The sequence below is a fragment of the Astatotilapia calliptera genome, chromosome 11 (genome assembly GCF_964374335.1).
Source record: "Astatotilapia calliptera chromosome 11, fAstCal68.1, whole genome shotgun sequence".
NCBI lineage: Eukaryota > Metazoa > Chordata > Actinopteri > Cichliformes > Cichlidae > Astatotilapia > Astatotilapia calliptera.
Window position 1 is genome coordinate 19,076,171 of NC_137432.1, and position 142,877 is coordinate 19,219,047.

Genomic DNA, 142,877 nt, shown 5'->3' on the forward strand with positions numbered 1-142,877 from the left:
AATTATCTCTCATCCACTACCTTCACCATGAACTTTTTGGACATTAACAACCTTAGGCTATTGGTCACTATTTTACGAGAGAGCTCTAGTTTTGATTTATTCGGCTTGGGCAGTCCGAGCAAGGAAGGTTCGGCTGCTCACCTAGAAACTCTAGCCGCTTGGTTTTTTGCGCATCGGCGGAGGACTTTCCCGTCGATGCTTGTGCCACAATTGTTTGATCCTCCATTACAGAAGGGATGTCGCACTCGCCATCATCACCCCATTACACCTCAACCCACTCCTGCGGTTTCAGTCCGGTCAGCTGGCGACGGACCGACAGCACTCATTACCGCAGTGAGTAAACCCGACTCATTTGTTTCTATTACTCCTGTCATTGAAAATCAAAACACAGATGAACAGCAGAGGACTGTTTCCGTACACCCGGCCCCGCCTTCACGGAGGAGAAGGCGTCCTCGCAAGCAGCGTTCAGCCACCTCTACACTCACTCCTGTGCTGGTCGAAGGCTCAGGACCAGCGGCTCTGGACGCCACAGTGAGTAAAATGGACTCTGCCGGTGTCGTAAATTCCCTTCCTGTGAACATGGACATAGAGACTATAGCCACTACGGCAATTAACAATGGAGAAACTGTAAGAGGTGTAACTGAACTCCCAGTGGGGATTTTTGGACCACCGACGGACGAATGTGGCCTGAGTGCTAATGCTGGGGCAGAATTTTGCATAGACAGCCCTGAGGTAGTTAGCTCAGAGTCGGTGGGGTCAGAAACTGTTTGCTTTACCTCCAAAAACTCAGAAGATGTTCACTCTGAGACTGTGAGCTGGGAGCTAGGGAGTTCACAGCATACAGACCCAGATGACTTTTTGGCTCAGTCTGGCCATATGGAGACAGAGGTTTTCCCCAGAGGCCGAACTGGAGGCCTCAGTTGCCTCTGGACCCCTGGAATTTGTTGAGCCAGCTGTAACATTCTCATCCTCTCCACCCTTTATAATAGCCATATCACCCTCAACTCAGTCCGCTGCCCAGCTAGTAACGGAGTCTGCTGCCCAGCTGGTGACTGAGTCTTCAGTCCGGTCAGCCTCTCACCTTCATCCTCAGTTGGAGGTCGATATGCCTGCTGGACCACCTCTGCCATCATTTCACCCGTCTGTCCCTGCATCGTTGGTCAGTCCACCGGGAGCAGCGGCCGCACCATCATCACCTCCTCCCTCTGCAGCTACTTCTCCACCAGAGTCCCATCAGACTGCAGCGACCGCAGCACTCTCGGCTTCGCCATCTGCATCACCTACTCTACCTTCACCTTCCCCACCTGCAGACACCGCATCACCATCTTCACCTCCAGATCGACCGTCAGTAGCTGTAGCGCAGCCGGAGGTGCTCAGGGTGCTCGGAGAGCGGGAGGAGCCCGCACCGCCAGCTGTGGAGCCCTGCGAGCCGGAGCAGGAGCCCGGTGAGCCGGAGGAGCGGCTCACCGTGGCGGAGCAGGAGCCCTGCGAGCCGGAGCAGGAGCCCGGCGAGCCGGAGGAGCGGCTCAGCGTGGCGGAGCAGGAGCCCAGCGAGCGGGACGAGCTCGATCTGCCCGAGCCGGAGCTCAGCGAGCGGGAGCCGGAGCTCAGCGAGCGGGAGGAGCTCGCTCTGCCCGAGCCGGAGCTCAGCGAGCAGGAGCAGCTCAGCGAGCAGGAGCAGCTCAGCGAACCACCAGCAGAGGAGCTCGGCGAGCGGAAGGAACAACCGGCGCTGCCAGCCGCCGAGGGAGCTCTCGCTGCCAGCCGCCGAGGTGGAGCTCTCGCTGCCAGCAGCCGAGGAGGGGCCCTCGCTGCCAGCAGCCGAGGAGGAACCCGCTCAGCCGGAGCCGGAGGTCAACGAACCAGCGCGTCATGAACTGTGTGCCACACCTCGCTGTTGCTCACCGGAGGAGCAGCGCCGCCACCGGACCCGTGGCAGGCCGCCTGGGGAGCAGCGCCGCCGCCGTCGGACCCGGGGCAGGCCGCCGGAGGAGCCGCAGCGCTGCTACCGTCACTGGATCCTGGGCAGGCCGCCTGGGGAGCAGCGCCGCCGCCTTCGGACCCGGGGCAGGCCGCCGGAGGAGCAGCAGCGCCGCTACCGCCTCTGGATCCCGGGCGGGCCGCCTGGGGAGCAGCGCCGCCGCTACTGGGCCCGGGGCTCGCCACCGGAGGGGCAGCAGTGCCGCCGCCACTGGAGCAGTGGCAGGCCCCCAGAACCGTTTTTCTGCTGTTGCCGGACCCGTGGCTGCCCGCCGGAGCTGCAATGTCGCCACCATTGGACTCGAGGTAGGCCCCCTGAACTCTTTTGTTATGTTGATGGGCCGCCTGAGACTGTTTTGTGGCATTTTTTCTTTTTGTTGCTCCGCTGCGGGATGCGCGGTCGGACTCTGGGACTGTGACCATGGGGGGGTTGTTTTCTTTGGGGGTTTTTGCTTGTTTTGGTTCTGCCCTCCGTCCTGGACCTCCCGCCGCCCGCCCTGGGTTGGTTGTACTGTTTTTGGTTTGTGTTTTTGGGTCGTCAGGAGCCGACCCTTAGAGGGGGGGTACTGTCACGGACCCGGCTCTGGAGGACTCGGGGGTCCGTGACCAGTTTTGACTGTTGTTATTGTTGTTAGTATTATTATTATTTGGTGATGTGTGTTTTCTCCACAATGCTGTGTTAGTCTGTGTCCCACTCGTATGTATAGGCAGGGTGTGGGTGTATACGTGTGTATGTCTGCGGGTGTGGCTGGAGGATGGAGCACAGCCACCTGCAGGCCTGATGGGTGTGGCCCTGCGAAGGACTGGCCACACCTGAAGTTCCTGCCACACCTGTTGGTGATCAGGGCTCGTCGGGGGAGCTACTTAGGAGAGTGTTGGAGCTCCCACACACCTGCCTCGATTTTCATCAATGAACTTGTGCCCTTAATTCTATTAGTTCAAAAGACCTTTCAGTGCTGGTGTGAAAGACTCTGGCAATGACTACATTTGTAATAGTATTAGGAAAAATATGAATTAAGAATAATATGAAAAGGCCAACACATGAACTTGACAAATGACATATCTCTGGGGTAAGATGTCTTTAAAAAATACAGAGGATGCAAGGAAGTCCAAGACAACATCACAGTCCAATATTGCATTACTTAAAAATTCTGAATAGTACTGATAGCATTGATTCAGTTATTTCATAATAAAGGAGCCCCTTCCAAATACAGAGTGTATAAATTAACATACTTTCAGATGTTTTGATGATCTTTAAGCCATAATTACCCAAATTTAAACAAAACAAAGCTCAAAGTATTTCACTTTACATATAATGAATATAGAGTTAAAGTTTGCCTTTTACAATTACATTACAAAAGTTAAACTTTTCATTATTTTCTACATATACACCGAAACAAGGGGGCCGATCGTGGCTCAAGAGTTGGGCGTTCGTCTTAAACTTAGGGGATCGGCACGGGATCATTGAGTTATCGTACCAAGTTAGTGTGTCAGCATATGTCTGTGTTGTTCGTATATGCCCGCCGAGGGTTAGTGTTGACGGCTGCCTCTATGGTTTCCCTGCAGGAGGAAGAGTGGTCCAGAAAGGCAGCACGCACGGGGTGTGCGGAAACACAACAGCGGGGAGCACGAGCACGAGCACAGACGTCGGAGGGAAGCACGCACACGGGGTTCAAGGGAGCAACGGGGAGTTATTGTGTTTACAGTTTTTCACTGTGAATAAAGAGCACTGTTTGCATCGCAGAGTCTGCGTTTTGGGTCCTCCTTTCCCCACATCCCCACGGTCTGCCAGCCAGACCGTGACATTACCATTGAGGCCGCCCTCGGTAAGATCCACAACACAAAATACAGGATCGTACAGAAATATCTTTTTGCTTTCTCTATTACTTTCCTTTAGTAAAGACACCTTTAGTAAAAACTTGTCTTCTGCTAATTATTTCTTCCTATTCTATGTAGACAAATCTAGGTCTGTGGACTAATAGGAAACAGCTATTTCTTAAGTTAATCTTCATATCATACGCATGTAATAGAATACATCAAATCCACAAACATAAACTAGTAAAACAAAAAAAACCGAAGTAATTTGAAATTAATCTTTAAATGATTGTAACTTAAGTACAGATTGCCTTTGTTTCTGAAAAAGCAGAAAACGCTGCATGAACCCAGCTGTAGCGAAGTCCAGGCTGAGTGTTAAGTTGAGGGACAGTCTTTTTCTGTTCCTGCCACAAAATCCAGGTTCCTTCCTCCTGGTTAGTCCAGCTTCCCACTCTTTTCCCAACACAACTGCATCCCATCATTTCCAGTTAAGAGTCAGCATTTATGGACCAGCTCGTGGCCTCATTCTCTGCTGAAAGGTCTTCTGTCCTGTAAACTTTTATTCTCCTTGTGCTCACTCATCACAGACTGCCAATTGCTTTGCCAAAAGGTTGAGCGCACAAAGCCTCATTAAACAGTGCTTTTATGTGTGTGTTTTTTAACCTGTTTGATGGCACAATAATGGGCTTACAATATCCACCTCAACCTCAGAATCACCTCAGATCCAATTCCTGCGTCTTTTGAACAGTTCTATCCTTCAGGCTCAGGTCCTCTATCAGAGGCCTGGGAGCTTGAGGGTCCTGTGCAGTATCTTAGCTGGGGTCTTGGCTGGTGTGATAGACCCCAGCCTCTATGGATCTTGTGCTCAGAGCTTGCTCCTGTGCTGCCATGATTAGTGCCTCTGTGCCTCTTTCAGTCCAGCTTTGTCTAGCCACTGGTAGGATTTCTGGATGTCAGCCACCTCCTCTATCTGCCAATGATGTATACAGTCCAGGGGTCTGTCCTTCCATGGTAGTTCCTCCTCTTCCTCCTCTTTCTTGGGTTTCTGCTTAGGGTATTCACTGAGCACGCGGCTGGTGGGATGTTCAGGCCTATGCAGAACAGCGCTGGGGACAGAGCATCGCCTTGGCTTGATGGTGACTTGTGCTATGGGCTTGAAGTTGGCCTCTAGTGTTGTATGCCACAGTCCCATTAAGTTCCTGATGAAGGCTCTTAGGGTCCTGTTGATCTTGTACAGTTCTAGGCATTCCAGGCATTTCATAATCCTTCTTGTAACCCAGACCTTCCCAAAGTGTGGGGCCCGCCCCCTAGGGAGGGGCACAGAGCCATTGCAGGGGGCGCAGTATGAAAAGGGGAACATTTTTCTTGTAAAAACAAAGGGGGGCCCAGCAAAAAAAGTTTTGGGAGTCACTGTTGTAACCAATCCAGGCAATGCACAGATTGGTCCGTCTAGCCTTGCAGTCTCAGGTGACTGTTCTACTGGTGTTTCGCTCCTCTGATATTCTTGCCAATTCCTTTCTGTGCCACGCTCATGTGCTTATGTGTGTGTGTATAAATATAGTTATATTATCTTAGGTATAGTGGTTGTATAGTAGTGTTGGACAGAGTAAGACGGCCACAGTGATAGACATAGCGATACCGAATGACAGCAACATCAGGAAGAATGTACACAAGAAGCTGGAGAAGTACCAAGCGCTCAGAGAAAAGCTCCAGAAAATGTGGAGGGTGAAGAGCCACATGGCACAGCATAGAAGAGCCACCTTGGTGGGACAAGGCTCAGCTGTTCATCTGCACCTAAAGGACAAAGGTCACTCTTTCAAGGATGCCAATGTTCACATTTTGGAAAGAGAAAACAAATGGTTTAAAAGAAGAGTGAAAGAAGCCATCTATGTCCTCTGTGAACGGCCATCTTTGAACAAGGTTAGTGGCTTACAACACCAATTCTCTGCCATCTATAATCCAGTTTTGAGATCCCTCCCCAGACACCTTAACACCCACCTACATCCTGGGCCATTTGACCTCAGTAAATCACATGATAGGGTGGGGCTAGCTTTCATGGTGGGTTCACCTGAAACCTTGGTTGATTGTGACCCACACCCGTTTTCACACCTTTGCTCATGTGATTAGGTAGAGGACAAATAGGGGGTCCATGTTCCTCTTGGGGACACTCCCACAGGGCTTAAAATCTGGGACTCTCCACCATTTGACCTTCTTGAATGAGAGGTGAAAGGTCTTAAAGCAACTTAAAGAAGTCCAGACACTTTTCTTTCCAAGCTACTTAGACTAAGATGACCTAGATCACTGAGACCTTTCACAGACATACAATATATGAAAGAAAGGTTAGATTTTGTGTTTGACTTAAATCAGTGGTTCCCAAACTTTTTTTGCTAGGCCCCCTTTGTTTTACAAGAAAAATGTTCGCACCCCCCCCCCCCCCCCCCCCCCTTTCTCACGCATGCACGCACACGCACAAACACATCCTCCAACCACACACACCCATATTTTGCTCCATTGCGGTTTCTTTCACACCTCAAACATTTAGTAAACAATTAAGCAAATACAAGTAATCTGCAATAAATTACAGGTAGTAAGAAAGTAAACTACTAACTCTATTACGCTACGTCCACACCTACACGGGTATTTTTGAAAACGCAGCTGTTTCTTCCACACGTAAACGGCGTTTCGAATCACCGAAAACGCAGATTTTTTAAAACTCCTTTTTTTCTGTTTACGTGTGGACGAGGAATACAGAGTTGGTCACGCAACGTCAAAGGTATGTGCCTTTTTCACGTCACGCTGTGCGCCACGTTATGGTTTACATGAGATGAATTACAGAATGGCAGGTAGAGACAAAATACTGTTAATCTTACTGTCTTCAAGTTTTACACACTAACATATACACACGCAGTTACTGTCCCTCCATTTAGAAAGGCAGAGGCGTCACGGTGTAATTATTTTACTGTATGTGTGTAATAATATTCAACATTGCTATCAATGCATTTTTCAAAAAATGCCTCTCTGTGCAAAATGGGCTTAAAAACATAAACAACTGTAGGATACTTTTTGTCCGTGATTTGGAGAGCCCAGTGCATGCTCCCGACGCAGGGAAAACCAATCCTGCAGGGGAGACCTACCTTGGCACTTGTGCAGGTGAAGCCAAAGGGAAGATATGCTTCGCCATATTTTCTAGTCTTTGGCTTAGAATGAAGTTGGTTTGAAAACATATTCAGCGATGCTTCATCTCCTGCTTTGCATTTCTGTGGGCGCCCTGTGCTAGCAGTGTCCAAGCGTTTTGTTTTTTCTTCCCCCCCCTTTTCATACCGTGCCCCCCCTGCAATGGCTCTGCACCCCCCCTGGGGGGCGGGCCCCACACTCTGGGAAGGTCTGACTTAAATGTACTGTGTCAAAAGAAGAACAGAAACTATCATGTCATATTTTTACAAAGAGAAAAAACAGCAGCTTTATCACTTTATTTGCTGAAGTGAAGAGATGAATGCTCTACAGTGGCTTTTGTTGTCCATGTGCATTTGCTCCAAAGGTATGTGTGTTCTGTATAATGTATAAATTCTTAAAATATACAGAGTTAAACAGTATGTGTTTTGTTTTTTTTATCTTATTTAGCTGAGGAAAAAAATTTCATTATTAAGATTTTGTCCTGTGCATTGTCTTCCTCTCATTGTTTACCCTGTTTTTGTTTGTTTCTTCATCACGTTTTGCTCTCAAATTTATTGCAGTGACTCAACCTGAAGCGTCATCTTGGACTGCTGCTGTGTCATCCTCAGTGAAAGGTCTCCTTGGATCATGTGTGGTGATCCCCTGCTCTTATAACTACCCAGATCCAAAAACCAATACCACAAGCTTTACAGGGATTTGGTACAATGACAATGATCAAGTCGTCTATCATTCTGATGCATCTCAAACTCCGGGTCAGTTTCGGAATAGGACAAAGCTGCTGGGAGACCTCAGCAAGAAGAACTGTTCTCTGATGATTGATGATCTTCAACAAAGTGATGTGGGGCCTTTATATTTCCGGATTGAAATTAAAGGCTATGACCAGTACTCCTACAAAAATAACAAAGTCTCTATTTCAGTCAGTATGTAAAATAATTTATTTTAAAAATTATTGTAAGCATGTTGTGAATATTAGCATAACTATATTTGTGAAAAGATAACATCAGTAATATCCAACGGATGTTTTCACTGTTTTGTTTGCAATAAAATAGGAAATATCTCTCCATTAAATAATCCCTATGCCCAGTCACTGTTTTTAATCTATTTTACTTTTTACAGTTAAATACTTATCAAATCAATTCACTTGATCAAAATTGATAGCTGCATAAAACACAACATCAGCAGCTATACTGTTTAAGTGCATTTGTATTTCCAATACAGTACACTTACCTTCACAACTGCATTTGGTTTATGACTATAATCTTTTTTGTTAACACAGGTCAACCTGATTTATCTGTGCAAGAGGAAGTAAAGGAGGGTGAGAATGTGTCTGCATCCTGCTCCGTGTTTCACTCCTGCCCCACATATCCACCTTCTTTCATCTGGAGTCACTTTGGAGAACAGCAAAATCAAACACAGCAGCTTCATGAAGGCCAGTGGAATTCAATATCTACTCTGACCTTTCGCCCAAACCGCTCTGATCACAACAAGCCTTTAAAATGCAGAGTAACATACCATCGAGGACTGCACCTGGAAACATCTAAGATACTTCAAGTAAAATGTAAGTATACTGTATCAGTTTATACTAATAGCAGATAATTCTACCAGTGCAGATAATCAAATTCGGGTGAAACGGGTGAAAACCCGTTTTTATCAGTTATGTGAAATTGCCAGAGCAAAGCCTTATCTTCCTCCAAAAGACCTAGAAAAACCTTTTCATGCCTTCATCACCTCTGGACTGGACTACTGCAATTCTCTCTATTTGGGTCTTCAACACTCATTTCTCCATTGCTTGCAGGTAGACCAAAATGCTGCTGCACGTCTTTTAGTGTTAGAATGTATGAACATATCACTCCATCCATCCATCCATCCATCCATTCACTTCCGCTTATCCTTTTCAGGGTCGCGGGGGGCGCTGGAGCCTATCCCAGCTGTCATAGGGCGAAAGGCGGGGTACACCCTGGACAGGTCGCCAGTCTGTCGCAGGGCTAACAACCATTCACACTCACATTCACACCTAGTGACAATTTGGATTAATCAATTAACCTATCCCCACAAGCTCCCCATATCACTCCAGTTTTAGCAAATTTACACTGGCTCCCTGTCTAATATCATGTTGATTTTAAGATTCTTTCACTTACTTTTAAAGTTAAATGATATGGCGCCCAGTTATTTAAGCAAACTCCTCAACATGTATAACCCCAAAAGAGCACTGAGATCGTCTAGCCAGATGCTCTTACTACAGCCAAGGTCTCGATTGAAGCATAGAGGAGATCGGGCCTTCGCAGTTGCAGTGCCTAGACTCTGGAATAATCTGCCAGATGATATTCGTACTTCAGAGTCTATTCAGTCTTTTTAAATTGTATCTTAAAACTCACTTTTTTAGTGTTGGCTTTTAATTCAAGTTTAGTTTGAGTAGCATCACGCTTGTTTTATGTTTGTTAATGCATTTTTTTTCTATTGTTTTCTCTTGTTCTTAATTAATTGTAAAACACTTTGTTGCTTTTAAATGTGATATAGGAATACATTTTGATTTGATTTAGATTTTAAAGCTTTAATTTAAAGGTTGAGTATAAGTCAGATGTAAATGAGGGAGAATCTGTACACCTGAAGTTCTCCAGTGATGCTAACAGGATATGATAAATCCCCACTAATTATATTTCTTGTCCTTAAAGCTGCCCCTGACATCAAGACTTCCTCAAAGTGCTCCTCTGAGAACGGCATCATAAAGTGTGACTGTATCGTAGAGTCCGAGCCTCCCAGCATGGTCTATTTTATTTTGGGTGACAGAGTCATGCAAAGCAACAAAGCAGAGAAAAATGGCTCTGTTACTATTGAGACTCTGCAGACAGACTTTGGGTCTTTCAGGCGTGTGCAGTGCCTGGCAAACAACGTGGTGGGATATGACAACATCTTGCTCTCTTTACCTATTAATGGTAAGAAAGACTTAAGATGCACTGATCTCTCTGTTTTTACATGACAAAAACACTCATTATGGTTTCTATCTGGACAGACAACATGCAGAATATTCTTATCTCATCTGGAGCAGGTGTGATTTTTCTGATTATTCTGATAGGAAGTGGGTTGGGAGTTGTTAAAAAATGGTAAGTTGTCATGAACATAATCATTGAAAATAAGCATTTGTTATTATTGCATCATTTGTGAAATAATAGTCATAATTACAACCAAATGAACACCAGAATGTATGTGTGTGTGTGCATATCTATCTATCGATCGATCGATCGATGGATAGATCGATATTTTAAATAAATGTATGTCTTTTTGGTTAGAGGCTGTGAAAAGTGTCAGTTTCCTTTCTCATTTAATTAAAAACATTTTACTGCCAGCAGGGGGAGATCAAGAGACACAACAACCACTAACCTGAGCAACATGATGTCAGACAGACCTGTGGAGCTCCCTCATAGTGCCCCACAAAAAAGGTTTTAATTCTTCACTTCTGTTTGAAAACAAACAAATCTTACTGATGATTAAATATGATTTAAGAAGATATGCAATTAGATTTAATCTTTACCTTTTGCATTCTTTCTCCAGAAAAAACCGCTGTAACGATATCCCTTGCCCTGACATGTACAACAACCCTCCTGTCTATGGCAATGTAGGGATAAGTAATGTTTCCTTCATTAGTTCATTCATTTTGTGCATGCATGAAAAGGGGAGTGAATTAATCTTGTTTCTCTGTGCAGACTGACTGCGATGAGTCAATATACAACAATGTGTAGCGTGTGGAAAACCAGCTGCAGTCCATGTTTGTGTCTTCTGATATGAATCAAGAAAAACATCCTTCTGCAACTTAATCACATATTTCTATCATATATTTTTCACACTTTCTTTGGAAAATAGAGTAAGTAAATAGTATTTGTTAAAGTGCTCTTGTTAATCTCATCTAGAACATTTCCTTTGGCTTATCAAATTATATTGTTTAAAAAATTACCAATAACGTATTGTAAAAATCTTTAAGTTGCTAGGTCGCAAAGGTTGCAGATTTAAAAAAATTCAATCGCAAAATTATTATTATGAAGTATATAATATATGACATATTTTTTTTCACAAATGTGTAATTCACATTTGTACATTCTTACTGTAGGTTTGTAAAAATCTACACTAAGAATGTACTCATGTTCAAAATTATCGCAACATATTGTCTGATTAAATTATGTGCAAACTTGTCAAATTACTAAAAATGTTTTGAAACTATGTTGTTCATTATTTATACTCAATATCATTTTTCTTTATTATTACCTTTGTTAAGAGCTGTTATGGGTTATCAAATACAACATCAGTCAAGTTATATGATATTGGTCTATCAGCACAGGTCTAGTTGAAGGATGTTTGACCTTCATGGGGTGTGGGTATTTGTGGAGAATAACTATAGATTAGTCTTGAGCATTTATGCAAAATGAAATAAAGAACAAAAAAAGTGTGTTATTCAACCATATTTAATGTCTTACACAATCGTTTACACAGTGATGTTTTAAAATAAAAAAATTTAAAAAACTACCATCAGAATTATTCATGTATGTTTTTGCTTTATGAAGCCATGTTACACATTCTATGCTAATTTCCTTCTGTTTCCTATTACCACTGCAATATACTCACGGCCTGTTTTATATTTTGATACATGACCAAAGTTCTTGCAATTCAATTGCAACACAAGTAAGACTAATTGGTAATCAGGTCTGGATTTTGCAGGCCAGCATGCCAAGGTGAACAAATGTAGTAAATGCTGCTTTGAAAAAATGATTTTGAATATTTGATCGAGATTAGTGGAATTGCTCAGAGTTTTATTAGTTTGATCTTTCTGTTGTTAGAAATGTGTGGAAAAGGTTTAATTCAAAGACTTACAACAATCATCTGTGCCAGAGACAGCTTGCTTTCAACTCAAGTTAACACAGACCTTTATATCAAAGATATTTAAACAGACTGTGACTCAGTAGTCAATGAAAATATTAATACTGGTCAGAAGATGGGGCTGTTAACCAAAATTTAAATATAGCAGTTCCTGAAAAGGTTCAGCAAAAAATCTGAATTTGAAATATTGAAAAACATGAACATGCAACAATAGATAAAATGGAATATGGTTTATTCTTCATTAAACATTACAAAGCACAAAATAAAACCAAGAAAAACATGCTCAAAAGTCACAGAGTAAAGCATGTGTGTAAAAAAAAAAGAAAGAAAAAGTGATTAATATTTGAAGTCATATGAAGGTGATGTAAACTAACGGACACCATCAGTCCAGAAAACAACAAACTGAAAACATCAGAAATTAACCACCACCACAACTTTCAGGAATTCAGGAAGCTGGAAATCAGAGTTAAGGGGAAGAAGAACACAATGAAGAATAGTACAAAAGGTTAAGTAAAAAAATAACATAATTCCTTTTTTGTTTACATTTTTTTCTGATATTTTCATATTCTAGATATTCTAGATACATATTTAAGCATTTTTTATTCATCTTTAGGCATAAAAAGAACATTTTAGAACTTCATTTTTTAAACATGTACTTTTTAAAGAGTTTTTTACATGTTCACTTAGGTGGACAATTTATAGTGTATAGAGTGAGACATCAATGTCCAGTGTAGTGGTTTATGTGCAAGTATACCATCGACACTGACACAAATACAAGAAAATAGCCCTTGAATAGCTGTCTACTGTAGTGACCACTATGCGTGAAACGGTTAAACATACCTGATTATATTCTGATCAGTATTAAGCAATTAAGCATAATTGACTATCAGAAAAAAAAATACCTAATACCATTTCTCTTATTCACAATCACGTATAATGATGGGTTGTGTCACGGTACTGGGTGACCCAGTTTCGTTGTATTTTGTTATTCATTTGTGTTCTAGTTTCAGTTTAGCTTATCTAGTTAATTTCTGCCATTTTAGTCCTTTGTTTTTTAGATCCTTTTGTGTCATCTGCCCCTGTAGTAAGTCTCCCTGGTTTGTGTGTCTACCTATCATGGTTCTTGCCTGTGTGGTTCTTGTTGTCCTGTTTCCTGTTTATTCTGAAAGTCTTGTTTCCATGTTCTATGTGCGTATTTCCACTGTGGTGCCATTATGGTCAATTGTGTCCGCTGTTTCTCCATGTGTGTTCACTTCCCTCTGTTACACTCAGGGGCAATTCTAGGATCAGAGCTTTGGGGGTGCTGAGCACCCAGAGAGCTGCCCATCCTGGCAAGGTAAACTTTAGTCATCACGATGAGACTTCTTCCCCGTCTCTGTCAGTCCCTGCATCCTTAAATGTCTCCAGTTGTCCCGAGTTCCCTCTGACTGTCTCCTTGGTGCATTTAAACCCCTGTTCCTCCCTGTCCTCATCGTCTGTTGTCTTCATCTCCATTATCACTCATCATAATTGTACCCTCTCTGTGCAAGTCTGCAAATTTCTTTATTAAATCATGAGATTCTTAAATTCATCAAGTCTCTCTGTGCCTGGGTCCTACACTCCAAAAATAGAAGAGTCCTTGAAATGTACAAAATATTATTACAAAATTAGAAAAATTGAGACACCTTGGCCTCTGGTACAATGTATACAATGTATGAAAAGATCTTTACTGCAGATACTACTATGGCTCTGCAGATTTGTTCTTTTCTTTTATCCTATGTCGCCTCACCTTGAGGTTGGTAAATCTGTCTATCACATTTTGGTGGTCAAGTTTCTCAAGCATTTCTCAACTGACATCACAGCCAGGTGCTGGAGTGCTGGACCCATGGTCCTTCTCAGCCAGGTATGGAGCTGACTCAAGACACTAAAAGCCCTTTCACAGCTACAGCTGCTAGCTGGGTTTGTTAGGGCAACCTGCATAACAGTTTTCAGTGTGGGGCACCAGCCTCATTCTTGAGCTTCAAAAAGTTTTTGGCAACCGTGACTTCCTCTGACTGAAGCTCAATATGGTAATGCAGTGCCAGGGCTGACAACCCAGTTTGTTTTGCAGATTCTGTACAGCAGCTTTAATATAGGGAGAACACAACTTCCAGATTGTACGAGTAAAATTAGTTTAACAGTTTCTGTTTTGCCTGTGTCCCGAATTCGAAAATGTTGAGCAACAGAACAAACCAACAGAGGCTCAGGAGAGTGCAATCAGACAAGGAGTTTATTAAACACACGCAGGAGGAGAAGTATACAGCACCACACCAGCAAAACGTCTCCTGCTAAGAATACACGTGGAAGTGTTTTATAACATCAGGGTTCACGCCCCTTCTCGCTTCGATTACAGATCAGATACATCGATTTGCAGTAAATGGTACATCTTAAATGGCTAAAAACAGACACCAAAGTTCCCTTTTCTATAACACCTTCCATACATGGCAATAAATTTCAAGCCTACATGGTCCCTGAGGGCTTGTCCTCTTCTTGACGGGTCTTCTGTCATCTGTTACCAAGTAGACTAAAATGCAGTCAGAAGCTAAATGAGTTTCAGGCCTTTGGTCTGGCAGGTTTTTGGATTATATGTGTTTGTAAGCGTGTATGTGTCTATCCTTCTATGCTCCAAGTCACCCACAATATATCGACTGAGACATCGCGCTTATCGAAGCTTGAAACCTTCAATAGACTGAGACTGAGCATCAACTCTGAATAAAGCACAGACATGCAATGTGTGTATAAACTGACTAGGGCTGCACCTGTAAGAAAAAGGTTAATAGCAGTAAGTTTCATAAACATCTTTAATGCAATATCAATGCTGTAAGGTATATTATTAATGCAATGTTAATAATGCAGGTTATATTGTTGCAGTAAAATAATTTCTGTATCTCCACACCTGTTAGTACTCCCTGTCTGTTTTCTTACCTGGTTCTTCCTGATCTTGTACTTTCTCCTCATGTTCTCCTCTTTCCTCTCTCCCTCTTTGGACTGACAATCATACACAAATAGATTGTATTCAATTAGATTTAAAAAATATATATATCAAGATCACTAATAAAAAAGTCCTCTCTCACTGTACTTTCAACCAAAAGGCAAATAACCAAAGCACATGTACAACTAATAAAGGATATAAATATTGAAACACTGATCCAACATTATCCTTTATTGACGGATCATTTGATCTTACACTTTTACCTGAATGTGGCTCCTGTTTTTGAAAAAACGTCCTCATATCCAATATGAACCTGGCTGTCTCTCTGTACACACACACACACACACACACACACACACACACACACACACACACACACACACACACACACACACACACACAACAGGAGTTATAAGGTTAATGCGCATCCAGTCAGTTAGCTAGTTAGTACCTTGGGTTCAATATCGGCACATATGATAAAATAACCAGTTTCTCTCATTATATTTCAAACAAGACAGTGGTAACAGCAGCAGGCTATGGATAATGTTAAGTTTTAGATTTTAAATAGGCTGTATAAATTTCAATGGGAGCAACAGGACGGTCAAATATCGCTGAATTTACTACAGATTAGGACGGATTGTAGGGTAGCAAACATAGTCAGGAAACACGTTTTCAACACAGCAGGTTACCTGGGTGTAATGTTTTTCAGCTAAAAACAAACATGGTCTGACTCCTACCTAACTATATAAAGAGTAACTGAAGGTTAAATGCTGAAGCACCCCCAAAAATGGGCTAAAATCGCCCCTGGTTACACTCCTGTGTATTTAAGTCTTGTGTCTCTTACTGTTGTCAGGTCGTCTGCTTATGTTCCCCCCCTTGTAGTCACAGTCATAGTTATAGTCATAGTCACAGTTAAAATCATAGTCAAACTCATAGTCTAGTCTTAGTTGTCGGTTTTGGTTTTGTTATTCATGTATCAGCCTAAATAAAGGCTTGCTTTTGTTTTTCAACCTCAGGAACCATCAAGTTGTTCTCTAAAAGTGAACACGAACTTTTTTTTTAAGTGCTTTAAAAGTGCAAAAACCCACAGCTACAAACATCTGACTGACACTACTACCTTCTAGGCATCCTATAGAAGATTCTCATTGCATCACTACATGCAACATGCAGCTTCTGCATGCAACAGTGATTGTAAGAGGACCACAAGGGGGCAGTACATAGCGGTGTGCAATACGTTTCAAAGCAGGGGCGGGTGTCCTGCAGGTTTTAGATGTGATCTGATCCAACACAGCTGATTTAAATGGCTAAATTACCTCCTCAACATGTCTTGAAGTTCTCCAGAGACCTGGTTATGTACTCATCATTTGATGCAATGGTATTTGCCTGCACATAGAGCTTACAGTGCTGTCTGTATCATCATCATCATTCATTTCATCAGTAATAAAGCATGGATGGTATCTTTTTAATCAGACTTACACTTTATTTATAAATTTGATTAAAAATAAATATGATTTACTATTAGCTAAAACATACAGATAAACTTTTGATAAATATTTGCAGCTCTGGAGGCCAGTATCCCTGAATTGGAGAGTTTGCTTCAAACCCTTGAAAAACCCCTATCTAGCCAGGCCCCTGTAGCTGATTGTAACGCTTGCTGACCCCTGGCAAGCTGTCCCAAGAAAACTGTCCCAAGCACAGGACCGCTGGGTGATGGTGATGAGGAAGCATAGTCTTAAACAGAAGCTCCAGAGGTAGCACCAACATGTTCATGTGTCTTCTCCACTCGGCGACACACCATCCAAGGATTAAATTCCAGTAATTGGCGATTCTGTTCTGAGATGTGAAGCTAGAAACACCAGCAACCATAGCCAATTGTCTTCCAGAGGCCAGAGCCTTCAATGCGCATATTAGAGTCAAACCACAAACTATATCACTCTTTCACAATAAATAATAACGCGCGCAAGTTGTTTCAGTGATAACAAACTATATTAATTATAGATAATGCTGTTTATCAACAGTGAAGGCATGGATGTCAACAGATTAACACAGGTGAAACTGCCCCTGACTAGATCTTGCAGAGTGAAAAAACACAAAACAACCACTCGAGGGCCAACTGCCGAACAAAAAACACCTAATTCCATCATATTACAATAGCTATATCAAGCTATATAGTTTATGTCTTCCATATTTCCAACCATATCCATAATCACATACTGTGTATGCTACCATTGTATGTAGTGTATTATCTTACTTTTTTCATTGATTGTACTTATTTGTATTTTTGTATTTCCTTCTGATATCTGTACCTGAGCTGAGGTGACGCAAAAATGTCCCCGTTGTGGGATCAATAAAGTCTTATCTTATCTTATCTTATTGAGGGAAATTTAAAACTGCTGGCTAAAGGTAAATGTAAATTCACTAAAATCCTAATTCCAAGCAGTAATGACACCTGGTTACATTAATCAGAGGACACTAAAATCAATATTGAAAGGATGACTTTGCCAAAACAATGTCGGACTCTGTAGTTTTCTCTGGTCCCCTCCCCAATTGGACCACGAATGACAAGTTTAGCTGCATGTTCTCCTTAAATTCCTGTCTGCCTGAGTGGTGTCCCACAAATGATGTGGGCTTGATAGATAATTGGGAAACTTTCTGGAGGAAACCTCCCTTATTAGGAGGGACCGCATCCATCCCATTTTGGATGGAGCAGATCTCATGTTTAGAAATCTGGCCAAATTAATCAAAACCTCCCAAACGTGACTATCCAGAGTTGGGACGAGGAAGCAGAGTTGCAGTCTTACATGCCTCTCTGCAGCTTCTCTCATCCTGTTATCCCCAGAACCCCATCCCCTTAGAGACTGTGTCAGCTCCCAAATAGACAAGAAACAAACTAAAACCCTGCAAAAAATGACTGAAACATAAGAAATCACAATGAAAGAGCAATACAGTACATGTGGTCAGGTCTGTCATGCCCCAATCCTGGTTTTGGCACCACTGTAAACAAATGCACGACAGTCCCGACCACATGTTCGCACTTTTCAGTACACTTTTTTATTGCGGCTGTTGACTTACACACGCGGCTGCGGTTTTTCAGCAGATGCAGTGGGTGCCCATATTATTAATGTGACTGCTGCGAATTTCTTTGTTCGGCTTTAAAAGTGATTCCGATGCTAAACATGACTTCCACATGACTTTTCTGCCAGGTAACTTGCGCCCCACCTGTCAGACTTCTGCCCCACACAGGGGGGGCGCATGATAGGTTTGTAGCTTGAACCTATCCGCTGGAACGTTGAAGACAATATAATTACACAGCAAAGCAAGACACGAGTAGGCAAAGTTCTTCATGTTACTCATGCATGAGGGAGTCCTGCCTGGAGCCAAGTGTCGTTCCACCACTTGACCTCCGTCAGACTCTCAGCCAGGTCCCCCATAGCACTCCTTTTATTGTGGTTACATGAATATGCATAGGGTCATTAACATATAACATCTTACATAGGTATACATGTGAACAAAGAATACTGTGTGTGTGTGTGTGTGTGTGTGTGTGTGTGTGTGTGTGTGTGTGTGTGTGTGTGTGTGTGTGTGTGTGTGTGTGTGTGGTCAAGATGTGACCCTGTGAAGACTCCCCAAAGGCTGGTGCCAGGAGTCTAGGGCTCCATCTGAACAAAAGGCTCTTATACTTAAAGAAATATACGTGTGTTTGCTAAACCATATATCAGCAAAAGAGAAGATACGACCTCTCCTAGGAGGTGTGTGATCTATGCCAGAATACTCTGTAGAGGAGTGAACGCACTCCCCTCTTCCTGCTACACAGAGTTGTTACAGACCTCCTATGATGAGACATTCTTCCAATCTACAAATGATTATATACTTCTAAGCATATATGGTTAAATATTTCTAAGCATAAATGACAATCAACAATACAAAACCTAACAGCGCACCACACACTTTGAGAATTACTGGCATAACCAAACGGAAAAAGTTTATAATTGTGAGACTACATTTCATAGTTAGCATCAAATTAGTGGCTTTAAAAAGTTAAAGAAGAAAGTAAAAGCAGAAGAAAATGCACATTTAAAAAAGCAGCATAATATGACATTACTCTACAGTAGGGATGGGTATCGTTTAGGTTTTATCCGATACCGGTGCCAAATCGGTACTTTTGAAACGGTGCCGGTGCTCAAACGGTGCTCAAACCGGTGCTTAAAGAATGGAGAACACAAAATTGGTCCAAAAACCTCTCATGTTCAGCTGTTTTTTGTAAAAATATAACAATGTTAGCCTTTTCTGCAGCTATGGGGCATATATGGCATCACTCTTGGCTGGAAGCAGTGCTTAAACAATGGAAAAAACACAAACTTTGTCCAAAAACCTCTCATGTTTAGCTGTTTTCCACTTTTTCTTTGGTCATTTTATCCTTTTTAGCCAGGGTGAAGGGAGTATCTGCCATCAAACAAGAAGACAGCTGCATGTAGCTATGATGATGTTTGCTAGTTCACCTTACATGCATTAATGTAATAACGTGGTCACGCAGAGAAGAACGGCTGCTGACACCATCATCCGTCATCATTTCTGCTACACTGGCAGGGCTAGGGGCCAGGACTCTCCTCTTCGTGTTTTTGGGGGATGTTGCATAACAGGCAACCCACCGGCAGTAGATGTGCTCGGTGTGAGATCTCGCAGCAAGCTATCAAATACGGTGCATTTCTCGGCTTTTAAAAAAAACGCTATGCGTCGCCAGGTGTTTCATCGGATTTGAGGTGTTACCTCCTTTGACAGTATCACAGTATCAGCTTAAAGCACTTGTTGCAGGCTGCTGAGTTTGCATATTTTGCTATGAAGTACAGCCAGACTTTTGACCGCTTCGCCTTGGGCATTTTTAATCTGTAGCTCTGCTCTAACAGAACGTACGTACCTGGCCCCGCCTACTATCCTCGGAAACGTAAAATGATTGGCTAGAATCTAAAGTGTATCACAGCTCAGGAAAAAAAAGCACCGAAAAAAAGCACCGAAATGTGCGCTGCTTTTCGGTCTGGTTACTACCGTTTATGTCAGAACCGGTGCCATCATGGCACCGGACACCGGTACCCATCCCTACTCTACAGTATATGTGAAAAAGGTGAGATTGTGTGTTTGATAAGATTGAAGCAATGAGCAGTAAAAGCAGAGTAGAAACCATACAAGTCAAGTTTCTCCAAAATGAACTAAAAGCAGCTTTACGAATATTCATTGCTGTATTTGCTGATGTGGCAGTGAGAAGAAGAGGAGATGAGTACTCTACAGTGGGTTTCGTTCTTCGTGTGCATTTACACTAAAGGTATATGAGTTCTGTATATTGTATGATTTCTTGTATTATATAGAGTTAAGCAGTCTGTTTTTTTTGTTGGGTTTTTTGTTGTTGGTGGTGGGTGGTTGTATCTTTATCTCGAAGGCAAATAATTCTTTTTTTCCTTTCCCATTGTCACAGGGATTTATTTTGTATTTTGAAGGTTGTCTTGTTAGGCTGGTGATTATAAGTTAGTGTGTTATTTTTATTTAGGTTTTAGTGGAGGTTAAGGTTAGCCATTACTTATCATCTGTGTCCTTGTTTTCTGTGTTTGGTTGCTTGTCTCGTCTGTCATGTGTTTCAGGTCTCTTAGGCTCATGGTGTCATGTCTAAGTCTCCATGTTTCCTGTTTTATTTTGAAAGAGGTCTTGTGTTCTGTGTTCATTGTTGTAGTTTCACTTTCCCTGGTGGCGTTGCCATGCTAATTTGTATCAGCTGTATCCCCAATTGTTTCCCGTCCCCTGGTCATGTATTTAGTCTGCGTGCCTTCCTTTGTTCATTGTCATGTCGTCTGTGCTAACTACCCCACATCACGTCACAGTTATCCTAGCCGTGATCCTAGTTATTCTCAGAGCTAAAGTCGTACTTCTGAGTTATGGTTATTGTTTTGTTATAGAGTCGTAGTTGCAGTTTTTTTCAGTTCTCTCACAGTTTAGTCTTCTAAGTATATGTTTTGGTTTTCCCTCATTCTGCCTTATTTCATGCTTGTGAGTATCAGCTCCAAAATAAAGGCTCGCCTTGTGTTCAAGTTTAGTTTTGTCTTCTTGCCTTTGTCCGCACCTGGGTCCTCCACACACTCCGCAGACCGTGACAGTCAACGTGAGGTGATATATTTAAGCTCTCTTCTTCTCACTGGTGTTTCTGTTTTTCTACTTCAATTAATCTCATTTTACTGTCAAATTAATTACAGTTACTCAAAGTGAAGCTTCATCTTGGACTGTAAAGTTGCCATCCTCAGTGAAAGGTCTCCTTGGTTCATGTGTGGTGATCCCTTGCTCTTATAACTACCTGCAATGTTTGTGTCGTATGATATGTATCACGAAAAGCATCCTTGTGCAAGTTTATCACATATCTCTTTGATTTTTTCTTTCTCATTTAATAAACATGTCCTCAGTTTCCAGGTTTATCCAATATTTCTCTCATTGGTAATATTCTGTAAAAATTAAGATGACCCGGTTATAAATATGTTTGATATCTATTTTGTTCATTATTTGTGTTCAGTAATATTGTTTTATTGTATTTTTTTGTTTGTTTGTTTGTTTGTTTTTATGAGTTGCTGTGGGTAATCAAATACCACAGTAGTTAAACTGCATAATGATGGTCTTTGAGCACACATCCCACTAAAGGACACTGGGAACTTTTGACCATGCTTTTGTCACAAATGTGCACATCAATAGCCCACGGAAGGAAATTTTGTAGAGCTTTTTCTGGAGCTCAATATGGGATAAGTGTAGGTACAGTGAACAACAATACATGATGACACTCTTCTTTTTTGCACCAATGAACAGATACCGGTCCCACTGTGAGGCTGATGCCCTTCTATAACCCTGCCCTTCTCTGCTTGTGTAACAACCTCTGTGCTGCTATCTCCTCCTCCACTTTTGAAACTGTGTTTGAGGACGCATAAAGGCCTCTTTTTTTTAGAACTGTGTGCTAAATTTCACCTTTTGTGTGTCAAAAATGGGAAAACTTTGGACGCTCCATGACTCCTTCAGTACTTAGTGAGAATATTAATATTTGTCACAAGATGGTGCTGTAAGGCAAAAAAGAAATAAATCTTTTTTTAAATTTACAGTTTAATGAGATCTTCATTGATTAACATTTCAGTTACAATGTGATGCTGCTGCTTATATTAGAGTGGAGGTGATTCAAAAAATAATAGTACAATCAACAATATTAAAACATACTCACAATATAATTTGCAACCAAAGGTCAGAATGGAAATAAGTTCCAGCAAAGGGCAGTCAGGGTATGGCTAAATGGAGGTTGTGGCTAATGCAGGATTATATGACTAAGGCTAAGAACAGTGAACAATCTTGCAAGAACAATAGAAGTTAAGCCTGAACACTAGTTTCTCACTTTAATTCGCAAACTAGCCAAGGAGTGCATCAATATGAGGCACATATGTGAAATGGTTTGTGTAGGAAGATAGATGGGAGGCATGTGTGAATAACACAGAGTTCATATGCAAAGAGATTCTCTCGGCATAAACACTGAGGAGGAACTGAAACCAGATAAGCTGGATCACCTTTTTTTCTTCCTTTTTCTTAAATGAGCTCAAAGATAAAATGTCTTTCTTTTGGCATTGTGCATGTCCAGTGAAATAATTCTATAAGATACAATATTTTAATTGCTTCAGGCCTATCTTGGTAATAAAAAGTTCAGACAAAAGCAGAAATAGAACATCTTTGACTTTCTTAGCTGTAGACTTTGTTCAAGTATAGTTAATCCAGTCATGGCAGTATCACACCAATGTGTGTCTCTTACACATCACCACTACAGCTACTTCTGCTGAGCAGAAACAAACAAACAAATGAGCAGAACATGAGAGATAAATGTATTACCACAATATTTTTGGGGGCAAAAATAAAGAACAAAATCGAAACATTTTTTCACCAAAATTGAAAGTAGCCTCAATAGTGATCTCACAGAAAAATATTTAAGTACTAATTTGCTAATTCAAAAATACTGAAAATAATGTAATTCATCTTCACTCTGTGGCATATGAGACAAAAGATAGATTTTGTTTGTGATAAAGTGGATGCAGTGACTATTAAAAGCAGAATGTAAACCATACAAGTCACTGTAAAATGCCGGCAAAGCCACTTTACTTTGCGTTTTTATTTTGAAGAGTACCTTAGCACTTCCTCTTTTATTGTGTCAGACTCCCTGTTCTGTTCTCAGTGAAACGACACAAACACGTTGCTTCAGAGTGAGTAAGGTACGAGTAAGGCATTTATTTTTTGAAAATACTCATGCAAAACCATGTATTTTATTTACCTGTCACATGCTATAACTTTGGAAAGTTTACACAATGTGGTTGAATTCGTTTTTTGTGTATATGCATCTCATTTGTTTGTGGTGTGGAAAGACTGGCTAAGAGATGCGCATGGAGGAGGTTGCTAGCTGGTTCAGCATGATTAGCACCCTTGGAAGCAGAAAGAGGTTGGTTTAATAATTGCAAATGATTGTTTATGTATTTAAGAGACAGAAAGGTTATCGTTAATTCATTTTATTAAATGCTGTAACATAAATTGTTTAAAAGCGATTGATTTATGTCAATGTCACGATTTGAGTTCATCAAAATAATTTTCTATATAGTAAAATGTGAACATTTCTGCACTTTGTACTTAAATGTTTAATGGTATTTGTTTGTGCATCTTTATAGTTTTCACGGTGCCATATTGTCGGTGGTTTAAAGAGGAGAGAATAAAGTTGCATCAGTCATAGCTCTCTGCGTCACAAGTGGACAGCTACAGTCACCTCTTATCTAAAGGAAATAAAAGCAGCCACACCATGTTTGTTAAGATGGTATTGCAATGATCTTTGCTCTTCAGGTTTTAGTCCTGTTCATAGTTCTTGTCCAGAATATTTTCAGTATTAATTAAGCTTTTCTGTATTTTGCCATTAATTTAGGCTCTTCTTGTCTTATTGGCTGTTTTATTTCTGTGCTTCACTTTATCATATTTCATTGTGCACTTTTATCACAGATCCCCAAACAGAAAGCTCATCTTAGACAGTTGATGTGCCATTCTCAGTGAAAGGTCTCCTGGGTTGATTAGTTGTGATCCTCTGCTCATATAACTACTAGGGGTGCAACGATACACAAAATTCACGGTTCAGTTCGGTTCGATACTTTGGTGTCACGGTTCAATATTTTTTCAATGCAACAAAAACTGTTCATGCCTTTTTAATTTGTCATTTATTAAAATTATAAATATATATTTTAAATCAAAAGTACAGTTTTTAAATTTAATGTTGCTGAAATAACAAAGTAATAAAAAAAAAAAATCAGATCACGAAATCACTCATCTTTGGAAAAGAGAGTTTATTACAGAGAAATGGCTCTTTCCAAAATGAAAGCTATACTATACGGTTCTTCTGGGGCATACTCTCAGCAGCATATTAAACATATCAGGTCCCCATAAGGAGAATCATGTGCTAACGGCTGTCTAAATGACTCGGGTAAAGTTTGTAGCATGCGTGCTTGTTGTTTTTGTCTGCTTCCACTTGTCTTTGCACTAGGATGATGTCGGAGTAAATGTGCAGTCATATTTATTGTGTTCCCACTAGTGCTGTCAGCGTTAATCTCGTTGAAATGACCTTAACCCCACAACACGGCAAATCTCTGTTAACGAGCTACCGCGGATCGCCCCGTGCGTGGGGCTGGACGGCCAACACGTTAACGAGCTAACTGCGCTAACGCACTAGTTCCCACCATGTAATTGAGCATTGCATGGCACATCCAACATACTATTTTGCTTTAGTCCATGACGCGCTTACCTTTAGGGTCATACGTCACATGAAAACCAAAATAGTTCCAAACACCAGATCTGAATTAGGGTGGGGGAGGTTCAATTTGCCATGTTGCAACGAGAGCTTAACTTCTGTCTGGCTAGCTTACCCTGCGCTCAGTGAATCTGCGTTCGACTACACCGCCTAGGCTGCACTGTCGAGCGCAGATCCACTGAGCGCTCAACACAGACAGCATCGTCAGAAGAAAAGTTGATAAAATAAATTAAAGATTTTGTATTGTTTGATACATATGCGTACCGAACCGAAAGCACTGTATCGAACGGTTCAATATCGATACGAGTATCATTGCACCCCTAATAACTACCCAGAACCAGAGGGGAAGGTCAGAAAACTCAGATGGATTTGTAATAAATGTCCATAATCAAGTCATCTAAAACTCTGGGACAGATTTGAAATCTGAGAAAGGTGCTGGGAGACCTCAACAACTGTGTTTGGCATTTCTGACTATTTTAGGTTTAGTGAAAGCGAATGGATGGATGGATGGATGGATGGATGGATGAAACAGGTCTGTGTCATGGCTGTGTGCGGGCAGGCAGGAAAAAGGACCCAAAATGCAGACTCGTGGAGGTGGAATTTAAGCTAAAAAACCGACTGCTTTATTGCAGGCTTAAATTAGGAAATGGAACAGAACGATGAGGGCATGAAACTGAACTAAACTGGTCAGAATGAGGATACGATGTGACGACAAGCAGGAGCAGACACAGACATTGAATACAAGAGGAAAGCAGGGCAAAGGGAAAACACCTGGAAGACGCAGCTGACATCAACAGGACAGGGAGACACCAAACTAGAAACGCTAACGTAGGGCACAGACTGTCAAAGTAAAGCAGGAAACAAACTGGCACAGAACAAAAACAACACTAAACACTAAATCATAAAATAACAATACATAAAACACTTGGTCACCGACCCAGGACCGTGACTGTCTGATCCAAGGCATTCATACTGATGCCATTTTGCTTTCATTTGATTTACTTTAAATCATAGATGAAAAAAATTAATAAATTTTGTATTTCTATACAGATCTTTACAGATTATGGCAAAATATGCTGTCTTTCAAGTCCCTGACAGTACTCTTGTGGACGCAAAGTTTCTGAATTGCAAAATATGTTTCATAACTACCTTATTATTTTCACATTGTCACATAACAACACCTCTTTCTAAGAATATTATTTAAGAATATATATGTATCAATTTTTTAAACTGTATTTTAACGTAAACATTTGGAGAAATACAACTTTAAGAAGGAGAAGCTGTTGATCACTTATCATTCACCATAGATAACACTAAAACATGTGTTTTTAGTGCAGACACACTCTTTGACATCCACTTAAACCAAACAATCACAAAACCCCTTCGGGCTTCACAAATAGCAAAGCTATCTGTTTTAAGATTCACTTTAAGTAGTTTAAAGACGCTATATACCTCAAATGCTAAATTAAAACCTTGAACTAATTTATTGTGTAGAGTAAGAAGTTATACTTCGATCATGCACTGGGCTCATATTAGAAGAATAATGGAGCTTTGTGCCTCCTCCCCCCCTCTGTGTCGCACTGTGCAGTTTAAAGGCTTGTTGAAATCGGTGGCTAAAGGCGGAAAGGTCAGAGTTGACACTGTTTGCCAGTTCCATGCATTCACTTTCTTCCACTGGCTTCTGATGACTCCAGTGTGACTCCAGGAGAATTGAGGAGGAATAGATGGGCAGGAGTGAAAAACAGAGCAGGTAGCATATGCCTGATCATTCACCTCCACAGACAGAGTTGGCGGTGGGGGGTTGCCTGCAGAGTTGTAATATGACACCACTATTATAAAAAAATCATTTTAAAATTTGCATTTTCTTTATAAATCGATAACTTACTTACGTATAACATCAATGGATACAGCGTTTTGTGTGTAGGAAAAGCTTTTGTATTGTGGCATTTCAATCCTGAAGTAAAAAGGTCCAACATCAGTGCTCCGGACACTATCCAGTAGCATCGTGCAGTTCCGTGTTCTCAGTTTTCCCAGAAATTGAGTTCGTTTTTTGTACTCCACAGGCAGTTTCCGTTTTTGGATAGAGGTTGCCACAACCTTGTTCCCTTTCTTGCAGAATCCTAACCAGCTGTTTATGATCTTTTTGGAGCTAGGTCTGGGGTAATTATAGGTGCAGGGAATAACCACACTTTTGGCTTTTGGCTGACTGGACATCATGAATCACTAATAAAAAAGATAGCATTGAATTATACTATTATGTTGTGTTATGTAGAAGGTAGTGTGTGGTTCCACCACATTAAAGTTAGACACTCACCAAAAAACATCAGAAATGAAAGGCACAACTTTAGTTCCATCACTGATGAGGACCTGAAAATAAAATAGTTAAAAAGCATAAAAAAGCACCTGTTACATTTTGGTTAGTCTTTTTGCAAGCAAATGAACATTTCAGAGAACACTGAGACCCAGGAGTGCACAAAAGCTACAGTTTCATGAAAAATACCATGTGACAAATTACAAAGATGTGTATACAAAGATGTGTTGTTTAAAAAAAGGCTCTCATGTGATGTTACTGCAGGCCTTTTTAAAACTAAAAGCTGCATAATGATGTAATGAACTGTTCATTTATAATGTTACCACATCTAAATGTGGTACTAGAAAAGATACATTTACCACATTTAAATCAGAGGAAGTAAGTGTTTCTTGTCCTAGCTTCCTTTGTTGTATGCATTGTGTTACATTTTTAAGTCAACATTCTACATAATATAACCCTCTCATAGAAGATGTAGAATATTCTTTATTGTAAGTATTTTTCATTGATGGCCAATTAAGTATGTTTCTCTATCTCTGGACACAGTTTTCTTGTTAGTGTTTATAAAGTAAATGTGTAAATAATGAATGTAACTAACTTTTTTACATTTGAAGATAATATTGACCTGTACATTTCTTTAGTTTAGTGCATGAAAACAGCCTGTGCAATACTTTTTGTAAATAGTCAATGGTGCAATAGACCTCAATACTTGAAATGTGCAATTCACTTGTATTTTTATTTTTATTCCTATTTATTCTATTTATCCCCTTTGTATATTTTATTTATATTTGTCTCTGTATTTATATGTGTGTGTGTGTGTGTGTGTGTGTGTGTGTGTGTATATATATATATATATATATATAATATTCTGTAACTGTAACTTTTGTCGGTGCTGTGCTTTTTGGAAATCGAATTTCCCAGAGGAACCCACCTGAGGGATTAATAAAGTTCTATTTTATCTTGTCTTATCTTATCTTAATCCCATCTATGATGATGAGCCAGTGCCAGTAATCAGGGCACTGATACAGCCAAGGTCGAGAACATTGAGTCGTCAGCACAATCTTGTCAGGCTCCTTGTATTTACTTTCAATGTCGGTTTACATGAAAATATCAGTGAATGGACTTGAATGGGTTTGTTTCAATGATGAGATCTTACTTCTGCTTGTGGCAAGATTACCTTGAATTATTCGAACATCAATCAGTGCTTCATTTTTAATGCCCTTTGAACTGGCTAAAAGTGGATACAAGGACACGTGTTGTTTGTCTTGAACTTGGTTTTGAGTCCAAGAACATCCAAACATTACATTTCGCTGCTAAATGCAATTAAATGTATGCAGCCAATACTTTCAGTGATACTAAAATAATGTACACTCCGTCATGACTGTATATTCTTCAATTTATCTGAATAGTCAGTGCATGTAGATAACAGAGTTTTCACTACACTTCTTAAGTAATGCAACGTTCCAGGACTTCTGCCTCTCAGTAAGCATTGCCCATCAAAGTTAAAACAGAAAGCAAAAGGTATTAGCAGCAGTTACAGTTTCACTCAGTTTAAATTACAAATAGCCTCTACACATTTTCGCTAATTCTCTTTAAAACTGCAGTGCATCCATCTTTTTCAACCCTTTAAATAAGTTTCAGCAGACATGACACAGGATGTACCCAAAGTGAATGTAATTTTCACCCCTCACTTCTGTATTTTAACTAGTTTAGTTAAAATGGGTTCCAAAGTTCCAACGAAAAGAGAACTCCACTCAAGCGATATTGCCGCAAAGTTGCAAAACTGATGCTGCTTGATTTCATTTCCTTAGTTACTTGGTGGTGTAACACTGGCAGGTTTATTTACCAAGGTCAAAGACACTGATGTAAAGCAAAAAAAAAAAAAAACTGCATAAGATCAAGTATATTAATAAAGTTGCTGTTTTTATTTATTGCTACAGACTATTTGGCAAAGTTACTGTCATCAGTATTGGTTACAGTATTGTTATGCTCACCAGCATATATTGCCTGTATTAGGCAAACTGGGCAAGAACATTGCAATGGCAGATTTCTTAAAAAGAAAAAAACCCCAAAGCATTTGACAAAAAAATGAAATCCTTCCTAATTTTCAATCCTAACAGGTTTTCATTCTCCAATTACACAATATGCCACAAGTAAGGCTAGGAGAAGACTTTTTCTGACAAAGGTAATGTTGTTAGGGTTGGAGAAAGATTATTGTTACTGTGTGTCTACTGTTCCCCATCTCTAACACTGACATCTCACTTATGATTTTATGCTATATCATTTTTACATAAATTCATGTTTTGAAACAACATTCTTGTCTGACCATCTGAAGGTCTGCAATCACAAGTACGCAAAAAAGGAATTATCATTGTTTTGCAATGCTGTGCAGGCTTTTTTTTTTTTTTTGGTCATTTAGAGTGTTTTCACACTTTCATCCTTCAGTTGAACCCACAGCGACTAGTCAGGGGTTTTTTGGGCATATGTGAACACTCTCAAAAAAGACAAAAAATATTAAGACCTGCATGAAATGTATAGAGGCACATAGTAATGCAAACACATGAACATGTGTAGAAAGCATCGTACACTAATGACATGCAGCTGTCCTTCTAAGTTCTGTAATCCACATTTGCATATATATTGTCTGCACAACTGCTGTTTGGAGCCAAGTGATTTGTTGGAGCCTGCAGAGACAAGAGGTTACATAAAAGTTGGCTTTAGTCATTTTTATCTTTGCTGTTAACTTCTTGGGACAGTAAAACTTGTGTCAGTGTGGGCATTGTACCTTGACATTGATGTAAACAGGATCATCAATAGCTTTCCCTTCAGGCAGCTTCTTAGTTTGTCTGTCACAACTGACTTCTCTAAAAAAGAACAAAAAAAGAAAGAGAGCAAGAAATTAAAAATGCCAGGTTGGGGAAAAGGTCATCAGAATTTTGTCACTGTGCAACAAATAAATGCATAATTATATCCTGATGACACAAATGTATCAAATGGTACAACACCAAATTACAATAATTACTTTTGGATTCGTCACAATGACACATTCAATTAAAAATAAAAGAAATGTCAAGCTTCTTAGATGGGTACACATGTATGGTATACTTTTTCCATTAATGCAAACCTTTTGGGTGGGTTTGATAGTGCTCTGCTAAAGTTTGCATAGTATCCAGAGTCCTCCCTGGTGAGACTGCGTGACCTGGGACAATTATGATTACTGTTATTGCGGTTGTTTGTACATGATAACTAAAATTTAAACAAGGTTAACATTCGAAGCACTCTGGTATGTTTATGATAAATGAATATAATCTGCTTTGGATTATTTCTCTCTCGTACTGTACATATGCTTCACAGAAAGTTAAATTTCCACATTTAAATGTCTTTTGATTACATAAATGCTTTACATACCACACATTTGCCTGAAAAGTATCCAGATGATAAACTATGTACATCAAGTATATCAATCTGGGAAATAAAGCTCATTCAAGTTTGCTGCTTGTAGGCCACACATTCGGTTTACAAATGATGGAAAAGTTACCTCTTGTATTTTATAAAAATAAATATCCCAGCAACAAGAAGAATGATCACCACAAGAACTGCTGCAGGGATGGCTACAGACAGTATTGTTGCATGGCTCGTGTCGTTTTCATTTGCTTTTGCTGCAAAAAATAATACGTTCAGTAAAGAAAGCTGAAGTACAGAGGGTGACATACTCAACAAACTGTGTGAATATTAAACTTACTTATTGTTGTTTCAGTGGTTAAAAGGTCTTGAGTCGTATAGGAATCGGTACCTGTTGAAAAAATATTACACAGCATGATGGCAAATTTTTTTAAAAGGCTCTGTTCAATTTAAATATAAATAATGCAGAAATGAAGTTAATACCTGGCTTAGAAGCCCCCGTCTCTGTGGAGGAAACAAGCAAGGTATTAATTTCATTTTTTTTGATAAATGCATAGTTTAAATTAAAAATTTAAAATAATTGATTTAAATTCTGACCATTTATGGAAAATGAGACACGGACAAGGTCCTTGATGAAACTGTATTTATCTTTCTGCACATCAATTCTTACATAGATCGCTTGCTCAATATCTGTGATGTCGGTGATCTGGAGAGAACAGTTGCCCTTGTTCGGGTCTCCGATGAGCTTAGTCTTTCCTCGGTACTTCTCAAGCACACAGTGATTATTTGGGTTAAAAACAAATGCATTCCTGTCTTTGTCCCCGTTACTGCAGTTACTTTGGTCATCTGATTTCGTTTTCCAAAAAACTGTAACATTATTAGTGGAGATTTCCTTTGGATAGCTAAAGTTGCATTGTATGGTAACGGTTGATCCAGGTTGTGCTGTGATCTTTCTTTCGACATTTATTTTCCATTTTGTATCTGCAAATAAAAACAAAGCAAGTCAGGAATTGCATTTATTTTTCAAAGGCTAATTTTAAAGCTATAATTTACATTGTAGAACAAATTGTTTATTACAAAAGCAAGGCCAGCATTAGAAAAGCACATTATATGACAGCTTCACCATCATTAGTGTATGAATCTGTGTAAATGGGTGAATGAGAAGCATATAAAGTGCTCCAAGTACCATATTTACTACATACTGAAAGTGCATTTCCAATTTAAATCATACACATGAGCTTATTATCTCACTCACCTTTTGAATTACAAGCCAGAATCAATACTGAAATGAAACCAATAAGGCCTGGCAGCTGCATCTAGCCAAAGCAAGACAGTCACAGGTTAGTAGACAAAATCCCGATTTAGTTTTACAGAATTCCCATCACATGTAGCCAACATACTGTACAGCAAATTGCCTATAGTCTACTATTTAGCACATAGTAAATACTCACTATGAGAGGAGGGAGGTGTAAGAAAATGATGTTCCTTTGTGCTTTCTCAGTATGTATTAGATCTCTGCACTGATGTGAAATGACATGGGTCTGTTTCCCGTTGCACTCTAATGATCACTTGAAAAAAAAAAAAAAAAAAAAGGAAGTTGGGAAAGAAAAGTGAACGCCGTCCCCACAATAACTATGTTCAACTTTCAAATTTTAAGCACATATACTGTATATCAGAAACACTCTCTTCCTTCTCTTATATCATTAAATTTTTACATATTAACCAAAGTGTAAAAGTCGCACTTTGCTGAACTCCTCCCTTTTTTTTCTCTCTGATTAACATTTGTGAAAAACATAGCAGGTCAGTGTCACAACAGCAGAGAGGTGTTTGCAAAACTGTCACTTCTAACCCAACAGTGTAGTCTAGTGCATTTACAGTTGACCTTCCACTCTGTCAAAAATATTAAACCAGACTATAATTTCTATTAATTGAGGAGGATTGAGCTTTACACCTGACTATATGGCACGTGAACAAAGGATAGATGATATTATGTTATTGGAAAAAAAAAAAGACTGAATTGCAAGTTGGATTAGACCTGGTTTGTGTTTTTCCTTATCACACAGAAGAGATTCCGTGAATTTGTAATGTGATATTTTTGGTAACAAGAAGTAATTATAGCTAGACAAATATTTGTATTGATGTCAAAAATTGCACAGCGTAGAGGTCAAATCAAATATATGGACCCACCTACTCTGGTGACCCCTTGTGAATGAGTGGTAGTAGACTGCAGAGGCCTCGTCAGGCCAGGACTCTACAGTCTATTTACACCTACAGGCCAGTGGACACTGTTTCAGTGATGAGGATGTAACATCCTGGACAGGGTGGAACGCTGGTTTGAGCGAGGTACTCATGGCCATTAATCAGTGGTCTTTGATCAGTGGTTGTTTATCAATGGTCATTAGAATTTTCATAATTATGTTGAAGGAACTGATCCCCCAGCCCATTGTTCCTTCAGTGGGCTGGTTTCAGTCATTATGCAAATATACTGTTTATAAGATTGGGGAAACCTGCAGTCCAGTCAGCTAAGACTGAAGAAGTCACTTGCATGGGTGACGAAACATTTCTCCCACTGAAGACGCTACGTCCAGAGGAAAAGAATCAACTTTTGGAGAGAGTGGCAGCTTTCTTACCATAAGCTGGGTACTATTTGGTGTGTGGAGTGGCTGATTATGCACAAAATATATGTGGTAGCAACATTCACTGGCCACTTTATTAGGTTCACTTTGCTGATACTGAGTTGGACCTCCTTTTGCCTCCAGAGCTGCTTTAATTCTTTATGGTATAGATTCAGCAAGATGCTGGAAACATTCCTCAGAGATTTTGGTCCATGTTGACATGACAGCATCACGCAGTTGCTGCAGATTTGTCAGCTAGACATCCATGATGAGAATCTCCCAGCCGACCACCTCCCAAAAGTGCTCTATTAGATTGAGATCTGGTGACTGCAGGGGTCATTAAACATAACAATGACTTCATATGAATTAACTCGTTATGTTTAAGAAACCAGTTATGATTAGAGCTCTTTGACATGGTATGCTAACCTGCTGGTAGCAGTCAAGATGGATACACTGTGGTCACAGGGGGATAAAATGGTCTGCATCAATATTCAAGTTAGCTTTCAAATCTAAATAATCATAAATTGTTTTTTTTAATGTTATAAAATATTTCCCCCGCCATTTTGCTACTAGCAGCAGCCTGAACTACTTATACAAGACACGATGGATTCATGCTTTTATGTTGTTTTCTCCAAATTCTGACCAGACATTTTTAGAGTTTTCTATTGTAATGAAAAAATTGGTCTTCTGCTGCTGCAGTTCATGTGCTTGGGTGTCCAGAGATGCTCGTCTGTATCCCTTGGCTGTAAAGTGATTATTGGAGTTCCTTCTTATCACTTCAAAGAAATAGCTGATATGAACTGCTACTCACTGGATATTTTCTTCTTTTTTTTTTTTTACCCAGGCCATTCTCTGCAAACCTTAGAGATGGTTATGCGTGAAAGCCCCAGTGGTCAACGGTTTGGGAAATACTCAGATCAGCCAGTTAGCGAAATCCCTCTTCTGGGGGACATTTGCTAAATACAACCACTAGATGGAGCAAGATATACGCACAAGTCCACTGTGAACTTTAGCACATGGGTTTTGACTCCACCTGGAATGTGGGGCAAACTGGGATCTTAAAGGTGCAGTCATATGACTCCCAGATGGCTGAATGAGAGTTGTGCTCGCTGGATATGCTTTCCTGAAAGTCATTCCGACGGGTTTAGCAAAGTTAAAACGACTCGACCACGCTGCTGGAAACGAGTCTTGAATGCTTTCAGTTGTAGCTCACGGAGGGAGACGAGCTGTGTTGTTTAGGAAGCGGTGGGCCATAGGAGGATGATTATGTTGCCTGTTATGTGGATGCAGCGCGAATGACAAACTTCATCTTTGCGTGATTTAAAACCGCAGCCACACATGGAAGATCTAAACACAGGAAATCCAAGGCAGACCGCAGGGGAACGGTTGACAGCCAGCAGCCCCCAGCTGGATGGAGGCTCTCAGAGGACAGTAGCAGCGATCAGCTCTCCTGCTCTGGCTGTAGCGCGCCTCACTTTACCCAGAGTCATGGACGCCGAGGGGAGGGTCGACGAGTCAAGACTGAGGATGCATATCTTCAAAAACGGTTTCTAAAACGCACAACTTACTTGCAAGTAGTTTTTAATGTAAACTTGATTCGTGCAGTTTTGCAGGAGACATGAAGTAAGACTGTTTGTCCGCACTTCCGTTTTAATACTTTAGTGAGTACGGAAGGCCAAGCAGAAATCTTAAAATATCTAATTATCCACGTTTAGAAAAGCAAACTCTTTTCTCATCTAGTTCATTATAAGTTTGAGAGATAATTGCGTTTTTCTGTATTGATACACTATAACAGGACAGGGGCTGGCAATCAGCGCAGTCCATGAAGCAGCTGGATTTAAAGCTGTAGTTTCTCACACCGACTGTTGCTGAGGCCTCAGGTTGTTGTGAACAAACCTGAATGCACCGCACCTGCTGATAAAAGGCGTGACTGCATTCGCTCAATGTGTGTTTTTAGAGAAATTTAATTTGACTCTTTGGAAAAATAAAAATGGGCTATAGTGTTTTGACAAAATATACATGTGTCCATTTTAGCACCGTTTTGGTGTACGGTAAAAATTAACATGATTTTTTTTTTTTTTTTAAATGGGTTTTCATTCTTAAGATTAAATCAGGTGACGCTTTGCCTCTGGGGAAAAGCACAACCAGACGCTTCTGTAAAGTCCAGCATTTCACTGTTCACCAGACCGCCTGGAGCAAAGAAGTCCAGCGTGACTACTGTGATAAAGCGGCTCCATTTATAGGGTTGGTAGGATTTCTAGGAGTGAGATCACATGAGTGTCAATGGCTCCATAAACATATGCTGTGAACTAGAAGAAGCAAAAACGGACAGAATACGTCTGTGTTCTAGCTGTATTTTTAGTGTCTTAAATGCAAGAAGACTGTCATCTCATGCCAGAACTTATCAGCACTTCAGCAATCCTGCTGAATCTGTCCTCTTTGTGGAGGATGTTGAACTCCACCAGAGACTAAGACGTTACAAATGGCCTCTTAAATATTTGTCTCAGCAGGCTCAAGCTCACTAAAATATGTATTTGCAGTCTTGTTGCTTTGATTTACATCTAAAATTTGTTCCTTTCAGGTTTGATCTTCCCATGCTCTCTTTCAGACCAGTGGTGACTGGTTTAACTAAATGTTAGGAGGTCACGTAATGTTTTATCTTCAAGCACAATTGTCCACTGACAATGATTGAAAGGTCTGCACTCTCTGTCCAGGTGGGGTGTGTCCATCTGAGCGTGGTCTCGCGTGGCGGTTTTTGTTCGGGATGTACCCGTGTGGTTCAACAGCTTTAGAGCGCTCGTTGCTGCAGGACCAGTTGGCCGTACGTTATCAGGTGATGAAGAGAAAATGGCAGCACTTCCTCCCCTCAGCCATGCGAATGCGCCTCAATGGTACTGATGGTAAGTTGTACGGCTGTCAGTTAAAAGCCACGTACAGTAGATTCCTTCTTTTTCCAATTTTTTTTTCTATTGTTGTTTGTTTTTAACTGCCGTGATTTCTCACTCTTTTCCCTAAATATCTTATATGTGATCAAGCTGAGTTGCTGGCAGCCGTCAGGTACTTTGACCAGAGACAGGCACAGACCCAGCAACAGTCTCAGGACAGGTCAGAGGCGGTCAGAGTTAGAATGGCTTTTTTGGAGCTTCAGGCACAGGTCAGTTCAACTAAACATCTGTGAGTATTATTGTGACCTGTCTGATGTCTGGCTTTTTGCTTCTTTTACGCATACTTGTCTCTACTCACTATTGTTCTGCATTGTTTTTTGTTAAGTTATATTTAAAATGTTCCCTTTCGTTTTTCTTTGTAGAACATAAGAACAGTTTAAAGTGAGGGAAATAAAATAAATGCAGTATATTTATTCAAATGAAACAACAGGATCTAAATTTGTTAAAGGGTTTGCCATTTACCTACTACCTCTTTGTACTAACTTTTCCTATAAACAGATATTGTTTGAGCGGGTCACATTTGACCGTGAGGAGCTGCAGGAAGCCATTCGAATCATTGATAAAGATGTGCCCCGAACCAACAGAGACCTGAGCTATTACCAGTAAGTGATTATCAGTTATGGTATTTTTTTTTTTTTAACTAACTTTGATAATTTTTTAAAGAGGTCTGCATACACTTATTTTGTTTGTCTGTCACTACTGATCAAGCACCAGATATCTTTCACAGCAGCCAGCAGCAAAAAATAAACTTGGCAATATCCAATTGTTTAAATTGAAGGACAAAGTGAGTTTCTGCTCTCTAAAAGGTTCGGGGCAAGACGATAAAAAAAAAGAACACCACAGTTAGGGCTGTTCAATATGATGATATACATATCGGATGACGATATGAAAACATCTATCGTGTCATATTATACGCTATCGTTTGTTTCGTGGTGTCGCAAAATAAGCTGTTTACGGCAATATTTTTTTATTTATATTTAAAATAATCACACTATGGACGGACAAGCGACTGTTTTTATGTATCGGTTCATTAGTAACAATGACGGTAAAACCATCGTGTATCTCTGCCGTCCACTTGTTTATTTACCACATAAACCTTTCACAATAAAGCTCAAGATCCTGTTGAAATTTTTCAAAATAAGCTGAAATGATGGGAAAATACATTATTCGCAAATATTAAATTTCAGAATATGCATCAAAAAAATTACCTCAAATAAAAACGTGAAGTAACTATAAATGGCGCTTACAGTCAACACGTGGATGCAGGCACAGAAAATACCAGCATGGCCAGTGAAGATGAGGCAGAACCAAGTAGCTCCAAACAGAAGGACCGGTCAAAACAAATTGAGGACCTTATTCCTAAACTAGGGGCTACCTCTGTAGCATGGAAATGGTTTGGGTATAAAAAGTCTGACACAGACCAGAAAACTGTACTATGCAAATTATGCCGCAAATGGGTCCTAACCACAGACTCAAACATGACAAACTTCTACCACCTGCGCAAGAATCACGTGAAAGAGTATGGAGAGAGTTTACAGATGAATAGCCAAAAAGAGCCATCATGTGCTAAAAAATAAACTTTACAGAGGGGGTCTGTCACATTATCCATGTTGGGGAGGCTGCAAAGCATAAAGAATGCGGTTAAATGTCCCCTGGAGCACCTTGGAAATAGTTTTGAGCAGTGGTAAGGCATCATGGCAGTTGTTGTTCACACTTCTGATCATCTGATTATCTCAGCAGTTTGAAGCAGCTAAACATTCCCTTAAGAATGTTCTTCTGATACAATACCATGTCACAATTAACACAGAATAACTTCAACCCCCCCCAAACATTACAGTCCTGTTTAACTTACAGGGAGTGCAGAATTATTAGGCAAGTTGTATTTTTGAGGAATAATTTTATTATTGAACAACAACCATGTTCTCAATGAACCCAAAAAACTCATTAATATCAAAGCTGAATGTTTTTGGAAGTAGTTTTTAGTTAGTTTTTAGTTTTAGCTATTTTAGGGGGATATCTGTGTGTGCAGGTGACTATTACTGTGCATAATTATTAGGCAACTTAACAAAAAACAAATATATACCCATTTCAATTATTTATTTTTACCAGTGAAACCAATATAACATCTCCACATTCACAAATATACATTTCTGACATTCAAAAACAAAACAAAAACAAATCAGCGACCAATATAGCCACCTTTCTTTGCAAGGACACTCAAAAGCCTGCCATCCATGGATTCTGTCAGTGTTTTGATCTGTTCACCATCAACATTGCGTGCAGCAGCAACCACAGCCTCCCAGACACTGTTCAGAGAGGTGTACTGTTTTCCCTCCTTGTAAATCTCACATTTGATGATGGACCACAGGTTCTCAATGGGGTTCAGATCAGGTGAACAAGGAGGCCATGTCATTAGTTTTTCTTCTTTTATACCCTTTCTTGCCAGCCACGCTGTGGAGTACTTGGACGCGTGTGATGGAGCATTGTCCTGCATGAAAATCATGTTTTTCTTGAAGGATGCAGACTTCTTCCTGTACCACTGCTTGAAGAAGGTGTCTTCCAGGAACTGGCAGTAGGACTGGGAGTTGAGCTTGACTCCATCCTCAACCCGAAAAGGCCCCACAAGCTCATCTTTGATGATACCAGCCCAAACCAGTACTCCACCTCCACCTTGCTGGCGTCTGAGTCGGACTGGAGCTCTCTGCCCTTTACCAATCCAGCCACGGGCCCATCCATCTGGCCCATCAAGACTCACTCTCATTTCATCAGTGCATAAAACCTTAGAAAAACCAGTCTTGAGATATTTCTTGGCCCAGTCTTGACGTTTCAGCTTGTGTGTCTTGTTCAGTGGTGGTCGTCTTTCAGCCTTTCTTACCTTGGCCATGTCTCTGAGTATTGCACACCTTGTGCTTTTGGGCACTCCAGTGATGTTGCAGCTCTGAAATATGGCCAAACCGGTGGCAAGTGGCATCTTGGCAGCTGCACGCTTGACTTTTCTCAGTTCATGGGCAGTTATTTTGCGCCTTGGTTTTTCCACACGCTTCTTGCGACCCTGTTGACTATTTTGAATGAAACGCTTGATTGTTCGATGATCACGCTTTAGAAGCTTTGCAATTTTGAGACTGCTGCATCCCTCTGCAAGATATCTCACTATTTTTGACTTTTCTGAGCCTGTCAAGTCCTTCTTTTGACCCATTTTGCCAAAGGAAAGGAAGTTGCCTAATAATTATGCACACCTGATATAGGGTGTTGATGTCATTAGACCACACCCCTTCTCATTACAGAGATGCACATCACCTAATATGCTTAATTGGTAGTAGGCTTTTGAGCCTATACAGCTTGGAGTAAGACAACATGCATGAAGAGGATGATGTGGACAAAATACTCATTTGCCTAATAATTCTGCACTCCCTGTATTTCTCTGTGCGTGTGTGTGTGTTTCAAACAAGGGTTTTACTAACACTGAGTCATCAGTGTAATGTCAGAGACACCCACTGCTGGGCGTCACATATTTATTTTGAGTTCAGAATCTGTAAGTCTGTGGTCTCCATCTTTTTAACACTGATACTTTGTCGGCATTGAGACAGCTATCAGGTAGTCCACACCTGCACTGAAATTTATTGAGATTTCAATATTACATAGATTTGTTGCTTATTACTGTACCAATTGCTGTTTAAATGAAATAAAACTGTATAAAGCTTTTGAATTAGAGGCCTTTCATTGTCATTATACAGCAAGCTGCTGTCAAAATGGAACACAAAACTGTCACAGTTACCCAAAAGTGACCCATTATTAGGTTGAAAAATAACAGCTGTGCATCAACAGGTGTTCAAGCATAAGTAGTATAACATATGATGTAAATATAGATAAAACCTGCGCATGTAGGCCAACACAAATGGGGTATATAGGTCAACACGCATACTAATTCCCCTTTATAAAAGTCATAAAAAACAAACTTTTAAAGTAAAACACTTTTTAATTTCAGCATGATATGTAGACAGATTGAAAATGTAAAAGTGAGGTCGGAGGTAAAATGTGACATGATATTTGTATGCAAGCTATAACTTGATATTTAGAATTCCCATATATCATTAGTTATATGCCTATTTATGTTGGCAATACAAACAATGGCATTAAGAAAAACTGTTTTAAATAACTCTATACAGCATTATTATCATCACGCTGACCTTCAAATCAGTCTGACTTTGGAGGAGAGGTAAGAGTTTAAATCTAACATATTTTAAATCTTTATATGGTAAATTATTTATTTTGACAATACAAAACATGCTTGTAAGAAGTCCTTTTGAGTAATTATGCTTACCATCAGAATGACAATAACTGAGGTCATGATCATGAGGTAATGTGGTTATGGTACAGAGTTATATACAGTGGGGCAAAAAAGTATTTAGTCAGCCACCGATTGTGCAAGTTCCCCCACTTAAAATGATGACAGAGGTCAGTAACTTGCACCAGAGGTACACTTCAACTGTGAGAGACAGAATGTGAAAAAAAAAATCCATGAATCCACATGGTAGGATTTGTAAAGAATTTATTCGTAAATCAGGGTGGAAAATAAGTATTTGGTCAATAACAAAAATACAACTCAATACTTTGTAACATAACCTTTGTTGGCAATAACAGAGGTCAAACGTTTACTATAGGTCTTTACCAGGTTTGCACACACAGTAGCTGGTATTTTGGCCCATTCCTCCATGCAGATCTTCTCGAGAGCAGTGATGTTTTGGGGCTGTCGCCGAGCAACACGGACTTTCAACTCCCGCCACAGATTTTCTATGGGGTTGAGGTCTGGAGACTGGCTAGGCCACTCCAGGACTTTCAAATGCTTCTTACGGAGCCACTCCTTTGTTGCCCGGGCGGTGTGTTTTGGATCATTGTCATGTTGGAAGACCCAGCCTCGTTTCATCTTCAAAGTTCTCACTGATGGAAGGAGGTTTTGGCTCAAAATCTCACGATACATGGCCCCATTCATTCTGTCCTTAACACGGATCAGTCGTCCTGTCCCCTTGGCAGAAAAACAGCCCCATAGCATGATGTTTCCACCCCCATGCTTCACAGTAGGTATGGTGCTCTTGGGATGCAACTCAGTATTCTTCTTCCTCCAAACACGACGAGTTGAGTTTATACCAAAAAGTTCTACTTTGGTTTCATCTGACCACATGACATTCTCCCAATCCTCTGCTGTATCATCCATGTGCTCTCTGGCAAACTTCAGACGGGCCTGGACATGCACTGGCTTCAGCAGCGGAACACGTCTGGCACTGCGGGATTTGATTCCCTGCCGTTGTAGTGTGTTACTGATGGTGACCTTTGTTACTTTGGTCCCAGCTCTCTGCAGGTCATTCACCAGGTCCCCCCGTGTGGTTCTGGGATCTTTGCTCACCGTTCTCATGATCATTTTGACCCCACGGGATGAGATCTTGCGTGGAGCCCCAGATCGAGGGAGATTATCAGTGGTCTTGTATGTCTTCCATTTTCTGATGATTGCTCCCACAGTTGATTTTTTTTCACACCAAGCTGCTTGCCTATTGTAGATTCACTCTTCCCAGTCTGGTGCAGGTCTACAATACTTTTCCTGGTGTCCTTCGAAAGCTCTTTGGTCTTGGCCATGGCGGAGTTTGGAGTCTGACTGTTTGAGGCTGTGGACAGGTGTCTTTTATACAGATGATCAGTTCAAACAGGTGCCATTCCTACAGGTAACGAGTGGGGGACAGAAAAGCTTCTTACAGAAGACGTTACAGGTCTGTGAGAGCCAGAGGTTTTCCTTGTTTGAGGTGACCAAATACTTATTTTCCACCCTGATTTACGAATAAATTCTTTACAAATCCTACCATGTGGATTCATGGATTTTTTTTTTTCCACATTCTGTCTCTCACAGTTGAAGTGTACCTCTGGTGCAAATTACTGACCTCTGTCATCATTTTAAGTGGGGGGACTTGCACAATCGGTGGCTGACTAAATACTTTTTTGCCCCACTGTAGTTGTACATTTGAGAGTTGTAGAGATAAGTATTTTGTAATTTCACAGTGACTTAACAAATATCAATACAATATTACACAGAGTATAGATAAATATAATATACAGAGTATTCTAAAAATTTAAGATACCACTCATTGTGGTACTGTACAGGAGAGAACTTAATGCACCAAGAAGAATACTCTTAATAAAAGAGGATGTGGTAGTGGTGGTAGAGAGGGGAGTCAGTGCAAAGTTTACCGTTGTACTGGTGTTTGAGAAGAAACAGTTTCTTTTTGGTCCCCCTTGATCTACAAGTCGCTGTAGCTGATGCCAGAGGTGAGCAAGTTGAATCAGTCAGAACAAGGATGTGATGGATCCTCTAAAATATAACCCAATTTCCAACCTTTCTTTTATCTAAAAATAAAAAAATCTTACAAAGTAGTGGAACAGATCATCTGCAGAGAATGGTTTATTTGAGGAGTTTCAGTCAGGTTTCGGAGCTCATTACAGTACAAAAACAGCTTTAGTGAGGGTTACAAATTATATTCTTATGGCCTCTGACAGTGGACTCATACATCTGCTTGTCCTGCTAGAGTGGGGAACTCCAGTGTACTGAAGGTTTTAGATGTGTCCTTGAGCCAACACAGCTGATTTAAATGGCCAAAACACCTCCTCAACATGTCTTGAAGTCTCCAGAGGCCTTGTAATGAATTAATATTTATTTATCTAAAACCTGCAGGACAGGCCCTTGAGGCCTGGAGTTCCCTACCCCTGTGCTAGACCTTTAACATTAAATGCAACATTAAATACTGTTCACCATAATGTTTTACTACAGTAATTACAAAATCCTGTAGGTATTAAAGGTAATGTGCTGTGCAGTAGTATGAGTCATATCTATCTAACAGATTCAAATTTGTTCATGTTAATGGAGTCTTCTTCAAACACTAAGGTTAATTATGGAGTTCCACAGGGTTCCACACTAGAACCAGTTCTGTACAGTCTGTTTACACAGAAGGCATAGCATACATTTTCGCTGCTCTGCAGATGATACCCAGGTCTCCATGAAACCAGATAATACACGTAACGATTTGCCTCTAATGACCTCTATTGACCTCTAATTTCTTGCTTCTGAATTCAGATAAAACTCAGGTTTTTGTGTTCAGCCCTAAAAATCTTAGAAATGTGATGTCTAACCAGATCCTTACTCTGGATGGCATGTACCGTGATCTCCAGTAACACTGTGAGGAATCTTTGAGTCTTTATTAATTAGGCCATGTTCTTCAATGGACATAATGAACAAATATGTAGGAATGATTTCTTCCATTTTGGCAATATCTCCAAAATTAAAAATATCCTGTCTCAAGTTGACGCTGTAATTCGTTATCAGGTTTTCCTAAAACTCCCTGAAAAGCCTTCAGTTGTTCCAAAATGCTACAGCAAGACTACTGCCAGGACTAGAAAAAGCATATTTCTCCTATTTTGGCTTCCCTGTTCCATCCAGAATTGAATTTAAAATCCTTCTCCTCACATACAAGGTCTTGAATAATCAAGCCACATGTTATCTTAAAGACGTCATAGTACCATGTCACCCCATTAGAGCACTGCACCCTCAGACTTTTGGTTTACTTGTGGTTTCTAGAATATTTAAAAGTAGAATTCAGCTTTAAGGTCCTTCCTCTGTGGAACCACCGCAGTTTGGATTCGGGAGACAGACGCTGTCTGTGCTTTTAAGATTAGGCTTAAAACTTTCCACTTAGGTTTAGATTTCTTCCTATTAAAAGTTTTTCCTTCCCACAGTCACCAAAGTGCTTGCTCATAGGGGTGTTTTTCGGTCTATGATGGTAGGGTCTTTACATTACAATATAAAGCACCTTGGCAGCTATTGTTGTGATTTGGTGCTATATAAATAGAATTGAATTGAAAATATTTTACACACTGTTGAGGCAGCAGGAAGTGAACAAGTCAAATGGGGCAGAGAGGACCTGGTGATCTTCTGAGCTGTATTAATTGATGTGCTGTAGCCTCCTCTCTGCTTCAGTGCAGCTCCTGTATCTCACCATGAGACAACATTTAGACACATGACACAATGGTCAGTGAATAATCATTTGTTCACTGATTGGAAAAATGTGTCATGTATCGGCATCATGTTAGAGATGATGATGTGTAGATTCTTCAGTCTAAACTACATTTCAGATTCTAAATTTGGACTAACTGCGGCTTAAAATGAGTTTTTGAATCGAGGCTACAGATATCTGAGTGAGCGGTGGTAAGCTCCAAGACCAGTGTGACACTGAACTGGCAAAGTGGGTGGGAAGTAGGAGAAAAGGAAATATTCTGAAGGCCTTTCATAAATAAGATATTCATGTTCACACTTTTAAATACAGCCAATAAATGCTGTTAACCAACAGATGATTTTAAAAAATTTAGTTGTACATTTTTAATGCATTTTGACAAAATTTTTCCTCTTTTCTATGCAAATGACCCAAATCAGTGTTACTGGGTATGAATAGCATTTAATGTTCATAATTAAACTGCCTTTTTTGCAGTTTCTGTCACCTGCATTTTGTTCTTGACGAGCTTAATCATTTTAAACATTTGAATTTTGGGTAGGAATCCAGCTTGCTCTATTAAGGAAAAGTGAAGTTGGGTAAATGATGACTAAGTGGACAACACTGAATAAAAACCCCTCGCTTCGTTTTATTTCTTAGAAACTTAAAATTATTTAACTGACTTTCAATTGAAGACTTAGTAGTTAAATGTCACATCTGACAATCTCTCCATGAGTGAAGGTTTAATTTGGGGCATAAAGCATCACCAGTGTTACGCATCAAAACAAGTTTTGGCAGCTGTGTTGAACTAATTCTGCTTATTTATAACATACTAATATTGTTTGTGTCTGTGGATGTTTGCAGGAATGAAGGCTTAGGCAATCTGTTGGTTCTGCGAGAAATTCTTATCACTTATGCTGCTTTTCATCCAGGTAAACGACCCTGTGTCAGGTTTGCTGACTCGGTCTGGATCAGATGGATTTAAAGGTTGTTTGTTGAGCTATAAAAAAGAGGCTAACTCTTTATGCATTGCTCCCTTTGCTGTAAATCCAGAGGTCAGTTATGCCCAGGGGATGAATGACCTGTGCAGCCGATTCCTGGAGGTCCTCGACTGTGAGGTTGACACTTTCTGGAGTTTTTCGTGCTACATGGAGAAATTCTCCAGGGACTTCAGGGCCGATGGTCTACACAGGAAAATGGGTAGCGATAACAAAACAGATATTTAAAAAAAATACTTTGACACCAAATAGTGTTTTGTTTATGTCTGCCACACCCACTGTTGTCATGGTGTAAGATCTGTAAATTAAACTTTCCTTTTCTGTTTCAGATAATAAATTTCATTCAGCTTCTGCACCGTTGTGCTCATATGCACCCTTATTTTAATAGTTCAGTCAAGCACTGCCTGCTTTTTTCTTTTTATCCAAAGAGTAATATGTTACTTTATGACCCCTAGTGGTCAAACAAAGACACTAACTTTATTTCCAGGGTAGAAATTTGATGGTAGGTCGGATATGCAGAACAAAATCATATTAGCCCAAAATCCAATTAAAATAGAATTAAGTCTCTATAAAAACAAAAAAATGTTTTGTATAAATTAGTTTAGTTAAAGTATAAAAGTTTTGTTTAACATCTAGAGTTGGAGGCAGCTCTGCTGAAGGAACTGGACCCTCCGCTTTATGCTCATCTGATGAAAGGCAACATGGAGAGGTTTACGTTTTGTCACAGGTAGATCTGCAAGGCTTTCTTTTTCTGTGCTCTATTTTATTTATTTATTTTGAGTTTTCAAATGCAGTTTTGCAAGGTTTTTTTGTTTTGTTTTGTTTCCCCCCCACACAAACGTCTTATTTACATGTAAGCACATGTTGCCCCTCCTTTAAGGTGGCTGCTGCTTGGTTTCCAGAGGGAGTTTGAACACAGCGAAGCACTACGCTTGTTCGAGATCCTGAGCTGTGACCACCTGGAGCTCATCTCACAGCAAGTCGACCGAGCTCGTTACCAGGAAAGAGTTGCTCAGAAATTCAGCACAGGTAAAGCCCGGAAACACAAAAGAAAAAGTAGAAAAACCCCCACAAAAAACACAAACCTCTTTGCTACTTCTTATTATGCCCTTGCCTTGTGATATTGCCAGAAGACGGTTCAGAGTCAGAGCTGCAGGCGATCAACACTGACTTCACCTTTGAGCTCTTCATCTGTGCAGCCATCCTTTTAGAGCACAGAGAGTCTCTGTTGCAGTGCCCAGATGACTTTCAGCTCCTCCAATATACTAACGGGTTTGTTTTTGTGCTGCATCACACGGCTCATCACAAATAAGATGTGCATGTGTTAGTTAATGTGTGTGTGTGTGTGCTTTGTGCAGCCTTCAGGGGACACTGGACCTGAACAGTATACTGAAGAAAGCCGAGCATCATTTCTACAACTACTGCAAGCGCTGTGCTTGGGATTTTACGAATGGTCGCTGCAGGCCTGATCGGAGCAAACACGAGGACTTTTTTTATCATCTCCGTAGTTTATTTGTTTTAAAATGATTTTATTTTTTTTTTAATGATCTCACAGGTTGTAATCTGTAGCTGACAGTTAATCCCTACATGCACTTTTTGATGCCACTTACTTTTTTGTCTGAGGGAAACACTAATGTACTGCTGGTTGCTGCTCACTTTAAATTTGCTCACTCATCACTATGAGTACGTGTACACTATTTATTGTCTTATAGTTGACCAACACTGGGTGCAAGTTGTTGTGCGGTGATTTTTTATTTTATTTTATTTTTTTATGCAAGGTCTAATCTTTTATTACTTCACAGTAGGAGCTTTGTTTTATTTTTTTTCCAGGTTGTTAGCAGTTTATAAATAGGCCCGGTCTCTTCGCTGGCAGTTATATTTAATGGTAGATGATACATGTGTCAGAGGGGCCTACAGTATGTGTACCACAAAGTTTCCAAGAAGCCACATTGCATAACTGTCCTAAATAGAGAATGACAAACATGCACACTACACTATGAATGTTTAAAAAAATGTACCTCAGTAAAAGTGTTGAAGATTTTTATTCTGCTGGTGAATAAGCCTGTTTCATTTACATTTTTGAATTTTTTAAAATTAAAGATGACCTTGTGTTTTGAAACATCCTGTTTTACTATGTGAATTGATTGAGCTGAATTAAAGTCATTTGATATGTAGGAATGCAAAAGAAGATCCTCTAAGAAGCCTTAACATCAAATCTGAATAACTGTGCGACTTCAGACACAAAAAAGATGGACTTTACAGGCGATTATCACAAATGAGGTCAGTGCTATAAAAAATAGTTCTGCTAAAGTGAGTTAATGTGCACCATGCAATATTTACAAGCTGTTTTTAATAAAAACAGTGTCCTCACTCATCACCATTTATGGAGTATGTGAACCTAATTATCAATGTTCAGGAACTACCTTTCTTCATTACAGAGCATGTTCTGTAATGCCTATGTTCTATAAAACTGGGAGAGAACCACAGAGTTAAAAATAGAGGCTTTTACATAGAAATCTATTTGGAGATTCGGAGAGAGAAGACGTGGATCGAGAACTTTCCTCAATGGGATCACCTGACACCCTCTCTCCTTGCACAGTGCTCTTTATACACTGGGGAACTGACACTCGTCCTCTTAGTCTGCCTGCCAGAAGAGGGGAAAGGAGTGCTGGAGAGAAGCTCAGACGGCTGTGTTGGGTGTTGAGCGAAAAAAAAGCATTTTAATTCTGTAAACTGTCAAGCGCTGAAAATTCAACAGCAAAGGTAACAAGAATAAAAAGCATAAATTGCTTTCTGGCCTTGCTTCATAGTCTGTCTTGCTTACTGCTTTCAACGTCTAACTGGCAGAAGTCAAATTCACAAGCAAGTGAGGCTTGCATGGTTCTTTTCAAACAATCGCATGACAAAATAAATCTAATTCTCTATGAAGAAAAGTGCTCACGTTTCTCAAATTTCCACAAAGGTCATGGGTGGTTTCTGTGTGGGTGGTTAATTTCCATGTAAAAACAGTCTTGCAACAAGTTTCAGATGTTGGTACAGTGCTGCCACAACAGTTTGTCAGCATTTTCTGCTCTGTGTTACCCAACTGGATAACAAGTGATAATTCAATAATAAGTTCTGTTTGCAACATATCTGGAGCCTTGGAGGAACAATGATTGACATATTTGCAGAAAGAAAACAGGAGATGAGCCAAGAAACGTTATGCTCTGTGATTTAGTGTAATAATCAACTGGGTGTTTGTGATTTTCACAGCTCCTAAAAGGGTCTTGCTCCCTTAGTTTGGCAATTAATTCAAAACACGACTCCAAGAACTGTGATAATAAGAGGACTACTTTGCTAATCCTTCTGAATGTCAATGCTGTCCATTTCTTTTTTCACATCATTAGTTTTAAAAGGAACCAGGCCAGGTTTGAGTCTCTGATTAACTGATCCCTGAAGATTTTTTGTCACAGTCCATTCATTACTATGCAGACATGAGGATACTCTATATAATAAGTGAAAGCTATTTAGAGCCAGCTGTCGGAAAATAGATACACCGGTCACTACTGCAGGATTAGTGTAGCACATTTAAAAGCTTGAGTAAGACACTCTAGTATTATGTTGCCAAGGCAGAAGAGCAGTAGTATATGTTTCAAGTGTCAGCTGGTCATTTAAGTCACTGTGGTACTGTGACAGCACACCACCGCAAACCGGACCTCACGTGGTAGTGGTGTCTGGGCTTATGTAACAGCACCAGGTTCACCTTTCTAGATGCTTACAGTAACATTTTAAATAACATTTTCACACAGAAAATGTTAGAACTATAAAAATACAAACAGATAATAATCCTTGGCTCAATAATGATGAGTATGTGCAAAAATGTGGGATTGCAGTACTACGTTTCTCTTCTGTGTCACAGATGTCTAAAGGACCAGCAGTGGGTATTGATCTAGGCACCACATATTCCTGTGTGGGAATCTTCCAGCATGGCAAAGTGGAGATCATTGCTAATGACCAAGGAAACAGGACGACACCCAGTTATGTGGCTTTCACAGACACAGAGAGACTTATTGGAGATGCCGCCAAGAACCAGGTGGCTATGAACCCAACCAACACTGTATTTGGTAAGAACTCCAATACCCAACCGACAAATCGGTTGAAGCAGTGATCAAATAAAAGTATTCTTTGTGTCCTCACTTTATAACCACGTAAATATTGTCGATACACTCCAAACTGAACATTACATTAACCAATTCGAATTTTTTCCATTAAATCTATTTCCAGATGCAAAGCGTCTGATTGGTCGTAAGTTTGACGATCTCGTGGTACAATCTGATATGAAGCACTGGCCCTTCAAAGTCATTAATGAGTCATCCAAACCTAAAGTGGAGGTTGAATATAAGGGTGAGATCAAAACCTTCTACGCAGAGGAGATATCCTCGATGGTCCTCACCAAAATGAAGGAGATTTCTGAAGCATATCTTGGCAAGGTAGATAAAAGTGAATGGATAACAGGATCGTTGAAATTAGGTGGAAAAGTTGGGTTTTATGCAGGAAAAAAACCCTGCAACTATCAGCAAACTAAACTGGCTAATCTTTCTAAATATGAATACTTCTTGAAAATATAATAGCACTGAAGTTTAATGACTTTGACATGAAGCAGGTTCCCCAGGTTATCTAGTGTCTGTGGTGTCTGTATAGTAAATTATAGTTAGATAAAGTGGTTCCTTACAGTTTTCATGTTTGCAGTTTCAGATCTAAAAAAAAGAAGCAATATTAACTTAGTGTCTTATTCTCTTTACAGCCTGTGACCAATGCAGTCATCACAGTTCCAGCTTACTTCAACGATTCCCAGCGTCAAGCCACCAAAGATGCTGGGGCCATCTCTGGCCTTAATGTACTGCGCATCATCAATGAGCCTACTGCTGCAGCTATTGCTTATGGACTGGACAAGAAGGTAAGCTAATTTTAAAATGTTCAGCTTTTGCTATTTTGGCTTCCTCTTTGTAATTCTCTCCTCTCAATTTAGGTTGGTGGGGAGCGCAATGTGCTTATCTTTGACCTCGGAGGTGGTACTTTTGATGTGTCAATCTTGACTATTGAGGACGGTATCTTTGAGGTGAAGGCCACTGCTGGTGACACACACTTGGGCGGTGAGGACTTTGACAACCGCATGGTGAACCATTTCACAGCTGAGTTTAAACGCAAGTTCAAAAAAGACATCATCAACAACAAGCGAGCCGTGCGTCGCCTCCGCACAGCCTGTGAACGCGCCAAGCGTACCCTTTCCAGCAGCACCCAGGCCAGCATCGAGATCGACTCGCTCTATGAAGGTACAGATTTCTACACTTCCATCACCAGGGCCCGTTTCGAAGAACTCAATGCAGACCTGTTCCGTGGAACCCTCGAGCCTGTGGAGAAGTCCCTGAGGGATGCCAAGATGGACAAGACACAGATCCATGATATTGTCCTGGTGGGCGGCTCCACACGTATCCCTAAGATTCAAAAGCTGCTCCAAGACTTTTTTAATGGTCGTGACCTCAATAAGAGCATTAACCCTGATGAGGCTGTCGCCTATGGTGCAGGTGGGTCTCTGCAGCATTTATCACTATATATTTGGCTATATTATTGGCACTATGGCTCAATAAAACAGAGCTGCTGACTGAAACCATAATCAGTTTAACTTTGTGGAAAATCTCCACAGCTGTACAGGCCGCCATCTTGGCTGGGGATAAGTCTGAGAATGTACAGGACCTACTCCTGCTGGATGTCACACCCCTTTCCCTGGGAATCGAGACAGCTGGAGGAGTAATGACTGTCCTTATCAAGAGAAACACCACCATCCCCACTAAGCAAACCCAGACCTTTACCACCTATTCAGACAACCAGCCCGGTGTGCTCATTCAGGTACATCAGGGTTAAAGTTGTGTAACTGTTTAACCCTTATGCCCAGCTGCATTCTAGGTACTTGTGTACACTAAAACCTGACTCTGATACATTAAGCTACAATATGAATAATTGTTTTCAGGTGTATGAAGGTGAGAGAGCCATGACTAAGGACAATAACATCCTTGGGAAGTTTGAACTGACTGGTATTCCACCTGCTCCAAGAGGGGTTCCTCAGATTGAGGTGACCTTTGACATTGATGCAAATGGCATTCTCAATGTGTCTGCAGTGGACAAAAGCACTGGAAAGGAGAACAAAATAACTATCACCAATGACAAAGGTACAATTATGAAAAAATACATACTAATTCATATATCCAGCAGCAAATTTATTATGAAAAAATCAAATCCTATACATGAATGCAGGGGAAAAAAATTTAATTCTGTCACAGGCCGGTTGAGCAAAGAAGACATTGAGCGCATGGTGCAGGAAGCAGAGCAGTTCAGGGCTGAGGATGAAGTCCAGAGGGAGAAAGTGACAGCCAAGAATTCCCTTGAATCTCTCGCCTTTAACATGAAGAGCACCGTAGAGGATGAGAAACTCCAAGACAAGATCAGCCCAGAGGACAAGAAGACTATTGTGGACAAGTGCAACGAAGTCATTGCATGGCTGGACAGAAACCAGGTAAAAAGCCATGCCTTAAAAGTAGACCGAGGTTCCTCTTTATCTAAAATTGTGAAAGCAGTGAGCATTACATTGTATCAAAGTTATGAATCAATATCCTTTTTCCTTTTCCTGTCATATGCTTCCTGTCAACTCCTGACCCACAAAGCCTTCTGTCATAGTAGAGTATATTTGCTCTTTTCTTTCCCCAGATGGCAGAGAAGGAGGAGTATGATCACCAGCAGAAGGAACTGGAGAAGGTGTGCAACCCTATCATCTCTAAACTATATCAAGGGGGCATGCCAGGAGCAATGCCAGGAGGAATGCCAGGAGGAATGCCCGGTGGCTTCCCTGGCGGTGCAGGAGGTGGCTCCTCTTCTGGCCCAACTATCGAGGAAGTTGACTGAACTCAGTGTTTTTTACTATTTGCCAATAGATATTCACCTTACCTAGTACACATCTGATAAATATCTAGTCAAGTTTATAACAAATGTTTTGCAATATCTAAGCACACATCACATTCAATATCCAGATGCATATTTAGATAGTTTAAAAGTCACACCTTTGTATCAATGCTTTTTTATGCAAAAAATCAATAAATATCAACAGTAAAATTCTGATTTGAAAACTTTAACGTGTGTATCTTCTCATTTGTGAAACTAAGGTATGCACAGAGACACTCAACTTGCAGCTGTAGAAAAGTGCAGATAAAACTGGTTCCTGTAAACGAACCACATGTAATCTGATCAGTATCTTTTTCCTGCCTATTAACAAGAAATATTTACAAGAAATATTGCCACAATGAAAGAAGGTCGATGTTAAAAAGAGGTGAGATGTTGACTGTAAATGTGTGAGTTTGAAAGATAAGATGCAAGCAAGAGCATGTACCTTGGAACATCTTGATCAAAGGTCAATGAAAGGTTTTTCCTGTCTATTACATGACAACTTGGTGCTTTTGCCTTTTAGCAAAATGAATTTAGAATTCAGCAAAAACTGAGTTTATCACCAGATGCCATTTTCCCATACTGTGGGCACATGAAAGGGGGGATTGTGGGTGGGGCATGAAGACCTACACATGCAGTTCAGGGTCAAGCGTATTGGATGTGCATATAAAAGCAAGTGTGCCCCACATCTGAAACTCGGGAATCACGACCGAAACACAAACATGTTCTTGATCATCAGTTGCTTTGCTCTTGTGGCCTCTGCATTGGGTGAGTGATTTGTGATTTCATGACAAAGAAATTTGCTACCACACTCTGAGATCTGTGGTGGTAGTTGTGGATTTTACTCTTGCTGTTTGACTAGCTGCACAAAAGTAAACACTTTACACACTGGTCAGCTGTGTGCGAAAATGGGAAACACAGTTAAGCATTTTGTGCACCACCAAAAAAGACAAGTACAAAAATACATACAGAATTAACTCTGACACTTTTTGTCAAATAACTTTGAGCTTTTTTTATGTCACTGGGTCTCAGGGTGTGGAGTGCCTGCTATCAAGCCCCAAGTGAGTGGATACAACAAGATTGTGAACGGGGAAAATGCTGTGTCTGGCTCCTGGCCTTGGCAGGTTTCGCTTCAGGTAGTTTCAGTTATTTACTACTCACAAACAATGTGGTTTTGCTACAGTCACAATTTACAACAACTTATTTCATTTTAAATTAAAATGTAGAAGTTTGTTACAGATATTTTTTTTTCTTTATTGCAGGATAGCACTGGATTCCACTTCTGTGGAGCTTCACTGATCAACCAGTACTGGGTTGTCACTGCTGCTCACTGCGGTGTGAAGTAAGTCACTTGAGTGCTGTAGCAACACAATAAGTCTTCCAACACTTTGATCATCCACCTGATTTATTTCTTTTTTTTAGTCCATCACACCACCGTGTGATCCTGGGAGAACATGATCGGCAGTACAATAGCGAGCCAATTCAGGTCATGTACATTTCTAGGGTGAGCTATAACACAACACAAATGAAAGTTGTCTTCATCAAAGCCCTTGTCTGAATCGTATTATATTTGTGTGTGGTTTATCCTCACCTCTTCATCTAGGCCATCACTCACCCCTACTACAACTCCCAGAACTTTAACAATGACATCACTCTTCTGAGGCTGTCCTCCCCAGCACAGTATACTTCCCGTGTGTCACCTGTGTGCCTGATGTCCTCCACCAGCAGCATCCCCTCTGGAACCAAATGTGTCACCACTGGATGGGGCCGGACTGGAGTAACATGTGAGTTTTTTTCCAACGGGTAAATTGAGATAATCATCTCACAATACACTGGTGTAAAAAACTTAGTTTACAAAAAGGTAATGCAGATAAATAAATGAATAATATACACTGCTGCATAGTTCCTGGAGAAAAATGTGAAAGACTTTGTTTGCAATTAGACTAATTCTTTTTATTCCTATCCTTTTTTTTGTTTTTCTCAGCAAGCCCTCGCTTCCTCCAGCAGACCGCCCTGCCTCTGATCAGCCCTGATCAGTGCAAGAGCTACTGGGGTTACAACAGAATCACTGATGCCATGATCTGTGCTGGTGCTTCTGGAGTGTCTTCCTGTCAGGTAACAACCACTTCAAAATGATTATGACAATGATCAGAAATACTCTTAGAAGGTCAAATTTTAGGGGGTAGCTCAGAATTTTCAGAAAATGCAGAAATTAAATGCATCACTGCTGAATAATATCAAGAGCATGATAAAAATATAATATTTTCTTTTATATCAACAAAGTAAAAACATCCCCTTTGTCTACTTTAGGGTGACTCTGGTGGCCCTCTGGTCTGTGAGAGCAGTGGTGTATGGTACCTCACTGGTATTGTGTCCTGGGGAACCTCTAACTGCAATGTCTACACCCCTGCTGTGTATTCTCGTGTGTCCTACCTGCGCAGCTGGGTCGACCAAACAATTGCTAATAACTGAAGCTTAAGAAAAAAATAAATAAATCAGCAAAACACACATGTGTAGGCTTCCCTTTAATATACTGCTAGCAAAATAAATAAGAGCACACCACGTTTCCCATCTTTCCATCAATGATTACAATATTATCGGTAAATGAATAACAATCGCACTAGTATTTTACTAGTTATTACTATTACAACTGACATTTGATGTTAGCAAATCCCACAATACTGATGTTTGGTGAATTTGTGACAAACAGAACAATAGATTTCTAAAACAGCTACTGTTGGTTTGTTGTTTTTCATGCCCATCTGATAAGCCAGAGAGTGAGGGTGATTGGGTAGGATAGTGAAAGTGGTTACTAAAGACTGCATAGCAGAACTAAAATGTTGGAAACCACACACTATAACAAGACAGACCTTGTACAGTATTACACATGTAAGGCGTCTCCCCCTTTTGAAGCATAATTACAAAAGTGTTGCAGCATTAGCATATTCTGGGGTGTTGCTGGTTTTCTATCAGCTCATTTCTGCGTGCGTTGCTTCATTTGCTACCGCGTAAACTAAAAGGGAAGAGTAATCAAAGACTTCTAGAAGAGGCAGTAAAGACAGAATCTCTCAGCTAAAAGAAACATGGGGACTGGTAAGATACTTACATGCCTGTTGTCAGTTCTCACTAAAACAGAAATTTAGTTAAAGCTGTGCACATGTTAAGTTACACAAACTGAAACGCATGATCTTGTGATATGGTGCATAGATCATGTGCCAATACTTTAATATACATATATAAAATCTGCAAAGCACTTATTTTGTGTGTGCGTGTATATATTATATTATATTATATTATATTATATTATATTATATTATATTATATTATATTATATTATATTATATTATATTATATTATATTATATTATATTATGTGTTAAAATAATAATACAATACTTCACAGGTCAATCTACACTGGAATCAGCTTCGACATACATACAAAGAGCCGCCATTATCATGTACTGCTTGATATTTATAGTTGGAACTCTGGGCAACGCTCTGGTTATCTACGTGACTGGATTCAAAATGAAGAAAACTGTAAACTCAATTTGGTTTCTTAACTTGGCCATAGCTGACTTCCTTTTCACAGCCTTCCTGATATTCTCAGTCATTTCTCTCTCTCAGAGTCACCAGTGGCCTTTTGGACAATTCGTGTGCAAGCTCAACAGCTTTGTGAGTTTAGTCAACATGTTTGCCAGCATCTTTACTCTGACAGCTATAAGTTTGGATCGTTGTTTGTCCATCTGGGTGGTGGTGTGGGCACAGAACAAACGCACAGTCTGCAAAGCTCGGCTCATATGTGCTGGTATCTGGGTGACTGCTGCGATCTGCAGCACTCCTTATGCCACTTTTCGCACCGTGTTAGGAGATAATGGGACATATTACTGTGGTTATTCTATGACACATGAACAAAAATGGAGTCTCCACATTTTTCGCTTTCTTATGGGCTTTGTGATCCCATTCCTGGTAATAGTCATCTCTTATGTGGCCATAGGGATCCGTGCAATGCGCATGCAGAGAACAAGGAGAAGGAGATCTCGCAGAATCATTTTCTCCATCATTTTTGCATTCTTCATCTGCTGGTTACCCTTCCATGTTTTTAACTTTATAGAATTAAAGGCTGTGAATAACCCAGACCTCAGGAACATTGTTAGAATCATGGGTCCTCTGACTGTGAGTCTGGCTTTTCTGAACAGCTGCCTGAACCCCATCCTCTATGTTTTCATGTGTGAAGAATTCACGAAGAAGCTTCGGCAGTCCATATGTTTTGTACTTGAGAGTGCTCTGGCAGAGGACCACGTGTCATTTATCGTCACTCACTCCATGTCATCAACATTTTCAAGGATTTCCCGAAAGTCAGACGCTGCCACGACTTTAGAGAAGCTCAACCCAGCTGCTTTTGAATCCTGCACAGAAAGCAAAGTAGTCATCACTGAAAAGACACTTAGCACTTAATAAGATCTCACCAATAGATGATGAAATAAATCAATAATGCAAGATGTTCATCTCATCTCTTTGAAACATACAGTATAATGTTGGTACCCTGGCTCTTATTATTATGGGTGTCCTATAAGTCTGTTGGGGTAAGGCACAATATAATTATGCATGAAACCATAATCCAATCAAATCAGTTGGATTAAGTTCTTGATTAATCAATTAATGTAACATATAAAACAAGTTTTTTAAAAAGAAAATAAGACTTCTATACTGTGGTTTTGAAGGTCTTGGATTTCTATCATTTGAATGTCAAAATTTTTACATCATTTTTATATTTGTATATATATATCTACATTTTATTGCTCCAGCTTCTTTAACCATGTAAATCACTATCAACATCTATAAAACTGTGACAAGTGACTGAACAGTGATTGAGTTTTTTGCATTTTTCTTTTGTCTGGTAAAGAAAAACATGATAAAAGGGTGCATTTGACTGACAAACCTTACTTGCGCCCTGGCAACCGCTGTTTTATCTTACAGGATATCATGGTGCTGTATACTTCTTGCATTTGCAAAATGGAACACATTGCGTAAATCAAAGTACACCACAAGCCACAAAAACATCACTTTTAAAACAAAACAACGATGAAAACAGGTCCCAAAAATGACCAACATTAATATTATTTGTAAGCTATTAAACCATGAAGTGTGGTACATGAACCTGAGATTTAAACAGCATCTATCTTATCTTGCTGCACAGATGTGCTGTGCTTGCTTCTTTTTTCTTGTGTTTTTTTTTATTATCAGAACAACACCTGCTTCACTATTCATGCTAAAACTAAAAATGGAACTCAGTAGCAATAAAAACATTGTTACATTTTTTTCTTACCACAATGTTGCTGAAAAACATTTTGCAATATCGCTAAACGCAAAACTACAATCCTACAATGGCGACTGTATGATTTACATTATTAGATTCAAAAACTGTAAAATTATACAATATTTATCTGTCCCTTTAGCACATTAAACTCAGTCATTGTTAAAATTCCAATAAATCCAATATTGCTCAAGAAAAACAATTCCACAAATGCTACATTCACACCCAGTTTTCCATTCTCCAGTGTGAAAATGTTAGAAGAAGGACAAGCAGTGTATTCAGAGTTGGCTTACAAGCTCAACCCTGACAACCCATCCTTTTGAACACATTGTCCCAAAACTGGTCATCTGTGATCACTCCCTTTGTCAAGCTGTTTAGAAATGAAACATGTGTATATAAAAACTCGAAATGCCAAAGACTGCAATTGTCTTTGTCTAATGTTTCTTTAATTCTATATAAGCAAGTTAACGGGTGGCATTCATGGAGGATCTGAAGTGTCAGTAAAATTAGATTTTGGAAAGCCAACAACCTAGACTCATCAGCCACTTTATTGGGCACGCCTGTTAATCTGGCTAAGGATTCAATATGCACTGAGACACACAGAACTGCAATACCAAGCAAACACCATCTCCATAGACACAGTGGCCATGGAAACAAAACAACACCATATAGAAGGCTTCTGTGCAAATGTGAGTAAATGCTGACTGGGCCTTTGTCTTTATAGGAAATAATGTTACAGGAATTTGATGACATATATATATATATATATATATATATATATATATATATATATAGAGAGAGAGAGAGAGAGAGAGAGAGAGAGAGAGAGACATGTATTCAGTTTTGTACCACTGGCGCACTATGACAAGCAGACAAATTCCTCATTTGGGTAAAACCTTGGTGATAAATGTAATTTTGTTTGTGATTGCGATTCTGGCGAGCTACTTCATCAGGCCAGGTCTCTGCAGGCTATTGTGTCTAAAGTATCTGAAGCTTCACAAGCTCTAATGCTGCTTTTGGTACATCTTCACTGTATGATTTCTGTATAAACTTTTGTATAACCTGCTTAAGATGAAGCAAGTATGTGTCAGCATGAGCTTGTGAAAACTGCTTAGCTAGGCCTAACAATGTTTCACTATGTTATCTGTTAACTGTTTTGCTCAGAAGGATGAAGTGCACGGCCAGCGCCAGGTGGTGGCCTGGGAAAGGATAGTGGGAGTCTTGTTTGTGCAGCAACAGCCCAGGCTGGACAAAAGACTGTTGTAACTGAAACGATATACAGTTTGTGGGATGTTATAAACATACTTGTCCCGAGGTTAGAATGCTCATTACTATGAACCTGTCATGTTTGGGAGTGTGTATGTGTATTCTCCTGCGCAGTAATAAATAGTTTGTGTCATGGTCCCCGTGTCTGCCCGGCCGGCTTGACAAGGCCACATGTGTTTTTGTGTACGTTCTCCTCTTGCCTCCCCACCAGGGCGGAGCTCACTGCGGGCTCCCGCCCTCGGCGTACACACCTGTGTCTCATCAGGCACCAATTACAGGTTGGACACTTAAGGCCGGGACGCAGACAGTCTCATCGCTGGATGATTGTGTGAGACACGTTAGTGAATCTCAGCTTTGTCATCTCTAGCTCTGTGAAGTTTGTCTGTGATTTCTGCGTTAGCGTAACCCACCTTTTTCTGTGCACAGTTTCCCCGGAGCCGTGACCAACCCGACGTGTGAACCTTTGTGAAGAGAGGAGCAAGAGTGAACGTGATTCCCTTCCCGGACTTTCCTTTATGACCCTGGACCACCGCTATTCCCTCACTCTATATATCTGTACCTGGTGACTTTGTAAATAAACATTGTTTCTTGCATTGACCTCTGCTCTGTGCCTGAGTCCTACTACAGTCCGTGACAGTTTGATCACAGCTCTTTCAGTGTTGCAGACTTTATTTACAAAATTCCACGACAAAAGACAACAAGGAAAAGCACAAATACTAAAAATGAATGCAGACACATTTGCAACTGTGGTATTGGAGCTGTCCTGTTGGGATCTATGTGTAGCTGGTCAGTAAGTTCAGTATTTGTTACCTCTTTGTCACCCACTCATTTTCTGGATTGGATTTGTACTCAGACATGCACAGATGATCTTGAGAAGTTTGTGTTAACTATTGAGAAAATGAAATTGTGGGCCTTTTAAAGAATCTCCAGGAAAAATCTGTAAATAAAAGATTAATCTTATTGTGAAAATAAAATATTTCATATGAGTCATTTAGTACCTCCCACGTTAATTTGACCAATATAATGTGACAGCCTTCTATCCACCAAGACAGGTTTTATGACCTTTAATAATGCTTGCACATCCAATCTGTCGGCGTAGGTTGAGATCTAGTGACTGTGGAGGCCATTTGAGTACAGTGAACTCATGTTAAACTAGTTCAAGAAACTACAGCAATCCTCCAGTAGTCTGTGGAATGTAAACAATGCTCGGTTGGTACTTAGTGTATTTAAGTGTGCAAAAAAATGGGTGGATCCATTCTGTCATAATATTTACACCAAATTCTGATCCTATAACAGAGACTGAGGCTCATCAGACCTGGCAAAGCTTTTTGGCTTCTGAGTGGCCAGAGGATTATCATGAAGGCTTTACACAGGAACTGTTTTTTATGTTGTTGAGGTGCAGAGAGTAAACGTGCTGCTGGGAACGTTATCCATCTCCATCTTGGTGATTCCGAACCACATAATGAAAACTCACGTTACGTTTTTTCAGATGATTCTCTGTAAATCCTAAAGATGGCTGTGTGGGAAAATTACTGTAGAATATGCAGCAGTTTCTGCAGTAGTTTCTGAAAAACTCAGGTTAGTTTTTAATTCTACCAAAGTGCACTATTTAGATTGAGAAAAGTTCATATAATTATTTAGCCTTGTTGTGCAAACAAGCCTGCATAACTTAATAAATATATAACTTGAAAAATAACAAACCTAAAAAGGAACACTAGGTACGAGATACATGAGGACCTGTGATACGGTGATACTTTTGGTAAACAACCATTTGACTAACGTGTGTCTCACCTGCTCTTGTTCCATCTCTGTTCCTCTCTCTCCCTCTTTGTGCTGACAATCATCAAATCTACAGTTGAAACCAGATATTTACACACTCTTCAGATAAAAACAGATATACTTTTTTAATTGTAATATCAAATCAGACTAAATGTTTCTTTTTTTTAGATTGATAAATATAAAAACATATTTGTTAACTTTAAGAGTAAAGAGAGAAACTATCTGTATTTCTTAATTGTAAATGGCACCAAATTGTATTCAAAATTGAGCCACACTTATGGAGCTCCACGATTCTTTTCCTGGTGTTTTGGTTGACATCTCTTGATTTTCCCATTTCAAAGAAACAGGCTCTGTGTTTTGCCTTATATGCATTGTTACGGATTCAAATATTGGGGATGGATACAAGAGGAAAAACCAAAATAACAACACTGGTCCGGCCGGGTTGAGTCAAACGATGATTTTAATGATCACACGCGTGGGAGATGGACACCGTACGCAGACAGCATCAGATCTCACCTCAAAAACCACATCACAATAGTTTTATGAAATCAGGGTATTAGAACGCCCCCTCATGCGTAAGACAGGTACAATACAATCAATGTTGACAGTTATTTGACACAGCAAAGGAACATTCTCTCCATCCCGAGGACAGGCACTGACTCCCGCTTATCTCCTGGAGCCAACCGTCCCCTATGGAGACACAACATTGCAGCTACAAGGATTTCCAGGTTTGTTAAGGTGATCAGTGTGTAATACTCTGAAGCAAGTATGTAATATTGTTTAATCAACTGCCACTACTTAAAACATAACAAAAGATATAACTGAATATAAGATCACAAAGAATAACATGATATCAGTGTTGTGTAAGCGCATGCGGCCTTCCATGCTCGAAGCCTCTCCCCTCCATAGATCAGCCAGACATCGCGCTGACTGTAGCTTTTAACCCTTATTAACTTGAGCACAACTCTATAATGAGCAACAAACTGCAATATGTATGAGATGATCATGGTTACACCTGCAATGAAAGATCATATGATTATTCTGCCACCTGTAAATAGAAGATTAACCTGAGGTTATAACAATCATTGTAATATAAATGTTAATGTTGTCATGATCCTGGGCCATATTGGCCCAGCATTCTTAGTTTTCTTGTATTTTTGTATTTTGTTCCTTATTTATGCCGTGGTTCCTAGGTTCTGTTAAGATGTTCCTTATTTGATTACCCCCTGTGTGCCCCTCTGTGTATCTGTGAGTCCTCGTTTCTCCTTGTGTTTCATTCAATGTTTTCCCCAGCTCGTTATGTCTGTGCTCTCTCCTCCTGTCTGAACCTCTCTTCCTGTTTTACTTTGACGGTCTCTCGTCAGTATGCGTCATGTTGTGTTCACTCCTGCCCTGTCTCGTTATGATTATCTGTGTCAGCTGTGTTCCCCATGTGCTCCCACTTCCCTCATGTCTCCCTCAGTTCAGTGTCGCGTTGTCAATGTCTCCTCCCCGGACCTGTGTGTCTTTCTGTGTTCCCTCGGTTTTCTGTTAGCATTCCCAATTTAGTTCTGTTTCTTTGTGAAGCCTGCAATAAAGCAGTGATTTTGAGTTCAGCTTTTTGTCTCCGTGAGTTTTGCGTTTGGGTCCTCTTCTGCCTCCACACAGCCAGATCATGACAAATGTAATGTCAAAAGCTTCAATAAATGTTTAATGCAAAGCTGGTTATATGATTCTGATGTACTAATAATGCCGATACTAAAATAACAGAAAAAACACCCCCTTTTTATCCCACAGCATCCACAGCTGTGCCACCAATTTACTCACATGGACTCTACTAACCTATCAGAAGCTTCTTCAGCTCAGAATGGAATCGTCTGGAGTTTCTTATTAATTAACAATAAATTTAGTGTATATGTACTCCTAAATTTGATGAAAGTGATAAAAAAATAGACAGCTCTGTCTCTCTTTATTCTGACAATTAACTAATTCAAAAGATATTTCAATATTTATTTATCTAAAACAAAATAAGTTTACTTATGTTGTACAGTAAAAAAAAATGTTCTTGTGTTTTCCATAAAGTGTATGTAAATATCTGGTTTCAACTGTGAATATACTGCTGTGTATTGAAATTCCTCTTGTTTTGAGGTATATACTTGTTCAGGTATATACTGAACAACATACAAAGCATAATATATAAAATACTACCAGAGTTTTTTCTTTGAAAGAAGCCCCTTATGTCCATTCTTGTATATCAGTGCATTACTGAATCCGATTTATTTAGCCGTGGAGAGTAACAACTGAAAATATGAAATAGACACACATGTAAGCTAAGACTCTCTAAAGAAACAGCATTGTTGTTGTTCGGCTTTTCATTTCGCCATTTGTTAATTCACTTGAAGAGCAAGTAACGTAATATGGGTCAAGTGATCAGTTTGATATCGATCTTTTGTGATACACCGTCATATTTACATTATTTGTACAGTACGAATGATTTGCTTTGGTACCTGGTCGAACTTCAGTTCTCCTCTGTCTGCCTGGCTCCGTTTCTCCAACAGCGCACTCGCAGGCAGCCGTTTTTGCTGAATTAGCATGTTCTAGAGTGTTCCTGTTTTCTTTTCCCAACTCTTTTCTGCATGTGCATACTGCCTCATTTATAGCTGCATAATCTGAGAGGGAGGGTTAAGCAAAGACAGACAGCAAGCAAAAAGAAGATAAAATCCACTTGGAGTAAAGACAGACTCTCTCAGCTAAAGAACCATGGGGACAGGTAAGACAATTTAAACATCTATGAGCATTTCTTTTAAATTGCATTAAGTGAATGTCATTAGGATTTCTTGCTAAAATGATTAATATGAGTATGCCTGCTTGTTATTAGTTCTGATCACAACAGAAATTAAGAAATTAATAAATAAATATGTGAAATTGCACAAGGAATTCTGTGAGTACTTCACATAATGTGGTACTCTATCTTGAGCAACTACTGTAGCCCATGTGCCAGGCCAAAGCACTGTAATATAGAATTATATGCACTTGAAAATTATATATATATATATATATATATATATATATATATATATATATATATATATATATATATATATATATATATATATATATATATATATATATATATATATATATATATATATATATATATATATATAATGTTTTTAACCTGCTAACACAATCAAACCTTTTTTGTTGTTTTGTTTCTTTTTTTTATCTTGTTTTTCTGATATTTTATGTGATTTTTTTATGATAAAAGAAGTATGTATGTCACATATTCTGGATACTATACTAGAAGCTAGTGTTGCACAGAATATGTGTTAGAATCAAGCACTATAACATACAACCATAACAATTACATAGCCATGTACACTTAAGTAAAGAAGCGTTTTTATAAGTTTCAACTAATGTCTGTGATGCATTGCTTTCATGTTTTTTTGTTTCGCAACAGGTCAGTCATCTGGGCTGGAAGCAGCTTCCACACACATACAAACAGCCTCCATTCTCATCTACTGTGTGATATTTATAGTTGGAACTCTGGGCAACGCCCTGGTTATCTACATGACGGGCTTCAAAATGCAGAAAACAGTCAACTCAATTTGGTTTCTCAACCTGGCCATAGCTGACTTCCTCTTCACGGCCTTCCTGATTTTCTCGATCATTTCTCTCTCTCAGAGTCACCAGTGGCCTTTTGGACAATTCGTGTGCAAGCTCAACAACTTTGTCACTTTAGTCAACATGTTTGCCAGCATCTTTACTCTGACAGCTATAAATTTGGATCGTTGTCTGTCCATCTGGGTGGTGGTGTGGGCACAGAACAAACGCACAGTCTGCAAAGCTCGGCTCATATGTGCTGGTATCTGGGTGACTGCTGCGATCTGCAGCACTCCTTATGCCACTTTTCGCACCGTGTTAGGAGATAATGGGACATATTACTGTGGTTATTCTATGACACATGAACAAAAATGGAGTCTCCACATTTTTCGCTTTCTTATGGGCTTTGTGATCCCATTCCTGGTAATAGTCATCTCTTATGTGGCCATAGGGATCTGTGCAATGCGCATGCAGAGAACAAGGAGAAGGAGATCTCACAGAATCATTTTCTCCATCATTTTTGCATTCTTCATCTGCTGGTTACCCTTCCATGTTTTTAACTTTATAGAATTAAAGGCTGTGAATAACCCAGACCTCTGGAACATTGTTAGAATCATGGGTCCTCTGACTGTGAGTCTGGCTTTTCTGAACAGCTGCCTGAACCCCATCCTCTATGTTTTCATGTGTGAAGAATTCACGAAGAAGCTTCGGCAGTCCATATGTTTTGTACTTGAGAGTGCTCTGGCAGAGGACCATGTGTCCAGTCACTGTACGTCATCAACCATTTCAAAAATGTCTCAAAAATTTGATCCTGCTGCAACTTTAAAAATAATTGACCCAGCCATTTATGAAAACATCCCAGTAAGCAACGTGATCATCACTGAGGAGATTCCGGTCTCCGAGTAAAATCAACACACAGCAACAAAATCCAGTGTAACAAAAGGCAATGTAAAAAGGAATTCATTGATTTTTAATCCAAAACTTTCACATCAGATTATAACATAAAGTACATTCATGCACAGAAACACAAAGCACGTGTTTTTGTCTTGTCATATTATTAGACAAGCAAGAAAGAGTCAGAGTAACTGAAAACCCATGTTATTGTGCTGCAGCTTGGAGTTATAGCTATTGAGTTCTTGATTAAAACAAAGGATTAATTCAATTCAATTTTATTTATATAGCGCCAAATCACAACAAAAGTCGCCTCAAGGCGCTTCATAGATACAGAGAAAAACCCAACAATCATATGACCCCCTATGAGCAAGCACTTTGGCAACAGTGGGAAGGAAAAACTCCCTTTTAACAGGAAGAAACCTCCGGCAGAACCAGGCTCAGGGAGGGGCGGCCATCTGCTGCGACCGGTTGGGGTGAGAGAAGGATGACATGAAGTATTACATGAAGCGTTTTTTTTTCTTTCTTTGGAGAGGGGGTTGTTTTTGTTTCTTTTTTTGAACTTTATATTGTTCATAGAAATTGGATTGCCATCATTAAATTTCCTTTGAGAAGTTATATATGTTTCTAAGTAAGCTTTTAATACTCCTGCTCATCAACCAGTTTTTTCTTTATGATCAGAATTCATAATGATGTCAGAAGACACTGAACTTTAATAGAGCATTATGATTTTGTTACACTTGTATATAAAATAAAAGAATAAAAACATTCTGATGAAGTCTGATTCTGAGTCTGATTCTGTTTATCTGGACGTAGCGTTTTCAGTGGGAGAAATGTTTCGTCACTCATCCCATTGTCTTCTTCAGTCTCAGCTGGCTGCAGTTTTCCCCAATCTTTTAAACAGTATATTTGCATAATGACTGAAACCTGCCCACTGAAGGAACAATGGGCTGGGAGGTCAGTTTCTTAATCTTAATTATGCAGATTCTCATGACCATTGATCAACAACCACTGACCAAAACCCACCGATCAAAGGCCATGAACAGTGTTGGGTGTAATGCGTTACTAAGTAACGAGTTACTGTAATTAAATTACTTTTCCACTGAAAAAGTAGAGTAACTAATTACTGTTCATTTTTAGGTATTTTAATTACAGTTACTTACAATGTACTTGTGTTACATTGTAAAATAATTAAACTCGCTGAAATCATTATTTAATTTCAATCATTTGTCTTCTAAATGTAGACGTAAACTCTGCCGCTTTAACATCGCTGTAGTGCAGCTGCACGTCATTTCGCGCCACTTTGCTGCATAGTCGTATTCTAAAGCAGAATATGTAGGACTCGGCTGAAGCGAGTGGCTGTTTTTTGAAATAGAAATATTCCCGTCTCTTCACTTTTCTGAAACAAGCAGACAAGAATATTACAGTAATATGTAAGCTATGTCCTAGGGAGAAAAAAACTATCGGCTGCTGTTAATAGCATGAGTAATCTACTGAAGCGCCTGACACGAGAGCATAGACGAACACTTCTGAGTGATCCTTGTTCATCATCCATGGACAACTCCTGCTAAGCAGGCAAAACCTGATTTTATTTCAGCAGCACAGAAAGCGTCTGAAGGTGATCTTAAAAAAATTATTGCAGTCTATATTGTGGAAGAGATGCTACCGCTGCGTACAGTAGAGTCTCCGTCTTTAAAAAAAAAAAGTATTTATTATTTAAAGAGTTTAATTTCTATTGTTTGCCCGCTCAAGGTTTATAGGGATTTTAAGAAGTATTTAGTTAAATTACTTATTTAGTAATTAAGTTACTTTTCTGACACAGTAATTAGATAAGTCAAACCAGCGTTCCTCCCTGTCCAGGATGAGTACATCCTCATCCTTGAAAGAGTGTCCACTGGCCTGTAGCAGCTTTCTTTTGGCGCCTTCCCAGCTTTGACAAAAGTCCAGCTGGGATAACCACATTTACTCAGGGCCTTCACATCACACGACTGTGTGCGTTAGGGTCCAATCCATACACCGGCCACTCAGCCTTGACAATAAATATAAGACTGAACTCAACAGCATCATTTTTTAACTGAATTTTACTGTTTGTATTGACACTTGTTAACAACATACCAAACATACACTATAATGTTAATTGGTAAATCTATGAACGATTTTTAAATGATCTCTAAAACTATTAGCATATGTGTGTCTTTCATGTCCATCTGATAAGTCAAGTGACTTTTTGTGTAGCAGAAGCACAATGTAGGTAACCACAAATGGGACTCTCTACAGCAAAATATGCAAGAAGGGTACAATAGTTAGCTATAAAATAATACTCTATTAAGACTTGTCATCACAAAAATGTTCATTCAGTTCAGGCAAATGTTGTTGCATTAGTGTGTTCTGAGAAATTACTGTTTTGTTATCTGCTCATTTCTGTATTTGCGTACTGATTCATCTGCAGCTGCAGAAACTGAGAGGGAGGAGAAATCAAAGACAGAGAGCAAGTAGAAGCAGCAACTGATAGAGATCAACTTACAACCACGGCAGACTCTCTCAGCTAAAAAGAGCATGGGGACGGGTAAGTTAATTTAGTCTAGACATATATTACTATTTCTCTTTAAGCAGCAATATGTGAAAGGTTATTTGAGTTCTTGTTAAACTGTTCAAAATGAGCACTCATACCTGGTATTAATTATGTTATTAATCACAAAAGAAACTGAGTTAGATAAATGCAAATATCAACTTGCACACAGAATTCTGTATGTGCATCACAAAAGTAGAAGCTAGTATTGCATAGAACATGTGTTGGAGCCAACTATGAAAATGCATAGCTGTATTTTGTTAATTAAAAATTACTTAATTTGTATAATTTGGCAACAAATGTAATGAAATCCTCTTATTTTATCTGTTCATATAATATATTGTGGAAACATGATTTGTTTAATAAAACATTTTCTCTTTTGCTTTCAGATAACATCACTTTCAATGCAACTCAGTCACCTGAACAAGATGCAGCTTTCACACACATACAAACAGCCTCCATTGTCATCTACTGTGTGATATTTATAGCTGGAACTCTGGGCAATGGCCTTGTTATCTATGTGGCGGGATTCAAAATGCAGAAAACAGTCGACTCGGTTTGGTTTCTCAACCTGGCCATAGCTGACTTCCTCTTCACGGCCTTCCTTATTTTCTCGATCATTTCTCTCTCTCAGAGTCACCGATGGCCTTTTGGAACATTCATGTGCAAGCTCAACACCTTTGTGAGTGTAGTCAACATGTTTGTCAGCATCTTTACTCTGACAGCCATGAGTTTGGATCGTTGTCTGTGTATCTGTGTGGTGGTGTGGGCACACAACAAACGCACAGTCAGCAAAGCTCAGGTCATATCAGCTGGGATCTGGGTGATCGCTGGCGTCTTCAGCACTCCTTATGCCACTTTTCGCACTGCATCAGTGGGGAACGGAGGGGAAAGTTCCTGTGGTTATTCTGCAACAATCAAAGAACACAAATTGACTCTCTGCATTTTTCGCTTTGTTATGGGCTTTGTGATCCCATTCCTGATAATAATGATCTCTTATGTGTCCATTGGTATCCGTGCAATGCGCATGCCGAGAACAAGGAGACGCAGATCTTGCCGGGTCATTTTCTCCATCATTTTTGCATTCTTCATCTGTTGGTTGCCTTTCCACATTTTCAATTTCATAGAATTGAAGTTAGAGCTCCAGGGGATTGTTAGAATGTATGGTCCTCTGACTGTGAGTCTGGCTTTTCTGAACAGCTGCTTGAACCCCATCCTTTATGTTTTCATGTGTGAAGAATTCCAGAAGAAATTTCGACAGTCCATTTGTTTTGTACTTGAGAGTGCACTGGCAGAAGACCATTTGTTATTTCTGTCCACCCGCTCCATGTCATCAACCTTTTCAAAAGCTTCCCAAAAATCAGACACTGCTGCCAGTTTAGATCAGATCGACCCAGCCATTTATGAAAACATCCCAGAAAGCACAGTAATCATCACTGAGGGGATTCCTAGAACTGAATAAGAGTGCCCCACCAGACAATGAATTTTGAAATGAATCATTGTTTTTTGTTTTACAAATTTACGCTCATGCACAGACATACACAATATTTCCAAAAGTGTTTGCTTGTCTGCCTTCACATGTATATGAACTTGAATGAAATCCCATTCTAATGTATAGTGTTTAAGATGATGTCAGCCCACCCTTCAACTCATTGAGATGTTTAGGAATGTGTTTACCATTCTTCCAGAAGACCACTTGTGAGATTAGACAGCGATGTTGGATGAGAAGGCCTGACTCGCAGTCTCGGCTCTAATTCATCGCAAAGATGTTCTATTGAGGTCAGGAACCTGTGCAGGCCAGTCCAGTTCTTCAACACCAAACCCGTTCATCCATGTTTTTATGGACACAGTGCTTTGTGCATTCTTGCACAGTCATATTGGAACAGGCAGGGGCCATCCCCAAATTGTTTCAAAAAATTTGGGAGGATTAAATATTCATTACAGTTCCTTTCACTTGGCACAATGCAGTCAGAAAATTACCATTCTCCTGGCAACAACCAAACCCAGACTTATCCATCAGATTTCCAGACTGAGAAGTGTGTTTCATAACTCCAGAGAACCATCAAACAAACTCCAGGGAGTTTCTTTTTTTTTCTTTCATGCTGTCAATTTCCATGATTTGAAATACCATTATGACATTTCATTTTAAATTACTTTCACTTTTTTGTATGTATGTTTCTAACCATGTTTAAACAATATGCATCATACTCTTACACGAGAGCTGTGTCTTTTTATTGATCATTAAGATTTTTTTGATCAACCTGTTAATAAAAACATGCTGATGTTGTCTGCATGACAAAACTGGCTTACACTCTGCATACTCTTCTTTTATTTCACTGGATATTTATAAGGCTGTATACTTTATGTCACAGTGTAGTATTGAACACACTATGCAAATTTAAAAATAAAAGGAATCCTTATATATATATATATATATATATATATATATATATATATACGTGAAGTACCCTCAGAAGGTCTGCTAGATGATGTTAATGCAGCACTACGGACAATACCTACAACCACGATTACCGACACTAACAAGCTGATCTACAATACGGCAGCAGTGATCAGTGAGATGCTTGGCTACAAGTTGAACAGCGACAAGGGGCAGTACCCTCCATGGAGAAGGAGGCTAGAGGGCAAGATCAAAGTAGCACGGAGGGAGGTTAGCCAACTAACGGAGTTGCAGAAAGGTGCGACAAAGAAGGTGCATAAGAAATACAGCAAGCTGTCCATACCTGAGGCCTTGGAAACTGCCAAGCAAAGACTCACAGCCTTGGCCAGCCGCTTGAGGAGGTACACCAGAGAGATAGAAGGCAGGAGAATAAACCAGCTGTTCTCCACAGAACCAGCAAAGGTGTACTCTCAGTGGCAAGGGAACAATAAGAGAACAGCACTACCAAGGCTGGAGATGGAGCAATACTGGAAGAGCATATGGGAGAAGGACGCAACCCATAACGGCAATGCTCAGTGGCTGGAGGATCTGAGGGCAGACCACAGCGACCTCCCTGAACAGGGTCCAGTAACCATCACAGTGGCAGATATCCAAGAAAGGGTCTCCAGTATGAAGAGTTGGACAGCACCAGGGCCCGACATGGTTCACGCCTACTGGCTGAAGAAGCTGACTGCACTCCACGAGCGTCTGGCAGCACAAATGAACCAGCTGCTAGTTAACGAGAGACACCCGGAATGGCTAACTGAAGGCCGGACGGTCCTGATCCCCAAGGACCCCAAGAAGGGACCGGTCCCCTCCAACTACCGACCAATAACCTGCCTCAGTACTACATGGAAGCTCCTGTCAGGCATCATATCGGCTAAGATGAACAGGCACATGGGTCAATACATGAGCGGGACACAGAAAGGAATTGGCAAGAATACCAGAGGCGCAAAACACCAGCTACTGGTAGACAGAACAATCAGCCGAGACTGCAAGACCAGACTGACCAACCTGTGCACTGCCTGGATTGATTACAAGAAGGCCTATGACTCAATGCCCCACAGCTGGATACTGGAATGCCTAGAATTGTACAAGATCAATGGGACCCTAAGAGCCTTCATCAGGAACTCAATGGGGATGTGGCGTACAACACTAGAGGCCAACTCCAAGCCCATAGCACAAGTCACCATCAAGTGCGGGATCTACCAAGGAGATGCTCTGTCCCCACTGCTGTTCTGCATAGGCCTGAACCCCCTCAGTGAGATCATTAACAAGACTGGCTACGGATACCGACTACGGAACGGAGCAGTTGTCAGCCACCTCCTGTACATGGATGACATCAAGCTGTATGCCAAGAGTGAACGAGACATCGATTCACTGATCCACACTACCAGGCTATACAGCAATGACATTGGAATGTCGTTCGGACTGGAGAAGTGTAGCCGGATGGTAACAAAGAGAGGGAAGGTAGTCAGAACTGAGGGGATTGAACTACCAGAAGGCAACATTGCAGACATAGAGGACAGTTACAAGTACTTGGGGATCCCGCAGGCGAATGGGAACCATGAAGAGGCCGCTAGAAAAGCTGCAACCACCAAGTACCTGCAGAGGGTCAGGCAAGTCCTGAGGAGTCAGCTGAATGGTAAGAACAAGATCCGGGCCATCAACACGTACGCCCTGCCCGTGATCAGGTACCCTGCTGGGGTAATAGGCTGGCCAAAGGAGGAGATAGAAGCCACTGACATAAAGACAAGAAAGCTCCTTACCATGCATGGAGGGTTTCACCCCAAGTCCAGCACCCTGAGACTGTACGCTAAGCGGAAGGAAGGGGGCCGGGGACTGGTGAGTGTCAGCACCACAGTCCAGGATGAGACAAGGAACATCCAAGAATACATTGGGAAGATGGCCCCAACTGACCGAGTGCTCAGTGAATACCTCAGGCAGCAGAAACCCAAGAAAGAGGAGGGAGACGAGGAACCATCATGGAAGGACAGGCCCCTGCACGGTATGTACCACCGGCAGATAGAGGAGGTGGCTGATATCCAGAAATCCTACCAGTGGCTGGACAAAGCTGGACTGAAAGACAGCACAGAGGCACTAATCATGGCAGCACAAGAACAAGCTCTGAGCACAAGATCCATAGAGGCTGGGGTCTATCACACCAGGCAAGACCCCAGGTGCAGGCTGTGTAAAGATGCCCCAGAGACAATCCAGCACATAACAGCAGGGTGCAAGATGCTAGCAGGCAAGGCATACATGGAACGCCATAACCAAGTGGCCGGCATAGTGTACAGGAACATCTGTGCCGAGTATAACCTGGAAGTCCCGAGGTCAAAATGGGAGATGCCCCCAAGGGTGGTGGAGAATGACCGAGCTAAGATCCTGTGGGACTTCCAGATACAGACGGACAAAATGGTGGTGGCTAACCAACCGGACATAGTGGTGGTAGACAAACAGAAGAAGACGGCCGTAGTGATCGATGTAGCGGTTCCGAATGACAGCAATATCAGGAAGAAGGAACACGAGAAGCTGGAGAAATACCAAGGGCTCAGAGAAGAGCTCGAGAGGATGTGGAGGGTGAAGGTAATGGTGGTCCCCGTGGTAATCGGAGCACTAGGTGCGGTGACTCCCAAGCTAGGCGAGTGGCTCCAGCAGATCCCGGGAACAACATCGGAGATCTCTGTCCAGAAGAGCGCAGTCCTGGGAACAGCTAAGATACTGCGCAGGACCCTCAAGCTCCCAGGCCCCTGGTAGAGGACCCGAGCTTGAAGGATAAACCGCCCGCAGGGGCGTGCTGGGTGTTTTGTTTTTTTTTGTTATATAAATCCTTTAAAATTATAACCAACAGATTAACACATTAGATTTTTGTAGGCTATTAAACTATGAAATACAGTCAAAGAACTGGAGATAGCCTCCGCTTATTATAGGTTTGTTATTGCACGGATGAGCTGTGCCCTTCTCAATTAGGACTTGTGGTTGTTGCAAAATCAAAATGGTATTGCCTCACTATTCATTCTGAGACTAAAAATAAAATTAAGTCAAGAATTATTTTTTTTAAAAATGGCTACTAAACACATTCTTCTTACACAAGGATAGATGTAGAACTGCAAAGCAAAAAATAAATACCGTAATAGGTATGATGGCTCCGGCCTTGTTATTGATTGGTGGGCATGTTTTTGTTTACTATTTTAATTTCCTCATTAACAGCTCCTCCCATCCACTGAAAGAAAACCTGTTTAGTATACGGTTTATATTACATTCTTCTTATAAGCAGGACAGAGGAGAGAAGAAAAGGTGCGGAGAGCAGAGGAGCTGAACAACGAGATACCAAAATAACAGGAAAGAAGTTATGAGACCAGGGCAGGTAAAATTTAAAAACTTTACTAGATAAATACTTTCTCAAATTAATACTTCATCGACATTCTAACATTTTTTTTTAAAGTTTTATTCCTGCTGCTTAATTTTTTTTATTGCCTCAAACAAGAAGAACTCAAATTGAACTTTTTATTGTTTACTGTTTATTTCTGAATCATTCTAAGAATTCAATCTTTAGTGTTCATAATGTTTGATATGTTATATGAATTATACTATAAAATGTAATTTTAAAAAAACTTTAAAGAGGTGTTGTTATCAAAGGAAAATCCAAAACATTTCAGAGCTGGGCTAAGGGCTCAGTGTTTCAAAACCCTAACAACCCCCCTGGTATAAAGTAACAAATTTACTAAGAAATAAGAATAACTGAATATGTGATTAAGAAAAAAGCAAAACTAATAAATTAATAAATAAACAGAAGAACATCATAAAAACGCACTCCTGTAACGAGCTGTCATTTAGGATGGCACCGTGGTAGTAGAATCGTGAAATGGACACTTGTGGCAATGATTCTGATATATGACAATTTATGTCATCTTTTTCAATGATATTACTGAAGTCAAGTACTCAGTGCAGAGTTCAGAAATTACAAAAGAAATAGCAAGATCGTATCAATAAATTATAAACAAACCACTATTAATGCAAATGATTACCCAGTGCCATGTGCAGAAAGTAATGATATACATGGTCAGAGGGCCCGGTGGCGCCAGTGTCCGGCAGCCTCGCCTCTGTCAGTGCGCCCCAGAGCGGCTGTGGCTACACTGTAGCTTGCCATCACCAGTGTGTGAATGTGTGTGTGAATGGGTGGATGACTGAATGTGTAAAGTGCTTTGGGGTCCTTAGGGACTAGTAAAGCGCTATACAAATACAGGCCATTTACCATTTACCATTTACATAGTACTGGTATACACTGTTAAATGCATGACCACCGAGAAAAATCAACTGCTTGAGACATATGGTATTCTATTATTTGAAAAGTGTCCTTGGGCACCTCTACTTAGTTCTATCTGAACATCTAGATCAACCAGATAATTACAGCTAATGTGCAAACACACAGAAACTTTCCAACACGTGTGCAGGAAGCATTACTGTGTTTTTAAAGCACAGCTAATGCTAACAAAGAAGCAAAAGCATATTTACATTTTTTCCATCTCTGCACCAGTGACTACTTCCATACAAAATAAATAATATACAGTTTTACTGTTTGCATCGACACTTAATAACAACAGTCTTTGCCAAACAGCCACTTTAATGTTATTTGGTGAATCTTTATGCAATAAACTCTTACATTTTTAGCACTTCTTTGTCTTTTGTGTTCATCTGATAAGCCAAAGAGTGTCTGTAAGGGTGCATGAATGTGAGTACAGTGCAGCACAAGAACGATGTAGCTAACCACGATCGGTGATTGTCTACAGTGATATATGTACAACATTGGCACAATATACAGATATAAATAATACTCTTGTAAGATTTGTCCAACCTTTTGAGCGTCATCACAAAAATGTTCATTCAGTTCAGGCAAATGTTGTTGCATTAGCATATTCTGAGGCGTTACTATTAAATTATCTGCTCATTTCTGTATTTGCATACTGCTTCATCTGCAGCTGCAAAAACTGAGAGGGCAGCGTTATCAAAGACAGAGAGCAAGTAGAAGCAGCAACTGATAGAGATCAACTTACAACCACGGCAGACTCTCTCAGCTAAAAAGAGCATGGGGACGGGTAAGTTAATTTAGTCTAGACATATATTACTATTTTTCTTTAAGCAGCAATATGTGAAAGGTTATTTGAGTTCTTGTTAAACTGTTCAAAATGAGCACTCATACCTGTTATTAATTATGTTATTAATCACAAAAGAAACTGAGTTAGATAAATGCAAATATCAACTTGCACACAGAATTCTGTATGTGCATCACAAAAGTAGAAGCTAGTATTGCATAGAACATGTGTTGGAGCCAACTATGAAAATGCATAGCTGTATTTTGTTAATTAAAAATTACTTAATTTGTATAATTTGGCAACAAATGTAATGAAATCCTCTTATTTTATCTGTTCATATAATATATTGTGGAAACATGATTTGTTTAATAAAACATTTTCTTTTTTGCTTTCAGATAACATCACTTTCAATGCAACTCAGTCACCTGAACAAGATGAAGCTTTCACACACATACAAACAGCCTCCATTGTCATCTACTGTGTGATATTTATAGCTGGAACTCTGGGCAATGGCCTTGTTATCTACGTAGCGGGATTCAAAATGCAGAAAACAGTCGACTCGGTTTGGTTTCTCAACCTGGCCATAGCTGACTTCCTCTTCACGGCCTTCCTTATTTTCTCGATCATTTCTCTCTCTCAGAGTCACCGATGGCCTTTTGGAGAATTCATGTGCAAGCTCAACACCTTTGTGAGTGTAGTCAACATGTTTGTCAGCATCTTTACTCTGACAGCCATGAGTTTGGATCGTTGTCTGTGTATCTGTGTGGTGGTGTGGGCACACAACAAACGCACAGTCAGCAAAGCTCAGCTTATATCAGCTGGGATCTGGGTGATCGCTGGCGTCTTCAGCACTCCTTATGCCACTTTTCGCACTGCATCAGTGGGGAACGGAGGGGAAAGTTCCTGTGGTTATTCTGCAACAATCAAAGAACACAAATTGACTCTCTGCATTTTTCGCTTTGTTATGGGCTTTGTGATCCCATTCCTGATAATAATGATCTCTTATGTGTCCATTGGTATCCGTGCAATGCGCATGCCGAGAACAAGGAGACGCAGATCTCGCCGGGTCATTTTCTCCATCATTTTTGCATTCTTCATCTGTTGGTTGCCTTTCCACATTTTCAATTTCATAGAATTGAAGTTAGAGCTCCAGGGGATTGTTAGAATGTATGGTCCTCTGACTGTGAGTCTGGCTTTTCTGAACAGCTGCTTGAACCCCATCCTTTATGTTTTCATGTGTGAAGAATTCCAGAAGAAATTTCGACAGTCCATTTGTTTTGTACTCGAGAGTGCACTGGCAGAAGACCATTTGTTATTTCTGTCCACCCGCTCCATGTCATCAACCTTTTCAAAAGCTTCCCAAAAATCAGACACTGCTGCCACTTTAGATCAGATCGACCCAGCCATTTATGAAAACATCCCAGAAAGCACAGTAATCATCACCGAGGGGATTCCTAGAACTGAATAAGAGTGCCCCACCAAACAATGAATTTTGAAATGAATCATTGTTTTTTGTTTTACATATTTACACTCATGAACAGACATACACAATATAATTTGCTCGTCTGCCTTCACATGTATATGGACTTGAATGAAACCCTCATTTATTCATGTAATGAATTTTACATCAATTTCTAATGAATTTTATTGCATTAAATTTTTTTTTTTTTTTTAACTTTAAACTCTTTCACAGAAATATAAAATGTCAGCTTGTTAGTATGGTACTTATCTATTGTTGCACAGACAGGGAATATCCCATTATGCTTACTATATTTACTTATAATAGTAAGAAAGAGGAGTTACAATTTTAATTAGTCAGAATACGTTAAAACTTATGCGTGCTGCATCTCTGCATTAAAATTCACTAAAACAATTTAACATATGAATGGTTTTTTTGTGTTGTTTGTTTTGTTTTCTGTTTTTTTACTTTGATGCTGTCATTTTTCCATGATTTGGATTTCATCATTAAATTAATTTTAAGTGACTTTTATGTTAGAAGGTAGATGTTGCAAAGCAAAAAATACAATAAATCATTTTTTTTCGTAATTCTTCATGTCATGGCCTTAAGATACAGTTCATATGTTGTTTGGCTACTTTTTGGGAAACATTTAGCTTTCAAGCTCTAATCCTTGGCATTTTTTCATCGATAAATACATGGGAACAAATAATGCTAATAAAAAGGTGCCAAAATTTATGAATTACAATGTTAGGATGCCTGGGTCGTTGACCCAGGGTTTTTGAGTTTATTATATTATTTATACTTTCTAGTCTTTGGCTTCTTTGAGTTCTGTCTTATGGTTTATGTCTCTGTCTTCTTTAGTTGCTCTGTCTCCCCTATCACCTGTATCCCCTTGTCTAGTTCGCGTCTCTGTGTATCCTTAGTTCCTATTTCCCCGTGTTCAGTCAGTGTTTGTCTGCCCTGGTCCCACGTCTCTGTTCCCTTTGTTATAGTGCCTGCCTGTGAGTCTGTGTTATGTTTCCTGTTTTACTTTGAAAGTCCATGTCTGATGTTAATGTGTCTGGTTTTGCTTCCCCTTGTCTCGTTAGGCCTGATTTGCCCCAGCTGTGTTTCCCTCCTGTTACCCATTCCCTGATTGCTCCCTCTGTGTATTTAAGCCCTGTGTTTCTTTGTGTCTGTGTCGTGATCTACCGTTTACGTTGCTGTGTGTTTTGGCAATCTGCCGGTGTTAGTTTATTTTTGAGTTTTTCCAGTTATGTTTGTGTTCAGTATTAAAGCTGTTTTGGTTTAAGTTCTGTCTCCGGAGTCTGCACCTTGGGTCCTATTCCTGTTTGCACACAGCCACACCTAACATACAATAGTTTATTTGCTTAGTTGGCTGTTATGTGTAGACACCGAACTGGTCTGTCCCTTAACACTAGGAAGGCCCAGAGCCCAGCCATTTGGCTTTTCTACCTTTAAAACCCGGAGAGCAGCCAAATGGCTGGTAGGCTTTTAGCTAAGCTTTAGCTTCAGGCAAGTGGAAGCTAAATTGGCTAGTCATTCATATGTAAATTGGGTTGTTACCTGGGAATTCTGGAGGGAGGGGAGTGGGGGTGTGTGGATGAGGGGGTGGGGGAGCTGCTAAAAGCGGTGAGCTTCCTTTTGTTTCATCTTGATGCATTCTCAATCATCCAGGGAAACAAATCTCCAAAAGTCACCAACTTGGAGTGTTTCAGTTTGCCATCTTAGGGAGAAATCAACACACATGGGTGTATGTCCTTTGTTGCTGAGATTTATTGATAAAAACAGTACAAAAAATCAACCATTTGTACACATTTTTACAAATAATTATAAAAAGTGAGTGAGTACATTTCAACATTTTCAGCAATCACTCACAATCCTGGCACTGCCATGGTATCTGTAGTCTGCATTTACCACATGTGTATCTGTTGCAGTGAACACATCGCACAGTGGCATGATTGTTCTTGCAATTGTGTTTGACCTGACACATGGCTCTTTTTCCAGGGCTCGGTGTGGAGGGTTGTGTCAAAGGCAACTGTTCTTTTCTTGCCTTCTTCGCAGCTACATGAGAGTGAGCTAACTCCCTTGCAAGCTCCACCAGGAAGTCCACCCGTCTTTCCTTCGTCCCGGAGCATGCTTGATACAGCACATGTGCATTCAGTGCTGCCATGTCAATCATGTTATAAAACACGGCAACTGGCCAGCGCCGTGTTCCTCTGCGGACAGTGTACTCCCGAACCATCTGGTCCATCACATCCACGCCACACTTTGTTTTGTTGTAAAGGGTGACAGTGTTTGGCTTCCTTTTGGTAGTGTTATCAGTCTGAACCACGCCGTGCATGCTGCTAAGAATATAGACTGTCTTCTTCCATTTGGCCGCATACGCCGTCAGCGTGGCAGCAGATGTTGAAAACACCTAAGAAATAAGATAAATTGTTATTTCCATAGCACTTTTACACACAATGAAACACATAAACATAGAACCAGAAAAGACCTGCAACATACCTGAGTGGTGAATTCATTGCGATCTGTCTGTCTAGTGGATTGAGGAATTTCCCTGCGAATCTTGTTGACTGTGCCGAGGATGGTGGTTTTCCGTCTAAGAAGTTTTTGCGCAAGTGAAAGCGATGTGAAAAAGGAGGAGATACTGGACCTTCCCATTGCTCACAATTTGAATTTGTTCACACTGCAGATGAGGAGACTGCTTCTCCACCTAAAAAGAGAGCTTGTTTGGGGACTGAGACAGCGAAAGATGGCACAGTGTGGCGTGAAGAACAGGTGGGGACCTGTCTCCCTTTCATTGTGTGTAAAAGTGCTATGGAAATAACAATTTATCTTATTTCTTAGGTGTTTTCAACCTCTGCTGCCACGCTGACGGCGTATGCGGCCAAACGGAAGAAGACAGTCTATATTCTTAGCAGCATGCACGGCGTGGTTCAGACTGATAACACTACCAAAAGGAAGCCAAACACTGTCACCCTTTACAACAAAACAAAGTGTGGCGTGGATGTGATGGACCAGATGGTTCGGGAGTACACTGTCCGCAGAGGAACACGGCGCTGGCCAGTTGCCGTGTTTTATAACATGATTGACATGGCAGCACTGAATGCACATGTGCTGTATCAAGCATGCTCCGGGACGAAGGAAAGACGGGTGGACTTCCTGGTGGAGCTTGCAAGGGAGTTAGCTCACTCTCATGTAGCTGCGAAGAAGGCAAGAAAAGAACAGTTGCCTTTGACACAACCCTCCACACCGAGCCCTGGAAAAAGAGCCATGTGTCAGGTCAAACACAATTGCAAGAACAATCATGCCACTGTGCGATGTGTTCACTGCAACAGATACACATGTGGTAAATGCAGACTACAGATACCATGGCAGTGCCAGGATTGTGAGTGATTGCTGAAAATGTTGAAATGTACTCACTCACTTTTTATAATTATTTGTAAAAATGTGTACAAATGGTTGATTTTTTGTACTGTTTTTATCAATAAATCTCAGCAACAAAGGACCTACACCCATGTGTGTTGATTTCTCCCTAAGATGGCAAACTGAAACACTCCAAGTTGGTGACTTTTGGAGATTTGTTTCCCTGGATGATTGAGAATGCATCAAGATGAAACAAAAGGAAGCTCACCGCTTTTAGCAGCTCCCCCACCCCCTCATCCACACACCCCCACTCCCCTCCCTCCAGAATTCCCAGGTAACAACCCAATTTACATATGAATGACTAGCCAATTTAGCTTCCACTTGCCTGAAGCTAAAGCTTAGCTAAAAGCCTACCAGCCATTTGGCTGCTCTCCGGGTTTTAAAGGTAGAAAGGTAGAAGCCTGGGCCTTCCTAGTGTTAAGTTAGTTGCAGGTTTTTTTTCTTTATTGATTCATAGATCAGTGTTAAATGTATTACGAAAAACATTACTCTGAAAATGGTTAGAGACTGAATGAGTAAAAAAGCAAGAAGAAAAAAGAAAACTATTGCTCGAGACCCCTTCAAAAATTACAGTAATGAATTCTGACACCATGGAAACAAAATATAAAGAAATGTATAAAGAAAACATGCTAAATAGTCAGTTTTCTTACATTGACTATTCAGTATGTAAACAAAAAGATGCAATAGTTACAGTTCAAGGAGCAGCGTGCTGAAGTTAGTATGAAAATGTCGTTTATTTTCTTTTTCTGTTTTTTAAAAAATTGAATTATGACTTTAAGGTCTGAGATTAGAAAAGATGTACATCCTTGAGATTTAGCAACATTTAAAAGCCTTCATTTCAGTTACTCTGTATTCAAGTATATTTTTTTAAATATGCAAATAACCTTTTTTGAGATTTTTTTTAAATACGTCATTAGGCCTTGGGGTGTGGAGTGCTGTCTTATTTTCTTTCTTTCTTTCTACCATTTCCTGAGAGAACATGATTGTCAGCTCAATAGTCCTACAAAGAATTAATGGTGCCTCTCCAGACAGTAATGCACCACCATACCATCAGAGATGCAGGCTTTTCAACTGACTGCTGATAGCAAGATGGATGGTCTCTCCCCTCTTTAACCCAGAGGATGCAAATGTTTGCATGTTTTCCAAACACAACTTCAAATTTCAATTCGTCTGAATACAGAACAGTTTTTGACTTTGTCTCAGTTCATTTTAAATTAGCTTTGACCCAAAGAAGATGGAGCATTTCTAGATCATGTTAATATATGGTTTCTTGAGAGATGTGTGGAGATACTGGACTTTTGAAGAAACTTGCCCTGTGGAATCAGGACCTTCACTATTGTTGAACTTGTGTTTGGATTGTTGTTTCACCTTCATACTGTAAATAAAGTCACTGAACATTATCTGAGCGGTTCCTTGAAAACATTTGCAAATGACAGCATTCTGATTTTTTTCTCACATTTTGCACAACATTCCAACCTTTCAAGAATTGGGTTTGTAATTGCCCAAGAATGTAACACTGCCCATTATGATAGCTGAATATATGGTTTATATCCCTCATTTTAGCTTTCCAGTTATATGCAGTTCTGTCTCCTCTGTAGCACCTCAGGGATAGTGAGTCTCCCTCTATTTATTACTAATGTATTCCGTGCCATCAGTTGGTCCTTTGTGTAGAAACATTATGTATAAATACACATGCACTTGTCTGATATGTCATACATTTCTTTTGTATTTATGCATAGGAATTTGTATACTATGTAATATGATTCTGTAGTCAGTAACTTGCAGTAAATTGCAGCAAATTGCATCTCCTCAGACTTAAGATTCTATACCCGCAGCTCATCACTGGGTTAGAAGACTTAGATTTAGAAGAAATGCCATACACGGCCATATAAAGAATTCACAAACCCACCACTAAGTAATGATGCATTGCTTATGGTATACACAGTTAAATACATGACAACCAAGCAACCAACAGTTTAACAAAACATTTTTTTGTGTTCCCTAAAAACCCCCAAAATAAAGTCATTTGTCTCATTTTAGGGTGGCCCACTCGCCTGTGGGATCAATGGTATTTGATACCCTGTTGATATTGTTTCCTGGGGCACCTCTAACTACCGTTGCAGTATATTGCTGTGGGTCCTTCCTGTACAATGGGATTGACAGATTACTATTTACAACAAATGTTGTAAACAATGGTGTAGTTAAAATCTGCAAAACACAGATCGATTCAGTGCTTTTTGTGCTTTTCTTTGCTGCTGTTTGATGCCTTCGTGGAAAAATCAAGCAAAAAATTCAATTTACGGGCACAGTTGGCAAAAGGAAAATGTAGATAAGCAAAAACAATGGCTATAAACAGTGAAATATACAACACAACCACATTAATAATAATAATAATAATAATAATTCTTTGAAAGTGCCTTTCAAGATTGCCAAGGACACTTAACAATATAATAAAATACATAACAGAACAATGACAACAAAGAAAAATAAGAAAACAAAAGCACAAGATAAAATAAACAAACAATAGGTTAACAGTGAATATGCAGATTTGAATAGATGGGTTTTGAGTAGGGATTTAAACTGGGTGAGAGAATCAATGTTTCTTACACTGAACAAAAATATAAACGCAACACCTTTGTTACTGCTCCCATTCCCCATGGGATGGACATAGAGACCTAAAATTCATTCCAGATACACAATATAACCATCCCTCCCAAACAGTGGTCACAAATCAGTCCAAATGTGTGGTAGTGGGCACATCTGCTATATTGAGATAATCCATCCCACCTCACAGGTGTGCCACATCAGGATGCTGATCTGACATCATGAGTAGTGCACAGGTGTACCTCAGACTGCCCACAACAAAAGGCCACCCTGGAATGTGCAGTTTTGTCTCACAGCAAAATGCCACAGATGCCACAAGCAATGAGGGAGCATGCAATTGGCATGCTGACAGCAGGAATGTCAACCAGATCTGTCGCCCGTGCATTGAATGTTCATTTCTCAACCATAAGCCGTCTCCACAGGCATTTCAGAGAATATGGGAGCACATCCAACCGGCCTCACAACCGCAGACCTCGTGTAACCACACCAGCCCAGGACCTCCACATCCAGCAGGTTCACCTCCAAGATCGTCTGAGACCAGCCACCCAGACAGCTGCTGGAACAATTGGTTTGCACAACCAAACAATTTCTGCACAAACTGTCAGAAACCGTCTCAGGGACGCTCAACTGCATGCCCGTCGTCCTCATCGGGGTCTTGACCTGACTCCAGCTCGTCGCCGTAACAGACTTGTGTGGGCAAATGCTCACATTCGATGGCGTCTGGCACGTTGGAGAGGTGTGCGCTTCACGGATGAATCATGGTTCACATTGTTCAGGGCAGATGGCAGCTGAGAATGTCCCAGTTCTTGCATGGCCAGCATACTCACCGGACATGTCACCCATTGAGCATGTTCGGGATGTGCTTGACCGGCGTATACGACAGCGTGTACCAGTTCCCACGAATATCCAACAACCTCGCACAGCCATTGAAGTGGAGTGGACCAACATTCCACAATTGACAATCTGATAGACTCCATGCGACGATGTGTTGCACTGCATGAGGCAAATGGTGGTCACACCAGATACTGACCGGTTCTGGGTCCCCAGACCCCCAATAGCGCAAAAAACTGCACATTCCAGGGTGGCCTTTTGTTGTGGGCAGTCTGAGGTACACCTGTGCACTACTCATGATGTCAGATCAGCATCCTGATGTGGCACACCTGTGAGGTGGGATGGATTATCTCAATATAGCAGATGTGCCCACTACCACACATTTGGACTGATTTGTGACCACTGTTTGGGAGGGATGGTTATATTGTGTATCTGGAATGAATTTTAGGTCTCTACGTCCATCCCATGGGGAATGGGAGCATTAACAAAGGTGTTGCGTTTATATTTTTGTTGAGTGTATATTTGGGGGTTGAGAGTTCCACAGGTTGGGAGCAGAGAAGCAGAAAGCTCTGCTTCCCATGGTGGTGAGGTGGAAAGAAGGCACAGCAAGCTGAATAGAAGAAGAGTATTGAAGTGAGCGGGCAGAAGAGATAGTGCTTAACAGGTCAGAAAGGTAGGGAGGAGCGAGGTTATGAAGGGCCTTGAAGGTGAGCAGAAGAAGTTTGTACACTATCCGGAATTTCACACGGAGCCAGTGAAGTTCCTGGAGAACAGCGGTGATGTGCTGGCAGGAGGGGGTTCTGGTAATAATGCGGTCAGCGGAGTTTTGAACCAGCTTACTTAATAATTGGTAGCTTAAAAACATGTTTTTAAGTTGTTTACTCGTAAAAATTATGTTCCTCCATTACTTTTTCCACATTATTTAAAACGATTTTAAGTGTTATGTAATTAATTACAGCAATTACAAAAAAGTTAAGTTAATCTGCTGCTCTGCTCCCAACCTCTTAATCATTTTTTAAGTTAAAATATTAAGTTGCTGATTTTCTTCATTGTTATCATCATTTTAGCTTTCTCTTATTTTTGTTAGCTTTCAATGGCTACCAAACCTTACAAGATTTTGCATTTTTCTTTTACACAATACAGCAAACACCTTTAAGATCAATGTTACACATGTAGAATTCCAAACAGTTAACAATTTTTGAAACAGAGTCAGCATCTTTAACGTAATGCTGGCTCATTTATCAGCACATCTCTCTGAGGATTAAAGATTGGATAGGTGTTAAGGACAGTTGTAAAGGTTTTACAACAACTGCCAAGGCACAATTTGTTGAATATAATATCAAAAACAGCTAGGTAGAAAAAAGAAAAAAAAACGTTTTTTGTCTTCTGTTTTTTGTCAACACTATCATTTTATTCCAATGGACTTCCAAGTACAAAGCAACACAATCTGAATAAAATCTCTTAGTGCTCTAAAACAAGTGACATCTTTAGAAAATACTGTTCTTGGGACTTTCCACTGGCTCTCAGTCCATCCAGGTCAAGGAACAGCTTCTGAAAACTTCAAAAGTATATTTTAGATCCATGCAATAGCTCAGATTGAGAGCATATATTATGCCCACGAGTAACACACAGCACCTTGGGAAATCCTGGCCCTCCAGGATTTTTGTTCCTTCCACCTGTTATGGCAAATGCAGATGGACCCAGGAAGCAGAACGCACGGAGGCACAGTTGCGGTGAAGACAGTTTATTTACAGTGAGGGGGAGGTATTTACAAGGACAAAATATATACAGTGTATTAATCGGGACGCGGAGCCAGGACGCATTTACGCAATTTACGCATTGTTCACTCCCAACTCGGTTTGGTTTCTCAACCTGGCCATAGCTGACTCCCTCTTCACGGCCTTCCTTATTTTCTCGATCATTTCTCTCTCTTAGAGTCACCAATGGCCTTTTGGAGAATTCATGTGCAAGCTCAACACTTTTGTGAGTGTAGTCAACATGTTTGCCAGTATCTTCTTTCTGACAGCCTGGATGTCTGGATCGTTATTTGTCCATCTGGGTGGTGGTGTGGGCACACAACAAGAGGACAGTCTGCAAAGCTCAGCTCATGTCGTGGGCTTTGTGATCCCATTCCTGGTAATACTTGTCTCTTAAGTGGCCATAGGCATCCGTGCAATGCGCATGTCAATAACAAGTGTGGAAATATTAAGCAAGATAGATGTTGTTGCTCAAAGGTTAAAAGAGCCAGGCATTGAGGATATGAAATTATGTGTAGGCTAGTGGAAATGGATTTTATTATGACATATATACCTGTATACACTAGATATGTAATCATAATTACTCAGATAAATTCTGTGCAATCATATATACTATGCACACTTACAATGAAGTGTCTTATATAGTGGAGTCACTGTGTTAAGCAATTAACCTGCATGTTCAACTCACATGACCCATATATTTAGGTCAAATATATCTACCACTATATGAATGAAAAAGTTTGTGCCACTTGTTGTATGAATACATGCTGATCAGTACTGTTTGAAAATGTAACAGTGAGGATCAGTAAGAAACCTTTGATAGTGTTATGGCCAACTGTGACTAGTCTAACATAGGGTTAATTCAGCTTGGCACTGCTAAAGTATGCGCATCGGACCCCTTCTCTGCATCCAGCTGCATTTAACTGTAGTGCTTCACTGCGTGTTCAGCCCTTTACATGGCTGTACAACAGCCGTTTAGATGGCTGTACAGCAAAAGCAGGCGGCCCTTTAAAGGGCTGTACAGCAAAAGCCTGCGACCCTTTCTATGGCTGTACAGTAAATGCGTACAGCCCTCTCAATCAAACATGTTATGATAAGCTCACAGAGGGGGGTGAACTCACCCTCCCCATTGATGTGGAGGGGGGTAGTGGAAAAGTATAGTAGCTCTATTAAGAGGAAATGCTTCAGAGCTTCCTTGGAGCATACTCTGCCAGGCCTAGAGTGTGACATGGGTGATCTCCATATGCATATGCTTTGCTAAATAATGGGTTGAAGTTGAACTTTACTGTCTGTGAATGACTATTTGCCAACAAAGAATGAAGTGAAGCCAGCGTGCTTTGAAAGTTTGCATCGCACATGTTTTGGAGTCAATTGTGTTTATTTTTTACAGCTGAGTAACAAAAGGATCAGAGAAATCGAGAGAGGATCTTGACACAAGGAAACCGAATCATTTTCTCCATCATTTTTACATTCTTCATCTGCTGGTTGCCCTTCCATGTTTGCAATTTTATAGAATTGAAGGCTATGACTCACCCAGATCTTCATGGCATTGTTAAAATTCATGGTCCTCTAACTGTGAGTCACACTATGTAAATCATACTATGCACAAACCACAAAAGCATCCGGGGTGCCGCTCCAGCCCTGGAGCGGGGTGCTGCCGGTGCATCGAGCCACCTGGGGGGGCTCTTCAACTGGTGGGGAAGATTGTCACATCTTGCAGGAGCTTTCCTCTCCTCAGGGGCTCTCTCTGCAGGAGGGGGAGATACAGGAGAGGTGGAAGAAGATCTCAGCCTGGGTGTTTATTGTCTTATGTAGTCTGGAAGAAGAGTGGATGCAGTTTTCTCTGTGGTGGGGTTGGGTGGACTGTCCCGGGCTCTGTGGGGCCGGGAGGCGCTGCTGCGCTGGGCCCCGGTCTGGATGGGCCTGGGCCCCCTTTCCCTGGCGGGTCGCGGAGTATGGGGGTGCCTACTGGGGTCAGCGGGGGAGCTGGCCCCAGGGAGGGGTCACTTGCCCCTCCCTTCCTTCCCTCCCCATCTCCAGCTGCCTCCCTCTTCCCGCTCCACCACAACCACCCACACATGCAGGACCTTGGAGTAGGGGTATGTCACCAGGGTGCAGAGGGAGGTTTGGAGTCTTCTCTCACCACCTCTGCGACCTGCTGGAGCGGGGGGGCTAGGAGGAGGAGTTGGCCGTCCGACTGCGGTCTGGAGTGTGGGGCCTTCCTGCTGCTGCGGAGTCGGGGCCTCCCCCCACCGCAGGGAAAAGGGTAACACCACCTGGGTCTGGGTGCAGTTTCCCCTCCAGGGGCAAGGGTACCTAGACCCGGTGTGTAGAGTACGCTTGGGGAGTGTGATCGTGTGTACAGCGTCTCTTTATGTCTGTCTCCACGTTGGTTGAGTGTGGAGTAAGTGCATATGAGAGCATGAGGGTGGGAATGGATGTTTGTATATGTGTGTGCCTGTATTTCTGTGTCTATATGTCAGGTTGGGTATCAGGCGCCACCTCTCTGGGGACATCTTAGGCCCTCCAAGGTTTGGAGGCCTATCTCCCCCTACCACCACTTCCCCTGCCAGTGGTGGACTCCCTCAGACATCGGTGCGTTGGTGGTTCTTTGTGTCCGGGGATGGGCGTCCAGGTACACACCGGCTCACTCCTTGGCAGCCGCTTATCGGGGCCTGGAGCCTGGGGCTCGCTCGGGCCACTTCGGAGGTGGGGTGCCCCCGGCCTCTCGGCCTGGGGCTCGGTCACTCAGGCACGGCTGGCTGCCGACGGAGCTCACGGGCACGTCACTGCAACTCCCCCTGGCTTCTGCTCCGCGGCTGCTGAGTGAGCCCTCATCTGGGACTCTCCTCAGCTCTTTCTGGGACAGTGGCGCAGCTGCCCCTCTGTTGGTCTTCCTTGGTCTCTTGTGTTCTGGGGGCCTCTGGATGTCTGGAGTTTTGATCTCCTCCATACCTGCTTCATGCCCTGGAGGACGGGGCTGTGGCCCCCCCACACCCTCTAGCAGATCATTACATGAAGGAACCTTTTAAAAAAACAAAAAACAAGCGCGTCCATGCTCACAGGTGTACACACGGGTGATCACACCCACAAACTACACCCTTTTTGGCTCCTACCTCAAAGCACACTGTGTTCTGTTGATCTTATGTGCTGCACAATAATGTTTAATATTTAGTATTTACTGTCATATTCCCATATATCATTGTGATGTTGTTTATTCTATTACTCTTGTTCTCTTCTGCTTGTTTTCTTTTTTCTTTCTCATCAGGTGATCCAGGTGATTGATATATGCATTTTTTTTCTTCTTTTTTTTTTTCTGCTCATTCTGTTGGTTTTTGTTTTTTACCCTTCTCCCCCGTCCCTCTTCTCAGCTGTTTCTCTTTCCCTCTTTCTTTCTCCCCTTCTTTCCCCCAGTCAAGTCTGTCCCGTATTCAGTAAGTGAAAATAAAATAAACAATAAAAGGTGAATCAAATGGACCATTACGGCAAGGCTGGGATGGTCAATTTGGTAAAGTAAATCCGTTGGGCATCTTTCTTTGCCTTTAGACAACAATTCTGATGGCAAAAGAGCCAAACGGGACAGGCAAAAAAAAAAAAAAAGAAAAAAGACACAGTAAGGATTACTTTCAGAGAACCACAAACTCCAGGAATGATCATTCCAAAAAGAAGGAAAAAAAAGAAAAAGAAAAAAAATGACAATAAAAAAAAAAATTAAAATTAAAAGCAAAAAGGAAAAATTAATTCGTAAAAAAACATTGAGCACATTAATACATTAACATTAATGGTAGACCAATAAATGAGGAAATGCAGGAACCCTCAGCTGGGTCTAGGTATCTGCCTGCACACATTTTGGGTACATGTCTTTCTCACCTCGGGACTGGTTGTTTCTACATTAAATTAAATTATTTTGTTGCAGAAGTTGAAATGTTTATGCACTATTATTAGTAGTAGTAGGGATCTCCCAGAGGCATCTCCCAGATGCAGAAAAGCATCTGGGAGATGCTTTTCTGCCAGATCGATATATTATATTATAGAGGGTGTCATGGCTATTGGATGGATTCACGCGCAGAGTTCTTTGCAAACAAAAGAAGACAATTTATTTACAACAGGGAACACCTCAGTGCTATATATATGTACAGTGAGTTGGGAGGGGGGTCCAGGGCTCAAGGGAGAAGGGATAATCCACACACACTCACTCCTCTTCAGCCGCACACTCTCCAAAACTCCACTCATGCTGCCACACACAGAAAGGGTCCATAATCTGCTCCAGGAGGAGGGTATCTACACACAGAATTCACAGGGAGATTGATTGATTGATTGATTGAATCTTTATTTTGAACATGTTGAAAAAGTACAACAAAATAGAATTAAAAGAGACAAATGAACAAAGCAAAACAAAAGGCAAACGAGCAACCACAACTCCAAATAACTTTCATGTTCAAAAAGGAGCAGGAAGAAGCATAAGCCTTTTTAATTCCACCCCTTTTCCACTATCTAGTATCAATATACTACAGAAATACCTCCTTGCAATTACATTATATGTCATGTGTATTTTTTTCTCATTTTTTTTTAAATATATATACATATATGTTTCTATCTATCCATACATACGTATTTACACATACGCACATATACACATTTTCAATAACCCCATTAACACCTCAAGGATACACAACCTACAAATATATATATATACCCATACCAACATACCCGTGCACCCGCACACACATGAAAATATTAGACAAGAACACCCTATCAAATCTCTACCTTTTCCCTGTACCCTGTAAAAACCATATCCTTAAACCGCTTTTTAAACTGTGCCATGCTCGGACATTGCTTCATATCTTTACTTAGTCTGTTCCACAGCTTCACTCCACACACAGAGATGCAAAAACTTTTTAATGTTGTACGGATACGAGGATGTTTTAAATTTAATTCCCCCCCTCAAATTGTATTCCCGTTCCCTTTTAGAAAACATTTTTAGAATATTGTCAGGAAGCAGGTTATTTATTGCTTTATATATAATTTGTGCTGTGAGAAAATGAACCAGATCTGTGAATTTTAGAATTTTTGATTTTAAGAATAGTGGATTTGTATGATCTCTGTAACCAGTTTTATGGATTATCCTTATGGCCCTTTTTTGCAATATCAAGATTGATGATAGCGAACATTTGTAAGTATTGCCCCAAACCTCTGCACAGTAATTCAAATACGGTGCAATCAGGGAACAATAGAGAATGTGGAGTGATTTGTGGTCCAGAATGTGTTTTACTTTACTTACGATTGAGACACTTCTTGAAATTTTGTTATGTATATGATTTATATGAGATCCTTAGATGAAGCCGAGAGCACGAACTCAGGAGATTCAACGTTCCAGCGGTGAGCTGCTCTGTGCCACTGCCTTAAATAGCAGCTGGGGAACTCAGCCAGAGCAGCAGGTGGTGACAATCACAGGTGCGTGGGCCAAGAGCAAGAACCTGTAACGAGCTCCGCCCAGGCAGAGAGAAGGAGAAAAACAACAAAACCTGTAGCCAGTGTGAACCAGCCAAAGATATAGAGGGGCCATGACAGAGGGTACTAACACATGGTATGAAAGATTTCCCCTATCTGTCCTTTAACGAAGGGGCTTTACTGTCTGTCTGTAGAGGTGAGGGTGATGGTCAGGGTTATGCACATTGGATAACAATTTGTTCTCTTTGTGGTATTTTCTTAACTTTAAACAATAAACAATGAACAGAGTGTTATTCTTTTTTTTTTATAAAGGAACCAAAAATGGTATTTTCCTCTTTTTGATAACACAAAATGTATCAGAATCATCCTGGGAACTTTAACCGTTTATGTTAAAACAGAACATAAACAGTTCCCTTGGCTCCATGATATCTTCTTCACTCACACCATCAGATATTTGAGGCTGCTCAACTCCCCTCATGCATTCTTCTCTGTCCATTTCAATAAACTTTTTTAGGTAAAATTACTAAACATTACTGAAATCTTACCAAATCAAAGTTAAGGTTCTCAAACTGAAGCTCCAATTTTGAGTTTTACCAGCATAATTATAATATCTAATTACTTAACCACATTTTGCACCATAAAATGTGGAAGCTGTAAATCTTGTCATTTTGAAAATCTAATCTGTGTGCTCTGCCCAGCCCCCACAAATATGGCATCTAGTGATGGGTCAGTCGCAAACCAAACGACTCTTAGAGCCGGCTCTTTGAAGTGAATGATGGGAGCTGGCTCCTCATTGGGAGCCGTGTTTTTGTTTTTGTTTTTCTTTCTCTCACCCTCTCTCACACACCTTTTTTCGCATCACGCCGGACGTGATTGGTCAATATGTGTTTGTGCCTTGTGTTTTTGCTGATCACAGGAGGAAGGGGCGGTAGTTACACTCGCAGCAGCAGTAGCACACGAACAGAGCAGGAGGGAGTGAGAGAAAGAGAGCCGGGGCAACAACAAGAGACAACATCGACACATTAGAAAGATATAATAAAGAAAATGAATGACACCAAGAAAGAAGCAAAATCTGGAACCATTTAAATTTTATTGACAATACAAAGGCAGAGTGTCTGCAGAGTCTGCAAGAAAAGAGTGTCATGTAGAGCCGGCTCTACAAACAACCAGCAGCACAGGCACCTGAGAACTGTCCACCCATCAGTGCAATGGAAAGATAAAACACAGTCAGTTGAGCGTGATATTATTGAAGGTGCCAGTGTGTCTACTGCAAATGTTGTTGTTGGTGCTGCTGCTGCTGCAGTATACAACCACCTAAACCAACCCAGAGCTCTATGAGACAGTTTTTGCAAAGTTGAATTATAAATAGTTGTTATATATATATATATATATATATATATATATATATATATATATATATATATATATATATATATATATGTGTGTATATATATATATACATATATATATATATATATAATTTTTTTTGTGTGGAGTGAATAAATAAAACCATTGTGGCGGAGGTGTGGTCTCGGTTCTGCTGCAGTTTGTGTTGCCATAAATAAAAGGGCTGCTGCCCAAACATAACGCCAGTGTGTGTGTGTGTGTTCCGGGGTCCTGTGTCACAAGCATATTTATATATTAAACATATATAAATAAAAAGTCATTCATTTTGTGCATAATTTTATATTGTTGTTGATAATATATTAATTAAAGCAACAAAACAACCTGAAGAGCTGCTTGGGAGCCGAAAGAGCCGGTTCTTTTTAGTGAGCCAAGCTTAAAGAGCCGGTTTTCTAAAAAGAGCTGGAATTCCCATCACTAGTGGCATCAATAGATTTTAATTGATAGCTCAGGATGGCCTCTTACAGGATATTACAGTAGGACTTATATGAATTACAAGAATGGTGCTTTATATAAAGGTCTCACACTCATGTTCCTGGCAAAAATTAATTGCCGAGTCTTTGAAGAATATGGGAACCCAGGGACTCATATTTGTCCACCAGCAGCAGCTTGGCCCGCTGCTCGTTCCGGACCATTTTCTGACCTTAGGATCGTTTGAGGGTGCATCAATTTTTTTTAATCAACAGGAAATGACGTATTTGTTTTCACGTGGTAGCGGAAGTGTGTGCTGCAGACACGGGAACCGAACCATATGCTCCGGCGCTGCGCGAAACACACCCGCGGCAGAGGCACTCCTCCCCGGGGGAGCAGGAGCAGCAGCGCCGCCTGGGGACATTTTTGGCTTCTGAAAAAAAAATTAAAACCGGATCGAAATTAATGTTGGTGCCAATCTTTTGTCCATCTAAAGGCCTAATTATAATAACAATAAAATATTACTTCAAATGTTTTTTTTGGAAAATATTTTATGTTTTATGTTTTATGTTTTTGGGGCAAAAAAAGCAGTGCGCTCATGTGACGAAACCGGGATATAAAGGGTTAAAATCCGCGAAATGTAATTAAAACTTGACATGAATATTTCAAGGAGAGGTAGGTCTAAAAGATTGGCTAATTTAAAGTGGAATAAAATATTAATATATAAATTTTTTAAAGCACTTTTTGGGCGTGGTCGATAGTGTGCATTTTATGAAATGCGCTCCTGGAAAAAAAATAAAAGGCGATCGAAATGACTGTTGGTGCCAATCTTTAGTCCATCTAAAGGCCTAATTATAATAACAATTGAATATTACCTCAAATGTTTTTTTTGGAAAATATTCAAGTTTTTTGTTTTTTGGAGCAAAAAAAGCAGTGCGCTCATGTGACGAAACCGGGATATAAAGGGTTAAAATCCGCGAAATGTAATTAAAACTTGACATGAATATTTCAAGGAGAAGTAGGTCTAAAAGATTGGCTAATTTAAAGTGGAAAAAAATATTAATATATAAATTTTTTATAGCACTTTTTTGGGCGTGGTCGATTTGTGGCTCTAAGACCGATAGTGTATGCATTTTTCTAAGATCCTCCAGCTAAGAAGTCAATCACCATCTAAGGTGTTATTCAGTTTCAGTAGCAGTTATTGCACTGATGGTCTGATGTGTTGCTGTTTTTACTGACATTTCCTGTAGCTTCATGTTGTTGAGTCCTTTTAAAAGCACAGAAATTACAGAAGCTGATCCTTACAAGGCAGTTGTAAGCTCACTGCAGCATAGATGATCCACTCCCAGAATTAAGCTGTATGCAAATTGCACAGAAGTCTCTCTAGTGCATTCGTCACATGTGATATGGGGGCAACTGGATTATAGTCATTCAGTTCTGATGGTGTTGGATTATTCAGTACAGAACAAGGCAGCATGTTTTCCATATCTTCTCCTGAATTTCTGTTTTTGTATTTTGGTTCTGTATTCCTTATTTAGTCTTCTAGTTATGAAATTATATTTACATTCCCAGGCTTAGGACGATGCTATGTTCTGTGCCTCTAGTTTCCTGTTTGCTTTTTCTGTGGGGTTTATTTATCCCCTTTTGTATTCCCTTTCTATGCCTCCTGTCTTGCCTTGGTGCCATCCCTTCTGTGTGTCTGTCAAGCTCTGGTGTCTTTGTCTTTATAAAAGCCGCTGCAACACATGCAGGAAGGATTAGTTTAGAGCACAGCTAATGAATATTTTAACAAAGAAACCAAAACACCTTTACATGTTTCTCATCCCAGCATCAATGAGTACTTCCGTATAGCATTGATATTTTACTGGATTGTAGGGCTGTGCGATATGACCAAAATCTCATATCCCGATATAAGAATTCTATTGTCCCAATAACGATCTAAATCACAAAAATGTAACATTTTCTGTAAATTCTGTGAATCTCGACTGCGCATCATGTAGCTGGAGTTGAGTGTTTTAACCGATGTATGAAACCATACATTTTTAGACATAAGTTGTAACAGCCACCGTTTTCTTTGTGAGTATTTATTACACGGCGTGCTGCGGGGAAAAGCCTGTTCTAAAGTTTGAGTCTAAGGTTTATTTTTTAGCACCTGGCGGCTCTTTTTTAATTCTCATCCGTAAATAATCTGCTCTGTCACGTGATTCCGTTTATTTTGAAAAGTCTCAACAGGATCTTGAACTTTATTGTGAAAGGTTTATGTGGAACATAAACAAGCGGACACGCGATGGTGTTACCGTCGTTGTTGCTAACCACAACGCATAAAAACAGGAGCTTGTCCTTCCTTAGTGTGGTTATATTAAATATAAGAGAAAGAGAGAACTTTAAGAAATTATTATAGCCACTACAGTGACCATCAAAACAATGAAAAAATTGTGCCGTAAACAGTTTATTTTGCGATACCATGAAACAAACGATAGTGTAAAATGAAATGATAGACGTTTTTATATCGTCATCCGATATATATCCTTATATCGAACACCCCCACTGGATTGTACTACTTTTACTGACAATTAATAATAGTCTGCAAAACAGCTACTGCACTGCTGTTGGATTAATCTGTGAAACATATACTCAGACAGCTAGTGAGTGTTTGATAGGTCAAAGAGTTGTAAAAGTGTATGAGGAAGTTTAAAATTTAGCATAATATAGCAGAAAAAAATACACTTAACCACAAGCAATTACTCTTATACAATGAAATATGCAAAATACAAATACAACACACTGCAATAAATACTAATCTAGTAAGACGTGTAACCTTTTAAAAGTAATCAAAAAATATTCATTTAGGTTCACCAAATGTCATGCACTCCTCTGTTGCTTCATCAGTGTATATTGAGGCATTTCTGTTATTTTGTCTATTCATCTCTCTGTGTGAGTATTGCCTCATCTGCAGCAACTCAGAGGGAGGAGTAATCGAAGATAGAGAGCAAGTATAAGCAGCAACAGATAGAGATCAATTTAGAATAACGTCTGTCAGCTAAAAGAAACATGAGTGGGGGTAAGATGATTTACTTTAAATATAAAATGTATTAGCATTGAATGCTGATATGAATTCCTGCTAAAGTTATTTAGATGAGCATGCATGCCTGTTATCATTTCTGATTACAACATAAATTAAGTTAAACAAATTCAAAATTTCAGCTTGCATAAAGTACTTGACATAATCTAGTAGCATATTGGAAGTAAGGGTTGCATAGTGGATATATATATATATATATATATATATATATATATATATATATATATATATATATATATATATATATATATATACACACACACACACACACACACTCACTACCGATCAAAAGTTGTAGAACACCCCAATTTTTCCAGTTATTTATTGCGGTTCAGTTCAGATCAAGCTTGAAGTGGTACATAGCTAAATGGTTGACTGCCATGGGTTAAAAAAAGGTAAGGTTACCTAAAACTGAGAAGTAATGTATATTTTAAAATTACACAAAAAGACCTGTTTCAGCAAACACAAAATGAGTTAACAATTTAAAGCTGTTCTGCAGGAATGGAGGTTGTCATGCCTTGAAAGCTGGTACTACTAATTCCTACAGGTGTTCCAACTTTTTTGGAGTACTTACAACCCCCTTTGTCTGCATAAAAGCAGTGTTGGAACACACTGTGGTACCATAACCTCGTGAGCATCAGTTGAACAATATTGTACTGCAGAAAGTAGTGTGTTGCTACAAAAATTGTGGAAAAAAAGGCAATTAGCAACGGAAGAGTGACTGACCCTTGTAACACTTAAAAATGTAGGTCTTTCCTACAAAGAAATTGCAAAGAAAGTCTAGGTGTCAGTGAGTACTTTTTCTTTCACCATCAAAAGGCACTCAGAAACTGGGGAAACTCTGACAGGAAGAGGTTTGGCACAGAGAGTTAACAGCTTGCGTGATAGACAGCTCACACAGCAACAGCTTTAAGCACAGCTTAATATTAGTCTCAGTTTTAACTTTAAGGAGAATACTTCCAGCTGCAGATTTGACAGGATGAGTTGCAGCAAGAAAGCCATTGCAAAGATGTCAGAATAAGACAAAGAGGCTTGGCCATGAAACACTACCACTGGACTACTGAATACTGGAAGAAGGTATTATGGACTGATGAATCAAAATTCGAAATCTTTATTCATCACGCAGGATCTTTGTACGCCGTCAAGAAGGCGAAGTGGTGGTTCCACAGTGTGTGGCATTAATGTCAAACATGGAGGAGGAAGTGTGAAGGTCTGGGTGTTTTGCTGGATTGAGGGTCAGTGACTTGTACAGAGTGAGAGGCACCCTGAACAAAAATGGCTACCACAACATTCTCCATCACCATGCAATACCCTCTGGTATGTGCCTAGTTGGTCAGGGGTTCATCCTACAGCAAGATAATGACCCAAAACATAAGTCCAAACTAACTACCTCAGGAAAAAAGAACAAGATGGTAAGCTTGGAAACATGGAGTCACCAGCACAGTCTCCAGACCATCGAGCCGGTTTGGGATGAACTGGACAGAACAGTGAAAGCAAACTAACCTACAAGTGCCACATGTTTATGGGAAATTCTTTAACAGATATGGGAAGAACTTTCTGAAGAATATTTGATTTCTATTGTAGAAAGAATGCCACGGGTGTGTTCAGCTGTTATATTTGCCAAAGGTGGCTGCTTTGATGAGTCAAAGGTTTAGAAAACATTTTGGTCTATAAATTGATTCCATTATCTGTTTGTTTGTTTTTAACTCCAATTGTTTATTTGTACTATGCTTTCATTTCAGAATGCAATTAGAAATTAAAGTGCATAATTTTTAATAAAAAACTGAAAAAATTGGAGTGTTCTAAAACTTTTGAAGGTATCTATTTATCTATCTATATATATATATATATATATATATATATATATATATATATATATATATATATATATATATATATATATATATATATATATATATATATATATAGCGATATATATACAGTGGGGCAAAAAAGTATTTAGTCAGCCACCGATTGTGCAAGTTCCCCCACCTAAAATGATGACAGAGGTCAGTAATTTGCACCAGAGGTACACTTCAACTGTGAGAGACAGAATGTGAAAAATAAATCCATGAATCCACATGGTAGGATTTGTAAAGAATTTATTCGTAAATCAGGGTGGAAAATAAGTATTTGGTCAATAACAAAAATACAACTCAATACTTTGTAACATAAACTTTGTTGGCAATAACAGAGGTCAAACGTTTACTATAGGTCTTTACCAGGTTTGCACACACAGTAGCTGGTATTTTGGCCCATTCCTCCATGCAGATCTTCTCGAGAGCAGTGATGTTTTGGGGCTGTCGCCGAGCAACACGGACTTTCAACTCCCGCCACAGATTTTCTATGGGGTTGAGGTCTGGAGACTGGCTAGGCCACTCCAGGACTTTCAAATGCTTCTTACGGAGCCACTCCTTTGTTGCCCGGGCGGTGTGTTTTGGATCATTGTCATGTTGGAAGACCCAGCCTCGTTTCATCTTCAAAGTTCTCACTGATGGAAGGAGGTTTTGGCTCAAAATCTCACGATACATGGCCCCATTCATTCTGTCCTTAACACGGATCAGTCGTCCTGTCCCCTTGGCAGAAAAACAGCCCCATAGCATGATGTTTCCACCCCCATGCTTCACAGTAGGTATGGTGTTCTTGGGATGCAACTCAGTATTCTTCTTCCTCCAAACACGACGAGTTGAGTTTATACCAAAAAGTTCTACTTTGGTTTCATCTGACCACATGACATTCTCCCAATCCTCTGCTGTATCATCCATGTGCTCTCTGGCAAACTTCAGACGGGCCTGGACATGCACTGGCTTCAGCAGCGGAACACGTCTGGCACTGCGGGATTTGATTCCCTGCCGTTGTAGTGTGTTACTGATGGTGACCTTTGTTACTTTGGTCCCAGCTCTCTGCAGGTCATTCACCAGGTCCCCCCGTGTGGTTCTGGGATCTTTGCTCACCGTTCTCATGATCATTTTGACCCCACGGGATGAGATCTTGCGTGGAGCCCCAGATCGAGGGAGATTATCAGTGGTCTTGTATGTCTTCCATTTTCTGATGATTGCTCCCACAGTTGATTTTTTCACACCAAGCTGCTTGCCTATTGTAGATTCACTCTTCCCAGTCTGGTGCAGGTCTACAATACTTTTCCTGGTGTCCTTCGAAAGCTCTTTGGTCTTGGCCATGGCGGAGTTTGGAGTCTGACTGTTTGAGGCTGTGGACAGGTGTCTTTTATACAGATGATGAGTTCAAACAGGTGCCATTCATACAGGTAACGAGTGGGGGACAGAAAAGCTTCTTACAGAAGACGTTACAGGTCTGTGAGAGCCAGAGATTTTCCTTGTTTGAGGTGACCAAATACTTATTTTACACCCTAATTTACGAACAAATTCTTTACAAATCCTACCATGTGAATTCATGGATTTTTTTTTCACATTCTGTCTCTCACAGTTGAAGTGTACCTCTGGTGCAAATTACTGACCTCTGTCATCATTTTAAGTGGGGGAACTTGCACAATCGGTGGCTGACTAAATACTTTTTTGCCCCACTGTATAGTGCACGTAATCAAATATTATTTTTTGTTCTTTTGCCCCATTTTTCTGTGTATGATGTATAATGTGTTAAATAATAATCTTTCTTAAAATACTTTCCTTCTTGTTTTCAGGTAACATCAGTTTCAATGCAACTCAGTCACCTGAACAAGATGCAGCTTCCACACACATACAAACAGCCTCTATTGTCATCTACTGTATGATAGTTATAGCTGGAACTTTGGGCAATGCTCTGGTTATCTATGTGACGGGCTTCAAAATGAAGAAAACAGTTGACTCAGTTTGGTTTCTCAACCTGGCCATAGCTGACTTCCTCTTCACAGGCTTCCTGATTTTCTCGATCATTTCTCTCTCTCAGAGTCACCAGTGGCCTTTTGGACAATTCATGTGCAAGCTCAACAGTTTTTTGAGTTTAGTCAACATGTTTGCCAGTGTCTTCATTTTAACAGCCATGAGTTTGGATCGTTGTTTGTCCATCTGGGTGGTGGTGTGGGCCCACAACAAGCGCACAGTCTGCAAAGCTCAGCTCATATGTGTTGGTATCTGGGTGATTGCTGCGGTCTGCAGCACTCCTTATGCCACTTTTCGCACTGTTGTGGAATACAATGGGGTACATTACTGTGGTTATTCTATGACACATGAACAGCAATGGAGTCTCCACATTTTTCGCTTTCTTATGGGCTTTGTGATCCCATTCCTGGTCATATTTGTGTCTTACGTGGCCATAGGCATACGTGCAATGCGCATGTCAAGAACAAGGAGACGCAGATCTCGCCGAATCATTTTCTCAATCATTTTTGCATTCTTCATCTGTTGGTTGCCCTTCCATGTTTGCAATTTTATAGAATTAAAGGCTGTGACTAACCCTAAAACCTTGCCCATTGTTAGAATCGTGGGTTCTCTGACTTTGAGTCTGGCTTTTCTGAACAGCTGCTTGAACCCCATCCTTTATGTTTTCATGTGTGACGAATTCATGAAGAAGCTTCGGCAGTCCATATGTTTTGTACTCGAAAGTGCTCTGGCAGAGGACCATTTATCGTTTATGTCCACTCGCTCCGTGTCATCAACCTTTTCAAGGATTTCCCAAAAGTCAGAAGCTGCTGCAACTTTGGAGAAGATCGACCCAGCTGCTTTTGAATCCTGCACAGAAAGCAAAGTAGTCATCACTGAGGAGACACCAAACCCCGAATAAAAACTTACCGTTGGCAATGTAAATTTGAATTAATTTTTTAATGTAAAATTTAATCTCAGGATGATTCAGATTGTAAATTTGTGCAAAAAAATCTAAAATGTTTTGTTGTTTTGTTTTTGTGACCCCTACTGTTTTCTTTAGATTTTTCTAACTATTCCAGGGGAAATCTCACTATGCTCCATGCAGTAGTAAGAAAACTAAACTAGCCATTATAATAGAAAACCTATGAAGCTTTGAATTGTGGTATTTAATTTGTTAAAAATGAATTATGTAATCCATACAGTCATATTAACATTTTTGATTGAAGAACAGCTTTATATTTGTGTATATGAGTTTCTAATGCTCTAGATTATTTCATGTTTTTTAATATCAGCATCCACTGAACGGGGTATTAATTATGCACATAATTAACCAGAATAATTGTCTCATTTCTTTAAAAATTCGTAATAAACCATACCTTACAGATTTTATATTGTTATCAATCTCAAAACCCACAGTAGCCATTTGTTGTCTTATCTCTGTGTTCTGTAGCAATTTAAAATTAAATGGTCCAAAGTCGTCTTCATCACAGTGTAGCAGAGGTGGGACCAAGTCACTGTTTTGCAAGTCTCAAGTAAGTCTCAAGTCTTTATCCTCAAGTCACAAGTCAAGTCTCAAGTAATGTCAGGCAAGTCAGAGTCGAGTCTTAAGTCACTGGTGTAAAAGTCAGAGTAAAGTCACAAGTCTGAAACTTTGAATTTCAAGTCCTTTAGAGTCCTAAAAAAAACAAAAAAAGAATGTTGCAGTTATATGCTAAATGTAAATATTAGACCATGTAATTTTTAAATCTGTATTTTTCTCAACACATGACGAAATAGTGAACTTAGAAAATATACACAAATTGTGAAATTGCACCTCTATAAAATGCAGCTCAATTAAACTTAGCTCCAAGAATAATTTTCACCGACAGTTCTGAGATAAGCTGCATGTTAGTCTTGGATGCGCTTGTAGGACCGGCTTTAAAATCGGAAGACAAAAATATCATACACATTAAAAAAAACTGTATCACCAATGTAGCCTGGACAACATTTGCTAGTTAGATGAAGTCAGCTATCTCATCGTAGCAAAAGAGAAGGACCACCTACTGTTCTTTATGCAACTTCAACTGTCGGAGAAAATTGGAAGTTGTTCCATCTCTGTCTGTGATTCTCTTCTTGCATGTTTTGCATACTGCATTTCGGTTTTTTGTTGACTACTTCATAGTTTATGTACCTGAAAAAAATAACTCCTTGCAGCATTTTTGAGGGTTTTTTTTTTTCCTTTTCTTTTTTTAAAAAATCTGGTTAATTTGATTGGCTGTGCTACAGCTCACGCACACATACGTACAGAGTGTGGTTTGAATAAATGATGCACACTTTCTATATAATATGCGTGTTAAATTTTATATTTGGGGTGAAATATCAAGTCTTTTCAAGTAAACCGGATCAAGTCCAATTCGAGTCCCAGGTCATTGGTGTAAAAGTCCAAGTCAAGTCACAAGTCTTAGAACATTTTTTCAAGTCAAGTCTAAAGTCATAAAATTAATGACTAGAGTCTGGCTCGAGTCCAAGTCATGTGACTCGAGTCCACACCTCTGCAGTGTAGCATGGGGCATTTCTTTGTTGTAACATAAAAGCACCACTGATCAACTGCTCTGACAGGAAGTTGCCCAACAGAGATAAGTTTTCAGATATAACTTTGTCATAGATATTTTTAACAATTTGAGAATGTTCTTCTTCACTCGCATATTTATACTGTGTTAAACCTCCATTATTATTGTCATTAATTATACTATAAATTTGTTTTGGACATTGATTCTGATTCTAATTTCTGTTAAGATATTGCCATTGCTCAAGGATATCTCCAAAAAGGAGTTTGTAGTATATAGCTTTCCCTTTCAATTAGCCCCACAGGGCCTTGTTCTTGTTTGTTTTCCTGCTCACACAAGCACTACACACATTTTTGATAAAAGAGATTTTCAATTCAAAGGTCAGGCACACTGTTCACCTTTTTGTTACCTCACGATTTGTTCCACATATCAGTTTAACGCATAATTTATTGAGAACCACCTGATACATTGTGGGTTTTGACAGTGTCCACTTTCTGTCACGGCAGGCAGGAGTGAAGAACCCAAATGCAGACTCATACACGGAAGCGAAACTTAAAGTCAAAAAGCAGCTTTATTGCTGGCACTAGTAAACACAGAACTGAACTAAACAATACTACGAACAGAACACAGAACACATATATGACGGGACGGCGCGACACTGAGCAGACTAAACTAGACACCATATACAGAGGGTAACAGGGGAAAGAGGTAGCAGCAGTTAATTACACATGACAAAAGCTAAACTGAATGTGATGACTGAATGGTAAATGGCCTGCATTTGTACAGCGCTTTTCTAGTCCCTAAGGACCCCAAAGTGCTTCACACTACATTCAGTCATTCACCCATTCACACACACATTCACACACTGGCAATGGCAAGCTACATTGTAGCCACAGCTGCCCTGGGGCGCACTGACAGAGGCGTAGATACAGACTGAAGACTACCAAAGAAAAACAGGAAGCACACAGAGACGCAGACAGACCTAACAGAGGAGGAATCGCAAAAGCAAACCAAGACTAGAAATACAGAATCAAAACCCAAGACACTAACAATGACACATAATAACAAAACCGAGGATAAATAATAATACAAAACCGAAAACACTGGGTCACCGACCCAGGATCGTGACACTTTCCACTAATCCAAATTCCCAGGACTTTCATTTCATCTTTAACCTCCATCCATATTATGGGTATCTTTACTGAGTAAGATGCTCTAACCTGGACATAACCTAGCTAAATAACATAGGGTGCTATTCTCATTACAAATAAGAATAGCACCTAACTTTACAAAATTAACATTTCTATTCTCCTAACAAAACGGTAATGAAAACCTGAAACTTTATATTCTGCCCTCACTCCTACACTGGATACAGTTATGCAGATAGATAAACTCCTCGACAACTGACAGGTGTATTGACCCTTTTATTGACGCTGCCTTCAATTATCAACAGAGTGAAACTACAAACAGAAGAAATAAGCAATATTCAGTCTATATATTCACACGATAATGCAAATCAGTTGACTAAACTAGCTAACATTGGAAAGAAAGTAAATCTGAATACAGTACACCTTAGGGCTGCACGATTTTGCATAAAATGAGAATCACGATTTTTTGGCTTAGAATTGAGATCACGATTCTCTTTTCCAGTATAAATATTTATTGCACTTATTAACTGCACATCAACTTCGTAACAGTTGAGACTGAACATAAAAACAATAAACAAACATAAAAACAACAAATGCCTCACGTTTTGTTGTTGCTGCAAAATGTTGTACTGCTTGAAATTCCGTCTCCACCGTTGCTCGACACTGCGTGTATAGAGCAGGTAGTGCAACAATAGAAAAATAGTTGCGGGACGGCACTGTGTAGCGTTTGTCTAGGGTGTTGATCATTTTCCTAAATCCCTCGTTTTGCACAGTGTTGATGGGAGCCATATCTTTGGTCAGGTGATAAGTGATAGCCTCCGTAATTTCTTTGTGCCTGCGGGAGTTCAACAGGTATAGGGAAGCGCTGTATAAGGTTCCCGTTATTGATGTTTGGTTGGTTGACCGGGACGGATTTTCTCCTGTCACTTTCTCGTCATCCCTGACGTGCTCTCCGTTGTTTTTTCCCTGCTAATTTTAGCATCACACGGCACAGCTTCTGTATCACGTGGTATAAGGCTCTGCCCATGTCATTTGTTGAGCAGGAAGAGTGAGCGCTTGTTTTCATGCAGAGTACGTCCTGAATCAAAATGCGGTACAATCGTCGTCGTCGTCTTTTTTTTTTTTTTAATCGTTGTCATTTGGAAATGAGATCGCACATAAGTATGAATCGAGATCGCGATTTTCTAACGATTAATCGTGCAGCCCTAGTACACCTTTAACCATAAAAGTGCATAAATAATAGCAAATATAGTTGCATTAACTCTTGTTCAACTTAAATACTCACAAGCGATGCTTTCTGTAAAACAACGAAGAGGATGGATGCAGATGTTTATCCGAACAACATGCTGAGTCAGTCTTTTCTCAAAGTGTGCTGCATTACTAACGCTACAGCTAATAACAAACAAATCTTGGCATGAAAGAACTGTAGTGACTCTTGCTGGTGGGAAGAAGAACTACACCAGCACACTTTACATTTTATAACTATTTTACTGCACTATTTAATGTATGACCTTGTCTGGGGTACTTCTTCGTATGCTAAAGTAGGCTGTCCTAATTTGTGGTAAGTAAACATTAGCTTTTGTGTTCTCATTCTGAAAGGATACTTTTTCCTCTCGGTCACTGCATTAAGTCTCAAGTTGGGGCATGTGTTCTGTGTCTTTATTGTTCTCTTGTGTCTCTGTATCCTCTTCATGTTGGTTGCTCTAGTATCACTGTTCCACTCTCTGGATTGAACTCTGACGCCTCTGTCCACCATGGCTGTTTAAAATGTTCCCCCTGTTCTGTCGGAGGTCCTCTGATTCCTCTCTATTCATCCTCATCCTCTGAACTGTGCTCTTGCTTATGTTCCTGTTGTTTTTCTGTTTTTGCTTTCTCAGTTCTGCATGTCAGTTGAATTTTTCCACTGGCAAGAAGTCACACGACTGCAGGAGGTTCCTGTGGACAACCCTGATATGCCCCTTGACATTCTCTGGCTTGATTTCATATACTGGGCTATCCTTATGTTTCCTGTGTGTCACCCAAAACACCTAGCCCTCCCAGAATGGTCTCAATTTCCCTGGTCCTCTATCTTCTCACTGAAATTTCAGACCAGTAATCTGCACTATGGGTATAGCTCCGTACCAAGTGTTTTGCTGCCATAGAAAATTTTCCCTGATCAACTTTCCTTATAGGCTGTTGCTGAGGCCAGTTTGTAACCATTCTTCATGCAAGCCTTCCACTTCTCAGTATAGTCTTGATGGGAAGGGCTTTGGGCTTTAGCTGTGAGACCAAAAACCATCTGAATAGGGAGTCTGGTGTTTCGCCAAAACAAGAGGAAGTAAGCAGTAACTTGTAAGCACCAACAGTAAGCAACCTGGCCTCACTGCGCATACAGTTATAAGCATGGACCGCCTTTACCACAGATGCTTTCCAATCTGCTTTTGCTCCATCTGCAAGGTTGCAAAGCATGGCCAGCAGTATTCTACTAAATCTTTCTACCTGGCCATTTCCCCAGGGGTGGTATAGTGTGGTTCTGGATCTCTTAACTCAACTGGATTCTTACAGCTTGGCAAAGAGTTTGTTTACAAACTCTCTTTCCTGGTCCTGATGGAGCCGTATTGGAAACCAAAATTCAAGATGAAATCTCCAAATATTTTTTCTACAGCTGTTTTGGCACTTTTATTTCTGCAGGGGTTAGTCTGAGCAAATTACGTAAAGTGGTCCATTGCCACGAGGATATATTCATACCCTCCCTTACATTTCTCTAGATGCAATTAAAAAAAAGAAAATGAAGGTTTTCGATTGCCCTAGTCAAAGTCTGGACTTAGATACGATCGAGATTTTTCGGCTCAGTCAGTCATGCTCAGAAATACTTATAGTTCTTGGTGTCAAGGACTTCACAGCCAGTTATTACTTTTTTACACAGGACTAGGTTGGTTTATTTGGTTTATTTCCCCCTTAAAAATTAAAATCATAAAAAATGATTTCCTCACATTGTCTTTATGTAATATTAAAATTTATTTAACGATCTGAAATATGCGTGGCAAATGTGCAAATGTTAAGACATCAAAAATACTTTTTAACAGCACTGAAGATGATCAATCACAGATCCTACTTAAGGTGTGGGTGGGCAGTCATTCATCGCTGGAATGTTGATTTACATAGTTAGTGAAACCCTGGCTCTTAAAGTCAGTTGTCTTCTCAGGTGTCCTCCGAGTAATCTCCCAGTAATCTTCCGTGTGTGCAGGTTGCGGCTCCCCTCGTTGTCGCATCCTGGAGTGTAACGGTGTGTTCACACCGAACGCGATAGACGCGAACAGAGCGTCGGGTTTACATGTAAAGTCAATGGAAAAGCGCGATGACCCGCGATTGCGGCTAACGCGAAAATTCGGAAGCAGATTTGCGTCGCGAAAACGCCTGAAACACGCGTCAGTCTACCGCGTTTGGAGCGTTTGACTCGCGAAAAAAAACATGCGCGTGAGTTTTTGTGTTGCATTTTGTGCATACGCGCGTTACGCGTCTACCGCTCGAGTTGGAAAGATCTGAACTCCAGCGTCAAATCGCGCCGCGACAACCAATCAGGAGCCTGGTGACGTGGCTGTGACCTAGGTCAAAAGGGCAGATCCAGCCAAAGCCCTTCATTCTTCAATGGAAGGAAGGCTAATCAACGCCATAGCAAACAACCCGGAGCTGTGCGACACCAGCTGCTTTCTGTACCGAGACAGGAATATAAAGGACCGAGCTTGGAGGAAGATATGTAAAGAGATCGGGCAACCTGGTAAGTTCATTCATTTCTCTTTTGAAAGTTTTCGCTGACCCGGGGAAGCCGCAAAAAAGCTAGCAAGCCACCGCTATTTTCCCACTGACGTACAAATACCGTTCTGCTTTTATGCATGTTGTCATATAGGAATATATTTTGTTTATTAATAAACAGCACACAGTGGTCCCGCTGTTCATCCGTCACTGCTTCGCTTTTTCGCTGATTTTTTTTTTCTTTTCTTTTTTTTGCACCGTACAGCATTGCATTCTGCAGCCTGATTGACAAATCTCCTTCGTGTCGTGTCTCCTGCGCTTGCCAAATTTATCATGTTTGGTTTTGATAACCATCACGTCCAATAGAAAAAACAGCACAAAAATACCCATAACTATGACCCTCATTTGGAAATAGACATCCTGCACCGCGAGGGAAAAAGGCGCACGAAAGTGGCAGGCAGATGAAGACAAACCGCGGCATAATAATACTTTTACGTTTTGCAATCTACAAAGGTTTACACTTTGAGAATCAATTGTGAGAACTGTGACCAATGTTCATGTGTGTGGGGAAAACAGTGTATAAAGTGCGTGGCCAGGGGCTAGTTATTCTGAGAACCCCTGCTGCAATAAATGAGGGACCACTGTACATACTTTCTCTGATTATATTCAACCTGTTAACATTTAATACTGTATTGATAGAGCCAACTGATTCTGCAGCAGAGCATCCCCAGTCCCTGAGCTCCTGCTGCTGCACCCACAGGTATGTAGAGCAAGCACTGATACCTTTTTAGTTGGTGGGATTGCCTTGTGATCACCTTTACTAAATATCTACAACCAATCTGATTATATCCTGTTTTTGTTTTGTTTTTTTCAATGTTGAAATTAAAATCTAGTAGCAGCCTTCTCATTTCTTTGTGTTTTGTGCTGTTTTACAGGCCCACAGAGGAGGACGGCTCTGAGGCAGATGAGGGACGGGTCCCAGGACGGTCCATCGGCGGTGGAGCTGGCCATCCTGGTGTCCCTGAAGAGGCCACACCAGTCTTCAATGGAGCATTTCCTCCTCAGCCTTGTTCCTGCTCTGGAGAGCAGCTGGTCCTTTTTATTCCTGTCTCTCTGTAAATTCTTATATTTTATATATTTATGTTTAATGTTTTTCTGTTTGAGAATTTTAATATTACTTCAAATAAATTTTTATAATGACTAATGTCTCAGTTCTACTACACAGCAAATGTTGGCAAATGTTGTAGAATTTATTTCATATTATACTAATGACAGAATATACCAATACAGTGGGATGCAAAAGTTTGGGCAACCTTGTTAAAAGACATTATTTTCCTGTATAAATCGTTCGTTGTTACAATAAAAAATGTCAGTTAAATATATCATACAGGAGACACACAGTGATATTTGAAAAGTGAAAAGAAGTTTACTGGATTTACAGAAAGTGTGCAATAATTGTTTAAACAAAATCGAGCAGGTGCATAAATTTGGGCACCACAAAAAAAGAAATGAAATGAATATTTAGTGTATATCAATGTGTGTGTCTCCTATATGATATATGGGTGCCTTTGTCTGGACGTGCTTCCCATCCAGAGCTCCACAGCAGAGAGGAAAGTTCCAGCGCTCCTGGAATCCCTCTGTGATGGACCGCCAGTCTCCAGGTGAAGGCACAGCCATGAAGTCGTCCACTAGACAGTCCCAGATGGCCGTCGCTACCTGGGGGATGATCTGGCTCACCGTGGACACACCAACTCTGTAACTGAATGCTTGGTCGTGAAGGAGTCCCCGGTGACAAGGAACCTGGACAAAATTGTTCAAAATTAGTATTATGTGTACTGCAGTTACAAAATACATTATTCAAATTCCAAAATACTTTTGTGATGTCAGATTTAAATCACAAAACTTAAATCTTACATAAAACATTTTGTAATTACAAGGATAAAACAGTTGTGTTTTGTTTGTTTAACTTTAACATATCATAATTTGATTGGTAGCAACTTTTGCCACTACAGTGTGCCAATCACGCATAATTCCTAAACATGTCAATCAGGTAGGAATGAAGTTAGACATTAATAGAAATAAAGAGTTGTGTGTTGACATGTAACCCTTTCCTTGCTTAAATCATTAATATTTTTGAAAAATTAATCTGTGATAAGACATATCTTATCAAGATAGAACCATGTAACTAAAGATGAACCAAACTGTTCAGTTTTATATAACTCTGTTTTAATAAAGGCTGGTGACCCCTGTTATAGTCTGACAGCTGCAGGGATTATATACAAATATTCAACTATCCCAGAATTAAACCAGGTCTAAATAAAAAAAGGAGTGAGTATCACTACAAAGATTAACCTACAGTGGTCCTAATACCAGTTTGATATCAGCAAACACCGAGAGCATACGTATGACACCACAGCCATGCTATCAATGCAAACACTGATAACAGCATAAATTGAATTAAATCAGGACTTGATGAGACCTTTCGAGTATCACTAGAAATATTATAAACAGTCGTCTCCGTACCACAGTTTGCTATCAGTAAACACCAACGGCATTCATTGATAGCATAGCACATCCATGTTAGCAGTCTATAAACGATAGTTTAGCATATTAGCACAGGTATCAATAAAGGATTACCGTATTAAACACTTTTACTAACCTCAGGCAGACGGACAGGCGCTCTGCAGGTGGGATTGAGCGCCTGTAGTTGGTGTCTAGGCGGGCGATTCTTGGACAAACAGGGGACAGCAGGTCCTCAAACTGGGCGAGGGGAAGACGGCGATATCGCTGAAGTCGGCCGTCATCCAGGCGCAGCTCCTGGAGCAAGTGTTGAAACTCACCAAACTGCTCACACGTCTGGAGGACCTGATGGACCCAGGTACGGCGAGGACGTCCTTAACGCTGCTGCTCTGCTCTCCACAGTAAATAGAGAAGGGAGACTCTCTCTTCAAACGCTAGCTCGACAGCTGACAAAGATACCGGTCTGGCACAACTTCCTCCCACATCCCTCCCACATTTCCGGTTCACGCGCGTCAAAGTATGCAATTTTGAGGCGCGATGGATTTTTCTTGGACACGCGTTGAGGTGCGAATGTGCACGCGTCAAATTAGGGCCGTTTGGGGCGTTTTCGTTCGCGTCTATCGCGTTCGGGGTGAACACACCGTAAGAGAGCGTGTAGGAGAGGAAGGTGCTGGGGAATAGAATTGTGATGTCATTGTTACACTTCTGGGAGTTGCAGTAGGGATCAATGTTTGTCAATGTTGTCAGTTTATTGGAGATTATGTATCGGAATTTCAGGAGCAGGACCATGCCTCCAAACACGCTCCTTCCGGCTGTCATCTATATAGGTTCCCCCAGTTCTGCAAGCTGATCATTCTCGTTTACGTGCCCCACCCTCCCTCCCTCCTTGTTCTCTATTCTTTAACTTCTTCGCTTCTATTTAGTACATGGGGATCTGCCAGGCCCGGGAGACATCGCCAGTCCCCTTCGAGGCCTTCCCCAAACTGCAGCTTAATTCATGTCAAAGCCATTCACCTTTACCTACTAAAACGCTGTCAAACCTAAAATGAGGACGTGGGCCCAGCTAGTGAATTGTAGTTTCATAGTTAAGTGAAACATTTATTCTTTCAGGTTTAAAGTTGATAGTGAATTTGATGTTGTAAAGTATATTTCAAGTGTGCTGCAGAGGTTCACATGACGTTATGGACTTTGGTCACAAGGTGCCAGAATTCAGAAAGGTGAGGGTTAAGCCGGAAAGATTTTAATACATTACATTGCCAAAAGTATTCTCTGTAAACCCCTAACTCGAGTGACATCGCATTCTTCAAACTATAAGGTTTAATATGAAGCAGGTCCACCCTACAAATCTTCAGGGAAAGCTATCCACAAGGTTTAGGAGTGTGTTTATGGGAAGTTTTGGCCATTCTTCCAGAAGCAGATTTATTAGGATGAGAAATCCTGGCTCACACCAAACTTTACACTTGCTGCAATGCAATCAGACAAGTAGCATTTACCTGGGAACCACCAAACCCAGATTTGTCAGTGGAATTTCCAAATGGAGAGGTGTGATTGGTCACTCCAGAGAACAAGTTGTCATGGTCCTTGTGCCTCGCTGGTCGACTCTCCATTAGGCAACATAGTTGTTTCTGTTTTTTACTCTCTCCCTCCTTCCTCTCCCGCTCTCGCTCTCTGTCTTTCGCCGCAGCGATGCTCATTACGGGCTCCCGCTGCTGGCCCACACACCTGCTCTCATCACCACACCGGTCGCTGATCCCAGCTGATTGCTATTTAAGATGGCGGATCTGCGCTAGTCTTCGCTGAATCGTTGAGCTATCGGCGTCAGTCAAACCTGCAAATCTGAACCTGTGTATCTGTGCGTGTTGTGACTATCCTGCTAACCGGACCTTTTGTGTGTGTAGATCTTTTCTGGAACCTGATTATGGACTACGAGAGGAGTGGCAGTGGAGAAGGAGTTGGAGTTTTGTACAGAAGGTGTGGAGCACCTCTTCCCAACCTGTTTCCCCACGGACCCCTTTCCCCTGCACATTGTGTATATTCACTTGGTGTTGTGTTCACTGTAAATAAATGCACTATCTTTCACCTAAGGAAAACCTGGCCTGTGTGTGAGTCCCTTTAAGAAACCTTATCACAAGTCTTCACTGCTTTAGAATCTAGTGCCAGCCTACTTTACCGCACTGCATCTAATGCTGTCCATTGTGCTCGGTGATCTAAGGCCTGGAAGTAGCTGCTCAGCCATGGAAATTCCATGGAGCTCTCTATGTGCTGTTTTTGAGCTCATCTGGAGCCCATGTGAAGTTTCAACGTCTGCAGCAACTGATTCTGCAGAAAGTGACTTCTACACACCAATTGCCTCAGCATACACTGACCCCACTGTGTGATTTTCCGTTGCCTACAACTTTATGGCTGAGTTGCTGTTGTCCCTTAAACTTTATTATAATACCACAAACAGCTGACTCTGGAATGTTTAGTAATGAGGAAATTTCATGACTGAACTTGTTAGTAGTTTGTAGCATTCTAGTCTGGTACCACACTGGAATTCCCTGAGCTCCTGAAAGCTACACTTTCTTTCACAAATGTTTGCTGAAGCAGTCTGCATGGCTACCTGCTTGATTATATACACTGTTGACATGAAAGTGATCGAAACACCTAAATTCAATGATTTGGATGGGTGAGTGAATACTTTTAGAGAAATAGCATTGATGCATCTTGTCTGTTTCACTTCCACCTTTCTATGAAGCTGTTTGCATTTATCTTGGGTGAAGCTTGAGATGCATAGAGAATAATGATGTCATAATGCTGTGTAAAGTTCTTGGTAAATGTGTATTTGCTTAGGTGAACACTTTTAAGGAGTCACCCGTCCATATTTAACAAGATGATCTATGTTGTGTATTTATTTATTTATCTAATTATTGACCTGTTGGTGCTTTTGTCCTATACTTGCTTAATGCCTATAGGCCACCATCAAAGGCAGGCAGAGGCTTGGAGCCCAATGCCAGACTTTGACATTTAACAATAGTTATCTTAGCTAGTACCTTAGCATGTCTTGCTAGGCACACCAAAGTCTGTTGTTACTGAGTCAGGTGCACCAACTGGGGGTCAGAGTGGGAAAAGCAGCAGTTGACTGCACTGCCTTGACTTGTTAGTACACATGACTGTTTAAGTTGATCAGTCAGAGACTTCGCACGTTCACACCTCTAATTTCACACCTCTTTTATTTTTTTTAATTTTTCACACCTCTAAAAGGTGTTTCCAGCAATGTTTCCAGGAAAACATTAATAAAATATATGTAACTACAAATAATTTCTCAGTGAAATATGATAACACTCTTAGTGAAATAAATACTGCTCTTCCAAGATTTGTTCAACCTTTCAGTTTAATCATGGAAATATTAAATAATATCCAGCAAATATATCACTCAGCCTTTCCTGCTGCATGAGCATATTCTGAGATGTTTCTCTTCTCTTTTGCATAAACTGAGAGGGAGGAGTAATGGCAGCAAATAAAAGCAGTAAAAGACAGAGACGAGTGTAGATTAAAGACCGACTCTCTCAGCTAAAAGGAACATGGGGTCTGGTGAGAAACTTTCGACATACATTAGCATTTCTTTTAAACTATGTCAGCTAAAAGATAATATGAACTTTTGATAAACTGAATAAAGTGATTTTTGTTTTAGGTAACATTAGTTCGGCTGCAAATCCATCACATGGACTGGAATCAGCTTTGAGACACATACAAACAGCCTCCATTCTCATCTACTGTGTGATATTTATAGTTGGAACTTTGGGCAATGCTCTGGTTATCTATGTGACGGGGTTAAAAATGAAGAAAACAGTCGAGACAGTTTGGTTTCTCAACCTGGCCATAGCTGACTTCCTCTTCACGGCCTTCCTGATTTTCTCGATCATTTCTCTCTCTCAGAGTCACCGATGGCCTTTTGGACAATTCATGTGCAAGCTCAACAACTTTGTCACTTTAGTCAACATGTTTGCCAGCATTTTTACTCTGACAGCTATGAGTGCTGATCGTTGTTTGTCCATCTGGGTGGTGGTGTGGGCACACAACAAGCGCACAGTCTGCAAAGCTCGGCTCATATGTGTTGGTATCTGGGTGACTGCTGCGATCTGCAGCACTCCTTATGCCACTTTTCGCACTGTTGTGGAATACAATGGGGCACATTCCTGTGGTTATTCTATGACACATGAACAGAAATGGAGTCTCCACATTTTTCGCTTTCTTATGGGCTTTGTGATCCCATTCCTGGTCATATTTGTGTCTTATGTGGCCATAGGCATACGTGCAATGCGCATGTCAAGAACAAGGAGACGCAGATCTCGCCGAATCATTTTCTCCATCATTTTTGCATTCTTCATCTGCTGGTTGCCCTTCCATGTTTGCAGTTTTATAGAAATAAAGGCTGTGACTAACCCAGACCTCAGGAACATTGTTAGAATCATGGGTTCTCTGACTTTGAGTCTGGCTTTTCTGAACAGCTGCCTGAACCCCATCCTTTATGTTTTCATGTGTGAAGAATTCATGAAGAAGCTTCGGCAGTCCGTATGTTTTGTACTTGAGAGTGCTCTGGCAGAGGACCACATGTCGTTCTTGTCCACTCGCTCCATGTCAACCTTTTCAAATACTGCCCAAAAGTCAGAAGCTGCTGCAACTTCAAAGAGGACTGACACGGCTGATTTGAAATCCTTCACAGAAAGCAAAGTGATCGTCACTCAGGAGACACCGAGCACTGAATAAGATTTCAACATCAGGTAATTTCAACTGAAAAAAAAAATCTTTTTTAATTGTTCGTGTCAAATTGACTGACACAGTGCAGTCATGCATAGATATTAAAAAGTGTGTGTTAAATTGTTACTTTGTTATAAATTGTTCTTACTGTTGCAGGGAGTATCTCGCTGTGCTCCCTCCAAGTGTAAGAAAGAAATGTTACGACTTTTCTGATTAGTCACAGTAACAGAAACCCTTTGTGGCTTTGCTTCAGCTTAAAGTTGTGATTATTGATTTACTGATTAAAACAACCAATGTTACATGAAATGTGTTTTTTAAGGGTTTTCAAGATTACATTTGGTAAGATTTCTATTTGTGTACATAACTTTTTCATCTTCGAGCTTGTTAAACCATGTTTATTAGTATCTGCATCTATTACACTGTCAGAGACGCAACATTTATTGGTCTCTATGTATTTTTAACCTGTGAATAAAAACATGCCGATTAAATGCTTTTGTCTGTCTTCATAACAAACCTGACATACACACTGCTTCACCGCTGATCTAACAGGATGTCACAGTGTTCTATATTTGACTTGGAACACACTATGTAAATAACTATGAAGTGCAGGAAATGAACCACAGATTCACTCAGCTAGTTCTAGGTATCTTGCTGCACGCATATACTGTTCAGGCCTTTCTCACTCTGGGACTCAATATCAGAGCAGTAGTAATTACACTATTCACTCTAAATGTTCTTACTAAAAAAGTTGCTAAAAGTTTGCCTTTCATGAGGAAAGATATTGAACTGTAAAAGCCATAGTAAATATCAGTAATGTTTGGTTTTCACTAAGGATTTCCAGAGGTAAGCAAGGTTATTTGCCAAGTCAGCATCATCAAAACTTTCTATGATTTATATCCAGTAGATTCTGCAGAACTGTAAAATTATACAATATATTGCTATATATTATACTGATATATTTATCACTTTGCCTACACTACACTGCACTTAACATACATTTCTGAACTGGTCTTCATCATTTGTGTCCTTTCTTCTACTAGCTGCAATTCTAGCAGTATAAAAGGAAGTAAGAAGAAGGAGTGTAAAAACATTTTATATATGTTATAAATCACTCACATCAATCATACACACATTCCTGTGACAATGCAATGCACAGTTCTTCAGTGGTTTTAATGAGGTGTGGCTTTTGATGGATCTTTCAGTCCAGTCCTTGTGTAATTCAGCATTCCTCAGCTATTTTTCCCTGTTTCCCTACCTTAAAAGTGGCTTCTTGACAGCCACCTTGATGAGCCTTCATCATGAGCAGTAGATGGATCAGCTGAAGGGCCAGATGCATGTCTAATGTTTTGTGTCAATTAAATGCTTGTTTTTTCTCCTAACTCTTAAGGACATGACTTTCAGATACTTTTTGTAGTACTGAAAGAGAGTACTACACTATTTGACTGCAAATAGTCTGTAGGCCTGCTACTTCTTTTCCGGTTCCTCATTTTTTAAGCACAAAAAAATGCAATTTTATGAATGTCAAACTGTGTCATCATTGACATTTTTTCACAGAGCCAACAAAAGAAATGAAAACAAATTATGTTTTTGTGAGTCTGCTAATAACAAATTGCAAACTGAAAGGAACAATTTAAAATGAGTCCGTTGCTAAGTTGTCTGTTATGTGTTGACACAACACTCATTCATTCCTTGAGCTAGATGCATTTTTATACTTATCATATCTTACTTACTATCTTACTATCTTACTCATATGTCAGTGTTAAATGGCTTTAAAAAATCCTCTGAAAATGATCAGCTACAAGGACTGAACTGAAAGTGAATGAAAAAGCAGCTGATGTCAAAAGGAAAACCTTCAGGAAGGCTGAAGAACTATTGCTCAAGATCCCTTGATCAACTGCAAAACATTACAAGAAAGTCAGATTCCTTGGAAGAGAAATACAAGAAGCACTTCAAGAACACACCCTTCCACCAACGCAGTTCACTCTCTGGCCAGCATTTACTTTTAAGGAAATAGTGCTGTAATTTTTAAATATTTGTTTTTGTTTTGTTCTTTTTAAACATAGCCTACTTTACAAAGTTTGTAGCGGAGTAAAAGAAAAGAATAGAAGTTTGATCTTAATTGACCTTGACAAAAAAGTCAAAAGTCCAGTAAAACGTGAGATTTAGTACATTATCTCCATCTAAAACCAACAATTAGACTTTGTCCTCTGTCTGAGTCTGAGACCACTACACCAAGCACCAATTATCTAATCTTTACAAGTCCTGCTATGATCAAGGGGACATCCTGGGCTTTCTATTGTTACTATGGAGGCATGTGACACACGACACAGGAGCTCTAGTTTTACACTCCAACTTTATTCACCTCCAAACATGAACTGAGCATATTGTGCCCAAACACAGCAGAACCCTTCCTCCCAGCTTGGGTGTGAGTGGAACCCTCTAGTGGGTTGTCACACATGCCCCCTCCAAACACCCAAACAACAGTCCACTAGTCCAGGACCCGGGGCTTAATCGTCCAGAATGGCTGAAACAGGAAGTCCAAGAACTGGCTGTGGGTTCACCAGGCCGGGAAAGACAGGCCAAACCCTCCGCCGGCTACACAAGTGCCAGCGGGCACGGAGCAATCTAAGAAGGAGGGTCAGAGTCCAATGTTCCGGCAGCAGGTGGGCGGCCGCGGCGGGGGGCCCAGGCCAGCACCACAGGAGCATCCTGCAGAACGTGTGCAGGCTGAACACTGAAACTACCTCCTGCCAGCCCCCAAAATCCAAAACAAAATAATTGGGACCTGGTGCAATAACCCGAAACAGGCCGTCATAAAGCAAACGCAAAGGGGGTTGATGGGCGTCATGCCAAACAAAAACAAAAGGAGAAGATTCCAACAAAAACATCTGGTAGGCATTGGTGCACGAGACCAGGGACAGAAAAGGGGGCTCCAGGGGGGCGGAGAGCCAGCACCGAGACATCAAAACATGGGTGGGGGCTCTCAGGCAAAAATTCCCCGGGGACGCGGAGGGGTTGCCCAAGGACCAGTTCAGCGGGAGAAACCCCGAGGTCCTCCTTAACCGTGCTGCACAACCCCAACAAAACCCAAGGCAGACGGTCGACCCAGTTACCACTCGTTAAGGAAGCATGGAGTGCGACCTTGAGCGACCGGTGAAACCGCTCGCACATCCCGTTAGCCTGCAGGTGGTATACCATGCCATGGACCTTGACCCCCGGGCCGTCAGCCATGGCGGAGCAAAGTTCCAACATGAACTGAGGGCCTCTGTCCGAGGTAATGTCAGCGGGGGGACCAAAACAAGAAACCCACATGGACACGAACGCTCTGGCCACCACCTCAGCTGTTGTGAAAGCCAGGGGAACCACCTCCGGCCACCTGGTGGTGCAATCCACCACAGTCAAAAGGTGTGTGAAACCCTGCGACTATGGGAGCAGTCCGACCAAATCGGAGTGCACATGTTCGAAACGCCTACCAGGAATGCGGAAAGGTTTCAGGGGCGCCTGAGTGTGCCTGTGGACCTTCGAGCATTGGCATGGAACGCATGTAGCAGCCCAACTCTTTACCGCTTTCCGCAGGCCCAGCCAAACAAACTTGTCACTGACCAGCTTGACCAAAGCGCGGACACCCGGGTGAGAGAGAGCATGTATGGAGTCGAAAACACGACAGCGCCACAAAAGAGGAACAATGGGGTGCAGGCGACCTGTAGACACATCGCACAGCAAACGCGGACCACCATCCCACACTGGCATGTCTTCCAGCATGGGGACAGTCTGCGAGGACCGAAGGGCGAGGACGTCCCGGTCGGCACTCTGGTCTGCAACCATGGCGGCGTAGTCGACACCGACATACACTGGCGAGATCAGCGCGCAGGACAGGCAATCAGCGACCTGGTTGGATTTATCAGCCACGTGCCGAATGTCCATGGTAAACTTTGATATTGCCAAAAACTACCACTGCTGGCACGCGCTTCAAGGATCAGAAACCTTGGACATGGCAAAAGTCAGAGGCTTATGGTCAACATATGCGGTAAAATTGTGGCCCTCGAGGAAAAATCGAAAATGTTGCGTCGCGAGATGCAGAGCCAGTAACTCTCTGTCAAAAACACTGTACTTGCGCTCCGTATCACGGAGCGTGCTACTGAAAAAGGCAAGGGGCTGCCAGATGCTGGAGACGTGTTGTTCCAACACGGCGCCCACTGCTACATCCGAAGCATCGGTGGTCAATGCGATCTCCGCTGACAGGAACGGGAACAAACTCAAAAACACATGCAAATTCCAAAAAACAACGGAAGTGCTCCAGGACGCTAGGGGCAGTGTTGAGCTCGATTTGCAAAATAAACGGCAAGTTTGTCTGTATGGGACGGTCTAGTCTCCGTCGCGCTTCCCAGGTTGCCTAGCAACCATGATACTAACCGCTGGAAACGTGTCATACAACTTGGTTTGACAGAAATGAGGGAGAACATATTTTGTTCATTTGTTTGTTTGTTTGTTTCTACAAGAGCTTTGTGTGATTTGATAAGTATCTGAGGCTGAGACCACAGGACAGTAAAACATGATTTTTGGGCTTCATTTCTGTACTGAACAGTTATTTCAAGATTAGTTAGTAAATAACAATTAGCTCATGTTGTTCATGAGACTAAAGTCATATCACTTTGGTAATGTAAATATAATATGGCCAATATTATAGTTATTATATTAATCATTATTAGCTATTACAGCAGTGAACATGAACTCTGTGTCAAATACTGAGCTTCAGTACAGATTCAAGTTGCAGTTATTTATATGTCTTATCACCTTAAATCTTCACTCAAAGACAAGTATCTTTGACAGTGCATATATAGGTGTATCATATATAAGAGACAAATGTTGTTCCTTCAGTATGTTGGCATTTCTAAATTTGGCTCAATGCTTACATATATGTGTAAAAAGCAAATGTACGAGCTGTGATAACTGTTTCTGATAGAATGAAGAGTAGACTGATGTATTAAATATCAGTCTACTATTGGGTGAGAAAATCAGACCATGTCATCACTGCTTTAAGTCATACAGAATAGATATCAGAACCTTAAACAGGCTGGCTTCTGCTAAATGGGTCAAACTGGGCAGAAAGTATACAAACACATAACATCCTTATAGAATATGATGTAACACTATAGATCAACTTACCTCAGAATATATAAAGCATATAAACAATTACAGCAATATGATGCAACAAACACAGCAGTGCTACTAATCCAAAATACTCAAAGCTTCATAGAACTGAAACAAACATTTACTTTTAGGTCCATTCTGCTGCTGATACATACTTTAGGTTTCTGAATATTAAACTTGTTGCTGCCTTTCATAGTGTGTAACTTGAAGGCCCTGAGTACTTTCTCCCACACTGAAAACACTGGAATGATAAAATGATTTGAACATTACCTAATAAGACTGATTCAGCACAGACAGTTAGTTATGTTAAACTTTTCTAGCAGTCCTTCACAAACAGGGAACAGTCTGTCTATTCTCTCCATCTGTCAGCTGCTGCTGGCTCTTCCTCCTCCTCTTCCTCACACACTGCTGAGTTTGTCCTGGTGGATCATCAGGGGTGCAAAGCCTCACAGATGATGTGCAGCAGTGGGTCCCTCAGTCTGTCCTCACTCTGGACATTTGCAGTTGTCACACATGGAAATCAAATGTGTGATAAGCTGCAGAATTCAAACACAAGTGTGACTTATAAACACATGTTCATACTTTTATTACACAATCAGAGAGAAAGAAACAGAGAGCGAGTGCAGGACAGACAGACAGGTGAAAGTCTCAGGTGTACACACTGCTACAAAACAGCACAAAAGAAGGAGGATTTAGTGTTTGTGTTATTACGAAACAAGAGGAGTTTCCAGATGGTACAGTGAACACACGTGTGACTCCTGTGATTAAAGCATCTTTCTTTCAGCTTCACGAGTGAACCGTCAGCTCGTTCAAACACACGTTAAAGTCCGTTTGGCTCGACACCACCGAACAGAGGCAGCAATATAGTGATGGGTCGTTCGCGAACGAAATGGCTCTTAGAGCCGGTTCTTTGACGTGAACGACGCGAGCCGGCTCCTTATCGCGAGCCGTCACGTGTTTTTTTTTTTGTGTTTTTTTTTTCTTTCGCTCAGCCTCTCCTCTCGCACTTTTTTTCCGCTGCACTCTGCAAGCGAGCCTTGTGCTTTACGCTGGGCAGAGGGGGGGAGGGGCGGTAGTTACACTCAGTAGCACAGGAACAGAGCCAGAGAGAGAGAAAGAGAGGCAGGGACTAGTGATGGGATTTCCGGCTCTTTTTACAGATCCGGCTCTTTCGGTTCGGCTCACTAAAAAGAGCCGGCTCTTTCGGCTCCGAACCGGCTCTTCAGGTTGTTTTGTTGCTTTAATTAATTTATTATTAACAATAATATAAAATTATGCACAAAAGGAATTACTAACGTAAAAAAAGTGGTGGCCCCTAGAGACAAAACGCGTACAAACTCCAAAACACATTTCTAGCATGAACTGAACTTCCAAAGCAGAGCTACTAGATCACTTAAATTACACAATTGAAAGCATGTGTGCATTGTTTGTGTATTTATACACAGGCACTCATATATATTCAAATAATTTAAAAAAAAGTTCATTTACCTGTTACTACCACACACCAAATCCGGTCGTTGGTACTTGCTGGCTTGTGTAGCCACAAGATAACAAAGGCTCAACACTGCGCCCAGCATCCTGGAGCACTTCTGTTGTCTTTTGTACGTGTTTTGAGTTTTTATGTGCTTCTGAGTTTTTATATGCTTCTGAGTTTTTACGTGCTTCGGAGTTTGTACGTGTTTTTACGTCTTTTGGAGTTTTTACGTGTTTTGGAGTTTTTACGTGTTTTGGAGTTTGTACATGCTTCAGAGTTCATACGTGATTTGAAGTTTGTATGTGCTTTGTCTCTAGGGGCCACCGTAAATATACTTTTATTTATTCACTCCACATAAAATGTAATAAATAAATCACATAATATAAAAATCAACTATTCACATTTCAAGTTTTAACTATTTAAATTTTCAGCTTTTTTCTTTTACAAATTTAAAGTGAAAACAACACAAAACACTGCAAACCACAACACAATTAAATATAAATTATAATATGAAAACAAAAAGAACATGCATATTCTCTGTCATATGGGCCTGCATGAATAAACTTTCTGAATCCTTTATCATCTGCAACCGAAAATAGTTGTGGATGATTACTATACCTTTCTAATGTTGTTGTCCCTGCCTCTCTTTCTCTCTCTCTGGCTCTGTTCCTGTGCTACTGAGTGTAACTACCGCCCCTCCCCCCCTCTGCCCAGCGTAAAGCACAAGGCTCGCTTGCAGAGTGCAGCGGAAAAAAAGTGCGAGAGGAGAGGCTGAGCAAAAGAAAAAAAAAACACAAAAAAAAAAACACGTGACGGCTCGCGATAAGGAGCCGGCTCGCGTCGTTCACGTCAAAGAACCGGCTCTAAGAGCCATTTCGTTCGCGAACGACCCATCACTAGTGGTTATCCCTTTGTTCTTGATATTCTCATTTTTCACTCCATGTTTAGTGTTTATAAACTTAAAATAGTATTCCTAGTTTCAGTGATTCTGGGTTATGTACTAGTTTAAGTTGTTTGTATTCTGTCCCTTGTTTTAGTCATCGAGCTTTGCCTCTGTTCCCCAGGTGTTTCTTTTCCCCTCATTATCTTGTGACTATGTATTGTCTGAGTCTCCCTCTGTTCATTGTTTGCTCCTAACAAAGGAAAAAACATGATTATATATTTCCCACCTCTTCATCCATGAGTACTTCCATACAGCATTGATATTTATCAGATGTTTCTGTTTGTATTGACATTTCATTGTAGCAGCCTCACCGTGTGCTGCTGACGAAGCCTCTAAAGAAAGTTAACTGGTAAGCAATTAGTGTTGATTTGTTGTTTTTCATGTATATCTTCTAAGTCAGAGACTGACAAAGAGTCTCTGAGAAGGTGTGGAAGTGGGCACTTTCCAGGAAAAGAAAATGTACATAGACACGAGGGATGATTCTAGGATCAGAGTTTTGGGGGTGCTGAGCACCCAGAGAGCTGCCCAGCCAGGCAAGGTAAACTTTAGTCGTCATAATGAGACTTCTTCCCCGTCTCTGTCAGTCCCTGCATCCTTAAATGTCTCCAGTTGTCCCGAGTTCCCTCTGACTGTCTCCTTGGTGTATTTAAACCCCTGTTCCTCCCTGTCCTCATCGTCTGTTGTCTTCATCTCCATTATCAGTCATCATAATTGTACCCTCTCTGTGCAAGTCTGCAAATTTCTTTGTTAAATCATGAGATTCTTAAATTCATCAAGTCTCTCTGTCCCTGGGTCCTCGTCACAAAACATGACATCACTGTTTTGTACATTTTAACACAATTGAATCCCCACATTTGTGAAAGAAAAGCAAAACACTTTTTTGAAAAGTTTGTAACAAAACCATCAAATCTGATAAAGGTTATTTAAATGCTGCCAAAGAAGAATGGATTTGAATTTTAAAAAATACACATCCTAACATTAATTACTGCGGGAAAATAATGAATGATGCTCACAGTGAGTAAAAAGTAAACTTCAGTGCATTTTTTGGACAGAGATTCACTTTTAATGTGTATGTATAATATAATACAGATACATAAAAATACACTCCAAAAATAGATGAGTCCTTGAAATGTACAAAATATTATTACAAAATTAGAAAAATTGAGACACCTTGGCCTCTGGTACAATGTATACAATGTATGAAAAGATCTTTACTGCAGATACTACTATGGCTCTGCAGATTTGTTCTTTTCTTTTATCCTATGTCGCCTCACCTTGAGGTTGGTAAATCTGTCTATCACATTTTGGTGGTCAAGTTTCTCAAGCATTTCTCAACTGACATCACAGCCAGGTGCTGGAGTTTGCTTTGACCCATGGTCCTTCTCAGCCAGGTATGGAGCTGACTCAAGACACTAAAAGACCTTTCACAGCTACAGCTGCTAGCTGGGTTTGTTAGGGCAACCTGAATAACAGTTTTCAGTGTGGGGACGATCTGATTATCCAGAAGATTGTACAATGTTAACATATCTGGGATGGCACCAGCCTCATTCTTGAGCTTCAAAAAGTTTTTGGCAACCGTGACTTCCTCTGACTAAAGCTCAATATGGTAATGCAGTGCCAGGGCTGACAACCCAGTTTGTTTTGCAGATTCTGTACAGCAGCTTTAATATAGGGAGAACACAACTTCCAGATTGTACGAGTAAAATTAGTTTAACAGTTTCTGTTTTGCCTGTGTCCCGAATTCGAAAATGTTGAGCAACAGAACAAACCAACAGAGGCCCAGGAGAGTGCAATCAGACAAGGAGTTTATTAAACACACACAGGAGGAGAAGTATACAGCACCACACCAGCAAAACGTCTCCTGCTAAGAATACACGTGGAAGTGTTTTATAACATCAGGGTTCACGCCCCTTCTCGCTTCGATTACAGATCAGATACATCGATTTGCAGTAAATGGTACATCTTAAATGGCTAAAAACAGACACCAAAGTTCCCTTTTCTATAACACCTTCCATACATGGCAATAAATTTCAAGCCTACATGGTCCCTGAGGGCTTGTCCTCTTCTTGACGGGTCTTCTGTCATCTGTTACCAAGTAGACTAAAATGCAGTCAGAAGCTAAATGAGTTTCAGGCCTTTGGTCTGGCAGGTTTTTGGATTATATGTGTTTGTAAGCGTGTATGTGTCTATCCTTCTATGCTCCAAGTCACCCACAATATATCGACTGAGACATCGCGCTTATCGAAGCTTGAAACCTTCAATAGACTGAGACTGAGCATCAACTCTGAATAAAGCACAGACATGCAATGTGTGTATAAACTGACTAGGGCTGCACCTGTAAGAAAAAGGTTAATAGCAGTAAGTTTCATAAACATCTTTAAGATAAGATAAGATAACCTTTATTAGTCCCACACGTGGGAAATTTGTTTTGTCACAGCAGGAAGTGGACAGTGCAAAAGTTATGAGGCAAAAATTAGAATACAATAAGAATAAATACAGTACACAACTGTACAGAATAGAATAAAATAAAATACTATATACAGTAGAATAAAATAAAATAAATATACAATAAGATAAAAATAGAATACAAATACAAATACTATATACAACTGAGTAAAAATACAACGATGACAGAAAGGTTTTAATGCAATATCAATGCTGTAAGGTATATTATTAATGCAATGTTAATAATGCAGGTTATATTGTTGCAGTAAAATAATTTCTGTATCTCCACACCTGTTAGTACTCCCTGTCTGTTTTCTTACCTTGTTCTTCCTGATCTTGTACTTTCTCCTCATGTTCTCCTCTTTCCTCTCTCCCTCTTTGGACTGACAATCATACACAAATAGATTGTGTTAGCGCCATTTATAGTTATTACATGTTTTATTTTGAAAAGCCTGAAAAGGATATGGTGCTTTTGTTGTGAAAGTTTTGTGAGAAATAAAGTAAGTGAATGGCGGAGCGACACGATGGTTTTACCGTCGTTGTTGCACAAACCGACGCGTAAAACAGCCTCTTGTCCATCCAGACTCTTATTTTAGATATAAGAGAAATAGAGAACTCCAAGAAGAAACAAAGATAGCCACTACATTAAGTAAAACCATCATGCTCCCGAGCAAGACGACTGCATCGCTATGAGATCGTGCAAAGTTTGATACAGCAAGTCAGTTAAGTGCACAGAGCTGTATGCATGAAGAATCTAAGAAAAGAAGAAATAAGCTTTCATGGATAAAGTTTTGGACTATGATATGCTGCTAAGCTACAAGTCGTGTTAAAACTGAACAATTGCGATTCTCAACTTCTTACAAATAAGTCAGTGACAGTGTTTTTGGTCTTAAGAAGATGACACTAACTACGAAAGCCTCAGCTTTGTGTCATAGACCATTTTGTTTCATGAACACTTGTTGAATAAGAAGTTGTGTAAAAGGGGCAGAGATGGCAGATAAAGACCCGCAAGGTTGCAGGCCCAGGGCACAGAGCTGCAGTAGCGGGACTAGCCACAAGAGGGCGCAAAAGTACACCGAAAGAGGTTTGGAAGAACAGCTCGGCAGGCACATAAACGCAAGAAGGTCCAAGCTGTCACAATTAACTTCAAAAATGAATAAAATTAGTGGACTGATGAAAGAGAATGAAAGCCTTGACATTGTTGATGAACATTTAAGTAACTTTTCAAAGCTGCATGAAGAATTCTTACGGGCAAATGATGATGTACTGTCACTGTTGCCAGAAGATGAAAGGAATGTGGACCAGATGCTCTGGTTCAATCCAAAAAAGGAGCAGTTCAGTGCGTTTATGACTGAAGTTGAGAAATGGATCATCGTAACAAGACATCAGCATCAAGACGACGTGAGCCCAGATGACAGCGTGTCAGTGACTGCTAGACTAATTGCAAAGAAATCAGGTACCAGCGTTGGAAGAAGCTCAGTCAGTAGCCGCTCATCAAGATCGTCCAGAGCTTCTTCGGTATCATCTGTACGGCAGAAAGAAGAAGCAGAGCGCGCTGCTCTGCTCGCATGAGCCGCATCCTTGAAACAGAGACAAGCCTTGGACATTGAAGAATGTAAGTTAAAAGCAAGAAGAGAACAGCTTGAGATCGAGACAGCTATTGCTGCTTCTACAGCCAAAATAAAAGTGTTAGAGGACTGTGAATATGACAGCTGTAAAAATGATGTGGAACAGTGTGAATCGGCTGTTAAGCACTTCAGCTTCCAAGAGCCAAAGGTACAAGGTGAACATGATGGGCATTCAAAGGTAAACAGTCACAGTGTAAAACAAGAAGATGACTTGCACCAAACTGATGCCAGTGTTATTCCAATGAATCTATGTGAAGTCATGTTGAAACAAAGTGATATCACTGAGATGTTAGTCAAACAACATAGACTGTCACATTTGCCTCAAAGAGACATTCCCATTTTTAGTGGTGATCCACTTGAGTTCATACCATTTACAAGAGCCTTTGACCATACAATTCATGACAAAACTGACAGTGACAGTGACAGGTTATATTACCTTGAACAGTTCACCAGAGGTGAGCCCAGAGATTTGGTAAGAAGTTGTCAGCACATGAATCCTCAACAAGGCTACAGTGAGGCAAGGAAGTTGCTGTTTTGTCATTATGGTAATGAACTGAGAATTGCAACTGCCTACATGAACAGAGCATTCAATTGGCCACAAATCAAAACAGATGATGCAAAGGCTCTTCATAGCTATTCACTGTTTCTCACTGGTTGTAACAATGCAATGCAAGACATCAGTCAACTGCAAGAGATGGAGATCCCCACGAACCTCAGAGTTATTGTCTCTAAACTGCCATACAAAATGAGAGAAATGTGGAGAGTCTCTGCTTTTGACATTCAAGAAACAAGTGGAAGGAGAGCAAAGTTCTCAGATCTGGTTAGATTCATAAACAGACAAGCAAAAATAGCTGCAGATCCTTTGTATGGTGACATTAAGGATGCTGAAGACAAAGCAAAGTCATCTGCAAATGTGAGAATGACTAGATCATCCAGGCAAAGGGGAAGCACATTTGCTACAAGTGTAACACAAGCTGCAAATGAAAGGTCACCTGAAATTAATAAAAGTGCTTCTTGTCACACTAGCAATGCCTTCCAGAAACCATGCATATACTGTGAAAAACTCCATACACTGGCAGAATGTCAAAAGGTCAGAAACCAGCCTTACAAAGAAAGACTAGAGTTCCTTAAAGCAAAGGGTCTGTGCTTTGCATGTCTGACACAAGGTCATCTGAGTAAGGACTGTAAGAAAAGATCATTGTGTGAGTACTGCTCTAAGAGACATCCAAGTATGCTTCATTGGACAAAGGAGGAGGACAGTAAGGCAGACGATTGCATCCAGAGAAATGTCTCAGACATTCCCACAACAAGTGATGAAACACACACTTCAGGCAGAATTTGTGGAGCCACGGGGGCCGGAAAAGGCATTCATGTGTTATCGATCGTTCCTGTGTGGGTTAAGTTGAAGAAAGGCAATAAGTTGATTGAGACTTATGCATTCATGGACAATGGGAGCCAAGCCACGTTTTGTTCAGAAAAACTGATGAGACAACTGGGTGTAGAAGGTAAGAAGACAAAATTCATGCTTCGCACAATGGGACAAGAAAAGATGGTGACAAGTTACCACCTGTCAGGATTAGAAGTGTGTGGTTTAAATGAGAACACCTATATAGATCTTCCTGACATTTACACTCATGCAGACATTCCAGTGTCTAGAGAGAACATCCCTACACAGGATGACTTAAAAAGGTGGCCACATCTTCAGCAAATCAAGTTCCCACATTCAGACGCAGACATTGGACTTTTGATAGGATGTGATGTGCACAAGGCTATGGAACCATGGGAGATTATTCATAGTAACGATAACGGTCCATATGCTGTTCGAACAGTCCTGGGTTGGGTTATCAATGGCCCTCTCAAGAGAGATTCTTGCTCTACTCCTTCTGACAGAGAGCTGAGTGTTTCAGTAAATCGCATCTCTGTCACTAATGTTGAGAATCTTTTGATGCAACAGCTCAACTATGATTTTCCAGAGAAAGCTTCTGAGGAAAAACAGGAAATGTCACGAGAAGACATCATGTTTATGGATTCTGTCAATGGCACAGCTGAAAGGATTAATGGTCATTATAGCATAGGTCTTCCTTTGAGAAACAAAGCTGTCAAAATGCCAAACAACCGCAGTGCAGTAATGCAGAGGGCAGAGAATCTGAAAAGAAAATTAATCAGAAACACAGAGTTTCACAAGGAGTATCAGAGCTTCATGTCTGACTTGCTGAATAAAGGCTACGCAGTTCAGGTACCAAACACAAAGACTACCCCTGAAAATGAGAGAGTTTGGTACATACCACACCATGGGGTGTACCACCCTCAGAAAAGAAAACTCCGTGTAGTTTTTGACTGTGCAGCATCCTTTCAAGGGAAATCACTGAACGAAGAACTCTTGCAAGGGCCAGACCTAACGAACACACTGATTGGGGTACTAACAAGGTTTAGGTGGGATCACATTGCCTTGATGTCAGACATAGAAGCTATGTATCACCAGGTGCGAGTACCTCCAGAGGACAGTGATCTTTTGCGTTTTCTCTGGTGGCCAAATGGGAACTTGAATGAACCTCTGCAAGAATACAAAATGATGGTGCACTTGTTTGGGGCAACATCCTCCCCAAGCTGTGCAAACTATGCACTAAAAAAGGCAGCAGAAGATGCTAAAGAAAAAATGCCACTAGCAGCAGTTAATGCTGTTCTGAACAATTTTTATGTAGATGATTGTCTTCTGTCAGTTTCAGATGAAACAGAGGCATGTACTATGGTCAGGGACCTGACTGCATTGTGTGAGAGTGGAGGATTTCACTTAACAAAGTGGATGAGCAACAGCAGAGTTGTCCTTGCTTCCATTCCTGAAAAGGAAAGAGCAAAAGAGATGAAAGATTTGGATTTGAGACATAATGCACTACCAGATGAAAGAGTCCTAGGAGTGAACTGGTGCACAGAGGCAGATGTATTCAAGATCAGGATAACTGAAAAATCTGTGCCAAAGACTAGGCGAGGCATCCTCTCATTTGTAAGTGCAATATATGACCCATTGGGCTTTTTGACTCCTGTCATTCTGACAGCAAAAATCATCCTGCGAGAGCTATGTGGCAGGAAGATTTCATGGGATGAGGAAATCCCAGCTGAACTGGCTCAAAGGTCACAAGTTTGGCATTCAGAGCTTTCAAAACTTCATGGCTTTACCGTCAACAGGTGTTTGAAACCTGCTGGATTTGGAGTGGTCATATCTACACAATTGCACCACTTTGCTGATGCCAGTGAGAGAGGTTACGGAGTCGTTACTTACCTCCGTATCACAAACCAGAAAAGAGAAACTCACTGCTCATTCATTATGGGCAAGTCCAGAGTGTCTCCTCTGAAGCAGATAACAATTCCACGTCTGGAGTTGACAGCAGCTGCAGTTGCTGTAAAAATGGACAAGCTCATGAGAAAGGAGCTGCAAATGCCACAAGAAGAATCTGTGTTTTGGTCTGACAGTAGCACTGTTTTGAAGTACATTTCCAGCGAGAACATCAGATTTAAGACATTTGTAGCAAATAGAGTGTCACTTATTAGAGACAACACAAAACCAAGTCAGTGGATGTATGTAAACTCTGAATTAAACCCTGCTGACCACACTTCAAGAGGAATGAACACAGAGACATTCATGAAGTGTTCAAACTGGATTGCTGGGCCAGAGTTTTTGACAAAAGATAAGAAAAACTGGCCAATTCCACCGGACATCAAAGAAATACCAAAAAATGATGTCGAAGTCAAAGAGGTGATGAGTGTGGATGTTACAAAATTACATGAAAATCCAGTGAACAAACTGATCTCTCACTATTCAGACTGGTACCGTCTAAAAAAGGCAGTTTCCTGGATACTTACGTTCAAGCAGCTGCTTGGCAGGTTAAGTGCGCATCGGAAGCTTCTCACGTCACAAGCAAGTGGCTGTGACAGCAGTAAAAGGAAATCTGAAAGGGTTGCAGGTCAAATGCAGCAGTTCAAAACATGTATTAAGGGATCTTCACTTACCACTGCAGATGTTGCAAAGGGAGAAACTGAGATTGTTAAGTTTTGTCAAAATCAAAGCTTCGCAGAAGAAATTGCAAGTCTTCAAAAGGGTGACAAGCTTAAAAGGAGCAGTCACATTGTGAAGCTGGATCCTTTTGTCCAGGATGGAGTTTTAAGGGTTGGCGGTAGGTTGCATGAGTCTGCACTACCAGCCGATGTTAAGCATCAAGTGATTCTCCCTAAAAGTCATCATGTTTCTACTTTGATTCTGAGAAACATTCACCAAGAAACAGGCCATGGAGGAAGGAATTACATATTATCCAGGCTGAGAGAAAGATTCTGGATTCCACAGGCAGATTCAGCAATAAGAAAGATCCTGTCAAAGTGTGTAACATGTAGAAGGACATCTGCGAAACCTGGTGAACAAAGAATGGCAAACTTGCCACAAGATCGCCTGATTCCTGACAAACCTCCATTCACAAATGTGGGCGTAGACTATTTTGGACCTTTTGAGGTCAAGCATGGGCGCAGCAGAGTTAAGCGATATGGTGTATTGTTTACATGTCTTGCTGTTAGAGCAATACACATAGAAGTTGCCCACTCACTTGAGACTGATTCTTGCATAAATGCATTCAGGAGGTTGATTGCAAGACGAGGTCAAGTGTCTGTCATGAGATCAGACAATGGCACTAACCTTGTGGGTGCAGAAAGGGAAATGCGTGAAGCAATCAAGGGATGGAATCATTCAAAAATCTCAGAAATGCTCATGCAAAAGGGCATCACCTGGATATTTAACCCCCCAGCAGGGTCACATTTTGGAGGAATCTGGGAGAGACAAATTCGCTCAGTTAGAAGAATTCTTAACCAGATCCTAAAGCAGCAACCTCTGGATGATGAATGCTTGCGGACATTGCTATGTGAAGTTGAAGCAATTGTCAACGGCAGGCCAATAACAAGAGCGTCTAATGACCCCAATGATTTAGACGCACTTACACCTAATCATCTACTTCTTCTTAAAGGGCAGCCAGTACTGCCACCTGGATTGTTTCAAAGAGAGGACTTGTATGCAAAAAAAAAGGTGGAGACAGGTGCAGTACCTGTCAGACATTTTTTGGAAGCGTTGGACTAAAGAGTATTTGCCGCTTCTACAAGAAAGACAGAAGTGGTTAGTGACTAGGAGAAATCTGAGACCAGGAGATGTTGTTCTCATAGTTGATGACAGTGCACCAAGAAGTTCCTGGTTAATGGGAAAGGTTGAGAGAACAGTTCCAGACTCACATGGACTTGTCAGACGTGTGTTTGTCAAAACCAAAACTAGCGTTTTGGAGAGGCCTATCGACAAGTTATGTTTGTTGCTTGAAATGGAGGCAACAGTTTGAATATCAGCCTCATGTGTAACAGATATATGTTCAACACATATGACTTATGTTTCATATAATGTTTGGTTAAGCCAGTTAGATTATGAGTGTTGATATTAAATGAGGCTTTATTGTGTTAATATGTAATTGTTATGCCTTAGCAGTAACAATTAGGGGCCGGAATGTTAGCGCCATTTATAGTTATTACATGTTTTATTTTGAAAAGCCTGAAAAGGATATGGTGCTTTTGTTGTGAAAGTTTTGTGAGAAATAAAGTAAGCGAATGGCGGAGCGACACGATGGTTTTACCGTCGTTGTTGCACAAACCGACGCGTAAAACAGCCTCTTGTCCATCCAGACTCTTATTTTAGATATAAGAGAAATAGAGAACTCCAAGAAGAAACAAAGATAGCCACTACAGATTGTATTCAATTAGATTTTAAAAAAAATATCAAGATCACTAATAAAAAAGTCCTCTCTCACTGTACTTTCAACCAAAAGGCAAATAACCAAAGCACATGTACAACTAATAAAGGATATAAATATTGAAACACTGATCCAACATTATCTTTTATTGACGGATCATTTGATCTTACACTTTTACCTGAATGTTGCTCCTGTTTTTGAAAAAACTCCCTCATATCCAATATGAACCTGGCTGTCTCTCTGTACACACACACACACACACACACACACACACACACCGCCAGTGTCCGGCAGCCTCGCCTCTGTCAGTGCGCCCCAGGGCTACAATGTAGCTTGCCATCACTAGTGTGTGAATGTGAATGTGTGGATGACTGGATATGTAAAGCGCTTTGGGGTCCTTAGGGACTAGTAAAGCGCTATATAAATACAGGCCATTTACCAAAAGGACGGTCAAATATCACTGAATTTACTACAGAGTAGGATGGATTGTAGGGTAGCAAACATAGTCGGGAAACACGTTTTCAACACAGCAGGTTACCTGGTGTAATGTTTTTCAGCTAAAAACAAACATGGTCTGACTCCTACCTAAGTATATAAAGAGTAACTGAAGGTTAAATGCAGCTAATATGTCCTGTTTTAAGCCAGGCATAAGTGCCTGGCTTAAAACTATACTTTTGTTGTTAAAATGTTCCATCTCAATTAAGTACTGTATGCTTTTTATATTTTTAGTAGTGTGTCACACAAACAGCAAATATTGTCAAAAAAAGTAAGAAATCTTTGGGGGTGCTGAAGCTGAAGCACCCCCAAAAATGGGCTAAAATTGCCCCCGATAAACACAAATAATATTCTTTATTTTTACTACTTTCTACATTGTAAATACATACTGAAGGCTTCAAATATATGAGGCAAGATATATGAAATTATGTAGCAAAGAAAAAACAGATAAAGAGCTCTAAATATGTTTTATATTTTAGATTCCTCAAAGCAGCCTCCCTTTGCTTTGTTGACAGCGCTGCAAACCCTTGACTTTCTCTCAATGAGCTTCATGATGTAGTCACCTGAAATGGTTTTCACTTCACAGGTGTATCTTGTCAGGTTTCATTTGTGGAATCTTTCGCCTTCTTAATGCAGTCGGGACCATCAGTTGTGAGAATAAAGAAAAGCAAGTAAATGAGAAGGTGTGTCCAAACTTTTGACTGGTAGTGTATAACATGTTTATTATTCCCAGCATCCATTTCACAGCCGAAGACTGAACATTTATTGATCTTTATGCATTTTTAAAGCTGTGAATAAAAACATGCCACATTTGTCCGTCTGCATTACACACTTGACTTACACCCTGTTGATCCAACAGAATATCACAACGCTATATACTATAGACTTGTTCCATTTGCACAATGGAACACACTATGTAAATCTGACTACATCACATCACTTTGAAATTAAAAGCAAAAAGGAAAATAACTCCTTGAAAAATGTCCCTCACCACATTAACTCCTTAGCATTATTTGTAGGTTATTAAAGTATGGAGAGCAGGAAATGAGTCCCTCAGCTGGTTCTAGTTATCTTGCTTCTTGCTTCATATGCAGTAAGAAACATGGGTTTAAATAGCTCTAAATAACATTATCATCATATTTGCCTTCAGATCAATCTACTGATCTTAAGGTAGAGGTCAAGGATCAAATGTCATGTGATATATTGATAGATTTTCATTTCATCTCAGACAGTACTGTCACAAAGCTCCCTGCTTGTCAGTTATGTGCATGTAGCCTTTACATTACTGCCATCTTGTGGCTGACAGCTGCACTTTCAATCTGCAGCTCTTTTTTTTAAGGCCGTGCCACAATGGCTGGAGCTGGGTGAGCGGAGAGGACAGCAGCTTCTGGTAGTTTGTGCATGCACATTGTGGATAAACAGCTGACCCTTGATGGTAACTGACAGGCAAGCTGGCTCTGCTTTCACTGCTCTGAGACCAGCTGGAAATTGTGCTTCGTGTGGAAATACAGTTAGCATTAATAAGTTAAAAAAAATGTAATTCATGTACCATTTAACAGATGAGTTTTCTCTTGCTAACCACGATTGCCAACATTTTAGATGTAGAGAAGATGGAGCGTGAAAAAGTTTCTAAAGCTTCTACTACATTAACAAGGAAAGGGGTGATGATGAAGAAGAGGGATCGACAGCTTGGAGCATGTTCAGTCTGTTAAAACAGACACAGAGAAGACTCAGCAGAAGTTTCAGATTAGCCTGTTGAGCCTTTTATCGTTTTGTTATAATCATTTTTAATATGCTTTTTGAAAAATCATGATGTAGGTCTGTGTTTATGAGCTCATTAACCTTTTTTTCCAGAGGTAAGTGACCTTAAACAGAAAGGCCACTACAAGCATATGATTTATAAAGTATGCTTGATGTCAATCACAATATAAAGTATTTTTTACTTTTGATATTTTATGCACAGTTTTCCAGTACAACAGTTATTACTGCTTCTTGTTTTTTGGTTGGGTTTTTTTTGTTGGTTTTTTTGAGGAATAGTTTGAAAAATGTATCCATCCCATTGTCAGTTTCAGCTAATACTAAATAATTTTTGGTAATATAGTTGATGTTTATTTAACTATAGAAGTCATAATATTTTACAAGTATTCAGCCAGGAATAAGTGCAGAATGGCGAAGATGTCCATGTAGAGTGCAGACAGGCAGCGTAAATGTTTTGTTTCTGCATATATAGACAATGTACACCACACTTGTAAGAGTCATAGTTTCTAAGTTAAAGCACTTTTTTTGGTCAGTTTTTAACCAATAAATCATTAAACTGACGTTGAAGATCTTGGTGGCTGTAAGCCAATTTCAGTGGATTACATACTGACAGAATGATGGCATGCACGCAGCGCAGATTTGGCAGGTCCCGGTTCAGGTAGCCCAATTTAGTCTTACATTCAATGTGATGTTACTAAAGACAAAAACTACAATAACTCCTGGACCTGGGATATAGAGTATGTTTGGGGAGTGTGATTGTGTGTACAGTGTCTGTTTCTGTCTGTCTCCACGTCGGGTGAGTGCTGAATGTTTGCTTATGTGTAGGGGGTGGGAATGCACGTTTGTGCCTGTGTGTGGCTGTTTGTCTGTGTCTATATGTCAGGTCGGGTCTTAGACTCCACCTCTCTGGGAACATCTCCAGCTCTTCGAGGTATGGAGACCTATCTCCCCTCACCACACTCCCTGCCGGTGGCTGATGCCCTCAGACGTCGGTGGTTCTTGGTGTCTGGGGCTGGGAGCTCATGTATGTACCGGCTCACTCCTGTTGGCGGCTTGGCGGGGCCTGGTGCCTGTGGCCCGGCTGGGCCCCTTCTGGGGGTGGGGCACCCTCAGGCCTCTGGGCCTGGGGCTCGGTCCTCTCTGGCACAGCTGGGTGCCAGGCTGCCATGCTTGCTTCTTTTTTCCCCCATTTGTATTTCAAATGCCTAAACACTGTTTTTTTTTTACCAAACACATTTCCAGTTTTCCAGTTTCCAGTTTTTTGTGTGTTTCCACACTGGCTGCCAGCAGAGCCCACGGACATGTCACTGCAACCCCTTCTGGCCTCTGCTCTGTGGCTGCTGGGTGACCCCTCGTCTGGGGCTTTCCTCAGCTCTTCCCAGGAGGGTGGCACAGTTGCCCCTTTGGTGGTCCTCCTTGGGTCCTCATACTCTTGGTCCTCTGGATGTCTGGAGTTTTGATCTCCTCCATACCTGCTTCATGCCCTGGGGGACGGGGCTATGGCTCCCCACACTCCCTAGCAGATCGTTACATGGAGAAACCTTTTGAATACAAGCGTGCTGATCCACACAGGTGTACACACAGGTGTTCACAGACACAAACTACACCTTTCTTGGCAAAGCACATTGTGCGCTCTCTATCTTGCGTGGTGCACAATAACATTTAATATTTAGTATCTATTGTTAAAAACAGGGCATAATGACTGGATTTCTTGCTGTAGTGTCGAAAAGGACACTAGTTTGTTTTACAATCACTTATATCATAGTGATACACATGTAAGGACATGGCAGGCCTCTAGTACAAGTGTCAAATGCAGTGTATTAGCACCAGGAGCTAAAGAAAAATCTTGATAAATTATGCACTTTTCAGGAAACTAGGATATCAGGAAACTATAGAATAGATTAGAATAGAATAAACCTTTATTATCCCATGAATGAGAAATTTGGGTGTTACACAGCTCTTATAGCAAGAGGAATATAGACATAAAGTGGTCCTATAAACATAAGCAACCGAAGTTCTTATGCCTAAATAAAATTGTACAGAGATATGTATAAAATTTATATTCATAAAGTTATATTCATATTTACCAGTTACTTTACACAGCAATCTTACTTCACCACCATCTGCAGCTTTACCCAACGCAAACACAAGCTCTTATAGCAAACATGAAGTTACCCACTCTCTTTTACAGTGCTGCCACCTTGTGAGCAAAGTCTAAAACTTCAGGTGAACTTCTACAGTACACTTGAAATGTACATTAAAACATCAAATTCAGTTCAGATCAAGTACATTTTCAGGGTAAACAACAATACAACACAAAGCTCTGTTTATCAGTAATGTCATTACCACAAATTATATACATTTATGTATCAGAGTACAGGACTGGTTTATGTGTGGTTTATCCCCAACTCCCATTCAGGCCATCTTTGATCCCTACTGCAACTCCCAGAAGTGTAACAGTGTCATCATACTTCTAAAGCTGTCCTCCTCAGCACAGGTATACTGTGCTTCATCTGTTTGTCTACTCTTATCCAACAGCAGCATCCACTGAACCAAATGTGTGGTCACTGGCTGGAGCTGGACTGAACAAACCTGTGACTTTATTTCCAAAGTTAAATTTGCATAAATATTTGCACAGTTTTGCCTACACAAATGTAAAAAAACAACAACCCCAAAACCAAAAAAACCAACACTTCTACATAACCAGAATATCTCCCAGAGAAAAATGGGAGGGGGGGCATCATTTTCCATTAGACTCATTAATTGTGCGTCCTAGCAAGCCCTCGCTATGTAAAACAAACTGATGCACCCCTGCTCAGTCCTGATCCATCATCAGTGTGTCCTACCTGCAACACTGGATTAACCACACTATTGCTTATAACGTGCAATGTGCAAACAAATACAAAATCTCCAACACATGCATGCAAGAAGGAATACTGTGCTTTATGGCACAGCTAAGGAGGAGCCTAACAAAAACACGTGGTTACATATTTACCATCTCTCAATGTATGTTATATGTATGATAAACAGCACACTAAAAACACTATAAACAGCTGTCTTGGTTTGTTGTTTTTCATATCCAGTGTCTGTGAGGATTTTTGAAAGTGGGCAAAGTGTACCACACTGTGCTGAAGCTTTGGGTTATAATTATTGATTTCTTGACTACAACAATCAATGTGACAAATAATGTGATTTAAAAAAAAAACTTTTAGGTTTTTAGCTGATAATTTTTTTTATTTGCAAATGTAACTTTTCATCCTCAAGCTTTTTAAACCATGTTTATTAGTACTGGAATCCACTACACTGCCTTTATACAGATTTTAACCTGTGAATAAAACATGCTGATTAAGTGCCCCTTGGGCTCACTGCAAGACCCCTCCCATGCAGCTGAGCCTGATGCTTTTCCCAGCAATTGGTAGGTCACCAGGTAATTTTGCCTAGCCCTAAAAAAAATTATAATTGTCTTTGAGTTTCTATCCTAGGGCTGCCTCAAGGGGGGGGTCCGGGTTTCCCATTTCAAGTGACGTTACACAACTCCAATTTTCCATTTCATCATTTTAGTATGGTCACTGCTGGGACCAATTTGCAATTGGAACTCATACCAAAGCCTGTTGCCCAAGGGAAATACAGCTCCTGTGGCTTACAACTAATGTGCAAACGAATCTGTAGCATCTGTACTACATCACAGTTAACGGGGATCCTAACATTGAAACAAAAATGCACAATTACCTTTGGGTTACTTTTGTCAAATGTGTTCATCTGAAGAACGCATTCTTCAGAACAACATGCATTCTGGTAATGCTGTACTTTAAAGTTTGTTAGCTCTGAAGTACCTGCCATCAGGCAAGGCAGTAAAATGCTGCCCTTGAGGATCTGCCTGGGGCTACAGACAGCTGTCAGGTCCTGGGGGACTGTCATTGCTGTGCTTTAAAGTTTGTCAGCCCTCAAGGACCTGTCAGTGGTCTGGTGCCCCAAGCATTTGCCTGCCTCGCCTGATGGTGAGCAGTGTGTCTGATGGCAGCCTCTAGCCCACACATCAAATATAGGCTATTAACATCAACAGCTCAAAGAGAAGAGTAATCAAGACATGCATCATCTTGTTATAATATGGAATGGTAACTTTAAATTGTGTACATGAGCAAATTTCAGCAAATTACATACACATTTAGTAACTACTACACAGCAACCATCCTCATTCTCCATTAATCTCTAGTTTGACACAAAGCAAACACAAAGCAAGCACAAACCCAACCTACAACAAAGGTAAAACTAAAACAATACCTGTCAACATCTTCGTGGAGTAATCACTGCCTTTTACAATTTTGCCACCTTCTGGTCAAAGTCCATAATTTCAGGTGAACCCCTACAGCACTCTGGAAATGTACCTCACAACAATCAATTCACTGCCAACCTTAAAGCGAACAGAATAAATCTTTCACATTACTCAGAAATTAAACTATAAAATTATGTGTTTGCCCTCTGGATGCTTATGCATCTTCTTTATTGCAGGATGGCAGTTGATACAGACTATTGTAAGTCACTTATAGTGTCCCATAACAATACACCTTCTTTGTTTTCTTCAGTCCACTGTGGGATCCTGGAAGAATATGATCACCCCTACAATGAAGAGTCAATTCAGATAAAGTATATTTTCAGGTTTAGCAACAACACCAGACGAATTAAAGCTCTCTTAAAATGCGAGCCCTTGTCTGAATGTATTTACTACCCACCAGCTACCTGTCCATCTTCTTTATTGCAGAATGGGAGTATTTTATGTACGGTTTATTACCACATCTTTATTCAGGCGACGTCACTGTGTTACTTGTTTGCCTGCTGTCGTCTATCAGTATTTTCTCTGGCATTTCCTCATCAGTGGATGAGGCTAGACTAAACTGCAGGTACATTTACATGAACATTTGCACAGTTTTGCTTACACAAATGAAATGCTAAAAATAATCATAATAAAATAAATAAATGTAAAAAAAACATAATATGCCATCAGACTCTTCCCACTTCATTCTTGGTCCTGTGATGGAATTTTCTGTTAATAAAGTCTGCAACATGATCAGCTGTGGCCCAGCTTTTTGAATTATTGCATGCAGGAGAGCTGACACAAATCAAACATCACAGTTCTACAGTCACGACAGCTCTGTCTTTGGGACATTGCAGCTCGTCTTTTATACCTTCACACACACAACTCCTGTACCTTAGAGTTTCTTTCCCACCCGCGTTGCTGCTGGGCAGAGAGCCACTCCCACTATCTTTCTCTAAGAAGCACCTGGCGCTGGCCTCCCTGGGAATTTTCATATAGTCAGCAGATAACATAGTTGAGCATGCTACACCATGTCATATTGACCTTCAAATAAAGGCTATGCAAAACTCTATGGTGAATTTCAAACCACCTAAATCCGAATGTTAGAATAAACTAGAATTTTTCTTCATCACAGTCCCAGCAAGCCAATCCATGCTGATCCATAAGTGAGTCCTACCTGCAAAACTGGATAAACGAAACTATTGCTTATCACTAATGTGCAAACACATGTAAAATCTGCAGCAAATGCATGCAAGAAGGATTACTCTACTTTAGAGCACAGCTAATAGGGATCCTATAAAAGACAAAAACACATGATTACAAGTTTCACACCTTCCACAGAGCATTGATATTTCACCTGATGCTTCTATCTGTTTTGATATCTTGTGTTGAAATCCTCAAAGAGTTACTAAATGAAAATGTAACATAGACACAATGCACTGCAATAAATGCTACTCTTTTAAGGTTTGTCCAACCTTTTTAGTGTAATTAGAAAAATGGGTAGAGGTGTGGTGGAGAAACATAAAGGTGTTTCTGTTCTCTGGTGCATAATCTGAGGGGGAGGAGTAACAAGAGCAAATAAAAGCAGCAAAAGATCAAGTTCAACATTGAATAAACACAGACTCTCTCAGCTAAAAGGAACATGGGGAATGGTGAGATCGTTTAAACACATATTAGCATTTCTTTTAAATGTCATCAGGTGAAAGGTGATATGATTTCACGAACTTTTTTGTTTTGTTTTTAGGTAACATCAGTTCAGCTGCATATCAATCCTCTGGGCTGGAGGCAGCTTCCAGACACATACAAACAGCCTCTATTGTCATCTACTGTGTGATATTTATAGTTGGCACTCTGGGCAATGGTTTGGTTATCTACGTGACAGGCTTCAAAATGCAGAAAACAGTGGAGACAGTTTGGTTTCTCAACCTGGCCATAGCTGACTTTCTCTTCACCGCCTTCCTGATTTTCTCGATCATTTCTCTCTCTCAGAGTCACCGATGGCCTTTTGGACAATTCATGTGCAAGCTCAACACCTTTGTGAGTGTAGTCAACATGTTTGCCAGTATCTTTACTCTGATGGTGATGAGTTTGGATCGTTATTTGTCCATCTGGATGGTGGTGTGGGCCCACAACAAGCGCACAGTCTCCAAAGCTCAGCTCATATGTGTTGGTATCTGGGTGATTGCTGCGGTCTGCAGCACTCCTTATGCCACTTTTCGCACTGTTTCAGAAAGCAATGGGAGTCATTATTGTCACTATAATTTTACAAGCAAGGAATCAACATGGAGTCTATATACTTTTCGCTTTCTTATGGGCTTTGTGATTCCATTCCTGGTAATACTTGTGACTTATGTAGCCATAGGCATCCGTGCAATGCGCATGCCGAGAACAAGGCGACAGAGATCCTGTCGAATCATTTTCGCCATCATTTTTACATTCTTCATCTGCTGGTTACCCTTCCACGTTTTCAACTTCATAGAACCAGCTTCAACTAACCCAGATCTCAGGAACATTGTTAGAATCATAGGTCCTCTGACTGTGAGTCTGGCTTTTCTGAACAGCTGCCTGAACCCCATCCTCTATGTTTTCATGTGTGAAGAATTCACGAAGAAGCTTCGGCAGTCCATATGTTTTGTACTTGAGAGTGCTCTGGCAGAGGACCACATATCATTTATGTCCACTCACTCCATGTCATTAACTTTGTTAAAGACTTTCCAAAAGTCAGACGCTGCAGCAACTTCAAATAGGACGGACACGGCTGATTTGAAATCCTTCACAGAAAGCAAAGTGATCACAGAGGAGACACCGAACACTGAATAAGATTTCAACATCAGCCAATGTAAACTGAAATACATTATTTCATATCAAACTGAGTTAAATCGTGCACTCATGCACAGAACTGTGTTAATACGTTACTTCATGTTAAAGCACAGATTTACTTTTAACTGCTCTTACTATTGCAGGGAGTACTCTCACTGTACTCTCTTCAAGTGTAAGAAAGAAAAGTTACTACTTCTCTGATCAATCTTAGTACCAGAAAAACTATGTGAAAGTGCTGCAGCTTTGGGTTGTAATTATTAATTTATTGATTAAAAAACCAATGTGACTTTTATGTGAATTTTTTTAGACTTTCAAGATTACATTTAATAAGTTTTCTATTTGTGTACATAACTTTTTCATGTTTGAGCTTATTAGGCCATGTTTATTAGTATCAGCATCCATTTCCAGTGTTGGGAAGGTTACTTTTAAAAATTTATTAAACTATTGATTACAGAATACATGCCCCAGAATGTAATTTGTAACGTATTCTGTTAAGTTACTCAATGAGAGTATAACGCATCCTGAATATTTTGTATTGTTTAATACATTATCATGCTTTTTACAACTACATGAATGTACTATTGATGTGTGATTTATTAATATTACTGAAGGCTACTCGTCATACCAATACCAACTAGATTTTTAAATAATATAATATAATATGAGTAACAGATTAATTTATATAATTAATTAATATAAAATGAGCAACAGTAGGGTGGGCGTAGAAAACTATTTCTGTATCAGTAATATGTTTTCTTTTTGTCTGCTTTCAGAACTGCACGTGCTTATTTGCAGCTACCAGGTTGTTAAAGTTATCCATCAAGTCTAACAGTCTGCAGTCTATTATGAACTAACCTCAGCTAAAGCCAACTAATAATGTTAGCTCAGTGCCGAGTAGCCTTCAGTAATAGTAATAAATCACACAGCAATACTACATCGAAGATACTGAGGTGGCTCATAACCAGGTGGCTACCACAACTAAAACAAGGTAGTTGCAGTAAACTAATGTTGTTTTTGTTTTTTTAAAGAACTTGCTTCCAGATGTGTCTTTAAGTTGGAGTCTTTTGACCCTGAGAGCAGCTTGGTTGCTGGCAAACACAGTTTGCATTGAACAGTCAGATTTCGCCCATCCCTTTCTTCCTTAAATGTGACATTGTGTCGGAATTTCCAAGTAGAGAATGCATTCCTGCCCGTGCACTGCTGGCTTTGTTGTGCTGGCTCCGGGTCAATTGTGTTACGGACTCCGGCAACATTAACAGGACGCTTACATTAGAGCATCTTATTGCGTGTTTGTTTGGGTTTCTAACAAAGCGTGGAATTACCAAAATTAAAGAGGGGATAGGCTAACATATGAAACAAGAAAAGACCGCTGTGTAATCAATTTATTTCAACAAAGTAACTGTATTCTAATTATAATCTTATAATCTTTTTAAACGGTAACTGTAGCAGAATACAGTTACTCATATTTTTTTATTTAAATATGTAACATTGGTACATGTATTCTGTTACTTCCCAACACTTTCCATTAAACTGTAATAATAGATTTATTAACACTTATTGCACTTTTTAAACACTGTAAATAAAAAGATACTCGTCAGTTTCATTACCACTCTAAGACTAAAAGATAAAAAACATTGAAATGTTTTTGCTAAAAAAAAGAGTTTTAAAGAGCATTTGCCTAACAAGAGAATCAATACTGAACTGTAACACACAGAGGCAGGGTACACCGTTGGTATATGGCCAGTCTTTCACAGGGCTAACACAAACCATTTGCACTCACATTCACACCTATGGGCAATTTAGAGCCACCAATTAACATAACCCTACTAATTGCATGTATTTTTACTGTGGGATGAACTTCATCGCTCTCTTGATTGCTTCCTTTAGCATGGGATACACTGGACCATCCTTTAAGAAAGGAGAAGAATGTGTACAATATAATCCACAAGATAAACTAAGCTTGACAAATGTGTGCAGTGATGTGTGTGTAACTTTTGAAGACTCCCAAGCACATGATCCAGTCCACACACAAATATGAATAAATATATAATCCGTGTAGAACACCTGGTAGAACAGAACTTAGCGTGGAAGAAGTAGTTGATAAAGATGGAAAAAAAAATTTAAAGTGAAAAGGTATCAGTAAAAATGCAAACAAGAAAACAAAATTAAAAGTAGATGAAGAAAAATGTGTCCGATTATGCGAAGTTAGCTGTTCGGGATGCACCAACAACAGTAGTACTAGAAGCCCTCACTGTCTTTTCATCAATCTAATTGAAATTGGAAAATTTTCATTTTAATCTATCAGAATCAGAGTACTTTATTAATCCCAGAGGAATC

At 40.4% G+C, this 142,877-nt stretch overlaps 12 protein-coding genes and 1 long non-coding RNA gene across 22 annotated transcripts; 12 read left to right on the forward strand and 1 right to left on the reverse strand.

The window, feature by feature from the left end:
- The first annotated feature begins 7,189 nt into the window (after positions 1-7,189).
- Positions 7,190-11,407, forward strand: LOC113031364 (myelin-associated glycoprotein-like). The gene is made up of 8 exons (XM_026183371.2): positions 7,190-7,333; positions 7,530-7,889; positions 8,246-8,527; positions 9,642-9,902; positions 9,980-10,070; positions 10,314-10,406; positions 10,519-10,582; positions 10,671-11,407. Exons 1-8 carry the CDS (start codon positions 7,285-7,287, stop codon positions 10,704-10,706), a joined length of 1,236 nt encoding a protein of 411 aa, XP_026039156.2. The 5' UTR covers positions 7,190-7,284; the 3' UTR covers positions 10,707-11,407.
- Positions 11,408-28,830: 17,423 nt separating this feature from the next.
- On the reverse strand, positions 28,831-32,496 carry LOC113032509 (uncharacterized). Of its 4 annotated transcripts, XM_026185462.2 has the most exons (9): positions 31,782-32,350; positions 31,586-31,646; positions 30,928-31,311; positions 30,814-30,834; positions 30,671-30,721; positions 30,467-30,587; positions 30,053-30,127; positions 29,714-29,792; positions 28,831-29,612 (listed from the first exon to the last, which is right to left on the reverse strand). In XM_026185462.2, exons 2-9 carry the CDS (start codon positions 31,644-31,646, stop codon positions 29,538-29,540), a joined length of 867 nt encoding a protein of 288 aa, XP_026041247.1. In that variant the 5' UTR covers positions 31,782-32,350; the 3' UTR covers positions 28,831-29,537. The 4 variants fall into 4 exon arrangements, 3 of the variants coding, with proteins under 3 accessions (XP_026041247.1, XP_080164027.1, XP_080164028.1); XR_013912098.1 differs by lacking the exon at positions 31,586-31,646 and having other exon boundaries at positions 31,782-32,496; XM_080307901.1 differs by having other exon boundaries at positions 31,586-32,460.
- A 1,467-nt stretch (positions 32,497-33,963) lies between these two features.
- Positions 33,964-47,031, forward strand: LOC113032732 (TBC1 domain family member 15). Of its 5 annotated transcripts, none has more exons than XM_026185797.2 (10): positions 33,964-34,491; positions 35,660-35,845; positions 35,981-36,099; positions 36,389-36,492; positions 44,779-44,846; positions 44,968-45,114; positions 45,549-45,639; positions 45,793-45,941; positions 46,043-46,184; positions 46,271-47,031. In XM_026185797.2, exons 1-10 carry the CDS (start codon positions 34,284-34,286, stop codon positions 46,437-46,439), a joined length of 1,383 nt encoding a protein of 460 aa, XP_026041582.1. In that variant the 5' UTR covers positions 33,964-34,283; the 3' UTR covers positions 46,440-47,031. The 5 variants fall into 5 exon arrangements, with proteins under 5 accessions (XP_026041582.1, XP_026041583.1, XP_026041586.1 ...); XM_026185798.2 differs by having other exon boundaries at positions 46,046-46,184; XM_080307907.1 differs by lacking the exon at positions 33,964-34,491 and adding an exon at positions 34,495-34,515.
- A 476-nt stretch (positions 47,032-47,507) lies between these two features.
- hsc70 (heat shock cognate 70) lies at positions 47,508-52,075 on the forward strand. Its single transcript, XM_026184547.2, has 9 exons — positions 47,508-47,675; positions 48,811-49,015; positions 49,176-49,381; positions 49,696-49,848; positions 49,921-50,476; positions 50,596-50,798; positions 50,920-51,118; positions 51,230-51,462; positions 51,654-52,075. Exons 2-9 carry the CDS (start codon positions 48,811-48,813, stop codon positions 51,846-51,848), a joined length of 1,950 nt encoding a protein of 649 aa, XP_026040332.2. The 5' UTR covers positions 47,508-47,675; the 3' UTR covers positions 51,849-52,075.
- A 439-nt stretch (positions 52,076-52,514) lies between these two features.
- LOC113032784 (chymotrypsin-like protease CTRL-1) lies at positions 52,515-54,390 on the forward strand. Its single transcript, XM_026185891.2, has 7 exons — positions 52,515-52,652; positions 52,917-53,020; positions 53,147-53,226; positions 53,307-53,388; positions 53,488-53,668; positions 53,869-53,999; positions 54,195-54,390. The coding sequence occupies exons 1-7, from the start codon at positions 52,517-52,519 to the stop codon at positions 54,354-54,356; spliced, it is 876 nt and encodes a 291-aa protein (XP_026041676.2). The 5' UTR covers positions 52,515-52,516; the 3' UTR covers positions 54,357-54,390.
- Positions 54,391-54,534: 144 nt separating this feature from the next.
- On the forward strand, positions 54,535-59,060 carry LOC113032783 (C3a anaphylatoxin chemotactic receptor-like). Of its 3 annotated transcripts, none has more exons than XR_013912101.1 (3): positions 54,535-54,977; positions 55,287-58,800; positions 58,890-59,060. XR_013912101.1 is itself a non-coding variant. In XM_026185890.2 (2 exons), the coding sequence occupies exons 1-2, from the start codon at positions 54,968-54,970 to the stop codon at positions 56,336-56,338; spliced, it is 1,062 nt and encodes a 353-aa protein (XP_026041675.2). In that variant the 5' UTR covers positions 54,535-54,967; the 3' UTR covers positions 56,339-59,060. The 3 variants fall into 3 exon arrangements, 1 of the variants encoding a protein (XP_026041675.2); XR_013912102.1 differs by having other exon boundaries at positions 55,287-58,791; XM_026185890.2 differs by having other exon boundaries at positions 55,287-59,060.
- Positions 59,061-62,855: 3,795 nt separating this feature from the next.
- LOC113032476 (C3a anaphylatoxin chemotactic receptor-like) lies at positions 62,856-65,499 on the forward strand. Its single transcript, XM_026185416.2, has 2 exons — positions 62,856-62,991; positions 63,682-65,499. The coding sequence occupies exons 1-2, from the start codon at positions 62,982-62,984 to the stop codon at positions 64,728-64,730; spliced, it is 1,059 nt and encodes a 352-aa protein (XP_026041201.2). The 5' UTR covers positions 62,856-62,981; the 3' UTR covers positions 64,731-65,499.
- A 1,690-nt stretch (positions 65,500-67,189) lies between these two features.
- On the forward strand, positions 67,190-69,585 carry LOC113032656 (formyl peptide receptor 2-like). The gene is made up of 2 exons (XM_080308634.1): positions 67,190-67,281; positions 67,674-69,585. Exons 1-2 carry the CDS (start codon positions 67,272-67,274, stop codon positions 68,744-68,746), a joined length of 1,083 nt encoding a protein of 360 aa, XP_080164760.1. The 5' UTR covers positions 67,190-67,271; the 3' UTR covers positions 68,747-69,585.
- Positions 69,586-74,696: 5,111 nt separating this feature from the next.
- On the forward strand, positions 74,697-76,685 carry LOC113032610 (formyl peptide receptor 2-like). Its single transcript, XM_026185603.2, has 2 exons — positions 74,697-74,817; positions 75,210-76,685. The coding sequence occupies exons 1-2, from the start codon at positions 74,808-74,810 to the stop codon at positions 76,280-76,282; spliced, it is 1,083 nt and encodes a 360-aa protein (XP_026041388.2). The 5' UTR covers positions 74,697-74,807; the 3' UTR covers positions 76,283-76,685.
- Positions 76,686-78,177: 1,492 nt separating this feature from the next.
- On the forward strand, positions 78,178-79,790 carry LOC145431797 (uncharacterized). Its single transcript, XR_013912099.1, has 2 exons — positions 78,178-79,054; positions 79,124-79,790. It is a non-coding gene; the product is annotated as an uncharacterized LOC145431797 (long non-coding RNA).
- Positions 79,791-95,119: 15,329 nt separating this feature from the next.
- Positions 95,120-100,449, forward strand: LOC113032434 (chemerin-like receptor 1). The gene is made up of 2 exons (XM_026185355.2): positions 95,120-95,221; positions 98,901-100,449. The coding sequence occupies exons 1-2, from the start codon at positions 95,212-95,214 to the stop codon at positions 99,977-99,979; spliced, it is 1,089 nt and encodes a 362-aa protein (XP_026041140.2). The 5' UTR covers positions 95,120-95,211; the 3' UTR covers positions 99,980-100,449.
- A 12,030-nt stretch (positions 100,450-112,479) lies between these two features.
- On the forward strand, positions 112,480-114,234 carry LOC113032253 (chemerin-like receptor 1). Its single transcript, XM_026185050.2, has 2 exons — positions 112,480-112,579; positions 112,680-114,234. Exons 1-2 carry the CDS (start codon positions 112,570-112,572, stop codon positions 113,753-113,755), a joined length of 1,086 nt encoding a protein of 361 aa, XP_026040835.1. The 5' UTR covers positions 112,480-112,569; the 3' UTR covers positions 113,756-114,234.
- Positions 114,235-139,342: 25,108 nt separating this feature from the next.
- On the forward strand, positions 139,343-140,686 carry LOC113031875 (C3a anaphylatoxin chemotactic receptor-like). The gene is made up of 2 exons (XM_026184362.2): positions 139,343-139,372; positions 139,465-140,686. The coding sequence occupies exons 1-2, from the start codon at positions 139,363-139,365 to the stop codon at positions 140,538-140,540; spliced, it is 1,086 nt and encodes a 361-aa protein (XP_026040147.1). The 5' UTR covers positions 139,343-139,362; the 3' UTR covers positions 140,541-140,686.
- Positions 140,687-142,877: the final 2,191 nt, after the last annotated feature.

What these genes read in the sequence shown, in the direction of transcription:
- LOC113031364 (XM_026183371.2), top strand. Translation starts at nt 7,285, where the DNA reads ATGAATGCTCTACAGTGGCTTTTGTTGTCCATGTGCATTTGCTCCAAA. An exon ending in CAAAGTCTCTATTTCAGTCA is followed by an intron (nt 7,890 to 8,245) that starts GTATGTAAAATA and finishes TTGTTAACACAG; the next exon opens with GTCAACCTGATTTATCTGTG. An exon ending in ACCCTCCTGTCTATGGCAAT is followed by an intron (nt 10,583 to 10,670) that starts GTAGGGATAAGT and finishes TTCTCTGTGCAG; the next exon opens with ACTGACTGCGATGAGTCAAT.
- LOC113032509 (XM_080307901.1), bottom strand. Translation starts at nt 31,646, where the DNA reads ATGCAGCTGCCAGGCCTTATTGGTTTCATTTCAGTATTGATTCTGGCT. An exon ending in TCTGGCTTGTAATTCAAAAG is followed by an intron (nt 31,312 to 31,585) that starts GTGAGTGAGATA and finishes TTTTATTTGCAG; the next exon opens with ATACAAAATGGAAAATAAAT. An exon ending in GACGGGGGCTTCTAAGCCAG is followed by an intron (nt 30,722 to 30,813) that starts GTATTAACTTCA and finishes TTTTTTCAACAG; the next exon opens with GTACCGATTCCTATACGACT.
- LOC113032732 (XM_026185797.2), top strand. Translation starts at nt 34,284, where the DNA reads ATGGAAGATCTAAACACAGGAAATCCAAGGCAGACCGCAGGGGAACGG. An exon ending in TGGTCTACACAGGAAAATGG is followed by an intron (nt 45,115 to 45,548) that starts GTAGCGATAACA and finishes TTTAACATCTAG; the next exon opens with AGTTGGAGGCAGCTCTGCTG. An exon ending in AGGTTTACGTTTTGTCACAG is followed by an intron (nt 45,640 to 45,792) that starts GTAGATCTGCAA and finishes CCCTCCTTTAAG; the next exon opens with GTGGCTGCTGCTTGGTTTCC.
- hsc70 (XM_026184547.2), top strand. Translation starts at nt 48,811, where the DNA reads ATGTCTAAAGGACCAGCAGTGGGTATTGATCTAGGCACCACATATTCC. An exon ending in AACTATCACCAATGACAAAG is followed by an intron (nt 51,119 to 51,229) that starts GTACAATTATGA and finishes ATTCTGTCACAG; the next exon opens with GCCGGTTGAGCAAAGAAGAC. An exon ending in CATGGCTGGACAGAAACCAG is followed by an intron (nt 51,463 to 51,653) that starts GTAAAAAGCCAT and finishes TTCTTTCCCCAG; the next exon opens with ATGGCAGAGAAGGAGGAGTA.
- LOC113032784 (XM_026185891.2), top strand. Translation starts at nt 52,517, where the DNA reads ATGCAGTTCAGGGTCAAGCGTATTGGATGTGCATATAAAAGCAAGTGT. An exon ending in CTTGGCAGGTTTCGCTTCAG is followed by an intron (nt 53,021 to 53,146) that starts GTAGTTTCAGTT and finishes TCTTTATTGCAG; the next exon opens with GATAGCACTGGATTCCACTT. An exon ending in CTGGAGTGTCTTCCTGTCAG is followed by an intron (nt 54,000 to 54,194) that starts GTAACAACCACT and finishes TGTCTACTTTAG; the next exon opens with GGTGACTCTGGTGGCCCTCT.